The 144,179-nt window shown below is 44.1% G+C and overlaps 1 protein-coding gene across 1 annotated transcript; it reads left to right on the top strand.

Annotated features, from left to right (window-relative positions):
- Positions 1–59,620: 59,620 nt before the first annotated feature.
- Positions 59,621–119,405, top strand: ALDH7A1 (aldehyde dehydrogenase 7 family member A1). The gene is made up of 18 exons (XM_082272817.1): positions 59,621–59,857; positions 67,718–67,771; positions 70,654–70,719; positions 72,172–72,252; positions 79,135–79,258; positions 81,187–81,319; positions 83,305–83,349; positions 86,866–86,943; positions 90,237–90,334; positions 90,485–90,526; positions 96,673–96,767; positions 96,849–96,933; positions 101,097–101,203; positions 101,304–101,420; positions 107,145–107,242; positions 107,634–107,707; positions 109,309–109,384; positions 119,000–119,405. The coding sequence occupies exons 1-18, from the start codon at positions 59,666–59,668 to the stop codon at positions 119,052–119,054; spliced, it is 1,620 nt and encodes a 539-aa protein (XP_082128943.1). The 5' UTR covers positions 59,621–59,665; the 3' UTR covers positions 119,055–119,405.
- Positions 119,406–144,179: the final 24,774 nt, after the last annotated feature.

Genomic DNA, 144,179 nt, shown 5'->3' with positions numbered 1-144,179 from the left:
TTACCCAGTCCACTGTAACTACTACCTTCAATGTTTCCAGACTACTTTCTGTGTGCCTTTATCAAATAGCTTTTGTTCAAGGATTGTATTTGTGTCTTTGTGTTTCTAGGAGATACAACGCCATCCCCCCATGAAGGGACACCATCCCCCCATGTAGGGTCTCCCCCATCCTCCCCCACTCCAGGCTCCCCTGAACTAGTCTGTAAGTACCTAAAATTAGATTCTCACATGAATTGTGTGTGCTAGGATGATGTGTATCTAGGATAATCTAAGTTGGAGTCAAAGCAAGTGTAGTTTTGCTATATGTGACAGGAAGGTTGGTCATGAAACACTCTTGCTTAACCTTCATGTTTGAAAGGTGGTTTTGGGGAGCTTTACAGGACATGTTATCTTTTGTAAGTTATCTCAAGCCACCCTATTCTAAATTGGTGTTAGTTTCTCTACATTGGAAATGGTGTGCTTTGTACTTGTAAATTTTTAGGGGACATTGTAATTTAATCATGTCCTGATTTAGTCAACACTGAAAATGTGTGTTTGTCAATCTTTCATAAATACTCTTCCTCGGTAATGTACCACATTCCAGTTCACAATTTGTGTTCTTTTTGTGCAGTTTCTCCAGAGCCAGCCACGCCATCCACTTCAGGGGCCCCAAAAAAACCTGATGATGGTAAGTTGTGTGCTTTTCCAGTAATGTGTCTACTTAGTAAGTGGAGAAATGCTAACTGTGTATGTCCCCGCTCAGGCTTCAAGTTGTTCTAAAGGCAGCGGGTTCTTTATGTGAATGCATTCTATGCATTAGTATTCCAAGTGATAGGTGTGCATATTCCCCCTAAGACTTACTGGGACCATTTTTTACGGTCCAAATTTTTGCACTAATACTTGTCTGGAACAGACTCCCCCTCCTCCTTAACTGAGGTGACAGCATGCCAATATTGCCTCCTGATGCTGTCACTCCTAATCATTGAGACCATTGGAAGGGAGGGGGGCAAGGCTGGCTCACAGCCTAGTGCCTGAACAGGCACAGGGTGCTTGGCTTCATCTCATGTGCCTCCATAGCAAGCTGCCTGCTGTGGGGTCAAACAACAGGAGGGAGGTGCCTAGAGGTGTGTACAGGGGCCATGTAAAAAGGAGGATTGTTATTTCTCTTGTCCCCAAAAACCTAGAGAGTGTAAGTCTAACCTGATTAGTTTTCCGCAGCCCTCCCAAAATGATATGTTTCCAACACTTAGAACAGGCAGGGCTGAGGCACCAAAAACATCAGAAAAACACAATCAGCACAAAAGCAGGGAGTACGTATCCTTAACGCTACAAGCTTCACCCAGAAGAATGACGCTTGCACTGTACAAATCTGCATCACCACCATATCAATGTCTAAATAAAACTTTCAGGGAAATGTGGAGGGGTAATGAGTGGGTGTTAGAGCGTTTTCATGACTGCGTAACCTACAGTTAGCGTGAGTCCATTTGTTGATAAACTTTTTCTTCTCTCTTAACACAGCTGGGATGGCGGAAAGGAGATCAGGGGAGCAGACACATCTGCTCCGTCCAGAACTGGCCCTCAAAATTCCTAAGGGTGAGTCTCTACTATGTGTCAGGTTCAATCTATAGACAGTAAGAGTGAGAGAGAACGCTCCACAGATTCCAATGGTGATAGAGATAAATGTGTGCACATGTATCGTGTTGACCAATTGAACCCAAAACACCTTACATTCTTCAAAATGATTGCTTGTGTTTACATGCAGAAAAGCATTTTACTTAGCTTTGGTGGAACTGCTACTAACATTCCAAGCCATCTTATGTAACCTTTTGAACAATTTGCTGTGAAAGTTTGAGTTTAAGGTTTACAACAGCAATTTAGCATATTTGCTTCAGAGTGTTGATAAAAGCCAACCAATAGACTCCTAAGCATATTTGTTGAGGCACATTAATTACAATCCTTGTTTGGATCATTTTGCCTAAAACTAATTGTCATGTTTTTTTCTACCCAGGGCACACCCACCTCACCTACGAGGTCCTCCTGGATTATATGAGGTGGTGCGGAGACCGAATTCTATATTTGGAACACCTTTGTGGCGTGGATCCAGACCCTAAGGAGCCATTCGTTAGGAATGTCACACCTTTAAAAAGATCCTAGTATTTTATTTTTGTGGTTTGTTTACTTATGTTGCACGTTGCAACACAAAGAAATGTCACATTTGTAATTGTTGCCCATTATAAACAAAAATCTAACAAAAAAATCAAAAACAGTTTAAAAAAAAACCCTTTTTTTGGGACCCAAAAAAAAACAAAAAAAGCCTTGTTTTTGGCAACCAAAAAAAAATATAAAAATTTAAAAAAAACCCTTTTTTTGGGACCCAAAAAAAAAAAAAAAAAAAAAAAAGCCTTGTTTTTGGCAACCAAAAAAAATATAAAAATTTATAAAAAACCCTTTTTTTGGGGACCCAAAAAAAAAAAAAAAAAAAAAAAACCTTGTTTTTGGCAACCAAAAAAAATATAAAAATTTAAAAAAAACCCTTTTTTTGGGACCCAAAAAAAAAAAAAAAAAAAAAGCCTTGTTTTTGGCAACCAAAAAAAATATAAAAATTTATAAAAAACCCTTTTTTTGGGGACCCAAAAAAAAAAAAAAAAAAAAAAGCCTTGTTTTTGGCAACCAAAAAAAATATAAAAATTTAGAAAAAACCCTTTTTTTGGGAACCAAAAAAACCAAAAAAAAAAAAAAAAAGCCTTGTTTTTGGCAACCAAAAAAAAAATGTTTACAAAAAAGCCTTGTTGTTTTTATGGCAACGGACAAAACCAAAAATGTTTACAAATAAGCCTTGTTGTTTTTATGGCAACGGACAAAACCACAAATGTTTACAAAAAAGCCTTGTTGTTTTTGGTAACAAACTAAACCACAAATGTTTACAAATAAGCCTTGTTGTTTTTATGGCAACCGACAAAACCAAAAATGTTTACAAAAAAGCCTTGTTGTTTTTGGTAACAAACTAAACCACAAATGTTTACAAATAAGCCTTGTTGTTTTTATGGCAACCGACAAAACCAAAAATGTTTACAAAAAAGCCTTGTTGTTTTTGGTAACAAACTAAACCACAAATGTTTACAAATAAGCCTTGTTGTTTTTATGGCAACCGACAAAACCAAAAATGTTTACAAAAAAGCCTTGTTGTTTTTATGGCAACGGACAAAACCACAAATGTTTACAAATAAGCCTTGTTGTTTTTATGGCAACCGACAAAACCAAAAATGTTTACAAAAAAGCCTTGTTGTTTTTGGTAACAAACTAAACCACAAATGTTTACAAAAAAGCCTTGTTGTTTTTATGGCAACCGACAAAACCAAAAATGTTTACAAAAAAGCCTTGTTGTTTTTGGTAACAAACTAAACCACAAATGTTTACAAATAAGCCTTGTTGTTTTTATGGCAACCGACAAAACCAAAAATGTTTACAAAAAAGCCTTGTTGTTTTTGGTAACAAACTAAACCACAAATGTTTACAAATAAGCCTTGTTGTTTTTATGGCAACCGACAAAACCAAAAATGTTTACAAAAAAGCCTTGTTGTTTTTGGTAACAAACTAAACCACAAATGTTTACAAAAAAGCCTTGTTGTTTTTATGGCAACGGACAAAACCACAAATGTTTACAAAAAAGCCTTGTTGTTTTTATGGCAACGGACAAAACCACAAATGTTTACAAAAAAGCCTTGTTGTTTTTATGGCAACCGACAAAACCAAAAATGTTTACAAAAAAGCCTTGTTGTTTTTGGTAACAAACTAAACCACAAATGTTTACAAATAAGCCTTGTTGTTTTTATGGCAACCGACAAAACCAAAAATGTTTACAAATAAGCCTTGTTGTTTTTATGGCAACGGACAAAACCACAAATGTTTACAAAAAAGCCTTGTTGTTTTTATGGCAACCGACAAAACCAAAAATGTTTACAAAAAAGCCTTGTTGTTTTTGGTAACAAACTAAACCACAAATGTTTACAAATAAGCCTTGTTGTTTTTATGGCAACCGACAAAACCAAAAATGTTTACAAATAAGCCTTGTTGTTTTTATGGCAACGGAAAAAACCACAAATGTTTACAAAAAAGAATTGTTTTTGTGAAAACCTTCCAAAAAATGATGTCAAAACATAAAAAATGTTTAAAATGTTTATCTAAATTAAATTTAAGTATGTTGCTCTTTGCAACACAAATGTTACATTGGCAATTTAGTTCATTCTATTATATATTGTAATATATTTTTTGTACGCTACAGTTGTTAGACACCCACATGTGTTATTAAAACATTTATTTTATTACCCAAGTTTTCTTTTTGGTGTACACATCGAATGTCTTTTGTGTTGTATTTGTTTACTTGAGTGGTGTGGTCTGTAATTGTTAGTATGTTGGCTTTGGTTTATGTTAGCCTTGAGACTTGTTTTGAAGCTACATTTGAAGGGAGACCTTTTCTTGGGTCGTTATGTGAACATTGAGTTATCTAAATTTACATGAAATCATATGTTTGGAGATAGAGAAGCACGTGTGTATAAATGCCTACATTAACCAGGGCCATTACTTGGCCACCAACACTCCTAAAAAACCAAAGAGCAAACACAAACTAATCATTTTGCATAAAATTTTATTTCATCCCCAAAAGAAGCACTATAATAAATCATATTGTGCCACCCTCAAATTAAAAAAAAAAATGGCCCAAAAAATTGGCCAATGTAAATCATTAACAAAACTAAACCAAATTAAACAAAAAAACAAAAAATCAAGTTGGTGGTCGTGCCTGAAGCAGTGTGGTGAGCATTGTTAAGTTTCCTGCCATCAAATGGTGTGCCAAGAGTTCCATCTGGTCTGGGGTTAACTGTAGAGTTGTGCTCAAGTGGCCCATTAGGATCATATCTTCTGTCTGAGGCTGCTGATGATGCAGGGTGTTGAACGTTGGAAATGTCCCAGACAGAAGATGTTCGGCCAATAGTGTCATCTGCTCTGGGGTCAGCCTAAGCATTTGGGCAACGTGTGCCATTACCATGAGATGGGATCGTTGCTGCTCCAAGGCTATTTGATGCTGCTGGTGGTGCAAGGGTTGTGAAGATGTGTGGGGAGTGGTGGTTGATTGTTTGTTGTGGTCCACGGTGCGGGGGCAAACGACATGTCGCATTGGTGACAAAAAAGAAGAACGGCCTGGGGAGGAGTGAAGTGATAAAGGTGTGGAGGGAATGTAGTCAGGTGGAAGGGGTACTGTGGAACCAGTGCGCATTGAGGTTGTGCAGGAGGATTGCTCATTGAGGGGTGTGGGAGTCCGAACGGAGTGTGAAGTGCTAGGAGTGGCTACAGGAGGAATTGTCCCATCCCCAGCTGCCTGACAAGTGGCCAACACTGGCATTACCCTCCCACTACCACAACCTGCAGTGGCAGGTGAGTGAGATGTTTGGGAGGGCTCTGCCAATGGGGCATCTTCAGATCCAAACAGGCATTGGCGTGTGGCCAGCACCTGAGTGTCAACACTTTGCCGATCCCGTTGATGCTGGTCTGCTAAACTTACCAAGCTGTTACGCATATCCTGTTGAACCTGTAACATATCCTGGTGAACCTGTACCATTGTTGCTACAGATTCCTGTATGAGCCCGAGCAGACGTACTGCCTCAGTAGATTGCTGAGTACGCCTCCTTAACTCATTTTGGACCTGATACTCATCAAGCAGCCTCTCGGCTACATCCAGCATAGATGGACGAAGTTGGGTAGGTGACAATCCCTCTGCATCTAAGGCTACCTGAAAGCAGAAGAAATAGACCAAATCATTATCAAACATCATGACTAAATATTTCAGATTAGTTTGACAACTTAACACCCCAAGCAGAACGTTGAAAAGTTTGATGTGCTTCTAATGAGTACTTGTTCATTGTAAGATTATCCAAGCTAGCAACACTTCTGATAATGGGTACATATTATATTGGTGTGACTAATATGACAAAGGCAAAAAAGAATCAACATGAAGGTGTTCCCAATTAACCCTGGTGTGGTAGGTTGTTTATGCTTTTGGTAAATCTGTTACTACACCAATGAGTTTATACATCTACGTATGTTGTCTAAAATCTTGCCATCAATCGGCTACAGGACAACCCAACCAAACGATACCCATGAATTTGGACCTGGAAAATCAAAGACGGGCCGGACTTTAAAGATCCTGGATGTTTTTGGAACATTAGTGGCACACCAAATTATAACATAATTCCCTGATGTTCAAGATAGAACTCTTGTTGTGCTGGTGCATCGTCAGAATGTCATAGCACTAATTTAACACACACAATGTAAGCCACATCTAGTCCAAAATCAATGCTACCATTGAAATGTTACATGTGCACCTTGTTCCCTTATATCACATACCACAGCACTGGATGCAGAATCGTCGCCAGCTCCTGATCCAACTCCAGCTGCAACGTCAAGAGGGGCCTGATGTTCTTTTAAAAAAAAAAAAAAAAAAACATGTTTAGTACATAACCTTAGTCAGTAATGATTATGGCCAGATTGCCCTCCTAGCTTCATGAATGAAGCATTGAGGCCAAACATTCAAAAGTGCTTTCCTGGGCTCATAGGACACTTGCTAAACCCTCCCAAAGGTTAAGAAGGCTTGGTCTGCCTACTAATGACGGCACCCATTAATGCTGTCAACTGTGTTTTGCAGGGTAAACATCTAAAAGGCAACACTCTTTCCTAAGAAAAAACATGTGTGTTAATGGGGTTAATAAGATTCAAAAAAACATTATTTGACTAGACATACCAACACCTTCCTCCAGGCCTAGCTGCACTGGGTGTGTTCCCTGCTGCGGATCTTCTGTAAAGGACATAGCAATATGAGCTATCTTGGCCAAAAAAAAACATCTACATTGTTTGGCACAGTATGATATTGGACCTACCAGGAGGAGGGTCAGCACTGATGTCAACACCTGTGAGTCCGTCTGGTTCGCCAAGCTGCATGGGCTGTGGAGGGGCTGAGATCCGTGCTACAGATGAACAAATTGCAGGTTGGGGAAAACAAAAAAAGGACAATTGGAAGGGCAAGTATCACATTCTCTTAATGTCACACATAGGATAGTAGTTAATCTTTTCCAAACAACTCACACAATTGACATCCAAGATAATATCCTACCTCGGTGCAAAGCATCCGAATCTAAGTCCTCTCTGGGAAAGATGGTATCGGGTCCTATGATGTTCAAGAAAGGTAATTGATAATCCCAGAGAGAACTTCGTGCACGTTCATCCAGCCGACCTTGACGGTCATAAAGACCCTCCGCAGCCCATGCAATTAGCTTCTTCCGAACGGACCCACAGATGTCGTTGACCTTCTTCCGCACACTGTCACGGTGGCGAGGTGCTTCACCCAGTGCATTTACAGCATCCCGGATTTCATCCCACAATCTGTTCTTCTCTGTTACTGAGTAAGACGCGGCCCTGGTCCCATGTATCGCCTGATATCTGGCCATATAGGCGTGGACCAGGGCACAGCACTGATTGTGGGTGAAACGGGGAAGCCGGGGTAATGTGGACAAGCTGACTCTGGTGGACGGACCCGCTCCAGGACTACTGTCAGAAGAGCCAGCTTGTCCACTTGGTGTGTTAACACCTCCCCCGGCTTCCTCCTCCGGGATGGGGATGGTGGACTCCCTCATGGATACAGCTGGAGCCTCCCTCACACCAGAGCCAGACGATCTGCCCACCCTGCCCCCCCTGCCCCCCCTGGCCCCCCTGGCCCCCCTGGCCCCCCTGGCCCTTCTCATCCTTCCAGTGGGTGGGGCCATGGGAGCACGAGGTGGGCAGAGAATCTGGCTGTCCAGCAGCAGCAAAGAGCCCCAAACTCCTAAATCTGAAATGACAAAAGAGAAAACAGAAAAAACAGGATTTGCAGATTGCTCTTCATATACAGTATAATTAGTGAACAGTTACAGAACACACTTACCTAATGGCACAAACAGACTTGGTCGTGGTGGTGGTGGTAGTAGTGGGCAAAGAGCAGAAGAGGCTGCAAAGAAAAGGAAAAAAAAAAAACACATAAGAAAACGCATATGGGTACAAATCACACGAGGCCCTCCAAACACTTACCTAATGGCACAAACACGGTGGTGGTGGTGGTGGTGGCAAAAAAAGCAGAAGAGGTTGCAAAGAAATGTACAAAAAAAACACATAAGAAAACGCATAGGGGTACAAATCACACGAGGCCCTCCAAACACTTACCTAATGGCACAAACACAGTGGTGGTGGTGGTGGTGGTGGTGGTGGTGGCAAAGAGCAGAAGAGGCTGCAAAGAAATGTACAAAAAATACACATAAGAAAACTCATAGGGGTACAAATCACACGAGGCCCTCCAAACACTTACCTAATGGCACAAACACAGTGGTGGTGGTGGTGGTGGTGGTGGTGGTGGCAAAGAGCAGAAGAGGCTGCAAAGAAATGTAAAAAAAAAACACATAAGAAAACTCATAGGGGTACAAATCACACGAGGCCCTCCAAACACTTACCTAATGGCACAAACACAGTGGTGGTGGTGGTGGTGGTGGTGGCAAAGAGCAGAAGAGGCTGCAAAGAAATGTAAAAAAAAAACACATAAGAAAACTCATAGGGGTACAAATCACACGAGGCCCTCCAAACACTTACCTAATGGCACAAACACAGTGGTGGTGGTGGTGGTGGTGGTGGTGGTGGCAAAGAGCAGAAGAGGCTGCAAAGAAATGTACAAAAAATACACATAAGAAAACTCATAGGGGTACAAATCACACGAGGCCCTCCAAACACTTACCTAATGGCACAAACACAGTGGTGGTGGTGGTGGTGGTGGTGGTGGTGGTGTTAAAGAGCAGAAGAGGCTGCAAAGAAATGTAAAAAAAAAACACATAAGAAAACGCATAGGGGTACAAATCACACGAGGCCCTCCAAACACTTACCTAATGGCACAAACACAGTGGTGGTGGTGGTGGTGGTGGTGGTGGTGGTGGCAAAGAGCAGAAGAGGCTGCAAAGAAATGTACAAAAAATACACATAAGAAAACTCATAGGGGTACAAATCACACGAGGCCCTCCAAACACTTACCTAATGGCACAAACACAGTGGTGGTGGTGGTGGTGGTGGTGGTGGTGGTGTTAAAGAGCAGAAGAGGCTGCAAAGAAATGTAAAAAAAAAACACATAAGAAAACGCATAGGGGTACAAATCACACGAGGCCCTCCAAACACTTACCTAATGTCACAAACACAGTGGTGGTGGTGGTGGTGGTGTAATCCTTTATAGGCAAAAGGAGGCTGCAAACATTAAACATACATGAGAAATCGCATGACCTACATACGTGCACATAATAAATTACAGTTATCAGGAAAGCAAAAATGGTGTCTTTGGAAGCTGGGAAGGTAAGGGGGCAGGTTTAGATGCCAAATCTAGACTGCACACCTTTAACAAACATGAGAAAACACATGTCCAAACCACATGCACATGGGGCCAACTGCCAATGATTAAAAGACACTTGAGGGGTTCCCAAGCTATTGTGGGTTGGAGGGGATTCACCATAGACAACTTAAGCACACCCAAGATAAGTACAAATTGTCTCCTTCCTTTTTTTTGGGAGAGAGAGATACAATTGTCTTACCTCCAGATAATGTAGGTTGTGGGTCACAGGGTCTTGCTAGCACATAAGAAACATCGATCTATAACATCCAGCAGCCATATTGGCCATGTGCTCCTTTTATAGCTGGCTCACAGGTGTGATAATTAGCGGCCGTTTCTATATATATCTGCGCATTCGCGAATTTGCGCGTTCAAAATGGAGGACGATATCCCAGACGCATTAGATGGTGCAATGCTGGCATTTATTGGTGCCTTGTTTGAGGAGGCCCTGGCACAGGAGGCAGCAGAAGGTGGGGAAGCTGCAGCAGCAGCAGCAGCAGCACCTCCAGCAGCAGCACCTCCAGTCCGTGTGCCCTTACCTCGCCAGCCACGCATTTTTGCTCCAAGGATCTATTTGGACAAGCTGCGGGATTCTGATGTCAGGAGGAAGTTCCGGCTCGAGCGAGGAACTATTCTACACCTCTACCAGCTCATAGCAGAGAAAATTGACCCGGACACACAGCGCGGCCATGCGGTGCCCGGCATGGCCAGATTGCTGGCCACTTTGTATATTTTAGGGCGTGGCAGCTTCCAAGCCACTTCGGGAAGTATCATGGGCATTAGCCAGCCCACAGTTTCAAGGGTGTTCATGTTGGTCATTAATGCCATAGTGGATATAGTGCCCAATTTTATCCACTGGCCACAGAATGAAAATGAGTGGAATGAAGTCAAGTTGGGTTTCTACCGGCGGGCACACATGCCGCAAATCCTAGGGGCAATCGATGGCACCCACATAGCCATTAGGCCCCCAAGGAGCCACGAAAGTGAATACCGGAACCGCAAGCAGTACCACTCTGTGAACGTCCAATTAGTGTGTGACGCCAAACAGCGCATCATGAGTGTCAACACTGGTCACCCAGGGTCGTGCCATGATTCCAGTATGTTAAGAACAAGTACTCTGTACGAGGTGTTTGAAAGTGGACAAATGCCCGAAGGGTGGCTTATTGGTAAAGTATTTTGTCTTAACAACATAAACTGTAAGATTACATAGACATAGGAATAAGCTACATCGGTGTACACCCTGATTTAAGCAAAGCCTACCTAAAATGGATGTGTTATTAGTTGTCAGGCTGTTCACACACAACCAGATCAGCAGCTTAGCAGCTCACAAAAGAAAGATTTGCAAAGTTGTCTTTGAGTCCAATGAAGGTGGTTAACCAATGTGTAAATGGTGTCCTCTAGCCACCCAAAGAAAACCTACAAATGATTCCAATGGTATTGCCATATCCCCAAAGTACTTTGCATAAGTGAGTCAATATTGGTTTCCTCACTCTAGTTGCAGATATATTCCAGAAGTAAGACCTAGGCTAATGTAATAGGAACAGAATAGGGGCCAAGTTGTAACTTGCAAGAGAAACCCACCACTTTGTGTGTCCTTTTTCCCATTTGTATTAGTGATTTAGGCAGTTAGACAGAGTTGAGATGTTTCATATGATTTTTTGCAAACAGACGAGCAGGTTGTTTAGTAAAATGCCTAATTGTCTCCCATTTTGAGGAGTCATCTAAAGTCACATGATAGGAAGAACTAATGTATATTTTTCTTATTTTTCAGGGGATGCTGGTTACCCGCAGCTGACGTGGCTGATGGCTCCAATCAGGTACCCCCAGGGCCCAGCAGAGAGGAATTACAACAGGGCCTTGCGGAGAAGCCGGAGTATCATTGAGTTGACCATAGGTCTTCTCAAGTCCCGGTTTCTCTGCTTGGCCCGGCCTGGGGGTGAACTCCTGTACTCTCCTACAAAGGCTTCCAAGATCATCCTGGCGTGCTGCGTGTTGCACAACATGTGCGTTGCCCGGGATGATTCTTGGGAGCTGACGGAGGAGAGGGAGCCAGAGGTCCGTCAGCCGGCGGCCCCCAGGCGGCGGAGCACCGCTGCCGGTATGGCCACCCGGAATACCCTGGTTGCTAGCCACTTTACATGTAAGTACTGTAACCGGTCAAGATAGGGCATGTGTATTAATTAGCTAGTTAGCAGAGGTGCCACTCACAGGGAGACAGAGGGTGATTATCATCTGCCAATGACACTTGCCATTGTAGATAAAGTGTAGTCAACATTGGTAAAATTGTGTTACTTGAGCAAAAACATGCACCTCTAACCATAAACATGTTGGTATTGTGAATAGTGTAAAGGGCTGAGAAGAGCTGGCAGGTGTTTATTTGTGTCTATGCCACCTGTGTAGTTATTGATAACATGAACGGCTGCTTGGTATCTTATGGTGTTGTAATTTTCCAGAACATCAACATCTTGGAATCATGGCACGTACCATGGGAAGCCTGTGGTGATGGGCTGTCTGGCGTCACAGGTGTGTATTCAAATGTTTACATTAATGATTTCTGGTTTGTGTAAGTTGGCATAAAATGTGTTATTTCACTCGTGATGTCGAAATTAAATGAAGTTCAGAATGAAGCAAACAGGCATTAAGATGTGATTTTCATAATGAAATGTCTTATCCTTTGTTTTATTTTTCCAGGAGTGGTACTGCTTGCGGGTGTAGGTGGTAGAAACCCACCTTGATGGACTCCACTCATTTTCTTTTGTGGTCAGTGGATATTTGGTAAGGCACATGGCCAATGACCAACATGAACACCCTGGAACTTCGAAAGTGGCTTGGAAGCTGCCCAGCAACCTTGCCATGCCTGTCCCCTATGAGCTGGTAGAGGTGCAGAATGGATTCTGAACTCTGCCGGAAGTTGTGGAAGACATCAGAATCCCGTAGCCATGGAGCAAAGATCGTGGTCTGGCGCTGTAAAGGCACACGGACTGGAGAGTGACAATATTCTTTTGCTGCATCCCTCCTTCTGCTGTCATTCTCAAATAAATAAATACATTAGAATTGAACATGTGTTTTTTTGTTTTGTGTGGGTGCCTACAGACAAAAGGGCCATCCACACTGTAAGATTTAGAGAAGACTTTATCCTTCCGATTGACATTTTCTATGTAGTGCAAGGGCCTGCCTGATTGCATCCAAATTGAAAGTGTTGAGGTTTGAGCTTCTATTATATGGTTTGGTTAAGTCTACAGGAAAAAGTCTAGACAAATTGTTAGTGTATGGCCCATTAAGCTGCCAAGGCCGGAGTTTTGCACTTTGCATGCTGCTTGTACTGGTGATGTGAGGGGTTGTAATGTAGAGTAGGGATGTATCAGTGTTGTGTTGAGGTGTGAGGCAAATGTAGTGTTGGACTATGAGGGCCTGTGTTGTTGAAATATGGAGAGAGTCCAATATCAGACACCTATGTTTATTGGTCAAGAAATTGTAAGAACCATGGTAAATATGTAAAGAATTGCATCTCGATAAAACTAGGACCACACTCATAAAATCAAAATTGTGTTGTTTCCATTGATGTGCTTGAAATTTGGGTAGGACACCCCCCTCCCCCCCCAAATTCAAGATAGTTTAAAAAAACTGTTTAAAAAAATGAGAGTGAAAAGAGATCCCAAGTGTAGTGATGTGATTTGAACCCATGACGTTGTGAACTGCAGTGAAGTTGCAAAGCACTTAGCTATTGTGCAGAATAAAGCTGTATGGTGGAAAAAATGGAGTGTGTTAAGGCTAAAAAGCACATATAGCTAAAGAACTAAACATTGTATGGAATGTGGGAAGAAGACCATGGTAAAATTGTGAGGTTTCATCTTGCCCTGAAGTAGGGTAGGGGTTTGGTCACTTGCCTTTGGTACTTTCCTTCATAAGATCGATTCGACACACAGACAAGATCAAAAAAACACTTAAAATGGTGTAAGCTTGCAAGCGCTTCTGAGTGTAACATTATTTAGCAATATATATGATGTAATCCGTTACATTTTAGCAATATAAACAAAAAAAGAAAATAAAAAAAGTAGGTGGAGATGGTAAGCCTCGAACCTACAGCAGAGGGAGATGAATTACAGACATGTGATGTGTGCACTAATCCACTAGCCCACATCGCTATGTGAAACTGCTATAAGCACGAAGACATAAGTTTGCGAATTGGCGAAGCCGCGATCGTAAGTGAATCCCGCTGACGGCGGAATTCATTATTGCTGTTTTACTCGCCAATTCGCCGCAGCGCCAGTTAATTGATTTGAACGCGGCGAAACTGAAACACGTCATAGAGGTTTGAAGCTGCAGTTTCTTTAAATCCGGCCCAGTGTGTTCCATTATTGTACAGTAAAATTTATTTTTTGTTGTTTGCTTTGTTCTAATTAAGAATAGTTAGTTGCGTATGTTATACGGCTATGTCACGCATCACTGGGTTGATCGTTTATACTGGAAAAATGTTATATTTCTCTTTTGTACTGTCTATTTGCTTAATAAAATATTTTCTGATTAAAAAAAAGGAATAGTTAATTGGCAAATGGAAAGAAAACTGTGGTTACTTATTCAACAGTGAACTATATAATGCTTTACTCAAAATGTGTTGTCCTTTTGGACTTTGATTTTCCTTCCCCTTGCTGTTACACAAGCGCCTTTTCACAGTTTCCGTTTTAACTTAAAGTGATACTAATGCTGGGTTCACACTAGCTGCGGCCACAGCTTACAGCAGGGGTCCGGTGTGTCCCTGTTCACTCTTTCAGGTGCAAATCAGCTCCGAATTGTTGGCTGAATTTTCACCTGAAATGGATCAGAAGACACACGGATTCTGTAATTCGGACCGCAGCTGCCCCGGAGGTGTGTGAACCAGCTCTATTGAAAAATGTATTTATAACACTGTGTTTCTATGTGGAGATATTTATGCTGACCTACCTATAGTAAATAAATTCATGTCAATTATACCGACATGTTACTAAACCTTATTGTATTATAAAGTATAAGGTGGTAGTGTATTTAATTCAGAAAAACAGTACACCTTATCGACCTTTATAGGACCAGGGTGTCAGGGTTCTAGTCGTACCCGCCAGACGGCTAGGCGTGGCCACCCCACTGGTGCCTTTCAGAGGTATTGAACCTGTGTCCTTCTGGCTTCCCAGTCTGCAAACTAGCCTCTGAGCCACTTCAGGACTTTGGAGAACTCCTGTTTATTCCTGTATTGCCTGCAGCACTAGGGGGCTGGATTTCACCAGAGGCTCAGACCTGTCAGTAACTCTCCAGCTGTATTTGATACCTAATTAACAAGGTATAAGACACTGCCCCTCCCTAAGGGCAGTGTCAGTTCATTGATTCTGGTTTCCTGGTTTGGTTCCTGTTGTTTGAGTTCCTGCATTCCTGTTTGTTTCTGGCATCTGACCCCTGGCTTCACCTGACGGTTCTCCTGCTCTAGTCCTTGCCTGTATTTGGACCTGGTTATCCTGCACAGCCCCCGTGCACAAACTCACAGGCCAGGTGGCTTCTTACCTGGTCACCCTGGTCTGTGTTTGTTTGCAAGGGTGAGCATAAATCTCTGCCTGAATGACTCCCAACAAAGGTCAGCCCTGACAGAATGAACTGAACAAACATGGAGTCAGCAGAGATGTGCAAGATGCTAACCCTGCAAGTGTCCAGCCTGGCCCAGACTGTTTCAGAGCTGCAGCGTGAAATTCTGTTACTTAAAGGCACAGTACGCCCAGTCTCGGAACCTGCATATTCAGAGCCGTTTGTTGTCATGCCTGAGAGATTCAATGGTAGTCGTGCTTCTTTCCAGTGCTTTAAGGTGGACTGTGAAATTTTATTTGCCTTAAAGCCTCGGACATATGCCAGTGACTTTATCAAGGTCCGTGCGGCTATCAATCTGCTGTCTGGATGGATCAAGACATGGGCACACCAGATGTTGCTTGCTCAGAATCCTGTCCTTGACAGCTGGGTGTCCTTCTTGACTGCATTGGACTCGCAGTGTAAGACCTCTAGAAAACCGTCTACTCCAAGGTCAGTTTTCAGAGAATCCAAGATACCCAGAGACAGAGAATACCAACACCACACGTCAATGTTGCCATCTTGTGAACCTGTTCATAGAGAAACTCCAGAGGTTTCCCATGTTCCTGCCGACTCTGAAGAACCCATGGAGATAGGTCTCATAAAGATAAAGACCAAATTGACACCTGATGAAAGAGACCGGAGGAGAGGCCGTGGTCTCTGCTTTTACTGTGGAGAAAGAGGGCACTTTATCTCTCTGTGCCCTACGCGCCCTCCTAGACCTCGGGCTCTCCATTTGGGTGCTGTTCAGTTATACCCAGTCAGCAATACACCTCTGTCTGTGAATTGCCAACATTGTTGTCACACAAGTTCATGTTCGTCTATGGCCAAAGGTACTCAGACCACTGTGATTGAAACCACCAATGTCCTTCAGGTACCTGATAACGGGACCTCTGTGACACTTCTGTCTAAAGCCCCAGAAGAGGCAACGCTGTCTCCTAAAGATGCAGTTCTTATTAGTACCAACACTACTTCAAGCCTGCTCGAAGAAGATATACCACCAGACTGTACCTATGCTTCTGATGGTACTGTAGTCTGCAAAAAAGACTTGGGTCTATTTGAGGAGGCATTGCGTGCCAGACGCTCCACTCCTGCTGAGGAAAATGTTCACGCCCGGCGGGCGTCCCTAAAGGGGGGGTACTGTCAGGGTTCTAGTCGTACCCGCCAGACGGCTAGGCGTGGCCACCCCACTGGTGCCTTTCAGAGGTATTGAACCTGTGTCCTTCTGGCTTCCCAGTCTGCAAACTAGCCTCTGAGCCACTTCAGGACTTTGGAGAACTCCTGTTTATTCCTGTATTGCCTGCAGCACTAGGGGGCTGGATTTCACCAGAGGCTCAGACCTGTCAGTAACTCTCCAGCTGTATTTGATACCTAATTAACAAGGTATAAGACACTGCCCCTCCCTAAGGGCAGTGTCAGTTCATTGATTCTGGTTTCCTGGTTTGGTTCCTGTTGTTTGAGTTCCTGCATTCCTGTTTGTTTCTGGCATCTGACCCCTGGCTTCACCTGACGGTTCTCCTGCTCTAGTCCTTGCCTGTATTTGGACCTGGTTATCCTGCACAGCCCCCGTGCACAAACTCACAGGCCAGGTGGCTTCTTACCTGGTCACCCTGGTCTGTGTTTGTTTGCAAGGGTGAGCATAAATCTCTGCCTGAATGACTCCCAACAAAGGTCAGCCCTGACACAGGGTAAAGTGAACAAAATGAAATAAGTGGTAGTATTTCACTATCCCCCTCCTCATTAAACTTAACAAACATTCATATAGTAGATATTAACTAGAAAACTTAGAAGAAATCTTGGAATTGTATTTTTCTCAACCTAAGAAGTGTTTAAAGAAGAGTTGATGTCTCACTCCACATTCATTCCATGTGGGGAGTAGGACCTCAACTCATAAATCCAGAAAGTTTCTAATTTGGAGACACCCCTGGCATTTGATCCTCTCCTCCATGGTGGCTAGGGATGAGCTCCAAGTTCGAGTCGAAGCTAACTTTGACTTGAACATTGTTCGTTCGATCGTTCGTCGAATGACGAACAAATGTGCTTCTTTGCGGGAAATTTGAGATTCCCATAATGCACTGCACGCACACCGCACGTGCAGCACATTATGTGATTGGCCAAAGCATGCACCCTGACCTCATGCTTTGGCCAATCAAATGATCTCTGCCATGATTGGACTAAAGGCAGGCTGCCTTTAGCCAATCATGGCTCAGGGGCCACACTACATAAAGGCTGCACGTGCAGCCTCAGCATGATATGTGATTGTGCGGGCGAGGAGACAGGGAGAGGGATGCGTGTGAGGCAGGGCAAGAGTAGCTTTTTTTGGAGTTTGTCAGACAGTGCAGAGAGACATTCCTAACAGTGTAGGGAGGGACAGGAATGTGTTTTAGCCAGGGAGAGATTTGTTTCTTTGCAGTTTGTCAGACAGTGCAGTGCCAGTAAGACATTTCTAGCAGTGTAGGGAGGGCCAGGAACGTGTTTCAGGCAGGGAGAGATTTGTTTCTTTGCAGTTTGTTAGACAGTGCCAGTGATTCATTCCTAGCAGTGCAGGGAGGGCCAGGAACGTGTTTCAGGCCGGGAGAGATTTGTTTCTTTGCAGTTTTTCAGACAGTGCACTGCCAGTGAGACATTCCTAGCAGTGTAGGGACGGCCTAGGAACGTGTTTTAGGCAGGGAGAGAATAGTTTCTTTGCAGTTTGTCAGACAGTGCAGTGCCAGTCATTAATTCCTAGCAGGGAGGGAGAGAGATTTCTCATCTATAGGGCTATCAATTACATCACATCAGTGAGAGTATTGTTAATCGTCACTTGGGTACATACTATAACCACAACAGCATGTCATCTATAGGGCTATCGATTACATGACATCAGTGAGAGTATTGTTAATCAGTCACTTGTGTACATAGTATAACCACGACAGCTCATCATCTATAGAGCTATTGATTACATCATATCAGTGAGAGTATTGTTAATCGGTCACTTGTGTACATCCCACAAGCAGCATAGCTCATCTATAGGGCTATAGATTACATCATATCAGTGAGAGTATTGTTAATCGGTCACATGCGTACATCCTATAAGCAGCACAGCTCATCTATAGGGCTATAGATTACATTATATCAGTGAGAGTATTGTTAATCAGTCACTTGCATACATCTATAAGCAGCACAGCTCATCTATAGGGCTATCGATTACATCATATCAGTGAGAGTATTGTTAATCGGTCACTTGCATACATCTATAAACAGCACAGCTCATCTATAGGGCTATTGATTACATCATATCAGTGAGAGTATTGTTAATCGGTCACTTGCGTACATCTATAAGGACCACAGCTCATCTATAGGGCTATCGATTACATCATCTCAGTGAGAGTATTGTTAATCGGTCACTTGCGTACATCCTATAAGCAGCACAGCTCATCTATAGGGCTATAGATTACATCATATCAGTCAGAGAATTGTTAATCGGTCACTTGGGTACATCCTATAAGCAGCACAGCTCATCTATAGGGCTATAGTTTACATCATATCAGTGAGAGCATTGTTAATCAGTCACTTGCGTACATCCTGTAAGCAGCACAGCTCATCTATAGGGCTATAGATCACATCACATCAGTGAGAGTATTGTTATTCGGTCACTTGCGTACATCCTATAAGCAGCACAGCTCATCTATAGGGTTATCGATTACATCACACATCACATCTGTGAGAGTATTGTTAATCAGTCACTTGCGTACATCCTATAAGCAGCACAGCTCATCTATAGGGCTATCAATTACATCATATCAGGACATTGACTATCTATTGGTCAGTTGCTTATACCCTATATTGATCTGTATCAAAATCATGTCCAAAAGGTCGACAAGGAGAGGCTGTGTCCATTGTAAAAAGTGGTGGTCACAGTCGACATAGTGCATCCTCTGCAGGCGGGGCACGCCCATCCTTTATTTCTGATGCTGCCCGTGCTATTCAGTCACAACATGTGGAAGAGTTGGTGGAGTTGATCAATAAGCTGTCCTCATCCTCCTCGTCCTCTGACACCCACGCTCATAGTAGTTTGCCTTCCACCGCAGCTGCCAAAGCGGCCTGTTCCACAGGCTCCTTCTTCACAGCTACTTCTTCTGTCGCCCCACCATCATGCATGAAGGAGTCATCTGAACTATTTGATCATAGTGTCAGTGACATGCTGCTGGAGGATGCGCAGCAATTTGAAAGCTGTGATGTTGGTTCGAAGGTTGATGAGGGGAATAACGTGAGTTTAGAGAGAGGAGGTGACAATGACGGACAAGAAACCAGCAGTCATGTTGCTACAGCTGAAGCATATTGCCAAGTTTGCTCCAGTGACAAGGAGGGAGGGGATGATGAGGACACTGACTGTACTTGGGTGCCTGACAGGATAGAGGGGGAGGAGGAGGAGTAGGAGGAGGGGGAGGATGAGGAGGACGCACAACAATAGCAGTAGCCAACCTATTGCGTCACAGCACAGAGCTCCACAGGTGCAGGGTGCTGCAAACTCCCAGTGGACTCTCAAAAGTTTTAGTGTTGGCTTTTTTCAGTACCTGTGCAGTAGACTGCAGCGTTGCTACATCTGTCTAAAGCAGATCAAGCGTGGCCAGAACACCAGCCGCTTGGGCACCACATGCTTGACAAGTCATATGACGACCTGCTATGCAGTCCGTTGGCAATAGCACCTGAAAGAGGCACCAGATCAAAACAAGCATACATCACCTTGCTCCTCATCTGTGATCTCTAACCCTACTTTATCTCATGCCTTCTCAAATACCAGCATTGGGAGGGATGATGGTATAGCAGTGAGTGGCACAGAGACTTGTACCCAATCTGCTAGCAGTGCACCACCGCTTGATTTGAGCAGCAGGCAAATTTCACGACCCCGGTTTTTGAACCGTAGAAAGAAATACTGTGCCAGCCATATCCACATGCTCAGCATCTTAATGCTAGCTTGGCCAAATTGCTAGCATTACAGTTGCTGCCTTTTCATCTTGTAGACTCGGCTCCCTTTTGCGAATTTGTGGAATGTGCTGCACCACAGTGGCAGGTCCCAAAAAGGCATTTATTTTCGCATAAGGCCATTCCGGCTTTCTACCGTCATGTGAAAGGTAGTGTTTTGCCCTTGTTGGACAAAGCGGTCAGCAGGAAGGTGCACATTACTGCTGACTCTTGGTCCAGCAGGCATGGACAGGGACATTACATTTCTTTCACGGTGCACTGGGTAACTCTGTGCGCAGCTAGGAAGGATGCAGGACAGGGTTCGGTGTTGCAGCTTGTTTTGCCACCACGCTTTCAAAAAGCTGGTGCTGGTTCTGCCACATCTGGCTACTCCACCACCTCCTCCTCCTCCTCCATGTCCTCTTCTGCTCAATTGTCCTCTGAAGCAGCAGTGCTCCCTAATCTTTCAAGTGACTACGCAATGAGTCAGGCTAAAAGATGCCATGCTGTGCTTCAGTTGGTCTGTCTAGGGGATAGGAGTCACACCGGTGCAGAGATTCTGTCAGCTCTGCAGGGGCAGGCTCAGAGATGGTTGACGCCACGACAGCTTGAGCCAGGAATGGTTGTATGCGACAATGGCACCAACCTTCTCTCCGACAGGGACACTTGACACATGTTCCATGCTTGGCACATGTTCTAAATCTGGTGGTTCAGCATTTCTTGAGCAGATACCTGGGCTTCCAAGATCTCCTGAGTCAGCCCAGAAAAGTCTGTGGCCATTTCCGCCGTTCGTTCAATGCCAGTGCTCGCTTATCTGACATTCAAGGGGAATTCAACCTGCCAACCAACCGCCTCATTTGTGACATGCCCACCAGGTGGAACTCAACATTGGCAATGCTGCAGTGGCTGCACATGCAGCAGAGGGCCATCAATGAGTACCTGTGCGAGTATGGCACAAGGACAGGGTCAGGGGAGCCTGGCTTTTTTTCGCCACGCCAGTGGCTTTTGATTAAGGATGCATGCATCATCCTGTCACCATTTCAGGGGGCCAGAAGGATGGTGAGCCGGGACGATGCATGCATCAGTGACACTATCCCTCTAGTCTACCAGCTGGAGCACACACTGCGTGGATTCATGCACAGGGCACTTGAGGCAGAACAGCGGCAGGAAGAGGAGGACTCCCTGTCCTCACAAGGCCCCCTTTATGCAGATATCATTCCTGCAGGGCCACAAAACACACAGGAGGAAGAGGAGGAAAATGAGTATTTCGGCAGCATGGATGTAGAGGACAGCATACAGCAGTCTTCAAGGGATGGTTTTGATTCCCCAGAAACCCCAGGAGTTGTACGTGGTTGGGGAGAGGTTGCTCCTGCTGACAATGTCATCCTTAGTGACCCAGAGGACTCAGAAGCTCATGCCTCCTCCAACTTACGTTGCATGGGCTCCCTGATTCTGCAAAGCCTCCGAAAGGACCCGAGGATTCGTGCTATCAAGGAGAGGGATAATTACTGGTTGGCAACCCTTCTTGATCCACGTTACAAGGGTAAAGATGCAGAGCTCACCCTGCCTTCGCAGAGGGAGCAGAGGATGAAACATCTTGAGGAGGCCTTGAAAACAAATTTGTGTACCACCTTTCCAGACACTGGGAGGTCAACATTCTCTGGAATTGTTTCTGAGGCATTGTTCAGCCAAAGGAGGAGCTGTCAGGGTTCTAGTCGTACCCACCAGACGGCTAGGCGTGGCCACCCCACTGGTGCCTTTCAGAGGTATTGAACCTGTGTCCTTCTGGCTTCCCAGTCTGCAAACTAGCCTCTGAGCCACTTCAGGACTTTGGAGAACTCCTGTTTATTCCTGTATTGCCTGCAGCACTAGGGGGCTGGATTTCACCAGAGGCTCAGACCTGTCAGTAACTCTCCAGCTGTATTTGATACCTAATTAACAAGGTATAAGACACTGCCCCTCCCTAAGGGCAGTGTCAGTTCATTGATTCTGGTTTCCTGGTTTGGTTCCTGTTGTTTGAGTTCCTGCATTCCTGTTTGTTTCCGGCATCTGACCCCTGGCTTCACCTGACGGTTCTCCTGCTCTAGTCCTTGCCTGTATTTGGACCTGGTGATCCTGAACAGCCCCCGTGCACAAACTCACAGGCCAGGTGGTTTCTTACCTGGTCACCCTGGTCTGTGTTTGTTTGCAAGGGTGAGCATAAATCTCTGCCTGAATGACTCCCAACAAAGGTAAGCCCTGACAGGAGCAGTGGAGAAGGCGGCCGGCTGACTGATGCTTTAAACAGTTCTTTTGTCCTCAGCAGCACCCAGGGCTGTCAGGTTTAAGCAACCATCAGCAGCGTCTCCATCATATGGTGCATGATTATCTAGGCGCAAGGGCAGACTTTGAGACCTCTCCAGCTGAGCATCCACTGGGTTACTGAGTCTTGAGGATGGACCACTGGCCAGAACTTGCTCAATATACAATGGAGCTTCTGGCCTGTCCTGCTTTCTGCGTGCTTTCCGAACGGACGTTCAGTGCTGCTGGAGGTTTTGTGACGGACAAAAGAGTGCATCTGTCCACAGACTCTGTTGACCAGCTGACTTTTATCAAAATGAACCAGTCCTGGATCAACAGGAGCTATCAAGCCCCTGATGCTGATGTAACTGATTGAATTTGCTAGGGGTCTGCCATCCCTTGAAGACTGCATATGCTGCCTATCCTATTCCTCTACCTTGATTCTGCTAGCTTCCAACAATGTTTTTGGTTTAAGTCACTACCAACCCCCGAGGCCTAATTTTTCTGCACTTGTATGACAGGTGCATACAATTTAAATGTCGTATGTCATTTTTAACAGCAGGCCCTGTCCCTGTTCTCTGCTAACTGTGAGAGGTTACGGTGTTTAGGCACCAACACCAAAGGCCCAATCTTTGACACCTGTATAGCACACGCAATTTCAATTATGTATGGAATTCTTACCAGCAGGTCCCGTTCCTGCACCCAGCAAGAGTAACTGCGAGGGCTTGGTTACGGTGTTCAGGCACCACCAACAGCAAAGGCCCAATTTTTGACACCTGTATAGCACATGCAATTTCATATTTGTATGGAATTCTTACCAGCAGGTCCCGCTCCTGCAGCCAGCAAGAGTAACTGCGAGGGCTTGTTTACGGTGTTCAGGCACCACCAACAGCAAAGGCCCAATTTTTGGCACCTGTATAGCACATGCAATTTCAAATTTGTATGAAATTCTTACCAGCAGGTCCCGTTCCTGCGTCCAGCAAGAGTAACTGTGAGGGCTTGGTTACGGTGTTCAGGCACCACCAACAGCAAAGGCCCAATTTTTGGCACCTGTATAGTACATGCAATTTCACATTTGTATGGAATTCTTACCAGCAGGTCCCATTCCCTCTAGTCTACCAGCTGGAGCACACGCTGCGTGGATTCATGCACAGGGCACTTGAGGCAGAACAGCGGCAGGAAGAGGAGGACTCCCTGTCCTCACAAGGCCCCCTTTATGCAGATATCATTCCTGCAGGGCCACAAAACACACAGGAGGAAGAGGAGGAGAATGAGTATTTCGGCAGCATGGATGTAGAGGACAGCATACAGCAGTCTTCAAGGGATGGTTTTGATTCCCCAGAAACCCCAGGAGTTGTACGTGGTTGGGGAGAGGTTGCTCCTGCTGACAATGTCATCCATAGTGACCCAGAGGACTCAGAAGCTCATGCCTCCTCCAACTTACGTTGCATGGGCTCCCTGATTCTGCAAAGCCTCCGAAAGGACCCAAGGATTCGTGCTATCAAGGAGAGGGATAATTACTGGTTGGCAACCCTTCTTGATCCACGTTACAAGGGTAAAGATGCAGAGCTCACCCTGCCTTCGCAGAGGGAGCAGAGGATGAAACATCTTGAGGAGGCCTTGAAAACAAATTTGTGTACCACCTTTCCAGACACTGGGAGGTCAACATTCTCTGGAATTGTTTCTGAGGCATTGTTCAGCCAAAGGAGGAGCAGTGGAGAAGGCGGCCGGCTGACTGATGCCTTTAAACAGTTCTTTTGTCCTCAGCAGCACCCAGGGCTGTCAGGTTTAAGCAACCATCAGCAGCGTCTCCATCATATGGTGCATGATTATCTAGGCGCAAGGGCAGACTTTGAGACCTCTCCAGCTGAGCATCCACTGGGTTACTGAGTCTTGAGGATGGACCACTGGCCAGAACTTGCTCAATATACAATGGAGCTTCTGGCCTGTCCTGCTTTCTGCGTGCTTTCCGAACGGACGTTCAGTGCTGCTGGAGGTTTTGTGACGGACAAAAGAGTGCATCTGTCCACAGACTCTGTTGACCAGCTGACTTTTATCAAAATGAACCAGTCCTGGATCAACAGGAGCTATCAAGCCCCTGATGCCGATGTAACTGATTGAATTTGCTAGGGGTCTGCCATCCCTTGAAGACTGCATATGCTGCCTATCCTATTCCTCTACCTTGATTCTGCTAGCTTCCAACAATGTTTTTGGTTTAAGTCACTACCAACCCCCGAGGCCTAATTTTTCTGCACTTGTATGACAGGTGCATACAATTTAAATGTCGTATGTCATTTTTAACAGCAGGTCCTGTCCCTGTTCTCTGCTAACTGTGAGAGGTTACAGTGTTCAGGCACCAACACCAAAGGCCCAATCTTTGGCACCTGTATAGCACACGCAATTTCAATTATGTATGGAATTCTTACCAGCAGGTCCCGTTCCTGCACCCAGCAAGAGTAACTGCGAGGGCTTGTTTACGGTGTTCAGGCACCACCAACAGCAAAGGCCCAATTTTTGGCACCTGTATAGTACATGCAATTTCACATTTGTATGGAATTCTTACCAGCAGGTCCCATTCCTGCATCCAGCAAGAGTAACTGCGAGGGCTTGGTTACGGTGTTCATGCACCACCAACAGCAAAGGCCCAAATTTTGGCACCTCTATAGCACATGCAATTTCAAATTTGTATGGAATTCTTACCAGCAGGTTCTGTTGCTGCACCCAGCAAGAGTAACTGCAAGGGTTTGGTTACGGTGTTTAGGCACCACCAACAGTAAAGGCCCAATTTTTGGCACCTGTATAGTACATGCAATTTCACATTTGTATGGAATTCTTACCAGCAGGTCCCGTTCCTGCGGCCAGCAAGAGTAACTGCGAGGGGTTGGTTACGGAGTGTTCAGGCACCACCAACAGCAAAGGCCCAATTTTTGGTACCTGTATAGCACATGCAATTTCAAATTTGTATGGAATTCTTACCAGCAGGTCCCATTCCTGCGTCCAGGAGTAACTGCGAGGGGTTGCAATGTTCAGGCACCACCAACAACCAAGACCTAATTTCAGTTTCAGTTCCTGCCGATACTAACCTTCCAGGTGCCCATTACTCCAGCCAGTTTGCATAGCCGCCACCCAACCTTGGCCAGGTCAGATGACAGCACAGCGCTCCCACTAGATCACTGATAAGAACACATACCACACTTAATCTTTGCCAATTTCAAATTCGTATGGAATTTTTACCAGCAGTGCCCGATCCTGTGCCCAGCAAGAGTAACTGCGAGGGGTTGCGGTGTTTAGGCTCCACCAACACCAAAGGCACAATTTTTCTGCACCTCTATGACATGTACATGCAATTTCAAATTTGTATGGACTTTTTACCAGCAGGTCCAATTCCTGCGCCCAGCAAGAGTAACTGAGGGGTTTGTTACGGTGTTCAGGCACCACGAACACCAAAGGCCCAATTTTTGGCACCTGTATGACAAGTACATGCGATTTCATATTTCTATGGATTTTTTAGCAGCAGGGCCCGTTCCTGCACCCAGCAAGAGTAACTGCGAGGGGTTACAATGTTCAGTCACCACCAACAACCAAGGCCCAATTTTTCTGCTCTAGTGTGACAAATACATGCAATGTGAAATGTGTATGTATATTTATATATGACATTTTTAACTTTAGAAATGTCAGTATTGCTGCAGCAGGCTACATACATCGTAGAGATGCACTACTTTACAGGCACATTCAGGGGACCCCCCAGGCACGATATTTGAAGGAATTTTTCATTTTTATAGTTTCACTTTAAGCCTCATTAAAATCAGTAAATCACTGCTCCTTTAAAAACGATTGTTTTAAAAAACTTTTTTTTCATTGATACATGTTCCCCAGGTCAGAACCGGACCCCCATACACTTTTTTGGGGCAATAACTAGCATTTAAGCCTTTAAAATGAGGCAGTTTGATTTTATAGGTTCGACTCCCATTAACTTCAATGGGGTTCGTTTATTCGGACAAACTTTTCCTCTGTTCGTGGTGTTCTGGTGCGAACCGAACCGGGGGGGGGGGGGGGTGTTCAGCTCATCACTAATGGTGGCAAATATGTGTCTATGATTTGGAATTGGGTGCCAGTAGGATTCTTGTTGTGTTATCTTAAAGCAGAAGTACAGCCTAATACCTTAAATTCTCCCCTGCAATAATTAATGTGAGCGGAGTTCAGCCTTATGTGTCAAAATTTTAAAAAACTGTTTTTCTACCTTTTTTTTTTTTGTAGTATTTAGTGCTGTCACATGACTTCCTGCTGAGTCCAAGAGCAGAAAGTGGGTGTGGTTACTGAAAGCTAGTGCCATCACTTCCAGGGAGGGACACTGTTCCTGTGTAGCTAGTGGGCGTATACAGAATGGGGGGAGATAAACATAGGTTCCCTACCAGTGTTCTCTCATCAGTAAGGATGCGTTGTACATCTTAATTCAAGAGAAAATGAAGAATATAAAAAGATGCAACTTTGATCTAGAGAGTGTAAATTTGGATTAAAGCTGCACTCAAAGTCGCACTCTAGCCTAGTAGCTACATTTCCACTAGTGCAACTCTTAAGTTGTGCGACTTTGAGTGCAGCTTTGACCCAACTTTACACTCTCTGGATAAAAGTTGTATCAAAGTAGTGCAGGCACCTTTTCAAAGTTGCTGATTTTCAAAGTGGCATAGATGGGAACCGGTGCTATTGAAATCATGGGGCTGTGACTTGTCATGTGACTTTGTGTCCAAAGTTGCATGATCAGTCGCAATAGTGGAAACAGAGCCTTAAAATAATTACTCACATGTAATGAGCAATAGAAATGGATCTTTATCCTACTAAACTTTCAAAAATGTTCCTTTGTACCTTATTTCTTTCATATATTGCCCCGGTCATGTGCCCCATCCCCCCTCTCTCAGGAGAAGCTGCTTGCCTAAACAAGGCTATGAAGACAGGAGGAGATCATGTTCTGTGAAGGATAGGAGGGATGGGGGCAGGGCTGGCCAGGTCCAGGCCTGCCTTTCTAAGAAAGACCGACAACCTTTTCAGGAAGTGAAAGACAGCTTAGCAAATTCAGATAAAGTGAGATCGCGTTGTCGGTGAAGAACAGGAAGAAGATGTTTGTCTAGCTTAGATAAGACTTTCTAAACTACACAAGCAGCTAGCCAGAGAATGAATAATATCACAGACAAAGATATTTACCATACTATTAAAGTGGAGTTCCGGGCACAGAAACCATTTTTCAACAAACATACCCCCGGGACAGTCAGGGCTAGTACATTCCACAATGGCTAGCCTCTGAGCTGTCCCAGTTCGCACTTACCTTTTAGAAGAAATACTCACTTAGAAAATTTCTTCCACAGCGTTGCCATCTCTGTTGTGGGCAGCTGAAGCCAGCGCGATCCTCTTCGGCATCCTCTTCCGCGTCTTCTTATCCCAGAATGCGCCTGCACCGGCCCCTCTCGTCACTTCCGGTGCGGCGCCGCATTCCTCCACAGCTTCTGGGCATGCCCAGAAGCTGTTTAGCGGGGGAATGCGGCGTCGCCCCGGAAGTGACGAGCGGGGCCGGCGCCGTCGCATTGATTCCTGGGAGCGATGACGTTCAGCTCCCAGGAATCATCGCAAGACAGGAAGTGACGGCGGAGCCGCGGCTCAGAGGGAGGAAGTCCACTGAGGTGAGTATTTTAAATCTACAAATACGAGGTGAGTGAAAAAAAAATGCCTAACTATCCAATTCCTTTTCAGGTGAAGGAGACCAAGCGGATGGGCACAAAAAAAAAGGTTGTTTTTGTGCCCGGAACTCCGCTTTAATAGGAAAAATTTCATTTTTGACTGGAGTTTCCCTTTAAATAATGTTTGGGTACGCTGTGATTTGTTTCCCCCTTTTTTATATTTGTGATATGTTCGTATACTCGCACATATGGTTCTACCTATATACTGCTTACCACATGGACAGGTTAGTAGGTAAACAATATTTTGGTAGAACATGTGGTAAAATGTTTCATTTGGTATCTTTGTTTGGTTACTGTGGATTCAAAAGTATCAGTCTTTTATAACAACACACATTGCACTTACGGGGAAGGGTAATAACCTGGCATGTTGTGAAAGAATGTGGGGGGATTAATCACATTTTGTTTATTTTGTTCACTTTACCCTTGTCCTGTAAAGGTAGATAGGGTGTACTGTTTTTTGTATTAAATACCACCTTATACTTTATAATAAAATAAGGTTTAGTAACATGTCGGTATAATCGACTATAGGTAGGTCAGCATAAATATCTCCACATAGAAACATAGTGTTATAAATACATGTTATTTAACAATTAATCTGATAAGCATGAGTCCCCGCAGCGGAAGGTATTTATTTACAACAGTGCGGGACACATCTGCTGTCAATGCGTTGCTAGGAACGCAAGTGGACCTTTTCCGGGTCCTATGCTAAGTCTTTCCGGTGTATGCACTGCAGACATAGAATCATATGCACAGCTTCAACCAATCCTGTTTGGTTATGAGATTGAGATATCATGCATGCACAGTTGCTCAAACCTATTGGAAGCGCGACATGCACGCCTGAACGCCATCTCAGAAGTAGCTTCCTGGATAGGGAACATTACTAGATTTGAACCACGGGTTTGATAAAGTTTTTAGATTGGTACCTCTATTTAAGCGCAGTGTTAGATAGGTTGCTCAAACCCCAGATAATGTCTATTGAGACTAAACATGTCAGCTTGACGCTCATTTAACCACTGCATTCCAATATGGAGTTCTACTGGATTTTAACGATATGCCTAATTCCTGCATGATGTAAGTGCAATATTTCCTTTTTAATAAATACTTCCCTAAATTGTTTTACACTATGTGGAGAATTTCTTTATTTTTATGACGACTGACCTACTAAACGAGAGAGAAGTTTTCACCCTTATTGATGTGGAATCGGATGTTGGATCTAAAGAAGCACTAAGTGTGGGAGAGCTTTTTCTCCTGATGCCTTTTTGACTCAATGTTAATAGCATTTGAGTCCATACAATCTGGTAAGTGCTTCTAAATCCCTTATCGGTGGCGGATCACACGCCAGGGTATTCTCTTGATCGGGTTAGCAAGGTTTTTTTCTTCTATCAATATTGAAGTTCAATACACTTGTGTCTCTTCACCTTGTTTAGATATCTTTCACCAATATGAACTTTTTTTGATGTCACACATGGACAAATTTTTTTTATTTTATTTTATGTTTATTCATGTACACTGTTAAGGTGGTGAACTTGGGATATGTTTTGTATGATACACATTTGTATGATACACAAAAGTGGAAATGTTCAAATTGGGGTTCATAAATGTTCCCTGTTCATATAGAACTATGAATTCATTTTGTGTGTGTGTGTGAATAACCCCATTTGGGGCTTATGAGACAAGGCTATATAGCCCAATGTTCTGAGCGTAAAGATACTGTACATATATGTTTCTCAGTTTTTGTACTTGTTTTGTACTGGGCCAATGATGAATCAACAATTCTTGTATAATATCCAACTTCTATGTGTACCATGAATAAATACATTAAAAAGGAATCCCAAAGTTTCTAAATCTGTCTAATAGGACAGCTGATATCCTTATAGTTATTATAATATTACTAGTATAACTAAAACTTTTATCCATGACACTGGTCTCTAGAAGGGTACTGAGTATGCTGAGAGCTCTCCAGCTACCTTCTCTTGATTCAGCAATACTATGTTAACCACTTGATGACCGCCTCACCTAAGAGTATGGCGGCAGAGCGGCTCTCCTGTGCTGGATCACCTGTCTAGCATGTGATCCAGCACCACCAGGTAGGGGGTGCGCTGGCTGTGCTGTGATTAGTCATAGCACATGCCGCTCTGTGGATGCCGGCCAATGATTGACCCCCGACACCCGCTGATTGGCGAAGAGGATGACAGGACAGAGCTCTGTAAATGTAAACAATGCAGAACTCTGTCCTGTCAATGTAATACCTGCAAAGTAAGGAATAAAAACGAACACATCACTTAGTAAAAGCACCTCACAGTGAATGCACCAAGCACTGTTAGGCACTCATTTAATCCTTTGATCGCCCTAGATGTTAACCTGTTCCCAGCCAGTGCCATTAGTACAGTGACAGTGCATATTTTTAGCACTGATCACTGTATTAGTGTCACTGCTTCTCACAAAGTGTCAGTGTCAGATTGCCCGCCATACTATCACAGTCCTGCAGTACCAAAAAGCAAAAAATGCCCATGTCATGAAGGGGGCTAAATCTTCTGCATGGCAAGTGGTTAAGATCAGTGACATGCATTGTCACAGTTGACACTGTCAGCTGCTACAGACAGATTTAACCCCGGGGCACCCCATCAATGTTTTGTGATGGGGCCCTATAATTCATAGTTATGCCCTTGCTGTGGAGGCAGGAAGAAGCAGGCAACATGACACTGCTGAATAGTGTAGAAAGAAGTACACAATGAACATAGTGCTGGAGAGATGAGGAAACCAGAAAAACAGCACTACTAATTGGAGGAGGAAAGGGAGACATGGTACCTTGGAGGCAAGGGACATTATACTGCTGAACAGTGGAGGAAGGTGGATATGAGGGACATGGTACTACAGGAGGACAGAGAAGACATTGGACATGATACTGCTAAATGGTTGAGCATGGTGGATACAAAGGCTCTGGTACTTCAAGGAACTTTGCATGCACTGTGATAAAGAACACAATACATCTGAATAGTTAAGGAATAAAGTAAGTGACATGACACTGCTGAACACTGACAATGTTTCCTGTCTTTTTTATGTAGTAGGTGTACTTTGGTATACTGCAAGAATAATACAGCTAGCTGGAGTTGCCAGTTTGCATGGGCAGCAATAAATATTTAACTTTTTTGGCAAAAGTATTTGTTCTGTGCTCCGTTTCTTGAAATTTTGTGGCTGCAATGTTTAAGCCAATTTGTCTTTTGGCTGGTTTAATAAACTGTTTACAGCTTACTGCTAATAAAGCAAGTTCAATCCCTGGATCAAATATTTCCTTGGTAAATCATTTTTTTCAAGCTGTATGCTTGCAGGTCAGCTTGTAAAGTATTTTATTAGGTGTGTGATCTATAGAAGCTGCGCATTCAGGATCCTATGAGACCCTCTGCAATCTCCTCTACAGAGGTCTGAGAGTCTCTCACCTGCCCCTAATGCCCCATACACACGTGCAGATTATCTGCAGACTTTTGTCTGCAGACTTACCAAAACCATATAATATGAGGTCAAACCTAAACACTTTCAATTTGTATGCAATCAGGCAGGCCCTTGCACTACATAGAAAAGGTAAGTCTGCAGACAAAAGTCTGCAGATAATCTGCACGTGTGTACGGGGCATTACAGCCGCTATGAGGGCAGTTATTAAGGCCTGTCATCAGAGGCATATCTAGAGCCTTCAGGGCCCCTGTGCTAGAAATCATGATGGGTCCCTTTGCATCGGTCCAAGGGCCCATAACTCTCATCGCCAGACCCTTTATTACAGTAAACAACAAAAGAGAAGAAAATGCGGCACCAACTCAGCCTACCCTGTATTAGAAATGTAAAAAAGTTTATTATCAAAAAACCTTAAAAATACCCAACAATAATAGATATGATCAAAATATAAAACCACAAGGAAAAAATTGAAAATAAATTAAATACTCTTTCCTGACAGACTCCATGGCAGCACACGTATGGGTAGCTCCGCCTCCTTTCATACCCTATAGGACCCCACTACCATAAATTTTTGCTCCAAGCCAGGAGCCGTGTTCCTTTTTTGTCCTTCTCCTGCAAGAGAAGTCTTACCTAATAGGATATATGTCAGCTTCAAACGACCTGGTGGCGTGTAGCATGTTGTTTCCTGACGGTGCCTTTCTATGTCAGTCTAGCAATCTCAGTATTAACTGGGTGGACCCGGGCAATATTGATGCTTTGAAGACGCCATAAATCCTGAATAAAAGGTGGGCTGCATGTTTGGCCAAACATCCCTGCTACTAGCGGGAGGCCCTGATGCACGCGCCGGACTCCTGTTGGGGAGCACTCCAGGTCCGGATCTTTTTCAAATGTTCTGGAGCTACGGGCAGCATTCTGTGCTCTCCGGGCCTTTCATCATCTGGTGACCGGAGCCTCGGTCCTCCTAAGACTGGACAATATGACGGCTGTTGCATACATCAAGAGACAAGGGGGTACCCACAGCTCCTCCCTCCTGAGGGAGGTAAAACCAATTATGGCATGGGCTCAATGGAATCTGGCAGACCTGTCAGCTGTTTACCTTACTGGAGTCCAAAACGTCCAGGCGGACTTCCTGTCAAGGACCGACCTGGACAACAACGAGTGGTCCCTTCATCCAGAGATCTTCAGGTGGGTCATCTCTCTGGGACTCCTTCCAGAGGTAGACCTGTTTGCCTCACCAAACAATGCCAAACTGAAGAAATTTTACACGAGATGGCGTTATCCCCAGGCTTACGGGGTAGATGCTCTGACAGATCACTGGAGTTTCCACAAAGCATATGCCTTTCCCCCAGTACCAGTCATATTCAAGTTCCTGCTGAGACTCAAGAGGGAGAGAGTAGAGATCGTGGCAATTCTTCTGTTTTGGCCGAGGAGACCATGGTTCCCTCTGTTGCTGCAACTGAGCTGTCGGGATCCTGTTCCTCTGCCGATCAGTCCTTCTGTCTCAGGGTCCTGTACTTCATCCCTGCCTGGCACAGCTTCATCTTATGGTCTGGTTCTTGAATGGGAAAGACTGAAGGCTCTCGGTGGTCCAAATGTGGCAATTCCCACAATGATGGGTGCTAGAAGACCAGGTACCAACGGGATTTAAGAGAGAATTCTGTCCAAATTCAAGGATTACATGGTTAGTGTTTCTGGTACTATTACTGATCCAAAAATTCATGATATCCTGCGTTTTCTACAGACAGGACTGGATCCATCCTTAGCGGTTGGCTCTCTCCGAGTCCAAATCTCAGCCATCTCTGCCTTCACAGGGACTGCATGGGCTAAACATCCTATGGTTCGCCAGTTTTTCAGAGGTGCTACTAGGCTGAGACCTCCTAGGAAGCCCAGGTTCCCCAAATGGGACCTTTCATTAGTCCTGGATTTTCTTTCCTCAACCAGTTTGGTGCATGAAGATCCATCTTTCCTCAAAAATCTTTCCATGAAGACGGCTTTCCAGGTGGCTATTACATCAGCCAAACGTGTATCTGAAATCAGTGCCTTGGGATGCAAGGAACCATTCCTAACCTTTTTCCCTGATCGAGTAGTGTTAATTCCAATGCTGGGTTCTGTGCCCAGCAAGAGTAACTGCGAGGGGTTGCGGTGTTTAGGCTCCACCAACACCAAAGGCACAATTTTTCTGCACCTCTATGACATGTACATGCAATTTCAAATTTGTATGGACTTTTTACCAGCAGGTCCAATTCCTGCGCCCAGCAAGAGTAACTGAGGGGTTTGTTACGGTGTTCAGGCACCACGAACACCAAAGGCCCAATTTTTGGCACCTGTATGACAAGTACATGCGATTTCATATTTCTATGGATTTTTTAGCAGCAGGGCCCGTTCCTGCACCCAGCAAGAGTAACTGCGAGGGGTTACAATGTTCAGTCACCACCAACAACCAAGGCCCAATTTTTCTGCTCTAGTGTGACAAATACATGCAATGTGAAATGTGTATGTATATTTATATATGACATTTTTAACTTTAGAAATGTCAGTATTGCTGCAGCAGGCTACATACATCGTAGAGATGCACTACTTTACAGGCACATTCAGGGGACCCCCCAGGCACGATATTTGAAGGAATTTTTCATTTTTATAGTTTCACTTTAAGCCTCATTAAAATCAGTAAATCACTGCTCCTTTAAAAACGATTGTTTTAAAAAACTTTTTTTTCATTGATACATGTTCCCCAGGTCAGAACCGGACCCCCATACACTTTTTTGGGGCAATAACTAGCATTTAAGCCTTTAAAATGAGGCAGTTTGATTTTATAGGTTCGACTCCCATTAACTTCAATGGGGTTCGTTTATTCGGACAAACTTTTCCTCTGTTCGTGGTGTTCTGGTGCGAACCGAACCGGGGGGGGGGGGGGGGTGTTCAGCTCATCACTAATGGTGGCAAATATGTGTCTATGATTTGGAATTGGGTGCCAGTAGGATTCTTGTTGTGTTATCTTAAAGCAGAAGTACAGCCTAATACCTTAAATTCTCCCCTGCAATAATTAATGTGAGCGGAGTTCAGCCTTATGTGTCAAAATTTTAAAAAACTGTTTTTCTACCTTTTTTTTTTTTGTAGTATTTAGTGCTGTCACATGACTTCCTGCTGAGTCCAAGAGCAGAAAGTGGGTGTGGTTACTGAAAGCTAGTGCCATCACTTCCAGGGAGGGACACTGTTCCTGTGTAGCTAGTGGGCGTATACAGAATGGGGGGAGATAAACATAGGTTCCCTACCAGTGTTCTCTCATCAGTAAGGATGCGTTGTACATCTTAATTCAAGAGAAAATGAAGAATATAAAAAGATGCAACTTTGATCTAGAGAGTGTAAATTTGGATTAAAGCTGCACTCAAAGTCGCACTCTAGCCTAGTAGCTACATTTCCACTAGTGCAACTCTTAAGTTGTGCGACTTTGAGTGCAGCTTTGACCCAACTTTACACTCTCTGGATAAAAGTTGTATCAAAGTAGTGCAGGCACCTTTTCAAAGTTGCTGATTTTCAAAGTGGCATAGATGGGAACCGGTGCTATTGAAATCATGGGGCTGTGACTTGTCATGTGACTTTGTGTCCAAAGTTGCATGATCAGTCGCAATAGTGGAAACAGAGCCTTAAAATAATTACTCACATGTAATGAGCAATAGAAATGGATCTTTATCCTACTAAACTTTCAAAAATGTTCCTTTGTACCTTATTTCTTTCATATATTGCCCCGGTCATGTGCCCCATCCCCCCTCTCTCAGGAGAAGCTGCTTGCCTAAACAAGGCTATGAAGACAGGAGGAGATCATGTTCTGTGAAGGATAGGAGGGATGGGGGCAGGGCTGGCCAGGTCCAGGCCTGCCTTTCTAAGAAAGACCGACAACCTTTTCAGGAAGTGAAAGACAGCTTAGCAAATTCAGATAAAGTGAGATCGCGTTGTCGGTGAAGAACAGGAAGAAGATGTTTGTCTAGCTTAGATAAGACTTTCTAAACTACACAAGCAGCTAGCCAGAGAATGAATAATATCACAGACAAAGATATTTACCATACTATTAAAGTGGAGTTCCGGGCACAGAAACCATTTTTCAACAAACATACCCCCGGGACAGTCAGGGCTAGTACATTCCACAATGGCTAGCCTCTGAGCTGTCCCAGTTCGCACTTACCTTTTAGAAGAAATACTCACTTAGAAAATTTCTTCCACAGCGTTGCCATCTCTGTTGTGGGCAGCTGAAGCCAGCGCGATCCTCTTCGGCATCCTCTTCCGCGTCTTCTTATCCCAGAATGCGCCTGCACCGGCCCCTCTCGTCACTTCCGGTGCGGCGCCGCATTCCTCCACAGCTTCTGGGCATGCCCAGAAGCTGTTTAGCGGGGGAATGCGGCGTCGCCCCGGAAGTGACGAGCGGGGCCGGCGCCGTCGCATTGATTCCTGGGAGCGATGACGTTCAGCTCCCAGGAATCATCGCAAGACAGGAAGTGACGGCGGAGCCGCGGCTCAGAGGGAGGAAGTCCACTGAGGTGAGTATTTTAAATCTACAAATACGAGGTGAGTGAAAAAAAAATGCCTAACTATCCAATTCCTTTTCAGGTGAAGGAGACCAAGCGGATGGGCACAAAAAAAAAGGTTGTTTTTGTGCCCGGAACTCCGCTTTAATAGGAAAAATTTCATTTTTGACTGGAGTTTCCCTTTAAATAATGTTTGGGTACGCTGTGATTTGTTTCCCCCTTTTTTATATTTGTGATATGTTCGTATACTCGCACATATGGTTCTACCTATATACTGCTTACCACATGGACAGGTTAGTAGGTAAACAATATTTTGGTAGAACATGTGGTAAAATGTTTCATTTGGTATCTTTGTTTGGTTACTGTGGATTCAAAAGTATCAGTCTTTTATAACAACACACATTGCACTTACGGGGAAGGGTAATAACCTGGCATGTTGTGAAAGAATGTGGGGGGATTAATCACATTTTGTTTATTTTGTTCACTTTACCCTTGTCCTGTAAAGGTAGATAGGGTGTACTGTTTTTTGTATTAAATACCACCTTATACTTTATAATAAAATAAGGTTTAGTAACATGTCGGTATAATCGACTATAGGTAGGTCAGCATAAATATCTCCACATAGAAACATAGTGTTATAAATACATGTTATTTAACAATTAATCTGATAAGCATGAGTCCCCGCAGCGGAAGGTATTTATTTACAACAGTGCGGGACACATCTGCTGTCAATGCGTTGCTAGGAACGCAAGTGGACCTTTTCCGGGTCCTATGCTAAGTCTTTCCGGTGTATGCACTGCAGACATAGAATCATATGCACAGCTTCAACCAATCCTGTTTGGTTATGAGATTGAGATATCATGCATGCACAGTTGCTCAAACCTATTGGAAGCGCGACATGCACGCCTGAACGCCATCTCAGAAGTAGCTTCCTGGATAGGGAACATTACTAGATTTGAACCACGGGTTTGATAAAGTTTTTAGATTGGTACCTCTATTTAAGCGCAGTGTTAGATAGGTTGCTCAAACCCCAGATAATGTCTATTGAGACTAAACATGTCAGCTTGACGCTCATTTAACCACTGCATTCCAATATGGAGTTCTACTGGATTTTAACGATATGCCTAATTCCTGCATGATGTAAGTGCAATATTTCCTTTTTAATAAATACTTCCCTAAATTGTTTTACACTATGTGGAGAATTTCTTTATTTTTATGACGACTGACCTACTAAACGAGAGAGAAGTTTTCACCCTTATTGATGTGGAATCGGATGTTGGATCTAAAGAAGCACTAAGTGTGGGAGAGCTTTTTCTCCTGATGCCTTTTTGACTCAATGTTAATAGCATTTGAGTCCATACAATCTGGTAAGTGCTTCTAAATCCCTTATCGGTGGCGGATCACACGCCAGGGTATTCTCTTGATCGGGTTAGCAAGGTTTTTTTCTTCTATCAATATTGAAGTTCAATACACTTGTGTCTCTTCACCTTGTTTAGATATCTTTCACCAATATGAACTTTTTTTGATGTCACACATGGACAAATTTTTTTTATTTTATTTTATGTTTATTCATGTACACTGTTAAGGTGGTGAACTTGGGATATGTTTTGTATGATACACATTTGTATGATACACAAAAGTGGAAATGTTCAAATTGGGGTTCATAAATGTTCCCTGTTCATATAGAACTATGAATTCATTTTGTGTGTGTGTGTGAATAACCCCATTTGGGGCTTATGAGACAAGGCTATATAGCCCAATGTTCTGAGCGTAAAGATACTGTACATATATGTTTCTCAGTTTTTGTACTTGTTTTGTACTGGGCCAATGATGAATCAACAATTCTTGTATAATATCCAACTTCTATGTGTACCATGAATAAATACATTAAAAAGGAATCCCAAAGTTTCTAAATCTGTCTAATAGGACAGCTGATATCCTTATAGTTATTATAATATTACTAGTATAACTAAAACTTTTATCCATGACACTGGTCTCTAGAAGGGTACTGAGTATGCTGAGAGCTCTCCAGCTACCTTCTCTTGATTCAGCAATACTATGTTAACCACTTGATGACCGCCTCACCTAAGAGTATGGCGGCAGAGCGGCTCTCCTGTGCTGGATCACCTGTCTAGCATGTGATCCAGCACCACCAGGTAGGGGGTGCGCTGGCTGTGCTGTGATTAGTCATAGCACATGCCGCTCTGTGGATGCCGGCCAATGATTGACCCCCGACACCCGCTGATTGGCGAAGAGGATGACAGGACAGAGCTCTGTAAATGTAAACAATGCAGAACTCTGTCCTGTCAATGTAATACCTGCAAAGTAAGGAATAAAAACGAACACATCACTTAGTAAAAGCACCTCACAGTGAATGCACCAAGCACTGTTAGGCACTCATTTAATCCTTTGATCGCCCTAGATGTTAACCTGTTCCCAGCCAGTGCCATTAGTACAGTGACAGTGCATATTTTTAGCACTGATCACTGTATTAGTGTCACTGCTTCTCACAAAGTGTCAGTGTCAGATTGCCCGCCATACTATCACAGTCCTGCAGTACCAAAAAGCAAAAAATGCCCATGTCATGAAGGGGGCTAAATCTTCTGCATGGCAAGTGGTTAAGATCAGTGACATGCATTGTCACAGTTGACACTGTCAGCTGCTACAGACAGATTTAACCCCGGGGCACCCCATCAATGTTTTGTGATGGGGCCCTATAATTCATAGTTATGCCCTTGCTGTGGAGGCAGGAAGAAGCAGGCAACATGACACTGCTGAATAGTGTAGAAAGAAGTACACAATGAACATAGTGCTGGAGAGATGAGGAAACCAGAAAAACAGCACTACTAATTGGAGGAGGAAAGGGAGACATGGTACCTTGGAGGCAAGGGACATTATACTGCTGAACAGTGGAGGAAGGTGGATATGAGGGACATGGTACTACAGGAGGACAGAGAAGACATTGGACATGATACTGCTAAATGGTTGAGCATGGTGGATACAAAGGCTCTGGTACTTCAAGGAACTTTGCATGCACTGTGATAAAGAACACAATACATCTGAATAGTTAAGGAATAAAGTAAGTGACATGACACTGCTGAACACTGACAATGTTTCCTGTCTTTTTTATGTAGTAGGTGTACTTTGGTATACTGCAAGAATAATACAGCTAGCTGGAGTTGCCAGTTTGCATGGGCAGCAATAAATATTTAACTTTTTTGGCAAAAGTATTTGTTCTGTGCTCCGTTTCTTGAAATTTTGTGGCTGCAATGTTTAAGCCAATTTGTCTTTTGGCTGGTTTAATAAACTGTTTACAGCTTACTGCTAATAAAGCAAGTTCAATCCCTGGATCAAATATTTCCTTGGTAAATCATTTTTTTCAAGCTGTATGCTTGCAGGTCAGCTTGTAAAGTATTTTATTAGGTGTGTGATCTATAGAAGCTGCGCATTCAGGATCCTATGAGACCCTCTGCAATCTCCTCTACAGAGGTCTGAGAGTCTCTCACCTGCCCCTAATGCCCCATACACACGTGCAGATTATCTGCAGACTTTTGTCTGCAGACTTACCAAAACCATATAATATGAGGTCAAACCTAAACACTTTCAATTTGTATGCAATCAGGCAGGCCCTTGCACTACATAGAAAAGGTAAGTCTGCAGACAAAAGTCTGCAGATAATCTGCACGTGTGTACGGGGCATTACAGCCGCTATGAGGGCAGTTATTAAGGCCTGTCATCAGAGGCATATCTAGAGCCTTCAGGGCCCCTGTGCTAGAAATCATGATGGGTCCCTTTGCATCGGTCCAAGGGCCCATAACTCTCATCGCCAGACCCTTTATTACAGTAAACAACAAAAGAGAAGAAAATGCGGCACCAACTCAGCCTACCCTGTATTAGAAATGTAAAAAAGTTTATTATCAAAAAACCTTAAAAATACCCAACAATAATAGATATGATCAAAATATAAAACCACAAGGAAAAAATTGAAAATAAATTAAATACTCTTTCCTGACAGACTCCATGGCAGCACACGTATGGGTAGCTCCGCCTCCTTTCATACCCTATAGGACCCCACTACCATAAATTTTTGCTCCAAGCCAGGAGCCGTGTTCCTTTTTTGTCCTTCTCCTGCAAGAGAAGTCTTACCTAATAGGATATATGTCAGCTTCAAACGACCTGGTGGCGTGTAGCATGTTGTTTCCTGACGGTGCCTTTCTATGTCAGTCTAGCAATCTCAGTATTAACTGGGTGGACCCGGGCAATATTGATGCTTTGAAGACGCCATAAATCCTGAATAAAAGGTGGGCTGCATGTTTGGCCAAACATCCCTGCTACTAGCGGGAGGCCCTGATGCACGCGCCGGACTCCTGTTGGGGAGCACTCCAGGTCCGGATCTTTTTCAAATGTTCTGGAGCTACGGGCAGCATTCTGTGCTCTCCGGGCCTTTCATCATCTGGTGACCGGAGCCTCGGTCCTCCTAAGACTGGACAATATGACGGCTGTTGCATACATCAAGAGACAAGGGGGTACCCACAGCTCCTCCCTCCTGAGGGAGGTAAAACCAATTATGGCATGGGCTCAATGGAATCTGGCAGACCTGTCAGCTGTTTACCTTACTGGAGTCCAAAACGTCCAGGCGGACTTCCTGTCAAGGACCGACCTGGACAACAACGAGTGGTCCCTTCATCCAGAGATCTTCAGGTGGGTCATCTCTCTGGGACTCCTTCCAGAGGTAGACCTGTTTGCCTCACCAAACAATGCCAAACTGAAGAAATTTTACACGAGATGGCGTTATCCCCAGGCTTACGGGGTAGATGCTCTGACAGATCACTGGAGTTTCCACAAAGCATATGCCTTTCCCCCAGTACCAGTCATATTCAAGTTCCTGCTGAGACTCAAGAGGGAGAGAGTAGAGATCGTGGCAATTCTTCTGTTTTGGCCGAGGAGACCATGGTTCCCTCTGTTGCTGCAACTGAGCTGTCGGGATCCTGTTCCTCTGCCGATCAGTCCTTCTGTCTCAGGGTCCTGTACTTCATCCCTGCCTGGCACAGCTTCATCTTATGGTCTGGTTCTTGAATGGGAAAGACTGAAGGCTCTCGGTGGTCCAAATGTGGCAATTCCCACAATGATGGGTGCTAGAAGACCAGGTACCAACGGGATTTAAGAGAGAATTCTGTCCAAATTCAAGGATTACATGGTTAGTGTTTCTGGTACTATTACTGATCCAAAAATTCATGATATCCTGCGTTTTCTACAGACAGGACTGGATCCATCCTTAGCGGTTGGCTCTCTCCGAGTCCAAATCTCAGCCATCTCTGCCTTCACAGGGACTGCATGGGCTAAACATCCTATGGTTCGCCAGTTTTTCAGAGGTGCTACTAGGCTGAGACCTCCTAGGAAGCCCAGGTTCCCCAAATGGGACCTTTCATTAGTCCTGGATTTTCTTTCCTCAACCAGTTTGGTGCATGAAGATCCATCTTTCCTCAAAAATCTTTCCATGAAGACGGCTTTCCAGGTGGCTATTACATCAGCCAAACGTGTATCTGAAATCAGTGCCTTGGGATGCAAGGAACCATTCCTAACCTTTTTCCCTGATCGAGTAGTGTTAATTCCAATGCTGGGTTCTATTCCAAAGGTAACGTCGGTTTTTCACGTTAACCAGGAAATTGTTTTACCCAAGTTCAGATCTCAGGATAACCTTAATAACCATCAATTAGATGTGGGTGAGACCTTACAATCATATCTGGGAGTCACGGCCCCATTTTGCCAGTCGGACCACCTATTCGTGCTCTTCTACGGGAAAAAACAAAGGCAAGCGGGCATCTTCTAGATCAATAGCAAGTTGGATAGTTCAGACCATCCAGTGGGCATATAGAGTCAAGGGACTGGCTCCTCCGGAAGCGGTGACTGCACATTCCACCAGAGGGATATCCACGTCTTGAGCGGCTTCCCTGCATGTTGCACCTGAAGTCATTTGCAGAGCGGCCTCATGGTCCTCGATTAATACCTTCATGACGCATTATTGTGTTGAACCGGCTTCTTTGTCTTCAGTCAATTTTGGTTTAAAAATTTTGTCTGTTGATTGTACAAATTAAACCTGTTTTCTGTTTGACCAGCAGTTGCCCACCCGGCTGTGCATGGCTAGTTATTTCCCATACGTGTGCTGCCATGGAGTCTGTCAGGAAAAGGGAAAATTTATTATCAAATACTTACCGTAATTTTCCTTTCCTGATGGACTCCATGGCAGCAGGAGTTCCCTCCCATCTGCTAGAGTAGTCTATTTATGGAACACGGCTCCTGGCTCGGAGCAAAAATTTATGGGAGTGGGGTCCTATAGGGTAGGAGAGGACGTGTGCTGCCATGGAGTCCATCGTAAAAGGAAAATTACGGTAAGTATTTGATAATAAATTTTCCCTTATTTTGTGGGATTTTAAAGGCAACTGTTAATTACAATGAAGAAATGTATATACTATAAATCTGATTTCAAAAGATCCGACATGTCAATTTGTATAACAACAATAAGAGAAGTTCACTTTCTGAGATGGGAATGAGGGACACCTATTAGCAAAAGTATGTAGGCATAGGAAACATCCCTTGCCACGCCCCCTTAAAGGAGAATTGTCCAAAAAACAAAAACAAAAAAACAATTGTTTAAACCAACAAGTGCTTTTTTACTACAAATTTTCCTTTATATTAGCTTTTATGATAGATAAATAGTGCATTTTTATCAACAACTACACTGCTCAAAAAAATTAAAGGAACACTTTTTAATCGGAGTATAGCATCAAGTCAATTAAACTCCGGGGATATTGATCTGGTCAGTTAACCACTTGCCGACTGCTCACGTTGCTGCTACTGCAGCTGAGCGGCTCGGCTAGGTCTGGCGACGTAGACTTACGTCGAGCGCATTCATGGCTCCACGCCCTGCCAGCCGATCCTGGTGTGATTGGGCTCAGAACCAATCAGTCACCAGATGCAGACCAATGATTTTTGCCTGTAATGTAAACACAGGCAGGGGAAGTGATGTAATTTTCCCTCCTGGAGCCCTTTCGGATCCAGGAGAAGAAGGAGAGACATCTAAAACGTGAGTTCCACCAACACCACACTAACACCACCACACATAGGCACACTTTGACCCCTTGATCACCCCTGATCACCCCCCAAACCCCTCACAGTGTACACTATATACAGTGGTATACAGATCTTTTACTGATCACTGTATTTAGTGTCACTTGTGACCCTAAATCGCGCTTGCGCTAGGCCCAAATAGGTTTAGGGCACCCGCTATCTATCCCCTAATAAAGTTTTAACCCCTTGATCACCCCCAGTTATCCCCTTCACTCCCTATCACACTGTGCACTAATATATACAGTATATCAGCTAACTACTGATCACTGTATTAGTGTCACTTGTGACCCCAGTTTGCGCTTGCGCTAGGCCCAAATAGGTTTAGGCCACCGGCCATCTATCCCCTAATAAACTTTTAACCTCTTGATCTCCCCCAGTTTACCCCTTCACTCCCTATCACACTGTGCGCTAATATATACAGTATATCAGCTAACTACTGATCACTGTATTAGTGTCACTTATGACCCCAGTTTGCGCTTGCGCTAGGCCCAAATAGGTTTAGGCCACCCGCCATACATCCCCTAAAAAGGTTTAACCCCTTGATCTCCCCCAGTTAACCCCCTTCACTGCCCTGTCACAGTGTTCACTATCTACAGTGATTACCGATCACTGTATTAGTGTCACGGGTGATGCTAGTTAGGCTAGTTAGCGTCAGGGTCCCACCACACCACCGTTATTTAGCATAATTTAGAGTCAATTACACTAACACACATACACACACCTCCATTACTAGTATAGTGTTTGAACAAATCAATATCTGATCAGAACTATACTAGCGTCCCCATAGTTAATGTTCCTAAAATGCGGTGTTTGCACGATCAGCACTGATTCCTGCCAGCACCTGCGTTTAGCCCGTCCGCCCAGCCCACCCTACCCAGGCAAGTGCAGTAATCAATAGATTACTGCCACTTCCAAAAAACACAAATCACACAAAACCGCTGCGTTAGCAGAGTCAGGCCTGATCTCTGCTAGCACTAGCAGTTTTTTTTTGTAGCGAACAAATAGTCCTTGACAACTAGGTGCTTTTTTACCTGTTAGTCACACTACTGTACCTTTAAATTTAGCTGCTAAAATGTCCAAATGGTGGTACAGTAGGGCAGAGGCCTACAGTATACTGACCATGTTAAATTAGAGCGATAGGGAAGCCTCACTGGCAGAATCAGGGTCAGTATACGAACCTTTAGAAAACAGCGGCTCCCTGACAGATAGCTCTGAAGACGGATGGGTCCCTGCTAAGGTCAGGCGTACCCGACCCCATTCTGGAGTTGCTGAGATGCAGGAACAGGATGTTTATCGTATGCAGCAGAGTGCCAGCACTAGTGCCGCTCACACTTCCCGTGATCTGGCAAGCACGAGCGGCCTAGTACACCCTGGACCTAGACATACCAGCACTGCAGTAAGACTTGGTGACATGGTGAGTCCCATAAGTGCAGTTGAAGCTGGTGCAGTGGCTAGCACAAGTAGTGGCCCGCAGCCACCGCGTATTCGAAGACAGGCACGTATAGCCCATAGTGCCCTCCCTGAAGCGCTGGCATATCCTAATTGGCAGCCCACTGATACTACAGCACCCGTACTTCCCCCATTCACTGCCCAACCCGGAATTCAAGTGGAAACAGCTGGTTTTAATCCCCTTAATTTTTTTGAGCTGTTTTTCACTGAAGATCTTTACAGATCTATTGTGGATCAAAGTAATTTGTAGGCTTGTCAATTTATTACCGCCAACTGCCAAATTCGCCCCTTGCCAGAGAATTTGGCTAGAAACCTATAACGGTTTCCGAATTTAAGATCTTTCTGGGCCTATCCTTCAACATGGGCATTACAAAAAAGAGTGAATTGCGGTTATATTGGTCCACTGACCCAATTCACCAAATGCGCGTGTTCTCTGCTGCTATGTCCAGGGTTCGATACGAACAAATATTTTGGTTCATGCATTCCAGAATGACAATGAACTCTGTCGTCCTCAGGGAGACCCTGAATATGACCGGCTCCACAAAATTCGGCCCCTTGTAGACCACATCAATTAGCGGTTTGCAGTCTTGTTTATCCCCCAACAAGATGTCTGCATTGACGAGTCCCTGATTAAGTTTGCTGGCCGCATTGCTATCAAACAGTATCTCCCCAGCAAGCGTGCTAAGTACAGGGTCAAGCTGTATAAGCTGTGTGACAGGGCCACAGGCTGTACAGTTAGTTTCCGTGTCTATGAGGGAAAAGATGGCACTGTGGAGCCCCCCAACTGCCCAGACTACATAGGGAGCAGCGGCAAGATAGTTTGGGACTTAGTGTCACCCTTATTTGGAAAGGGGTACCATTTGTACGTGGACAATTTTTATTCAAGCTTGTCACTTTCTGACACCTCTTTCAATTACAAATTGGCGCATGTGGCACCGTGTGATCTAATCGCCGGGCCTTCCCCCAACGGCTAGTAAATGCCCCACTGAGACCGCGGGTGAGAGCCTGCTGGAGGTGCGATGAATTGCTTGCAGTGAAGTAGAGGGACAAACAGAACGTTTTCGTTCTGTCCTCCATTCACCCAGACACGGCAGTCCAAATTACTACGGTCACTGGTGTTGTGTCCACGACTATAACCGTAAAATGGGAGGGGTGGACTTCAACGACCAGATGATGCGACCGTACTTAAAGCGGAGTTCCAGCCACAAAAAAAAAAAATTTCAATGAACATACCCCCGGGACAGTCAGGGCTAGTACATTCCACAATGGCTAGCCTCTGATCTGTCCCGGTTCGCACTTACCTGCAAGAAGAAATACTCACTTTTAAAATTTCTTCTCCAGCGCTGCCATCTCTGTTGTGGGCAGCTGAAGCCAGCGCGATCCTCCTCTGCGTCCTCTTCCGTGTCTTCTTCTCCCAGAATGCGCCTGCGCCGGCCCCTCTCGTCACTTCCGGTGCGGCACCTCATTCCTCCACAGCTTCTGGGCATGCCCAAAAGCTGTTTAGCAGGGAATGCGGCGTCGCACCGGAAGTGACAAGCGGGGCCGGTGCCGTCGCATTGATTCCTGGGAGCGATGACGTTCAGCTCCCAGGAATCATTGCAAACCGGAAGTGACGGCGCGGGCCGCGGCCACCGAGGGAGGAAGTGGAGGATAGGATAGGTGAGTATTTCTTTCTACAATTGCAAGGTAAGTAAAAAACAAAATAAAAATCCTAACTATCCAATTCCTTTTCAGGTGAAGAAAAGCAAGCGGATAGCCACAAAATCGATTATGTCGATTTTGTGGCTGGAACTCCGCTTTAATTGCCCGTAAGGCCAGACGCTGGTACAAAAAAGTGTCTGTATACTTATTTCAATTGGCTATTTACAACGCTTTTGTCTTATACAAAGCGTCTGCCGGAACATTATCCTTCCTACACTACCAAGAAGAGATAATCTGTTTCCTGCCCAACTTCCCCAACCAGATGCAGTGAGCAGGCCGCATGAGGGGCATTTTCCGGAAATCCTCCCGAGTACCCCTACCCAAAGATACCCCCATAAAACATGCCATGTCTGCAGCAAGTGCGGATTTAGGCGTGAAACCCGTAATTATTGTCCTGACTGTCCTGACCGACCTGGTCTTTGCCACGGTGACTGTTTCCGTCGCTACCACACACAAAAAAAAAAATACAAAAAAAACATAAAAACATAAAATAAAAATGACAAAAAAAACATAAAATAAAAAAGCCAAAAATAGTTGTCGTCGGACTTATTTTTCTGTTCTTACTCTGCTCTACTACTTATACTCTTCCTACTTTTACTGTTTTTCATTGGTACTTTTCAGGTACCAATGTAATGTTTTATGTTTACTGTTCACTTTGCCTTTCAGGTACCCATCGGCTGCCACACCGATTTTATATATTCTGACACAAACAGCGTTTGCGCTCAGCATATATGTATATATATACCTCTGATGGCAGTGCTGTGGTAGGTGATTTCACCACTGCAGTTAAAATACCATTAGGTATACATGGAATTTTGTCATGTATAACCGCCATTTAGAAGTGGGTTTGGATGTTTGGGCAGTTAATGGTGGGTATACTACACAATTTTCTTGCAGAGATTTCTGTTAGGTTCTCTTTATTTCATTCAGCCCACAGGCTGCATGAAAAAAAAAAAAACCTACACTATATGCCAAACAAGGAGCAGCAATGTACTGGTCTTTGAGTGGTTATACCAGGATGATGCCTGCAGATTTAGGCATCATCTTGGTATCATTTTTTTACAGCCAGCTTACATGTAAAAGTAATCCTAGCGGATAATTGGCCGCTAGACTGCTTTTACAAGCAGTGGGAGGGGACTCCCCCCCCTCCTGCCACCTTCCGCGGCCTTTCTCTGGCTTTCCTGTCCCACCGGTTAACCCGAGAGTGCAGCCGGTGGTTCCATTATCTGACCATAGAGCTGATTGTAAAACGAGAATGGCTCCAATCATCTCTATGGCCTAAGATCCCGGAAGCTACGAGCATTTAATGACTTCTGTTTCGCCAGAAATAAACAGTGCCATTGGGAAAGGATCTTATCACACCAATCTTGGGAGCCTAGCTGTGTACAGGACCCCGAAAACCAATCACCACCTTCATGTTTTCTAATGGCATAAATTGCTTATTTTACTTACTCACTACCTGTCACAGTTTCAGAGGCCCTGAAATTTCAAGATAGCACAAAACCCCCCCAAATGACCCCATTTTGCAAAGTAGACACTCCAAGCTATTTGCTGAGAGGCATGGTGAGTCCATGGAATATTTTATATTTTGCCACAAGTTTCGGGAAAATTTTTATTATTTTTTTTTTTTGTTTTTTTAAAGTTGTCAGTTAATTATATATTGCTCACACATGCCATGGGTATATGTGAAATGACACCTCAATATACATTCTGCTGCTTCTCCTGAGTACAGGAATACCCCATGTGTGCGACTTTTTGGCAGTCTAGCCGCGTACAGGACCCTGAAAACCAATCACCACCTTCAGGCTTTCTAAGGGCGTAAATTGTTGATTTCACTCCTTACTACCTATCACAGTTTTGAAGGCCATGAAATGCCAAGATAGCACAAGCCCCCCCCCCCCCCCAAATGACCCCATTTTGCAAAGTAGACACTCCAAGCTATTTGCTGAGAGGCATGGTGAGTATTTTGCAGCTCTCATTTATTTTGGAAAATGAAGAAAAAAGGAAAATGCATTTTTTCCCTCTTTTTTTAAATTTCCAAAACTTTGTGACAAAAAGTGAGATCTGCAAAACACTCAAAATGCCTCTCAGCAAATAGCTTGGAGTGTCTACTTTGCAAAATGGGGTCATTGGGGGGGGGGGAGGGGGTTGTGCTCAGGGCCGGTGCTAGACTATTTTGCGCCCTAGGCAAAACCAGCTACTTGCACCCCCCCCCCCAAAAAACTGTACACATTGCCCCCCTTCCTGAACATAATGCCCCCCTCTTTAACCCTACACTCCCCTCCCTGCAAGCACTGCCCTCCTTTAACGCTACACCCCCTTCCTATACACACTGCCCCCCTTTTAGCCCTACACCCCCTTCCGATACACACTGCCCCCCTTTTACCCTACACCCCCTTCCTGCACACACTGCCCCCCTTTAGCCCTACACCCCCTTCCTATACACACTGCCCTCCTTTAGCCCTACACCCTCTTCCTACACACACACTGCCCCCCTTTTACCCTACACCCTCCTTCCTGTACACACTGCCCCCCTTTAGCCCTACACCCCCTTCCTATGCACACTGCCCTCCTTTAGCCCTACACCCCCCTTCCTATACACACTGCCCTCCTTTAGCCCTACACCCTCTTCATACACACACACTGCCCCCCTTTTACCCTACACCCCTCTTCCTGCACACACTGCCCCCCTTTAGCCCTACACCCCCCTTCCTATACACACTGCCCTCCTTTAGCCCTACACCCCCTTCCTGCACACACTGCCCCCCTTTAGCCCTACACCCCCCTTCCTGCACACACTGCCCCCCTTTAGCCCTACACCCCCCTTCCTATACACACTGCCCCCCTTTAGCCCTACACACCCTTCCTGCACACACTGCCCCCCTTTAGCCCTACACCCCACTTCCTATACACACTGCCCCCCTTTTACCCTACACCCCCTTACTATACAGACTGCCCCCCTTTAGCCCTACACCCCCTACCTATACACACTGCCCCCCTTTTACCCTACACCCCCCTTCCTATACACACTGCCCTCCTTTAGCCCTACACCCCTCTTCCTGCACACACTGCCCCCCTTTAGCCCTACACCCCCCTTCCTGCACACACTGCCCCCCTTTAGCCCTACACCCCCCTTCCTATACACACTGCCCCCCTTTAGCCCTACACCCCCTTCCTGCACACACTGCCCCCCTTTAGCCCTACACCCCGCTTCCTATACACACTGCCCCCTTTTACCCTACACCCCCCTTACTATACAGACTGCCCCCCTTTAGCCCTACACCCCCTACCTATACACACTGCCCCCTTTTAACCCTACACCCCCTTCCTGTACACACTTCCCCCTTTAAGCCTACACCCCCCTTCCTGTACACACTGCCCTCCTTTAACGTTACACCCCCTTCCTGTACACACTGCCCCCCTTTAGCCCTACACCCCCCTTTCTATACACACTGCCCCCCATTAGCTCTACACTCCCCCTTCCTATACACACTGCCCCCCTTTAACCCTACACCCCCTTCCTATACACACTGCCCCCTTTGAACGCTACGCCCCCTTCCTGTAAACACAGCCCCCCTCTCTATAGGTGGCACCTACCGGAGATGAGGAGGTGACAGGAGAGTAATGTGGCACTGGCCATGGCTGCACCCTAGGTGACAGTGCGCCCTAGGCGGCTGCCTAGTTCGCCTAGTGGTAGCACCGGCCCTGGTTGTGCTATCTTGGCATTTCATGGCCTTCAAAACTGTGATAGGTAGTAAGGAGTGAAATCAACAATTTACACACTTGGAAAGCCTGAAGGTGGTGATTGGTTTTCGGGGTCCTGTACGCGGCTAGACTGCAAAAAAGTCTCACACATGGGGTATCTCCATACACAGGAGAAGCAGCAGAATGTATTTTGCGGTGTCATTTCACATATACTCATGGCATGTGTGAGCAATATATCATTTAGTGACAACTTTGTGTAAAAAAACCAAAAAAAAAAAATAATTTTCCCGGGAACTTGTGGCAAAATATAAAATATTCCATGGACTCACAATGCCTCTCAGCAAATAGCTTGGAGTGTCTACTTTGCAAAATGGGGTCATTTGGGGGGGTTCTGTGCTATCTTGAAATTTCAGGGCCTCTGAAACTGTGACAGGTTGTGCGGAGGAGAAAAGCACAATTTACGCCATTAGAAAACCTGAAGGTGGTGATTGGTTTTCGGGGTTCTGTACACAGCTAGGCTCCCAAAAAGTCTCACACATGTGGTATCCCTGTACTCAGGAGAAGCAGCAGAATGTATTTTGGGGTGTCATTCCACATATACCCATGTCATGTGTGAGCTATTTATCTTTTAGTGACAACTTTGTGTTAAAAAAAATTAAAATAAAAAATGTAATTTATCAAAAACTTGTGGCAAAATATAAAATATTCAATGGACCCACTATGCCTCTCAGCAAATAGCTTGGGGTGTCTACTTTCCAAAATGGGGTAATTTGGGGGGGTTTTGTGCTATCTTGAAATTTCTGGGCCTCCAAAACCGTGATAGGCAGTGAGAAAGTGCAATGAGAAATTCACGCCCTTTGAAATTCTGAAGGTGGTGATTGGTTTTCGGGGTCCCGTACACAGCTAGGCTCCCAAAAAGTCTCACACATGTGGTATCCCAGTACTCAGGAGAAGGAGAAGAATATATTTTGGGGTGTAAATATACATATGCCCATGGCATGCGTGAGCAATATATCATTTCAATGACAACTTTTTGTAAAATAAAATTTTTTTTTTTTGTCATTTTTCAAACACCTGTGACAAAAAAAGTAAATATTCAGTGAGCTCAACATGCCCCTCACTACATTCCTTAGGATGCCTGCTTTCCAAAAAGTGGTAATTTGGGGGGTTTTTGTACTGCCCTGCCATTTTAGCACTTCAAGAATTGAGATAGGCAGTCAGAAATTAAAGCTGCGTAAATTCCAGTATTCACACCATAGTTTGTAGACGCTATAACTTTTGCACAAACCAATAAAAATATGCCCATTGAGAATGTTTTTGTCAAAGACATGTAGCTAAATACATTTTGGCCTAAATATATGACAAAAATGTAATATATTTGATATTTTTTAACCGTCAAAGAAAAATAAAAAGCAAAGAGGTGATCTAATACCATCAAAAGAAATCTCTGTTTGTGGGGAAAAAAAGGACATAAATTTTGTTTTGGGTACAGCATTGCATGATCGCGCAATTGTCAGTTAAAGTCACGCAGTGTCAAGTTGAGAAAAGTGGCCTGGTCATTAAGCAGGAAAATCCTCTGGTCTTAAAGTGGTTAAGTAGCAGATGTTTTTTTTAATTAGTTTAAGCTGCTTTAGTTTTAATGAAATTAAAAACAGGTGCACTAGATGGGCAACAATGAGACAACCTCCAAAACAGGAATGGTTTTCCAAGTGGAGGCAAATGACATTTTTTTCCCTGCTCATCTTTTCTGACTATTTTTTAATAGTTTTTCATTTGGCTAAGGTCAGTGTCACTACTGGAAGCATGAGATGATACCTGGACCCTATAGAGGTTGCACAGGCAGTCCAACTCCTCCAGGATGGCACATCACTTCGTGTCATTGCCAGAATGGAGACAGGAAATTAGTCTAAGAGAGCTGGAGAGAGCCGTAGAAGGCCCTCAACCCATCAGCAGGACCGGTATCTGCTACTTTGGGCAAGGAGGAACAGGATGAGCACTGCCAGAGCCCTACAAAATTATCTCCAGCAGGCCACTGGTGTGAATGTCTCTGACCAAACAATCAGAAACAGACTTAATGAAGGTGGCTTGAGGGTCCGACATCCTCTAATGAGCCCTGTGCTCACTGCCCAGCACCACGGAGCTCGATTGGCACTGGCACCCTTTGCTTTTTACAGATGAGAGCAGGTTCACCCTGAGCACATGTGACAGATGTAAAAGGGTCAGGAGAAAAGGTGGAGAACGTTATGCTTCCTGTAACATCATTCAGCATGACAGGTTTGGTGGTGGGTCATGGATGATCTGGGGAGGCATATCCACGGAGGGACGCACAGACCTCCACAGGCTAGGCAATGGCACCCTGACAGCCATTAGGCATCGGGATGAAATCCTTGGCCCCATTGTCAGACCCTTTGCTGGTGCAGTGGATCCTGGGTTCCTCCTGGTGCACGACAATGCCCGGCCTCATGTGGTGAGAATATGAAGACAGTTCCTGGAGGATGAAGGAATTGATACCATTGAATGGCCCCCATGCTCCCCTGAACTAAATCCAATAGAACACCTCCGGGACATTATGTTTCGGTCCATCCAATGCCGCACCTCAGTCTGTTCAGCAGCTCAGTGAAGCCCTGGTCTAGATCTGGGAGGAAATACCACAGGACACCATCCTCATTAGGAGCATGCACGTTGTTAGGCATTCATTCAAGCATGTGGGGGCCATTAAAAACTAACGAGTACTATTTTGAGTTGCTGCAATGAAATTAACTAGCCTGTTGCATCATTTTTGTAGCAAGGTTTCCAGGCCTGTGGCCTGATGTGGGTTTGTCATAGTTACCGGTTACCCCTCCAGCCCATGTGAGCTGGGACCATGGGTGTGAGAACTGAGACATCGACAACTCCGGCATCTTTGTTTTGTGGTATTATTGTAGAAAAGGGGATGGGAGAAGGGAAAGAGTGGGATACTCCTTTAGGCTCAACTAGGTACAACTTAGGACTTTATCCAGAAAAGTGTCTGTCAACGCTGCCTTGACGCCAGCCGACGCTAGCCAACGATCCCTGATGCTTAGAACACATTGTAACTTGAAAGAAGTGCTGAATCCTCGATTCTAGATACAGAAGACTGAGGACTAAGGAGCTTAGAACTGCTACACTGCTGCACTGCAAAGTCACTGACTACCCCCTCCAGCCTGGCACTGGCTAGAGGTAGCTTGTGGTGAATTCCCGTATGGCTGCAACTCTCAACTGATAGTCTGTACAATTCAGGGCCCAATCTGCAGACACCCCCTTTACTCTTTTAGCTCTTCAGGGTCCACTGACTATGTACCCCCTTTGCTACTTCAGGGTCCTCAACCTAGGTACCCCCTTTACAGCTAGCTGACACTGGATCCCAGTGGTCTCCTCTAACACTTCAGGCAGACCCCCAGGGGCAATCCTCAGTACTCACGACCTGCGTAGGCTTTCTTGGGACTGGACCCCTCTCGCTCTCCACTGGTTCTCGGCACACCGGATCCCCTCAGCTCAACTCAGCACTCTCTTACTGGATCCTCAGGCGACACCCCGAGACATCCACTTCCTCAGACAGGAGGAGAGACAGCCTTTCTCTCCCTCCTGGGACTCTGCTCCCGCCAAAGACACCATGTCACGTGCTTCCCCCAAACTTATACCCACTCCCAGAATCCTTTGCAGCATATTCTGTGTTCTGGGGTAGTTACAGGCTTGAATGTGTCCCCTGATTGGGTTTCCTCCACTGCCCTATCAGAAGCCTCTAATAGAGCCAGTGGGGAGATTCCCCTCTCAGGAGACACACTTGGAAACCATGACAACCTACCTAGCAAAAAGAAATATGGCCCTGCTGTTAGGCAGACAAGGCCCACTATGCATTTACCTAGCACCTACCTGTAGGGTGCTACATTTTTTTTCACTTTCTTTGAATTCAGCCCTCTGTAGGTCGATAATTTTAATTTCCATCAAACGATGTGGCACCCTTTCATTTCCTAACACATTACCCAGTCCATATCAGTTTAGATATCCAGGATTATTTTTTTCCCTATTGAGATCAGATGTGTTTTCAAAGTGTTCATTTAATTTTTTTGAGCAGTGTATATAGATCAGACCAAAATGAGGAACAAATGAGGAGGATAGAGGGACTTTGTTCTAAACCAGGGACAGTCCGTCGAAATCAGGAACAGTTGGGAGCTATACTTTAATGTAAATGTATAGGGAAAGGATAAAGTGACAGTAAACTTTAGTTTTTAAAAAAAATATTTTTAAGTATGTATAAATATTTTTTTTAAATAACAAACTTGTTATACTTACCTACTCCGTGAAATAGTTTTCCGCTGAGCAGCCCCCATCCTCCAGTTCTCGGGCTCCTGGTTCTTCCTCCCCACCAAATGCCCCCCATAACAAGCCGCTTGCTATGAAGGCACCCGTGCATGCTCGCTCCAGAACTGGGTCTATGTATCCATGAGACACACAGAGCATGTCTTGGCCTCACCCCCTCCTCACTGGCTCTAAATGACAGCAGCAGGAGCCAATGGCTACTACTGCTGTATCTGAGCCAATGAGGAGGGAGAGAGCGGAGAGACCCTCTGCTGTTGTGGAAATCGCTGGATTAACATCGGGCTCAGGGCCACTTCACACCACATGCAGTCCAGTACATTTTTTTCTGCATCAAAAATGCATTGATAGTAGGTTGTATGGGGTTTTTAAATGGCATAGTAAACACCAGTGTGATCAGTTCCAGTTCTAGAAAAAAAAGTAGAACATGCTGCATTATTTCTGCACTAGACTGTACTGGAACGCTTAAAAAATGCATGGAACGCACCTAAACGCATGAAAAATGCAGTGGAACACACATGTCCTTATTTGAGGTTAAGAAAAAAGAGAGGGGTGGGGGGGGGAATGCACTAAAATGCATCAAAAAATAACTGGGATGCATCAAAAACATGCATGCAGAAACCCATCCGGAACGCATCTGGACTGCGTTTCTATAATGTGAACTAGTCCTTAGGTAAGTATAATGGGGGTCTGGGGGAGCTACATGTAGAAGAGAATGCATTAAGGTAAAAACCCATCTTCCTTTACAACCACTTTAAAGCAGATCTATGGTCACCGCATACTTTTAGTGTATAACATCAGTACTGTAATAACAATAACAATACAAACAATAGTTATTTTTGACAATGCAATAGAAGCATAGTTTAAAACACTCCTTTCATGTTGTGAGTTCTGCCTGTCTGCTGGCCATCTCTTCCCACAACTTCCTGGATTCTCTACATGCTTTGCAGTTTCTCCTCTCTTTTTTCTGCTTACTTTTTTTTTATTTGTTTATTACAGGTACTTACATAGCGCCATCATTTTATGCAGCACTTTACATATATATTGTAGCTTCACATCAACCCCTGTCCTCAAGGAGCTTACAAGCTAAGGTCCCTAAATCACATTCATGATACACATACTAGGGCCAATTTAGACAGGAGCCAATTAACCTAAGGAAACCCATGCAGGTACAGGGAGAACATGCAAAATCCAGGCAGGTAGTCCCTGGTTTGGGATTTAAACTGATGACCCTAGTGCTGCTAGGGGGAAGTGCTAACCACTAAGTCACTTACTTTGTAATTTCTACAGACTACATATCCCATGATACCTTACTGCCTGCAAGCAGTGATTATCGTACTGACTCCGCCTCCTGAAACTCCTCCTCTCAGCACCTATGTAGTTTAGAAGGCAGGCTCTGTGAAATGTGTTACACAGCAGTGCCTACTCACAGGGCATAATGAATACATGTCACTGAATTGAAGGAAGGAAGGGTGTTGGGATCTTCACAAAGTAAGTTTACAAACTCCAAGATCATTCAGATTAATAGGAGTAGGCTAGAAATAACTGAAATACAATGTGGAAACAAATATATGATTTTATATTTTGACTATAGATACACTTTAGCTCAAAAAAGTACCTTCTATTGTGCTCATGTCTTTTTTTCTTCTGTGATCTGACTTTCTGATGGAGGCTACATTCATTCTCCATGATCGCATGCAGTTGGGCGGCCGCTAGGCCTATTCAGCTAATTGGGGCATGATAGCCTACTGCTGGGAACTCCACCTTTAACACTAGTTTGATTACATACAGACTTTCACTAGGTATACCTGTAATCCCGATGATATCTCTGGGGCATCCATGTGATCCTGCAATCCCGATTATAGTTCTAGGTGATCAGATACTGTATACCTATAGGACACCTCCACAATCTTCCACGCATCCATTTCCAGCCATTTTTGTGAGCTTTCACTGCTCTATGGCATTCTTTAGTCTACAGGTACCTCTTGGAATTGTCCATCAGCTCTATTCTACTACGCCTGGCTGGCTCATGCACGGGCCCCAGTGGGGCTCCCTTTCTGGGAGTGCCTCACCTCCCTCTCCTTCCTTCAAGAGGGCCCCAATCAGGGCCGGTGCTAGACTATTTCGCGCCCTAGGCAAGACCAGCTACTTGCACCCCCCCCAAAAAACTGTACACATTGCCCCCCTTCCTGCACATAATGCCCCCCTCTTTAACCCTACACTCCCCTCCCTGCAAGCACTGCCCTCCTTTAACGCTACACCCCCTTCCTATACACACTGCCCCCCCTTTAGCCCTACACCCCCTTCCGATACACACTGCCCCCCTTTTACCCTACACCCCCTTCCTGCACACACTGCCCCCCTTTAGCCCTACACCCCTTCCTATACACACTGCCCTCCTTTAGCCCTACACCCTCTTCCTACACACACACTGCCCCCCTTTTACCCTACACCCTCCTTCCTGTACACACTGCCCCCCTTTAGCCCTACACCCCCTTCCTATGCACACTGCCCTCCTTTAGCCCTACACCCCCCTTCCTATATACACTGCCCTCCTTTAGCCCTACACCCTCTTCATACACACACACTGCCCCCCTTTTACCCTACACCCCTCTTCCTGCACACACTGCCCCCCTTTAGCCCTACACCCCCCTTCCTATACACACTGCCCTCCTTTAGCCCTACACCCCCTTCCTGCACACACTGCCCCCCTTTAGCCCTACACCCCCCTTCCTGCACACACTGCCCCCCTTTAGCCCTACACCCCCCTTCCTATACACACTGCCCCCCTTTAGCCCTACACCCCCTTCCTGCACACACTGCCCCCCTTTAGCCCTACACCCCACTTCCTATACACACTGCCCCCCTTTTACCCTACACCCCCTTACTATACAGACTGCCCCCCTTTAGCCCTACACCCCCTACCTATACACACTGCCCCCCTTTTACCCTACACCCCCCTTCCTATACACACTGCCCTCCTTTAGCCCTACACCCCTCTTCCTGCACACACTGCCCCCCTTTAGCCCTACATCCCCCTTCCTGCACACACTGCCCCCCTTTAGCCCCACACCCCCTTCCTATACACACTGCCCCCCTTTAGCCCTACACCCCCTTCCTGCACACACTGCCCCCCTTTAGCCCTACACCCCGCTACCTATACACACTGCCCCCTTTTACCCTACACCCCCCTTACTATACAGTCTGCCCCCCTTTAGCCCTACACCCCCTACCTATACACACTGCCCCCTTTTAACCCTACACCCCCTTCCTGTACACACTTCCCCCTTTAAGCCTACACCCCCCTTCCTGTACACACTGCCCTCCTTTAACGTTACACCCCCTTCCTGTACACACTGCCCCCCTTTAGCCCTACACCCCCCTTTCTATACACACTGCCCCCCATTAGCTCTACACTCCCCCTTCCTATACACACTGCCCCCCTTTAACCCTACACCCCCCTTCCTATACACACTGCCCCCTTTGAACGCTACGCCCCCTTCCTGTAAACACAGCCCCCCTCTCTATAGGTGGCACCTACCGGAGATGAGGAGGTGACAGGAGAGTAATGTGGCACTGGCCATGGCTGCACCCTAGGTCAGTGGTTCTCAAATCCGGTCCTCGGGACCCACTAACAGGCCAGATTTTAAGTATTACCTTGGGGGATGCAGACTAGAATACTGCAATCACTGAGAAGCAAATGAGATCACCTGTGATGTAATTTAGTTATCTTGCAAACCTGGCCTGTTGGTGGGTCCCGAGGACCGGATTTGAGAACCACTGCCCTAGGTGACAGTGCGCCCTAGGCGGCTGCCTAGTTCGCCTAGTGGTAGCACCGGCCCTGCCCCCAATGTACGCCCCCCTGATCTCTGTTCGCCCTCTCCTCCGCATCTGAAGTCAATCAGCACCCACCCAATCAGTCCTGAAGAAGCAAGTATATTTTGCAAAATGCGTGGACGTCTTAGTATGGAGTAACAATGGGCCACGTCTTGGTGATCTACATTGACACTGCATCGATTTGATTCTACTTTTTGGATTCCTACATATTCTACGATCCACTGTGGCTCTCCCTCTCCATACATTAGGATTGGGTATCTGTTGACACACTGTAGACGGAGGGTGTGATTTTAAATGTTTTTGCTTTGTTTGTCATATTTTAATGTAATTCTAATAAAATTTGGTATCTTTTTAATACATACTGCCTCATGCTGTGCCTATAAAGTGCGCTTTGTTGGTGCAAAGGATTTGTAACCAAGTATTAAAAAGTGAAAGTTTGATTTATGATTGTTAATTTGTCCCATTACTTTTAGGGCCCTTTCACACGGGCGCTCCGTATGTCCGCAAATCATCCTATTTTTTTGCGGATGATTTACGGACATAATGTAAGTCAATGGCATTGCGGATGTCAGCGGAATACCATCCGCTGACATCCGATTTGCCTCCTTTCAGTTCTGTTCCGTTTTTTGGAACGGAACAGAACCCTATTTTTCCTCCGTTCAAAAAATGGAAAGGAAGCAAAATTGGATGTCAGCGGTGTCATCCGCTGAAATCCGCAATGCCCATAGACTTACATTATGTCCGTATATATCATCCGCAAACGGATGGGATGATATGCGGACATACGGAGCGGATGACACAAATGTCATCCGCTCCATGAAAAAAAAAAAAAAAAAAGTGCCGGAACGGATCCGCTCCGTGTGAAAGAGCCCTTAGTCCCTTAAAAAGTGGGAGGCACATATACAAACTGTTGTAATTCCTACACCGTTCACCTGATTTGGATGTAAATACCCTCAAATCAAAGCTGAAAGTCTGCAGTTAAAGAACATCTTATTTGTTTCATTTATATCCATTGTGTTGGTGTACAGAGCCAAAAAGATTAGAATTGTATTGATGTCCCAATATTTATGCACCTGACTGTACTTTCCTATCTATTTACTAATACTAGCAGCATAAGGAATAAATATAATCAATGTTGACAGTCATTCTGGTAATGAACAGACAACCAGATCTAAATTCCAGGTCAGATCTGGCAAGATCTCACCTATGGGCACAGGCATTTCAGGGGTCTTTCAATTATGTTAGAGAGGGGAGGAAAAAACTTTTTAAAGTACTTAGAGAGGGTGAAGGTGCACTTTAAATAATGATCAGGCTTTGTCACTAGTCAACTGAATGAAGATATGTGTTTGGCTGGAGGACTGAACAATTCTATTTATGATTGTTATATAAAATCAGGAAGAAGGTAGGCAGGATGTGTCCAGCAGGTGGCAGTACTCCGGAGCTGTGACTCACACTAGCAATCCGTGCTGACACAACACGTGTGGGCCGAGCCTTCGTCTGACCAATCAGACGCTGGGAAAGCTGGAGGTGGGTCTCCTATCCCAATTCTTATTAGCAGTCCCAGCTGCCAGGCTGACTTCCCCACCATGCTACAGATAACCTTTCCTCTTTCCAGACAGATTTTGCTGAAAAGGAGAATCTTGTCTCCGTGCTGTAGGCGGCTGGCGGCGATGTCTTCTCTTCTCATACACCAGCCGCAGTATTCCTGGCTGAAAGAGCTGGGGCTGAGAGAAGACAATGACGGGGTGTACAATGGGACATGGGGAGGAAGAGGAGAGGTAGGTGCACGCTGTGTCCCGGACAGTTTACACTGTATTTGGGTCCATGGCTACAACTAATCCTGAGAGCCTACTGCAAGGCAGGGACGTGGCCGAGAACATTGATGGCCAGTTCTGTTCTTCCATTCAGCACCGTACACATGGCTGGTCCCTACAGACACATACATGTCACTACTCCCTATAGAGCCCCAGGGGGCTGAGGACCACCACAATGTTCTTCCATCATTCCAGGATTATACATCCAGCACCGTACACATGGCTGGTCCCTACAGACACATACATGTCACTACTCCCTATAGAGCCCCAGGGGGCTGAGGGCCACCACAATGTTCTTCCATCATTCCAGGATTATACATCCAGCACTGTACACATGGCTGGTCCCTACAGACACATACATGTCACTTCTCCCTATAGAGCCCCAGGGGGCTGAGGGCCACCACAATGTTCTTCCATCATTCCAGGATTATACATCCAGCACTGTACACATGGCTGGTCCCTACAGACACATACATGTCACTTCTCCCTATAGAGCCCCAGGGGGCTGAGGGCCACCACAATGTTCTTCCATCATTCCAGGATTATACATCCAGCACCGTACACATGGCTGGTCCCTACAGACACATACATGTCACTTCTCACTATAGAGCCCCAGGGGGCTGAGGGCCACCACAATGTTCTTCCATCATTCCAGGATTATACATCCAGCACTGTACACATGGCTGGTCCCTACAGACACATACATGTCACTTCTCCCTATAGAGCCCCAGGGGGCTGAGGGCCACCACAATGTTCTTCCATCATTCCAGGATTTTACATCCAGCACCGTACACATTGCTGGTCCCTACAGGCACTAATGGCACTTTTCCACTGCAAGTACCGGCTCGGCTCTACTCGGCCCTGCTTGACCGGTTTGCTTTTCCACTGCTGGTACCGCATGGTACGGTGTTGGAACGGTTCGGTACGGTACGGTATGGTTTGCTTTTCCACTAAAGTTAAGTGGGTGGGATAACAACGGGGTGGGATTCTCTGACCAATCGGTGGCTAGTAGTGACTGCATACAAAGGATTGTGGGATATGGTACCTCTTGGAACCACAATCGAGGTGGTACTGTTTTTGAGAACCGTACCGTTCGGTTCCATGCAGTGGAAAAGCGCCGCCGTACCATACCGAACCGTTCGGTTAGATGCAGTAGAAAAGCGCCAATACATGTCACTTCTCCCTATAGAGCCCCAGGGGGCTGAATTCAAGGAGGGCCACCAAAATGTTCTTCTGTCATTCCAGTAGTCTACATCCAGCACTGTACACCTGGCTGGTCCCTACAGGCACATACATGTCACTTCTCCTTATTGAGCCCCAGGGGGCTGAACTCAAGGAGGGCCACCAAAATGTTCTTCCATCATTTCAAGATTATACATCCAGCATCGTACACATGGCTGCTCTCTACAGACACATATGTGTCACAGGATTACATATAGTCATTGTGGGCTTCTCCAAAAATAGACCACCCCCCCTTCGGTGCGCCCCTTTTTGCATCGGGCGTCCCCATCGGAGCGCCCCCCCCTTTGCATCTGAGTTCCCTGTTTTGCATCATGTGTCCCCATCAGACAGCCCCCTTTGCATTGGAGTTCCCCATTTTGCATCGGGTGTTCCAGTAGGAGGGCACCCCATTAGCATCAGATGTCCCTCATTGGAGCGGCCCCTTTGCATAGGAGTTCCCTTTTTTGTATCATGTGTCACCGTTGGAGCGCCCCCTTTGCATTGGCGTTCCCCATTGGCATCGGGAATCCCGTTGGAGCATGCCGTTGGCATCTTTTGTGTCCCCATTGGAGTTCCCTTTTTTGCATCATGTGTCCCAGACGGAGCATTCCCTTTGCATTGGAGTTACCCCCTTTGCATAGGGCGTCACTGTTGGAGCGCGCCCCCCTTTGCATTGGGTGTCCCCGTTGAAGCACGCCCCCCCTTTCCATCGAAGTTTCTTGGTTTGCATCATGTGTCCCCGTCAGGAGCGTCTGCTTTACATCGGAGTGCTCCTTTTTGCATTTGGTGTTCTCGTCGGAGTGCCCCCCTTTGCATCATGCATCCCCATCGGAGGGCCCCCCTCTGCATTGGGTGTCCCCAACATCACAGTATCTTTTAGTGCTGGGAAGGGCAAGAAATTAGAGATGCAGATGGTGGAAGTTCAGCTTTGTCATCCTGTGATGCTGGGTGGCAGGGCATGAATGTGACATCATTGGATGTTAGGATGCTGGTGGCCCTAGAGGAGGGAGGATCCCGGGTTGGGGATTGGTTGGCTGGTGCTCAGCATAGTACTGTCACTCAGTCTAGGTCCAGACTATAACTGCTATAGAGTTTTAGGCAGGAGTGAGTGCAACAATGTGGAATGTGCAGTAACCCATAGCAACAAAATAGTCTTATAGTGTACTGTTGCAAGAATAGGAGAGATTATTCATAACTAGATTTCTGAAAGTAAGTGTAAACTCCTAACAGGACAGCAGTGGTTTGCCACTAAAAAACGCTTGCTTTTTTTTTCTTCACCACTTCTCTTTTGTTGCACTTTAGTTCTGCTCACCTTCTGCAGCCACATCCTTTTTACATGCACTGGCTGCATGGTGTTTCCTGATGGTGACAATAGTGGACCATGCCTTCATCATGGACACTGAAACAGCCACTTGTAGTTTCTATGGGAAACCTAATTACCAACACAGGAAACCAAGTGAGAGATGGGGACAGAGCGCTGTCACCCTATAGCAGGAACCTTTGTTGCGAGATCTCCAGGTGGTATAATGAGAGCTGCGGATGATTAAGTATAGAAAATAAGGTTTATATTAATAAAGCTTGTATAAGGTTTTGGTGATTGGGTTAGCTTATTCAGTATGGCCATAGAAACCGCAATGCTGATGTGCATACTTAATATGCAAACGGGTGTTCAAAGAGTAGGTTTCCCTTTGAGTTTTGTACTGATCCACTATGGAAGGTAGTCATACTGTATATCGTGTTACTGCTAATGGAGCCCTGGATGCAGAAACTATGTGAGATGTATACATGTGTGTGTATACATACATACATACCGATCAGTGATAGCAGAAAAAAAAATGGGCATCGCAGTTTGTTGTGTATGGGGCTGTGAAGCCCATGGTGACCCATGTCCACAGCCAAAAACTTCTACAGTGGTCACATGAACATAAAAACTAAACTATGGAGCAATGGAAGAAGGGGGCCTGGTCTGATGAATCACGTTTTCGTTTACATGTGGATGTCCGGTGCGTGTGTGTCACTTACCTGTGGAAGAGATGGCACCAGGATGTGGTATAAGAAGGCAAGTCAGCGGAGGCAGTGCAATGCTTTGGGCAATGTTCTGCTGCGAAAACCTTGGTTCGTGCCATTCATGTGGAAGTTACTTTGGTGTCCATGCCTCAATGGGTCAGGGCTGTTAGCAAAAGGGGCTCATATTCAATATTAGGTGGGTGGTCAAAATGGTGTGTGTATAATAAATAAATATATATATATATATATATATATATATATATATATATATATATATATATATATATATATATATATATATATATACATTTTATTTAGAGTTTTCACAGCTGTCCCAACTTACCATTTTCTTTTATTCAGCTCCTTAAAAATCCGTGTTTAGTCAGTTGGATAACATAGATGCAGAGAAGTTTATTATGCAGCAATGACTCATTGTATCTAGGTACGTCACAGGAAGAGACTCGCACCACCTAATGAGATTTTTGAGACCAGGCATTTTGTGTTCTTTTAAAATGGCTCATACGTTTTTCATGTTCAACCTCCATAAGCTTCATTTTGTAAAAATCCATTTTGATTCTTGGAAATAGATATTTTGTGAGGATACGAATTGGTACACTGATCTTTTCTGTCCTGTAGGTTTAGTCTTGTCCTAAGGGCATTGGATCATGGATGCTCTCTAGTGAGTACAGAAGCATGTTGAACTATTCATAATTTCTTCTATGCCGACCAGACCAAATTAATGACGTTTTTTAATTCGCATAAACCCAATTTTTGCATTCACTCCCAACACATAAAATCTGCTTTTGTCTCATTGAAAGATTTTAACGGAATACAATTACAGGGCTTCCATTACTGTATTTGAAGGTGCTGGGTTGCCGCATCTTTTAGCTTTTCTACCTGTCAAGTCACAGTTTTCACGTAAAAAGCAACGTGTTCATTTTAAAGCGGAGTTCCACCTAAAAGTGGAACTTCCAGTTTAAACACTCCTCATCCCCTTACATGCCACATTTGGCATGCAATTTTTTTTGGGGGGGGGGGGTGGAGTGGGTATCTAGTTTTGACAGGTACCCGCTCCCACCTCCGCTCAGGCCGCCTAGGTGGCTCAAGCAGAAGTTCTCTCCCCCTCTCTCCTCTCTCCCTGCAATCTTCTGGGACACGTCACAGGTCCCAGAAGATTGCCCGTCCACTTAGGACGCGCAGTGCACACCCAACTTTGTAGCCGCAAGCTGTCACAGCTGGGTGCCCATGCCCAGCACTAGTAATGCTGGGGAGAGGAAAGGGAGAGAACAGAGGCTTCGGGTGGCCGCATTGCTGGATCATAAGACAGGTGAGTGTGTGTTTATTAAAAAGTCAGTAGCTACATTTTGTTTTCTTTTTTGTAGCTGCTGCCCTTTAATAAAGCTAAAAATGACTGGAACTGCACTTTACCTGCTTTCTGACTGCCTCATGTATGACTAGCAGCAGAGCAACTCTCCCATGCCGAAACCGGTTCCTAGTACGTGATCCAGCACTTCCAGGTAGGGGGCACACACGTGACCTGGCGGGTCCCAGCCAATAAATGACCATTAGCACCCGCTGGCTGGTGAGGAGGAAGACAGGACAGAGCTATGTCTATGTAAACAATACAGAGCTCTGTCCTGTTGGCGGGGGTTGTGCCAGTTTTTGTTTCCCTGAAAAGCAGGGAATAAACACCAGCACATCCCTTTTTTTTTTTTTTTTTTTAACAGAAAAGTTTTATTGATAAAAAAACAGCAATACATCAGATACAACCATCAAGGTACATTACCCAAAAAGGAAACCAGACAGTAGAAACTTATAACATGTGCACAAAAGCAAGTATGCAGTGCAAACAGCAGGAACTAGCATAGGACGTTGTCAAAGAGCATCAGACATAAGTAAAACCCAACATTAACCAATTCCCAAAGCCATCGAAACCCGGGGCCTCCCAGGGAGGAGCGGGGCCGGTGCAGAGGACCGAGGTCCGGGGGTGCCACCACCGGGTCTCCCCCCCTCCCTCTCAATCACCCAGGGGGAATAATCAATACATTGCCCAGGAACATAAAGGAGTAAAACTTCACCCCCGCCACGAAGATAAGCCCCAGAGATCTAGAGCTGTAGAGACCTAGCCCCAAGCCACGGATCCCATATCTTCCCAAACTTCTGTGGGCATTGACTTCCCATACAAGTTAGTTTATACAGCAGGAGGGCCGAGTCCACCAACGGCCGCCATTGGGCGACCGTCGGAGGAGCCGACCCCCCCCCCCCCAGTTCTGCAACAGAGCCTTCCTGGCATAGAAAGACAAAACAGTAACAATTTCAGATATTTGGCCAGCGCCGCCAAACCACCCATGCCCAAAGTATCCTAGGGTCAAGGGGTACCTGCACAGCCGTCACTGCACTCATCTCAGCCACCCCCTCCATCCAGTACTCCTGGACCAGCACATCCCTTAGTAAAAGCACCTCACAATACACATATATGCACTGGTTAGGCACACGTTTAACCCTTTGGTTTTCCTAGGTGTTAACCGCTTCCCAGCCAGTGTCATTAGTACAGTGACAGTGTATATTTTTAGCATATGGATCACTGTATTAACCTATGTTTCCAATAGAGCATGCAAAGCAGCGCATGTGATTCACACAGGAATCGCACCACATTTTTTTTTATGGCTCAAATCACATCGCAACCGCACTAGAATTTCCCAGGAGCCTGGAAAGCATTACACCCGCAATCAGCAGATCGTGGGTTCAACGCAGGGCTCTTGCAGACAGTCTGTATGAGCGGTCTGCTCATACAGCTAGGCAGTTACAGTGACAGGAAGACTCCATGAACTACCTAGAGCTCTTAACAGCGCGAAGGCCAACCCGGCTGCATCTTTATTTTTTTTTTTTCAATTGTAACAGCGAGTTGGGGGGGGGGGGGGGGAGAAGATCCCCCTTATCACTGTCAAAACAGGGATTGGGGGCTGCTGCAACAGTAACATGTTACACCCTGAATATGGGTGTAACCTGATACAAAAGGTGAACTTATCCTTTTAAAAGGTGACCGGGAGGGAGCCCCAGCACACAGCCTGCGACTCATATTCACACCTGTTCTCGTTTACCATGTACTGTGTGAAGGGGGGGGGGTTAGAGCCGCAGCTCCGTGTGTCCATTCAGACACGGAGCTGCTGCTTGGCCCCGCCCCCTCTCTCTCCTAATAGGCTTACTGACTTTGAAAGCTGTGGGAGCCAATAGCGCTGCAGCTGTATCTCAGCCAATCAGGAGGGAGAGTCCCAGGATGGCCAAGGGACTCGTGGACATTGCTGCACAGAGAAGGGGCTCAGGTAAGTGCTGGGGGGGGGGGGCTGCTACACACAGAAGGCTTTTCATCTTAATGCATAGAATGCATTATGATCAAAAATAAAACCTTCCTGGCTTTACAACACTTTTTTAAGGCCTCTTTCACACGGTCCACCTCCGTAGGCGGATCCGTGTTGCTCAGCGGGGATCGATCCGCGATCCCCGCTGAGCCGGCGGATGACAGCTCCGTCTCCGCTTGCAGAGCGGAGAGGGATGTGTCTCAGCCCCCGCTGCACTCTATGGGGGATCGGATGAGAGCGGACCGCCTGTCCGCTCTCATCCGATCACTGAACGGATGGAAAAATTTATAAAATTTGCAAATTTTATATTTGCAAAGTTGCTTCATGTCATTGAATACATAAAAAGCGAATGTGCTTTAAAATAGGATGAAGAAATACATGTGTACCATGTTCTTGTATGGGATTTCAGTATTTTAAAGCATGACATTATTCAATAACGGCAGAAGTCCACTAGATACAAACTTTAGCTCTATGGGCAAATCATTTCTCAAAGTCTTTCACCCAAAAAGCTGCATAGGGTGATATCAGATTAACCCTCTTTAGATTGCAGTGTCATTGGTAGAAAATCTCAGCATATACACTTCAAATTATGCTGCATCAGCTAAGCATGTGTTTAAATGGAGATCGCTAAACACTGTCACACGAGCATGGGGTAGAGACTGATCTATACAGAAAAAAAGAATGCTGTGATTTTCCTTGTAATTGGGAAACCCCTAAACCCTCATTTGGCAATGTGCAATAATGATTATTAGGGCTAAAATGACTATGGAACTTTTAGAATGGGTTTAGGTGAAAGAAGCTAAAATGCATAACTGACCGCTCCGGATTACATACTAACGGATATTGAAATTCTTGGGATTCATATGCCTGTGTCACAATGCTTAGCCTGTTGGACCAATTTACTGTTTTCTGGTTCAGCCTAACAACTCACTTGGTCAGCTTTCTTTGTGGTGCTGATCTATTGTCCAGCTAGCAGGCTGGAGGCAGAGAGGTGACATAGAAAAAAAATCTGCATTGCTGAACCAGGAAAAAAGTCTATCCCCTTCCTGGCTATGCGGTGTGGCAGAGGGGTGTGAATCTAAGAATTAACTGACTAAATTTATTTATTTTTTTTTTTTTTTGGGTAGCTAAGAATGTATGCAAATGATTTTTCTAATTGCTTGGTGTAGCCTAAGTTTTCCAGTGAAATTTGCTTAATCTCTTATGTTTTTTGCCAATCCTGTCTGATTTCTTTCAGGTGGTAACATCATACTGCCCTGCAAACAATTTGCCCATCGCTCGAGTTAGGCAGGTAAGAATTAATGTGGTGTTTTTGTAGTATTTTGATTTTTTTTTTTTTTTTTTCCCAAGATTTTTGTTTTGACTTTGAGTAAGTCTTTTACCCCCCATTTTTAACAATGTAATGTGGAATTTACACGCATTGAGCTTTTCCATTACTCTGGGTATAACCTCTCACTAGATAGGATATGCTTTATAGGGTCTACAGGTTTTGTCTTTAAAAGACCACCAAATGGCCAACATAGTTTATAAAAATTACAATGTTTTAATAGTTTTATACGTCTTCTTCATTCACTTTAGAGCCCTGGTGCCAGAGGCTGCATGGTGACATCAGGGCCACAATTGGGGTCCCCTGTACCTCATAGTTGCCAGTCGCTGACCTTGAGGCTCTTGCATATTGAATAAAACTTTTTCCCTTTCCCAAATGTGTTCTCATAGGAGTATCGTTATAATCTGTTTAATCGGCAGTTTTAGAGTCCATTCACACTGCCGAGACTTGTGAGGCAACTTGTGTGCCCTCAAGTCGCCCCAAGTCGCTTGACATACTAAAAGCAATGTTAATCAATGAGTGACGTCTTAATTGGCACTACTGAAGTCGCTCCGACTTCAGAAAAGGGTCCTGTACTACTTTGAGGCGAATTGTATCAGACTTGTCCCATAGACTTCAATGGGAGTTGCCTCCTTTATCTTATTTGAAGCGACTTGTGATCAGACTTTCCATTAAAATGGTCCTGAACCAGAAAATAATTTTCTTAGAATTTTTAGTAGCGCAGGGATGGGGCTCCGCTCCACCTGGGTGTTTTTGTTGCAGGCGTTTATCGGGCATTTTTTGGGCGTCTTTGGAGACAGGCATGACATCTGAACTTCTGTGTAGGGGTATATATACACACACATATAGTTGTGATAGGAGCGGAACCCTATCCCTGCAAATAATTTCATTAGCGCAGGGATGGGGTTCCGCTACTTTCACACCTATGTGTGTGTGTGTGTGTGTGTATGTGTGTGTATATATATATATATATATATACCCCTACACAGAAGTTCAGATGTCATGCCTGCCTCCAAAGATGCTCAAAAAATGCCCGATATAAACGCCTGCAACAAAAACGCCCAGGTGGAGCGGAGCCCCATCCCTGCGCTACTAAAAATTCTAAGAAAAATTATCTTTTTTTTTTCTGGTTCTGGACATGCTACTGAGCTGAAACTTCACAGGTTCACTTTTTAGACCCCCCCAGACACTAAATCCAAAGAAATCTTTTTTTTATTTCAATAATTTTTTCAATAATTGGCTCTCTATCAAAAACGAAAATTTTTAAGAATTTTTTTTTGTGTGATTGAGCATGACCCAGAACCATCATATTCTGATTGGCCAAATACAAAGTCGTCTATCATACAAGTCGTGCTGAATTCGCGCAAAGTCGCGCTAACAAGTCGCCCCTTATGAGGCGACTTTCTGGTCGCGGCAGTGTGGGGTCTTAAAGAGATATTTACAGTACCTATAGGTAAGCCTTATCATAGGCTTACCTATAGGTAAAAGTGTCAGAGGAGGGTTTACTTCCTCTTTAAGACGCACTCAAACAATACAGTCTTAGGCCTCTTGCACACGATACTGCCTGAGAATCTACTTTTTCATCTGTTTTTTTTTTTTTAAATGTATTTGCGTGTATTTTCCCGCATATGCGTACGTGCAATTTTTTGCCAAATGCGCGGAAACCGTCTCATTTTCTTGTTTTGTGCTTTATGTAAATGGGCATTTGCGCATATTTGCTCGCATGAGGCGTTAATTGCTGACCAAAAATGCAGACTTTTCTATTTTTGTTTTTACTGAAGAATGCACGGCGCTTGTTTACGCGACTGTGTGCGTAGGCACATTACAATCAATGGGCTGCATTTTAGCTTAGTAAACGCTGTACTGCGCTTTTTCAAGCTGCAGTGTGCAAGAGGCCTTAAACAGTATAAACTGTTTAATAAAAGGTTATGATGTGCAGATTTTTTCCTTGGTTCAGCAAACAACTCAAGTTTCCCTACACATAAATTCACATTGGAGGTCAGACAAGTGGGACAGTGAGCTTTATACAGGTGGTGTAATAATAAACCTGAACTAAAACTCCTTTTATATCAACGTCGAGCCATCTCCGATAAACACTGATGATAAATTATTCCAATTCTGTATATCTACACTTGACAGTCTATATCTAGTGAAAGGATATTATGGATTATGTTTCTATATATTAGATAAAAGCAGTCCTATACACACAAGCTACCAGGAAGTTCTCACAAACTCCAGCAATATGTTTTACAGGATATCCTACAAATAACCTATAAAGCATTTGTCGATCAACTCCTAAAGGTGGAATAAAATGCATGAATCCACAACAACTAATGTCTCAAATAGGATTTAGAATCTATGGATAGGGCAGTCCTGCAAAGAGCTGTCAGAAAATGCCTCTCTAACTTCCCATAAGTCAATGAAGTTAAGATCTATGGCTGCAATCTCACATTTGTATCCTAACTTGGTAAACCGTTCTAGTCTTGGTATACATAAGATGCAGTAGCTATACTAGCATATGTCCAAATAAAAGCATCACATGGCTGACAAAAAAGTGCAAACATCCTGCTTTTATGTTCAGTGGGTAAAGATTTGACCTTAAAAAGGGTGTCAGACAATGTTGGAGGGAGCTATTCAGTACCACCAGCAACAACTGGGCACTTTTGTGAGACTGGCATACAATTCTGATGCATTTTAGCATGGCCTACTTTTTGGCATCCATTTGTTTTTTATGTAAGAATAGGTTCCTGATAAACGCCAACCTAGGAGTTTGTAAAGGTTGAGCACGCATAGGGCAGAAACTACTGGCTTCTTATTTTTCTGCTTTGTATCCTTGTTAATTTCAGGCCACTCTTGAAGAGTACAATGAAACAGTTATCAAGGCTAAGGAGGCCTGGCAGGTCTGGGCTGATGTAAGTATAACAGACATTGGTACACTTATAAAATATTTTCTGAGGTTTTGAATGTCATGAATGATGCCTTTGGTCATTGTAGTGGAACAGTGATGGACACATCTTTGAGGCTTCGTGTGTCTGTAAATCTTAAAACCTTATTCAAAAAAATCAATCCTATTTGATAATTCCTAAAGTAGATGTAAACCCTTACCATGTAAAACAAGCCATTCGGTTTAAAATTGAAATGCAAGGCAAAACATTTGTGTGTGTATGGAGAGATAGATGGAGAGATAGATGGAGAGATAGATATTTATATCTCTATATCGCCTATACCACTTTTTTTATTCTTTTAAGAGTGATCACGTACTCCTCTTAGCTGTGTGGTGAAGGGCTTAGAGAGCTGGGAGTAGAGAAACAGTGGTACACTGATTTCACAGTGAATGGCTGGTGTAGAGGGGGGTGTCTGCAGAAGTCTGATATTTGGACAGTTAGGCTGTGTCCCCAGCACAGCCAGAAAACTAACCACACTGGGATAGATATACTCTACTACCTAGCATGGAAATAGGAAAGCCGAACAACTGGCAGGAACACCAGGTATTTCACACAAAGGAAGCAATACAAAGAGAACAGGATTCTTTTTTCATACATGTAAAACCGGCACATCAGATAGATATATGAAATGTTGGGGTAACACTCTTTTAAAGTGGGAGTTAACGCCCATGTAGGATTTTTACTTTTAGGTAAGCCTATAATAAGGCTTACCTATCGGTACATGAAATATCTCCTAGACATGCACCGTTAAGGAGATATTTACTCTAGATGCTGCTGGTGATGTCACTGGCCCAGAGATTAAATGTGCATTTAATATATTTTAGGCATGTTCTTTACATGTAAAAGCTTCCCTTTTGTAGACCTCCAAAAGCTCTGGGACTGCTGCTGAGCTATGATATGGAAGGAGGGAGAAAGCTGTGCCGCAGAATTGGCTAGTCAATATTGCTATCTTGTTCAGCGACAAATCACAACTGAGTATAAATGGGTTTTGTTGGAAAAAAAAATGTTGAAAGTAGGCATTTAAAATACTAGATAATTCGTTTTTTTTTTTTTTTTTTCTTTTTCCTACAATAAATACAAATGAAGTAACGCGTAGGCTAGTATAATCAGTCAGAACATACTAAACACATCTAAATGTGTCACGCTGGCTTAGATGTCAACAAATCTATACAGTAGTTATATGCATGGCATGTGAATCTGGAAAAAGAGCTGTTTTATCTTCCTAATACCTTGCAGGTAAAAAAGGCACACCCTCCATAGTATATTAAATAGTGAAAGATAAAACCATTACATTTGTAACTTTTGTATAGATATAAGCAATATAGCAATAAGCATGATCCTGTCTTTTTTTTTTTTTTCTTGTTATTTAAGCAACTTTTCATCAACTTTTTATCACAAATGTGGCTGTTTTTTGTTTAGGTTCCTGCTCCAAAACGTGGAGAAATAGTGCGACAGATCGGTGATGCACTCCGAAAAAAGATCAACGTTCTTGGAAATCTGGTATAGTAAATAAAGCAATCCACTGTCTTGTTTAAATGCATAGTATGATGTTATGTAATTGTTAGACCCATGGAACTGGTAGCTGAGAAAAAAATATGTATAATTATGTCGTCACTGATAGTGGGGATTGTGGCTTGAGGAACACATGTTAGACTGCAGATGTACTAATGGCCACTTATCACTATCATTAGCTTGTCTAAAGCATAGTATTTTCCTATAGATATGTGCAGTGCTGGGGAAAACCGAAGCAATAAAGCAGAAGGAAAAAATGGCTACCATTCAGTTATTAGCTTTACTTTTTAACCTTCCCAGAAAGGGGTCAACTGGAACATGGTACAGACCTACCCCTTGACTTCTTCCATCAGTCTTTATGAAGTCCTCTGTGTACATTGTTAAAATGCCTCCTATAAACAACAATTGCATATGCCTGAAGAGGCCTGTGTACGTTGAAAGCTTGCACTAAAGTTTAATAAGCTTATAAACTGTAGCACCCTAGATCCAAACTTCTAAAAACAATTACTGGGAGAGAGTTATATTATATTTTGAAAATGCAATTTCGTTTTAATTGTTCTTAGTTATGATTTTTTTTTTATTAAATAGTACACGTATTGTTCGTTTTTTATTTTTGGCCTGGTGTACAGCCTTTGGAGATAGATATATTGTACTTGTGTTTTACCATACACTCACCTTGGCTTGTATAGAGGAATATAAGCAAAGAACAAACTGATGGTGAATTTACCTTAACTGATCACCCATACCCATGTACATCAGCCCAATGTCTGTCATGTAAACAAATAGCCTATAGAATGCATAGCACGTTCTGGCCCTTAAAGCGGAGTTCCAGCCAAATGTTGTTTGTTTTTTTTGTTTTTTTTTACAAAAAAAAACCCCTAGAATAGTCAGGGCTAGTGCATTTAAACAATGATATCCTCTAAACTGTCCCCTGTTTAGGTTACCTGCAGCATGAATTACCTTGTGAAGTTCTAGTCCAGCGTGGCCATCTGCGGTGTGGGCAGCTGAAGCCACAGTGTCCCTCTTCCTGGATTTTGCGAGCCCCAGAATGCTATACCCTCGTCTTTTCCGGGGCAGGGCATCATCCCACAGCTGGTTCCGTGTCATTGCGCATGCCTAGAAGCTGTTCTCCATCCAACAGCAGAGAATGACGCGCCTGCACCGGAAGTAACGAGGGACACCGGTGCAGGCGCATTGACTCCTGGGATTGATGACACTCATCTCCCAGGAATCAATGCAAAGCAGGAAATGACGGCTGCATAAGGAGGAAGTGGGAGGAATGGAAGTTGTGTTTTTTTTTTTTTTAAAATAAGGTAAGGGAACATTAAAAAAAAAAAAAAATAGCCAAATCGAGTTTAGAAAGGGATATAGGTATGCATGATGTGAAGTGGAAAATGTGGCTGGAACTCCGCTTTAATGTGCTTGTGCTGACTCTAATGATGTACTATATATAAAAACATTTATAGCACTGACAGTCTTCAGCATTTGCAGAAAAAGTTGAATCATGAAAGTGGCCTTGTCATCACAGGAAATACTGGTTGATCTCTTTGCACACTGCTATACCCTTTCATGTAGTGATGCAACAAGGTTTTGCTTTTGTTCATTGATAGACCCAGCATCTTATCTTCTTGACCATTGGGTTATACTGCCCCCTACAGGAGTAGGACATTAAGCAGGAAAAAGCTTAGTGTCCTCAGTGATCTCTTGGCCTGGCAAAAAGTGTTTACAAAAAAAAAAAAAATTTTAGCTAGCTTTCTCCGGATTTTTTTCCTGTGAGTTCTACAAGCAACTATGCTGGATCTGGGCAATGGGCTGGATGTATAGATCCAGTGGTCACCCAAGCCGGCCAGCGAGCGCGCAGGGTCGGCCGCAACATAGTCCCACTGGAGGGGGACTTGCCCCGCGAGTTAAACGTCTCGCCAGGTTCAGGCCCGAGTCGCAGCGTTCCTATTTTGGCCGACAGCCCCCCCCCCCCACTTTGGCGGAGAGGGGTCCTGTCAGGAGATGGCGCCCACCTGTGTTCCTGGTATGGTGAATAAATGTTCCCCCCTTTCCCCCTGGTGGATTTTGGGGTGGACGCGGGCCCCTCCCTGGGATGGTCGGACCTTCACAATCCCCAGGTTCCCCTCTGTCCTGGAATGCACCCCCTCCCACCCCCACCACGCGGGGGGCTGTTTGGGCCTACTCCCGTGGGCTGGGACCGTGTTTTTAGGCCGAATAGGGGGTGCACCGCCGGCGACGAACGATCGTGCGGGGGGGGGGGGGTCTCGGTCTGTACCTCCCAGAGCCCACCTGCTGATCGATTCCATTATGGAGTCTGGGGGGGTCCCCCTGAGGGTACTCTGTTGCTCTGCTCACCGCACTGGGCCACCATTTTCTTGTAGCCGCATGTGCTGGAGATCAGCAGCGATCTTGGTACACCCGGCACAGCCATTTTGCGGTGGATTCTTCTGCTAGGAATCTGTATGGGAATTCCTGGGGTTGTTGTTCTGTGGGTGGAGCCCCTCCCTATACCCTGGCGGTTTCTGAGCTAATTTCCTTTTGGAGAGCTACTGCTGACACCTGCAGACGTTCTGGGCCGCCTGCTGCATCTTGGGACAGTGAGTGTTCTCTCGCGTCTCCTACCTCGTGCTCGGTCTCCTATGATAGTGAGGATGACCTTTCTACCTCCACTGCCATGCAAGATAATGCGCTGGTGGACGCACTGGTTGTTTCTGTGCGTGAGACCCTAAAATTGGAGGATGCGGCTGCACCTGGGGTGCAGGTTACATTTGGCACTCGCAAGCCATCCAAAGCGGAAAAGATTTTTCTCTTTCCCGTTTATTTTGCCAACATGCTCACAAAAGAATGGACCATCCAAGACGTTCCCCTGGGGTGACTAAGCGGATTGCTAGACGCTACCCTTTTGAGGAGTCTCTGGTAAAGAAGTGGACTGTACCACCTAAGGTTGATCCACCGGTCTCCTGACTGAATAAGGCTACCTTTATTCCAGTGGAAGAGTCCCTGCCCTTTAAAGACCCGGAGGATTGGAAGGTGGAGGCTGTGGCCCGCAATATGTACTCCTTGGCGGGGACTGCACTAAGACCAGTCACGCAGACCTTGACTGAATGGGCGAAGTTAATACGCCATGACTTGGAGGAAAAACAAGTCCCTTCTGCCTTTGGGGAGCTGTTGGACCAGCTGGTGTAGGGGCTGCAATTTGTTTGCAATGCCGTGTTAGACACTGCTCCCTTATTGGGCCAACTTGTCGGTTTCGGCGGTAATTATCCGGCGTATACTTTGGCTGAAGTGTTGGTCTGCAGATAAGACTTCTAAGAAGGCCTTGACTAATCTCCCATTTCAAGGGGATCACCTGTTTGGTGCTACCCTGGATGTCATTATTAAGCGTCTCACGGGGGGGGGGGGGGGGAATAGTACTTTCTTCCACAGGCCAACACTGGTAAGGACCCTCGTCGCAGACCCTCCTTTTCTGCTCATAAAATGTTTTTTTGTCCCTCGGGGTCAGTCGATAAGGCAAAGCTCTTCAAGACTCCCTTGGGCGGTTCCAAGTGACCCTGCTCTGGCAAACAAAAGTCTGGTTCCAGACCTGCGGACAAGACCTCCTCTGCCTGAAGGTGCGTCCTCACCCATATCTGGGGTGGGGGGACGTCTGCCGGTTTTCGGGCCTGTGGCTGGCCCGGATCCCAGACAGAGGGGTTCAGGAGGTCATACGGTCTCGTTACAAGATCGAGTTTTGGTCATTCCCTTGGCTAAGGTTTTTCCCTTCCAATCTACGACTGTCCCTGGATCACTTGCTGGTGCTCTATGGGGCAGTACAGGACCTGGTACAACAAGGGGTTATAGTTCCGTGTGCGGAACATTTTCAGGGTTTTTTTTCCAACCTGTTCACGGTTCCCAGGAAGAAAGGCAAGGTGCGTACAATCCTGGACCTGAAGGCACTGAATGGTTTTGTGCGCATTCAAACATTTCAAGATGGAATCAGTTTGCACGTTGGTGGCTTCCCTACTTCGGGGGGGGGGGATTTGCTGACCTTCATAGACATCAAAGATTCCTATCGTCACATCCCAATCTGTGCAGGTCACCAACAGTTTCTCTCCATTTTGCCGTGGGAGAGGATCACTATCAGTTTGTGGCGTTATCCTTTGGTCTCGCCTCTGCTCGCGAAAGGAAGGTGTTGGCTCCGTTCCTGGCGCTACTAAGGCAGCGGGGGATATTGGTCCTTGGTTACCTGGACGATCTGCTTCTTCGTGCAAAGTCCCCTACGGTGCTGAAAACGAATTCGGAAATTACCATAAGAACACTGGCCGAGTTTTTGTGACTTTTGAACCTTCAGAAGTCGTCCCTGGTCCCCTCCATGGGACTGGACTACGTAGGCCTGACTTTGGACTCGTCCTCAGCCAGGGTTTTTCTTCCTTCGGAAAAACTCTTGAACCTTCAGACTGCGGTTCAGCTATTGCTGTCCAGCAAATGGTTGTCCCTTCGAACCTGCATGCGAGTTCTGGGACTGATGGTGTCATCTTTCGAGGCGGTCCCCTTCGCTCAATTTCACACAGCGACCCTCCAGAGGGAAATTCTTCTCTAATTAATTGAACAAGAATTCAAACTCCCTGGACATTTGGATCCAGCTGAGCCAGGTGACCAGGGAGTGCCTGATCTGGTGGCTTCAGTCCCCGATGCTCAAGCAAGGAAAATTCTTCCTCATATTCTGGACATTTGTCACCATGGATGCAAGCCTGTCCGGGTGGGGAGGAGTCCTCGGCAGGTTCTCTGCTCAGGGAGTCTGGTCCCTGGAGGAATCCAGGTTAAATCCAGGTTACTGATTTAATATCCTGGAGCTGAGAGCTTTGCCTAGTCCACTAGACCGAGCACCTGAGGGGTTGTCCAGTGCGCATTCAATGAGACAATGCCATGGCCGTGGCTTATGTCAATCACCAAGGGGGCACCAAGAGTGTCCTTACGGCCTTAGAAGTGCCAGGCATTCTTCCTTGGGCGGAATGCTTTGTTCCAGCTCTCTCCACTGTTCACATTCCAGGAGTGGAAAATTGGCAGGCGGATTGCCTCAGTTGACAGGCCTTGGATGCAAGGGAATGGTCCCTCCATCCAGAGGTGTTCCAGCAGTTGGTGGCTCAGTGGGGTCAGTATCAGCTGATGTATGCCTTTCCTCCTCTCAAGTTGCTGCCGAGACTTCTTTGCAGGATCGAGGTGGAAGGGATTCCAGTCATTCTTGTGGCTCCGAACTGGCCTCGCCGTGCCTGGTACGCCAACCTGGTCAGGCTAGTCGGACGCTCCTTGGAGACTTCCTCTCAGGGAGGATCTACTGTCTCAAGGGCCAATCTTCCATCCTGCTTTATGGTCGCTGGTTTTGACAGCTTGGCTGTTGAAAGCCAGGTGCTGACGGACAGGGGGTTGTCTGCTTCGGGGATAACCACTCTGCTTAAAGCAAGAAAAGTGGCTTCTAGGAAGATTTATCATCCTACTTGGAAGTCATACATTGGGTGGTGTGAGTCTCTTGGGGCTCCACCTCGCTCTTAACTCGGTGGCGTGCATCTTGGCTTTCCTTCAACGGGGAGTTGATCAAAAGTTGGCCTTGGGTACCATCAAGGGTCATGTTTCGGCATTGGTGATTTTTTTCCAAAGGCCATTAGCCACCCATTCCCTGGTGCGTAACTTCATCCATCCAGGGGGACGTGGCACCTGGTACCTCTGGTGCGACCCCCCCCCCCCCCCCGTTGCCTCCTTGGGACCTTAATCTGGTGCTGTCAGTTCCTCCAGAAGCCTCCCTTTGATAGTATCCGGGAGATCCCCCCCTGCTTACTTTAACCCAAAAGGTGGCCTTCTTGGTGGCTATCACTTCTGAGTGCAGGGTGTCAGAACTGGTGGCATTGTTCTGTTCTCCCTATATGGTGGTTCATAGAGACAAAGTGGTACTTCGTTCGAATCCGTCATTTCTACCGAAGGTGGTTTCTAGTTTTCACTTAAACTAGGACATTGTTTTGCAATCTTTGTGTCCTAAGCCCAAACATCCTAAGGAATATGCTCTGCATTCTCTGGACGCTAGTTCAGACAATCGGGGTGTACTTGGCGACTACTGAGTCTTTTCGGATGTCCGATTCTGGGACTCTGTGTACTCACGGATGGCCCAAATAAAGGGCTGCCTGCGTCTGCTGCAACTATTTCCAGATTGATCAGACAGATAGTGGTGTAGGCTCACTCGACTAAGGGTCAGACTCCACCTTTCCCTGTTAAGGCGCATTCTACTTGGGCGCTTAGTGCTTCCTTGGCTTTTTGCCATCAGACCTCTGTGCTTCACCTGGTTGTCTGTTTTCACCTTTACCAAATTTTATAAGGTGGATGTGCTGGCATCTGCAGTTGCCTCTTTTGGCCGCAAAGTTTTGCAGGCTGCTGTTTTAGGGGCCTTTTTGGCCTTCCTTGAGGGTGTTTACTGTTTTTATGGTACTGCTTTGGGACATCCCTACTGATATGCATCAGAGGACTGTGTCCGTCCAGGAACGATCGAGAACTGGATTTTTGACTTGCTGTGAAAATCCTTTTCTCTTCGGTTCATTGACGGACGCAGTACCCGCCCTTCTTCTATTTTGAGATGTATTGTTTTCTCTAACGCTGCTTTGATGCAAAACTGACATCCTATGCAGGAAGAGAGAGGGTATACCTCCCTGGGACTGCCCAAAGGCGTAGCCAGAACTTTTTTTTTTCTGCCTAGTGTACTACTCCTGTAGGGGGCAGTATAACCCTACTGATATGTTCATTGACGGACGCAGTCCTCTGATGCATAAGAGAAAAGGTTTTTACGGTAAGTCAAAAATCCAGTTTGTCTTGTCACATTTTCTTACATTTTTGCTTCCATTTTAGGTTTCTCTGGAAATGGGAAAAATTCTGGTAGAAGGTGTTGGAGAAGTCCAAGAATATGTTGACATCTGTGACTATGCAGTTGGCCTTTCTCGTATTGTTGGAGGACCCATATTACCTTCAGAAAGTAAATGAGGTTTTCATACTCTTGGTTGCGGCAAAAAACTATTTACTTGTTAAAAAAAAAAAAAAAAGAAGAAAAAATTTTTTTTTTTTTTACCTAGATCTGAAAGAACTGATTTTTAAAAACATTTGGCAGAACTGTGGCTTTTACAAGTTTCAGATTAAGCAAGTACTAGAAATTCAGCAGGGAATGCCCACATTTCGAACTGTGCGTGGCCCTCCCTGTTTAACCAAAATCTCTCATTAAGTCGACGACTTCTGTCTAATGAAAATGCTGGAAAACTTTCCAGGTTAAGCGGCTGAAACATACTGATCTGTGTATTCTTACAACAGGGTGTCCTCAGAATACAATGTCCTGGTTAGATGTATTCCTTGAACCAGTTTGCTTGTGTGGAAGGAGAAATCCTATTTTTTTTTTTTTTTTTTCTTTTTACCTCCTGCTGACTGAATAAATAACCATAAAATAGAAAAAGGAATAAACACTGCACTCAGAAAAATAGCTAAAGCTGCTAGCACTGACAGTCCAGATACAAAAACCCGATTATATAAACATGCAAAGATAGTGCAGCGCAAAAACCTCAGTGAATAAAAACAAAAATATTAATTTTAAATACCTAAAAGTGTCAACAATTCATAATTGGAGGGGGGGGGGCACGTTAAAGAAGAGTAAATCCCAAAGTCCACCATTAACATCTACCTTAAACGGGTAATCAGGTAATCTCCATCAAAATTGGTGATGGGGGAAAAACTTGTGTGCAAGATCCGTGATGCTACACGAAAACAGAGTGTGATGATCCTGAGCCAGAAAGTATAGGTATAACTGCTTACTGGGTGGTATTGGCCACCGAATTACAGGTGGTCAACTAGCATAAGGGGATTAAGATGTCCCTCTTACCCTTCTGTATCCAAGTATCCCCAACAATGCTCAAAGGTAATGCGAAAAAAGAGCGCTCTTAGTGTAGTAGTGTGAATAAAAACTTTAATATAAGGGATGAAATATTGCACTTAGACTAGTAGAATGAAACAACCAATCTTATCAAAGTAGCGTGACAAAAAAAATGACGGCAGAAAAAAGACAAAGTAGTCCATTGAGTCTGTCGAGTCTTTCTCGTCTCTCTCTTTCTCTCCTTTTTTTTTTTTCTTTTTTCTTTTCTTTCTCTGTTTGTCCCAAGCATGTTGAAGCCATTTGCTATTGAAGGTTTCGCTACCTCTTCTGGTAGTTTATTCCAAGCATCAACTACCTTTTCAGAAAGTTTGGGGTGTTCTTGATTTTGGTTTCACATTGAAAAAACTGCTCTCGAACCTTATTCACCCCCATGATGTGTTTAAAGGTTTCAATCATGTCACCCCTTTCCCTTCTTTCCTCCAGACTGTACATATTAAGTTCCTGAAGCCGCTCTTGATTCTATGTTTTACCTCTCAAACCGTTCACCATTTTTGTTACCCATCTCTGGACTTCTTCGACACATTTCGTCATAGATGATGAAAAAACTAAGTCTCTATCTAGCTGTCTGGTTGCATTGGCTTTTTTCTCCTGAGTTTTCCACTACGTGTATAATAAATATTAATTACATACTCCCTGCCTAAACCACTCACTGTCTCCTACCAAGGAATTTACAAAGTTAACAGAATGCTTCTTGCTCCTCAAGTATTTTATAAAAAAAAAGAATCCAGAAGGTACAGCGAGGCACCCCCCAATAAATGTGGCATAGGATCGGATCCAAGAATTGGGGTGTTACCTATAAGACGCCAATGGCTGACTTATAAAATTGTATACTGGACAGGGCTTCATTGTAAATATTTTGTCCTTCAGACTCAGGACTTTAAACAGCTTCTTTATTTTAAATGTAGTTGAAATTATTGGTACAAAGTAAAAGCTCTGTTTTGTAAGTTCCCACACATGCTAATGGATGTAATATCTCATGTTTTTAGGACCTGGGCATGCCCTGATTGAACAGTGGAATCCTGTGGGTTTAGTTGGAATTATCACTGCCTTTAATTTCCCAGTTGCAGTGTATGGCTGGAATAATGCTCTTGCTTTGATCTGTGGGGACGTCTGTCTATGGTAAGAAACACAAGGTGTCATAACAAGCATGCTTTACTGCAGATACAGACTGATTTTAATGTTGTGAGAAACAACACTGTTTAAAACATATGAGAGATATTATTTATATATATATATATATATATATATAATTAGTATGTGTGTGTGTAAAAAGTATTGCACCTAAAATGCAAAGTTGTGATACGACCCTGCTTCTTAGCAGTGCCTTTTTTTTTATTTTTTGAGCTGGTGCAGTGTTCTTTTTTACGTGATGTTTGAGGGCCATGACTATTTCAGACAATGATGCATATGTGGTAGACTGAGAATGTGAACCTAACCTATTTTAAGGATTATTTTCGTCTGTACCATTTCCTGGTAATTGTAGCTTAAACTGTAGCTTAAATGACTACATAATCCCCTCGAAGTGTAGTAAAGTTACAACTTGCTCTGTTACATCAAAACTTTTCATGGCATGTCGCACTAGTACAGGGCAGGAGTGTTTTAAATGATATGATAAAGCTGATATATGTTTGTAATTTTTTGGGGTACTGGAGAGCTGCTACTTTGCATTTTTGCTATAAACTTGTGTAGTGAAAAGTGTTCTATTTACAGGTTTTTTTTTTTTTTTTTTTTTTTTTTTTTAAATTTTAGTTCAAAATAGCGGGGAGGGTGAAACGTTGAAACCTCTTTGTCAGTTTTTTTTTTTTTTTTTTAATATTGTCTGTTGTCCCCAAATTGGACATTTTTCCCTACCTTCCTGCCCTGACAACATTCAGTGGTACAGGTGGTAAGCCTTAATCTCATGTTTAATTTTTGGAGGGTTAGAATCTTTGTCAAATTTGCATTGGGTATTCATCTTGTAGATTTCCTCTCCTTTTTGTTCTGATGACTTGATGACTTGATTGTCTATAGGACAGGAAGTGAAGAATTTTTCACCAATGTAATTACTGTAAATAAATTGTGACGTATAGATAGAAGTATTTATAGAAATGAGGTGTTTAACCTATTGTAGTAATTACTATTGTTTACATATTGTAGACTTCTACTTTTTAGGGGGCCGTTTACACCTCCTCTTTATTGCAGTGCATTCTAGCATGTTCATTTTGCATTGTGATACGCCGCCTGCATCAGAAATGTGTTTTTTTTTTTTTTGTTTGGTTTTTTTGTTTTTCTTTTTTTTTTTTTTTTTGGTAGCCCGTTCAATATAAAAAGGGATACTTTAAAGCTGAATTCCAGGTTTGTTTTTTTGCTTTTAAAGCGTGGATCGGTGTAATTATACATATTCCATACCTGTGGGATCCCTATGGAAGCTGGAAATCACTGTAGGGCCTCATGCATACAGGGTGTTTGAATTTCTCCTCTGAACGCCTGTTACTCCTGGCAGGAAAAAGTAGCTTAAAAAATGTGCCTAAAGCTTTGTATTGCACAAGTATTTAGGGGTGTCAAGCATTTCACCATTCATCTATTCCAGTGGCCAGAACAAATATTCTGGCCAATGGAATCCATAAACACTCAACCTTAAAACTTGTCTCGCATTTAGACTCGCCAATCATTTTTTCTGCCCAAATGCTCCTCTTCTAAACATGCTGGTGATGGTGGGATGGCCTGTAAACACTCCTCTTCTGGACACATGGGCCAACCTAGAGGTGCTTTTACAGGCTGGGGAAAAACTGCAAACTCTCTTGTAAAAGAAGCATTTTTTTAAAGCCCTATGTGCACGAGGCCTAGTAGTTGCTGCTACTACAGTGATTGCCAATGTCTTCCAGGTCTGGTGCCATTTGGCTGCCCTGCTGCATAGTTACCAGAAGCGGTCACCCGCTCATTGGCGCTTTTAAAAGAACACCTTGAATTGGTCTCAATGAATGCTAGGAGTTTGCCGAATGGATGAGGAACTATAGCTGGGTGGGTTCGCCATCTATATTTTATAGTGAAATGTAATTTTCATGATTTCAAGAACAATGTTTTTTGTGTTTTTATAAGGCTGTATATCTGATTCTTTTATTTAGGAAGGGAGCACCAACCACATCCCTTACTAGTGTGGCAGTAACAAAGTAAGTTCCATTGTAACACTGTCTCTCTCATATTTGTTATTGGCTATTGAAATCGCAAAGTACAACCCGTTAACTGCTAACTACAATCCTTCCAGAGCACCTAGTTAACAGCCAACTATCTGACAGTGAAACAACTGCTTTTCCAAAATCAGAATATGAAGCTGAGAGACTGCACAGTTTTCAGAAAAGAAAATGTACACCAATTAGCCATAACTTTATGATCACAGGTTAAGTGAAAAACATTAATTATCTCATTACAATGGCATTGGGAAGTCTGTGGGATATGCAGTATTAGGCAGCAAGTAAACATGCTGGTGCGGAAGTTGTGTTGAAAGCAGAAAAAATGGGCATCATAATTGTGTATGGGGCTACCTAGCCGCAGATCGGTCAGGGTGCCAGCCAAAAGTGCCTAAAATGGGCACTTTGAGCATCCGAACAGGACCACAGAGCAATGGAAGAAGGTTGCTTTTCTTTTCCATCATGTGGATGGCTGTGTGCGTATGCATAGTTTACCTGGAGAAGAGATGGCACTTGGATCCAGTATAGAAAGAATGCAGGCTGGCAGAGGAAATGCTTTGGGCAATGTTCGGCTGGGAAATCTTGGGTTCTGCCATTTATGTGCATGTTACTTGGACACATACCACCTACCTAAACATTGTTGATGACCAAATGCACCCCTTCATGGACGTAGTATTCCTTAATGCCAGTAACCGCTTTCAGGACAATGCACACTGCAAAAATGTCTAAAATGGTTTAAGGAACACAGCAATGAGTTTGGAGTGTTGATATGGCTTCCAAATTCTCCAGATCTTAATCCATTTGAGCATCTGTGAAGGCCCAACTGCACAACTTACAGGACTTAAAGGATCTGCTATTGACTGCTTTGTGCCAGATACCACTACATACCTTCTAGTCTAGTAACGTCAATGCCCTGATGGGTCGAGGCTGTTTCGGCGGCAAAAGGGGGACCTACTTAATAGGTGGGTGCCCATAAAATTATGACTGATCTGTGTATATACTGTAGATGAGTACCAGAGGATGGTCGGCTTGATTCCATAAGGCCAACTGCCTTTTTATGCTTGTAGACCCTTTTAAAGTAATTTTAGATAGGGAGGACCGTATCCAGTCTTACCTTTTTAATTTGGTCTACAATCGAATAAAGGCAACATTGGGTCACCGGCATCTCCAAACACATGTAGTTACAAGACTGTGTATGGAGACACAAGTGGTGGTCATGTTCCTGAGCTTCCATCTGTAAGGCGTTAAGGAGTACAACAGCTGAATATCCAGGTATAGTCAGACCAAATGGGGGCACATCAGATTTCATACTGTGGATCATCAGGACAGATTTTATGTTAATGCATTGTTGGGAAATGTTTGAATATTTATCAATGTGAATATGGACTGATGTAAGGTACTGGGTCTTGAAATGGCTATATGCCACAAAATGCTGTAAAGTAAAACTGCTTTCAAAAATATACAATTTTTATCAGTTTACAAAATGGAACATGAGCAAACAGAAGAAAAATCTTAATCCAATCAGAATTTGGCGTGACTACCATTTGTCTTCAAACCAGCATCAGATCTTACATTTGCACAAAGGGACTTTTCTAGGATTAGTTAGGTATTTGATTAACCAGTTCTACCAAGCAGGTGCTTATGATCATCATCATCATCATCATCATCATCATGTTAGTTGAAACCGTCATAAACCTAAACAACTGTGTAGAAGGCTTAACCCGGGTGAGGAACAGCCAAACTCTGCTATTAAGGTGAGGTTGTGTTGGACAGTTATGTCGCAGGTCATACACCATGGCCAGAAAAAGATTTCAGGCAGACTGGGGTTTCAGGATGTGCTTCTCAAGCTCTTTTGAAGAAGCACAAAGAAACGGGCAATGTTGAGGAACGTAGATGCAGTGGTTGGCCAAGAAAACTTATTGCAGCAGAAGAAAGACACATTGCCTTCTTCCGATGTTGATGAGAAGCAAGTACAATCAGTGCCATTAGTACAGAACTGATGGAATTCAGGAAGACCCAGGTACACCCATCTACTGTCCAGAGAAGTCTGGACAGAAGTGGTCTTCATGGAAGAAATGCAGCCAAAAAGCCGCATCTCCAACATGGAGACAAGGCTAAGCGACTCCACTATGCGTGAAAACCTAGGAACTCCGTTGCAGAAAAATGGCAGCAGGTACTGTGGAATTAGGAGTCAAATTTTTAAATATTGGCAGTAGTAGGAGGCAGTTTGTTTGCTGAATATATGTACCGCTATAGTGGTACAATGGGAGTCTGCAGGCAACAGTGAAGTATAGAGGTTCTTGCAAGTTTAGGGCTGCATTTCTGCACAATTTCAGCAAATGGAGTTGGAGATTTGATCATTTTCAATGGTGTCCTCGATGTTTAGAAATATAGGCAGATACGTATCCATCATGCCATACCATCATGGAGACAAGTGATTGGCCCCAAATTTATCATGCAGCAGGGAAATGACCCTAAACGTACAGCCAATATCATTAAAGTGGTTGTAAAAGCAGAAGGTTTTTCATCTTAATGCATTCTAGGCATTAAGATAAAAAAAAAAAAAAAAACCTGTGCGCAGCAGCCCCCTTCAGCCTCCCGAATACTTACCTGAGCCCATCTTTATCCAGTGATGTTGCAGGAGTTTCTTAGCTACCCAGGACTCCCCTCCTCATTGGCTGAGACATTGGCACGATTGACTGACTGACAGTAGTGGTAGCCTATCGGGAGAAAAGAGTGGGGGCCAGGTCATGGCTCCGTGTCTGAATGGACACGTGGAGCTATGACTCGGCTCGGGTGCCCCCACAGCAAGCTGCTTGCTGTGGGGGCACTCAACAGGAGGGAGGGACCAGGAGCACAGAAGAGGGACCCTAGAAGAGGAGGACTGGGCACACTCTGTGCAAAACTAACTGCACAGAGCAGGGAAGTATAACATGATGTTTTTTTTTTTTTTTTTTTTTAAATCGGTTTTTAATGTAATTGTAAAGTTTTTATCTTCAGCGTTGGGAAGAACAAGGAGTCCTGGAAGTGATGGTTTGGCACCCACAGGGCTCTAATCTCAATGTCAAGTCTGTCTGGGTTTACATGAAGAGACAGAAGCATTTGAGGCAGCTTACATCCACAGAAGATCTGTGGTTAGTTCTCCAAGATGTTTGGAACAACCTACCTGCTGAATTCCATAAAAAAACTGTATGCAAGTTTACCTAGAAGAATTGATGCGTTTTTGAAGGCAAAGGGTGATCCTTCCAAATATTGATTTGGTTTTCCCTTTTGTTCATTTACTTGATTGGTAAAAATAAATTAACAGTTCTATTTCTGCAAGTATACTTATTTTTTTTCCACACCTGCCTAAAGTTTGTGTGTGTGTGACTATTTTATGTAAAAATAGTTTGCAGTTCTTGGTCTGTGGGTGTATGTAAAAAGTTGCCATAACTGATTTGTTTTGCATGTTTACATTAATTTGAAAATTTAGTTAACCTATTTTATTTCACTTTTTAGGATAATTGCTCAAGTTTTAGAAGACAATAAGTTGCCTGGTGCAATCTGTTCCTTGACCTGTGGTGGTGCTGACATTGGGTGAGTTACTCTTTTCTGATGTAATTTCTATACTGGTTATAGTTCTTTTTACAACGAACCAGGAGTCAGGTTCTCAGGAAAGAACGCATAGGTTCAGCATGCCAACTAGATAGCATTTTTCAGGCAGTAAACACATGCACTGCAGGCAGTAAACACATGCACTGCATAAACACATTTTAAAACTTCAGATGTATTAGGCAGGTGATTATTGAACATAAAAGGATAGTCTACAATATAGTTATATAGAAAAATAGATGGCTTTGGATGGAAGATGGCATGTTACCTCCCAACAGGTATTCTCATAGGGCACTGCTTTGTAATGCTAGGATTTGTAATGAAGAACTTAGCAGGAGATGCCTGTTGAATGTCCAAATTAAACTCCGCAAAAGGTACGTAGTTGTCTTATTGGGCTAAAGGCACTAAAAATGGCAGATAAAAAATATTGGGATACCTTGCTGCTAGTGATTCAGAGAGAGATGCTACCAGCATAATCTGTTAGGTACCAACTACTTTAAATACGTATCCATTAGATCAGGTGACATTCATAGACTTTGAGGACCGTGTCAGAACATATTTTTTTTTGGGATGTTTTATTCTATAGTAGACAGGTGTTTGCATGTTTGGTATGTATAAATGTGCATTCTGGTGTAGCAATAGTATACATACTCCACCACTTAATGACCTCCGGAAGGTTTTACCCCTTTCATGACCAGGGCATTTTTTAGGTGACCGAGTGGCAAGTAGTTAAGCAATAGGCATTTGAAGAACTCTTTTCAGCAGTTGTATGTACTCGCCATCTATTCTTTAAAGCTTGGAAGTTTTGGTAGTTGGATGTACCTATCAAGCTAAAGTTAAAAGTAATGTTGCTTCACAACTTTCATGTCTTTCTGTAATATTGTTTTTCTGGAAGACAAACTCTGCAAGATGTCGTCATGTGTTGGTTGATTTATTGCTTTATTGTACTTCATTGCCTAATGAATTAGGCATTGCTAGTCTTTTATTTGCACTAGGCATTCTGCACTGTGTTCCTGGTATGTAATTTTATAGGAATGTAGAGAAATACTACTGTATGCAAATATTGATAAATTCTATTTCTGACTAGGCTAAAGTGATCTTTCTCTTTTTTTAAGTAAAATGGCTAAAAAATTAAAAAATCTATAACGTCTGCAAAAATGCATTGGATGTCAAATGCAAGCAACTCAAGTAAAGTATTTAAACTCGGCCCAGTTGTTTCCTAAATTATTTTCTCTGTCGCTCATTGACAGACGCAGTCCTCTTGATTAATATCAAATTGGGTTATACTGCCCTCGAGCGGACGCAGCAGACGCGCTGGTCGCCCCGTGGGGACAGTATCAGCTACTGTATGTCTTCCCTCCTCTCAAGTTGCTGCCGAAACTTCTTCGCAGGATAGAGGTGGAGGGAATTCCAGTTATCCTGGTAGCTCCGGACTGGCCTCGTCGACCCGGGTACGCCGACTTGGTCAGGCTGGTCGCGGACGCTCCTTGGAAACTTCCTCTCAGGGAGGATCTGCGGTCTCAGGGACCGATCTTCCATCCTGCTTTACAATCGCTGGCTTTAACGGCCTGGCTATTGAGACTCAGGTGCTGAAGGACAAGGGATTGTTAACTTCAGTTATTCCTACTTTAATTAAAGCAAGGAAAGCGACTTCCAGAAAAGTCTATCATCGCACATGGAGGTCTTGTATTGCGTGGTGTGAATCCTTTGGATTTCCTCCACGTGCCTATTCGGTGACCCGAATCTTGGCTTTTCTGCAACAGGGGGTTGAGCAGAAGCTGGCCTGGAGTACTGTCAAGGGTCAGGTTTCAGCGTTAGCAATTTTCTTTCAGAAACCTTTGGCTACCCATTCCTTGGTGCGGAATTTCATCCAGGGGGTGCGGCACCTGGCTCCGCCAGTGTGCGCGCCTTTACCGCCCTGGGATCTTAATTTGGTGTTGTCGGTTCTTCAGAAATCTCCCTTTGAAAATATCAGGGAGATTCCCTTGCTTACATTATCCCAGAAGGTGGCCTTCTTGGTGGCCATTACTTCTGCATGCAGGGTGTCAGAACTGGCCGCATTATCCTGTCGTTCCCCATATCTGGTGGTTCTTCGTCCGAATCCATCCTTCCTTCCTAAGGTGGTTTCAGAGTTTCATCTGAATGAAGTTATTGTGCTACCTTCCTTGTGTTCTAAGCCCAGTCATCCTCGGGAGTTTGCGTTAAATTCCTTGGATGTGGTTCGGGCAATCAGGGTATACTTGAAAACTACGGACTCGTTTCGTAAAACGGATTCACTTTTTGTGATCACGGATGGCCCCAAAAAGGGGTTGCCTGCATCTGCTGCGACTATCTCCATATGGATCAGACAGACGGTGGTACAGGCTTATTCTATTAAGGGTCGGAATCCTCCGTTCCCTGTTAAGGCGCACTCCACTCGGGCGCTTAGTGCTTCCTGGGCCTTCCGCCATCAGGCGTCAGTGGTCCAGGTTTGCAAGGCGGCTACCTGGTCGTCGGTTCATACCTTTACAAAATTTTATAAAGTTGACATGATGGCATCGTTGGATGCCTCTTTTGGCTGCAAGGTTTTGCAGGCCGCAATTTGAGGAGACCGTTGGTCTACCTCGAGGGTTTTTTTTCTGTTGGGTTTTCAGTTGAGTCTCATCCTTTTGTCTGATGAGCCTTTAAGACTTCTAGTTGGCACCGGTTGGGCCTTCTAGATTGGATTTTGATTTCTGTTATCCCACCCCTCATTTGTGGCACTGCTTTGGGACGTCCCAATTTGATATTAATCAAGAGGACTGCGTCTGTCAATGAGCGACAGAGAAAAATGGATTTTTGTAAAATCCTTTTCTCTTAAGCTCATTGACAGACGCAGTACCCGCCCCTCTACTGTTGAGTTGGGTTAAATTCTCTGACACTGCTTTGTGACATAACTAACATCCTGTAGCAAAGAGAGAGAGGATATACCCTCTGGGACTGCCCCTAAGGTGTGGCCAGAACGTTTTCCTTCTGCCTAGTGTCCTACTCCTGTAGAGGGCAGTATAACCCAATTTGATATTAATCAAGAGGACTGCGTCTGTCAATGAGCTTAAGAGAAAAGGATTTTACAAAAATCCATTTTTTCCACTAGTCCCTTGTCAGCCACCAACCAACTGAAGGACTTTCTCATTTTATATAGCCGATCATCTTGCTCAAGCTGGCGATATCTAATATATTCCCACATTCTCTTGTAAACCATTTTATTTATCGTACCGGTTTCAGATGCAGGCTGTGACTCTTCTGTGCTTTTCTTCCAGAAATGCTATAGCAAAGGATGAGCGTGTGGATTTGGTTTCTTTTACTGGCAGCACAAATGTGGGGAAACAAGTGTCTCTGAAGGTTCAAGAAAGGTTTGGTGAGGCTCTCCTCTTGGCTTTTATTTACTTGGGGAACATCTATTCATATCCGCATGCTTTAAAGTCTTAAGCCAGCAGAGAGTGTTTTGCTTCGCACAATAAATGAAAGCCGGCCATGGACGGACTAATATTCTGTTTGTATTCTGTAGGACGAAAGTTACTTGAGCTTGGGGGAAACAATGCAATCATTGGTGAGTATAACAAAAAATCTAGTCCATCCGCAGTGTAATGTTGATTAAGGTTTTGTCCATATTTCAGTGTTTAGTGTTATCCGTATGGACTAGCCGTAATAGTAAAGAAAGTAAAGCTTAACAGAAGCATGTGCACATCTGTGTTTGCTAAGCAGTAGATCATTTTTTATATATATTTTTTTCTTGCTGTAGGCAGGGGCCGAACAGAGCTGATCCTCCACAATGACCACTGTAGCTTATTTCCTCAAGATTTAGTGTGCATCATTGGGATTTACAGTGCTAAAGGAATTGTGGTTATGTGGTGGTACAGGGTGCTCTGATCAGAGTACTTTGTAGCATGATCTTATGTCAAGGAACTGGTTAGTTCTGTGTCTTTGGGAAGTGCTGACATCTACAGCACACCTAGGAGGCATATTCACGCCATATGGATCAGGCTGCATTGCAAAGCCCTGCCTAGCAATCTCAATGCATAAACATGGCAATTTGCCTGACCTTCTACCAGTTCAGTCACGCCACCGCTTAATTGCAGTGGTGTGCTCTGAAGCGTTCTACACTTTTTTTCAGTGCAGCATGTTGCAGCACACTACACATTTTGTGACATTTTATTAAAATTGGGGGGGGGGGGCTAGAAATGCTGAAACATCCTAAAATGACACTGGGGTTAATTTACTAAAACTGGAGAGTGCAAAATCTAGTGCACCTCTGCATGGGAACCAATCTGCTTCCAGGTTTTTTTTTTTTTTTTTTTTTTTGTCAAAGCCAAATTGAACAAGGTGAAGTTAGAGAAGTGGATTGGTTACTATGCAGAGCTGCACCAGATTTAGCACCCTCCAGTTTTAGTAAATCAACCCCACTGTGTCTGAAAGGAGCTTCCACATCTTTGTCAAAGGGTGCCGTGCCTAAAAATGGTAAATTTCTCTATCATTCATTGATGGACACATTCTCTGTTCTTCTTCATAACAGTAGGGTTTTACTGCCCCCTACAGGAGTAGGACACTAGGCTAGAAAAAAGTTCTGATTATGCCTATGGGCTGTCCCAGGAGGTATACTCCCCCCCTCTCTGCTATAGGATGTCAGTTTTAATCTGCCTAGTCAGGAGTAAGGACCTAGTTCCTTGCTGGGATCTGTGGTCCTGGCAAAAAGTTTTTTTTTTTTTTTTTTCTAGTTTAGTTTTTTTTCTCTGGATTTTTTTCCTGTGAGATCTACAAGCAACTAAGCTGCATCTGGGCGACAGGCTGGATATGTAGATCTAGTGGTCACCCCAGCTCCATGCTAGGTCGGCTGCGAGGTCCTCCTGGACGGGGACTGGCCCTGCGAGTTGAACGTCTTTCCAGGTCACACACGACCGGGTTTAGGCCCGAGTTGCAGTGTTCCTATTGGCCAACAGCCCCCCCACTTCGGTGGAGAGGGGTTCTGTCAGGAGAGGCGCCCGCCTGTTCCAGGTATGGTGAGTAATTAATCCCCCCCCCCCTCCCCCTGGTGGGTTTTGGGGTGGACGTGGGCCCCTCCCTAGGATGGTCAGACCTGCGAGATTCCCCTCTGTCCTGTCAGGCGGCACCCCATCCTCTCGGTGGAAGGGATTCCGGTCATCCTTGTGGCTCCGGACTGACTTCGCCGAGCTTGGTATGCTGACCTGGTCAGGCTAGTTGCATGCGTTCCTTTGCCCTTGAGACAGTAGATCCTCCCTGAGAGGAAGTCTCCAATCATCCTGCTTTACAGAAGCTGCCTTTGACGACTTGGCTGTTAAAAGCCGGGTGCTGAAGGACAGGGGATTGTCTGCTTCAGTGATCCCCACTCACTCACAAACGTGAGAAAAGTGACTTCTAGAAAGATCTATCATCGTACGTGGAAGTCGTATATTGTTTGGTGTGAGTCTCTTGGGGTTCCCCCTCTCTCTTACTCGGTGGCTCGGATCTTGGCCTTCCTTTAATGGGCAGTGGATCAAAAATTGGCCTTGAGTACCATCAAGGGTCAGGTTTCGGCCTTGGCAATTTTCTTCCAAAGGCCATTGGCCGCCCATTCACTGGTACCCAACTTTATCCAGGGGGTGTGATGCTTGGCACCTCCGGTGCGACTGCCGTTGCCACCTTGGGACCTTAATTTGATGCCGTCGGTTCTCCAGAAACCTCCTTTTGAAAATATTCGGGAGATTCCCCTGCTTACTCTTGTCAGAACTGGTGGCGTTGTCCTGTCGTTCTCCCTATCTGGTGGTTCACAGGGATAAAGTGGTACTTTGTCCGGATCCTTCCTTCCTGCCGAAGTTTCTACCTAAATGAGTACATTGTGCTATCCTCCTTGTGTCCTAAGCCTCAACATCCTAAGGAATTTGCACTGTATACTTTGGATGTGGTTCAGGCAATTAGGGTGTACTTGGCAACTACTGAGTCTTTTCGAAAGTCAGATTCGCTCTTTGTACTCATGGATGGACCAAAGAAAGGGCTGCCTGTATCTGCCTCGACTATTTCCAGAGGGATTAGACAGACAGTGGCGCAGGCTTATTCAATTAAGGGTCAGGTTCCACCTTTTCCCTGCTAACCACTTAAGCCCCGGAAGATTTTACCCCCATTCCGACCAGGGGGTATTTTGCGATTCGGCACTGCGTGACTTTAACGGACAATTGCGCGGTCGTGCGACGCTGTACCTAAACGAATTTGGCGTCCTTTTTTTCCCACAAACAGAGCTTTCTTTTGGTGGTATTTGATCACCTGTGCGATTTTTTTTTTTTTGATCACGCGCTATAAACAAAAAAAGAGCGTCAATTTTGCAAAAATAACAATATTTTTCACATTTTTTTATATGAAATTCCCCCCAAAAAAAATGTAAAAATCAAAATTTTTTAACATTTTCGGCCAATTTGTTTTATGCTACCTATGTTTGGTAAAAAAAATCGCAAAAAGCGTATTTTGATTGGTTTGCGCAAAAGTTATCGCGTTTACTAACAAAGGGAAAGATTTTTGTCATTTTTGTTGTTTTTTTTTTTTTAACGCGTAATGGCGGCGATCTGCGATTTTTTTTTTTTTTTGCGGTACTGCGACATTGCGGCGGACAGATCGGACCCTTGACTGACATTTTTGACACTTTTGGGGTTACCAGTGACATTTCTACAGTAATCAGTGCTATATATATGCACTGTTACTGTAAAAATACACTGGTAGTGAAGGGGTTAACTTTATTTGGGAGGGAGGGGCTGTGTGTGTCTCTAGGGGCGTGCTTTCTACTGTGATTGGCTGTGGCTTCAGCTGTAAGGACACTGATCAACGGATCTACATAGTAGATCCATGTGATCTGTGTCTTTGCAGCGAGGAGAATGACAGGCAGCTTGTTTACACAAGCTGCCTGACATTCCCCCTCTCCCCCGCCGATCGCCGAGTGACCGGCGGACATCGGGTCCGCTGGTCACACGCGCGGGGGGGGTCCGTGACCACGCGGGAGCGGGAGCGCGCCTCCGGGGGCGCGCGCTCGCTCCCTAGACCCTCACAAGCAAGCAACGTAGCCCTACGTTAGTTTGCCTGTGAGGGGCTGACCGCCGACGTAGATAGTCGTGCGGCGGTCGGCAAGTGGTTAATGCACATTCTACTCGGACGCTTAGTGCTTCCTGGGCTTTTCGCCATCAGACATCTGTGGTTCAGGTTTGCAAGGCGGCTACCTGGTCATCTGTCATACCTTCGCAAAGTTTTATAAGGTGGATGTGCTGGCATCTGCAGGTGCCTCTTTTTGCTGAAAAGTTTTGCAGGCTGCCATTTTTAATGGTGTTTTTAGTCTCCCTTGAGGGTATTAATGTGTTTTTTTTTTTTTTGTTTTTTTTCAGGTGGGTCTCCTCTAGTTGTTCTGATGAGTTCCATGTTGTCTGGTTGGCTGTGGTTCAGCCTTGGGGAATTATTTTCTGCTGTTCCCCATCCCTCAATTTTATGGCACTGCTTTGGGATGTCCCTACGGTTATGAAGAACAGAGACTGCGTTCATCAATGAACGATAGAGAAAATTGGATTTTTGTCTTACCGTAAAATCCTTTTCTCTGAAGTTCATGAGCTGACACAGTACCCGCCCCTCTATTTTGAGTTGGGTTGGTATTGTTTTCTCTGACACTGCTTTGTTACAAAACTGACCTATAGCAGAGAGGGGATGTATACCTCCTGGGACTGCCCATAGGCATAGCCAGAACTTTTTTTTTCTGCCTAGTGTCCTACTCCTGTAGGGGGCAGTATAACCCTACTGTTATGAAGAACAGAGACTGCGTCCGTCAATGAACTTCCGAGAAAAGGATTTTACGGTAAGACAAAAATCCAATTTTTGGCACATACTCTCGCTGGCCACTTTATTATGTATACCTGTTCAATTGCTTGGTAACACAAATTGCTAATCAGCCGATAACAAAGCAGCAACTCAATGCATTTAGGCATCTAGACATGGTGAAGGTGACTTGCTGAAGTTCAAACTGAACATTAGAATGGGAAAGAAAGTGAATTTAAGTGACTTTGAACGTGGCATGGTTGTTGGTGCCAGACAGGCTGCTCTGAGTTTTTCAAAAACTGCTGCTCTACTGGGATTTTCATGCACAACCATCTTTAAGGGTTTACAGAGAATGGTCAGGAAAAAAAAGAGAAAATATCCAGTGAGTGGCAGTTGTGTGGACAAAAATGCCTTGTTGATGTCAGAGGAGAATGGGCAGACTGGCTCGAGATTGTAGAAAGGCAAAAGTAACTCAAATAAGCACTCGTTACAACCAGGGTATGCAGAATACCATCTCTGAAAGCACAGCCTATCGGAACTTGAAGCACATGGGCTACAGCAGCAGAAGACCACACTGGGTGCAACTCCTGTCAGCTAAGAACAGGAAAATGAGGCTACAGTTTGCACAGGCTCACCAAAATTGGACAATCGAACATTGGGAAAATGTAGGCTGGTCTGATGAGTCTTGATTTCAGCTGCAACATTAAGATGGTAGTGTCAGAATTTTGATTAAACCACATTAAAACATGGATCCATCCTGTCTTGTATCAACGCTTCAGGCTGGTAGTGGTGTAATGGCGTGGGGGATATTTTCTTGGCACACTTTGGGCCCTCTAGTACCAATTGACTGTCGTTTTTAAATGCCACAGCCTACCTGAGTATTGTTGCTGACCATGTCCATCCCTTTATGACTACAGTGCATCCATCTTCTGATGGCTACTTCCAGCAGGATAATGCACCATGTCCCAAAGCTCAGATCAGCTCAAACTGGTTTCTTGAACATAACAATGAGGTCACTGTACTCAAATGGCCTCCACAGTCACCAGATCTCAATACAAAAGAGCACCTTTGGGATGTGGTGGATAATTCATATCGTGGATGTGCAGCCAACAAATCTGCAGCAACTGCGTGATGTTATCATGTCAATATGGGCCAAAACCTTAGGAATGTTTCTAATACCTTGTTGAATCTGTGCCACAAAGAATTAAGGCAGTTCTGAAGGGAAAATGGGGTCCAACTCGGTACTAGCAAGGTGTTTTACACAAAATAAAGGTTAAAGGAGTTGTAAAGTCAGAAGGTTTTATATATTATTGCATTCTATGAATAATGCATTCTGCTTCATTCTGAAGCAGCCTCCCCAGCACCCCCTAATACTTACCTGAGCCACATCTCTGTCCATCGATGTCCACGAGTCAGTTGGCCGTCAGACTCTCCCTCCTGATTAGCTGAGACACAGCTGTGATGCCATTGGCTCCCGCGGCCGTTAGTCAGCCAATCAGGAGCGAAAGAGGGGTGGGGCCGAACTGCTGCTCTGTGTCTGAATGCATACACGGAACTGCAGCTCGGCTCATGTGCCCCCATAGCAAGCTTCTTGCTGTGGGGGCACTCGTCAAGAGGAAGGAGCAACAAAGAGGGACCAGAGAAGAGGATCCGGGCTGCCCTGTGCAAAACCAACTGCACAGAGCATGTAAGTAGAATGTGTGGTGGTGGGAAAAAACATTTGGGGACATTACTTAAAGGTTTAAAATTTTAACGGTATTTACTGGTGTGGGTACAAAAAATTCAGGCCTGAAATTGATTTTAATTTCTGCATTATTATTATTATTATTATTATTCCTTTTTGATTATCTTCTCTTTGTATGTCACAAATCTGTTTGTAGTAATCTCTAATGCAGTATTCTATAATCTGATTTGTAGTGTTTGAAGATGCTGATCTTAATTTGGTCACCCCATCTGTCCTGTTTGCTGCTGTTGGCACTGCAGGTCAGAGATGCACCACAGCCAGACGCCTGGTAAGAAATAATTACCTTTTTGACTCTCATAGCTGTTCTTGATCTTGTATTATGTCCTTATCCATTATTCTCTGTTTGTAGTTCTTGCATGAAAGCATCCATGATGACATTGTTCAGAAATTATCTAAAGCCTATGCGCAAGTGCGTATCGGGGACCCCTGGGAATGTGAGTAGTGTTTTAAAGGAAATGGAATAATAATAAATAATAACATTTTTAATGTAAAGTGGTTGCAAACCTCTGATAGGAAATAGGACAAAAGCATAGAACTCTATAGTGTGTACTTGTCTCAGAGCATTAGTGTCCTTTTCTTTCTGCTGCTTCGTTCCTCTATCAACATGAATAACTTCTGACAAGTTTTCCTGACCCCAAGAGAAAAAACGTGACAGGGAAGGAACACCCAGCACAGAGTCTGTGATTGGCAGCCTCAGCTCAGTTTCTTTTGTGCTGTGTGAATGGGGGGGGGGGGGGGGTGGGGAGGAGAGTGTGTCCATTCCCTCAGAGTCCTCCTTAGTGAGCTTTGCAGTGTATACTTTTCTCTATCGTTCATTGACAGACGCAGCTTCATATCTTGACCATTGGGTTATGCTGCTCCCTACAGGAGTAGGACACTAGGCAGGGAAAAACTTCACCACGTCTATAGGGCAGTCCCTGCAGGCATAACCCCACACACTTTGCTACAGCCCTCAGTTTTTCTACCTAGTTCCCTGCTGTGACTTCGGTCTATTTATTTTGGAAAACTTTTTTATGTTTAATTTTTATTTACTAGTTGGAGTTCCTGGAGAACTACAAGCAACAGCAGGCTGGGTTTTGGACTTTGAATCCCGACCTCAGGGATCTAGGCTATCCATCGGCCAATGTCGTGGCGTACATCAATCATCAAGGATGCACCAAGAATGTCTTAGCGCCCTGGGAGGTGGCAGATATTATGGATTGAGCGGAGAGGTTTGTTACAGCTCTCTGCTGTGCACATCCCAGATGTAAACAACTGGCAGGTGGATTACCTGAGTCATCAGGTGTTGGATCAGGGGGAGTGGTCCCTGCATCCGGAGGTGTTTCACCTCCTGTGTGTTTGGTGGGGGAAAACCGATGTCGACCTGTTTGCTTCTTGCCTCAGCAGGAAGGTTCAGAGGTTTGTAGCCAGGTTGAGGGATCCTCTGACCGATGCCACAGACGCACTGGTGGCTTCTTTGGGTCAGTATTGGCTGATCTATGCGTTCCTTCCGCTCAAACTCCTGCCGTGGCTTCTGCACAGAATAGAGGTGGAAGGGATTCTGGACATTCTGGTGGCCCCAGACTGGCCTCGTCGGGCTTGGTACGCGGACCTGGTAGGGTTGGTCGCTGATGCTCCTTGGAGACTTCCTCTCAGGGAAGATCTGCTGTCTCAAGGGCCGATCTTCCATTCTGCTTTACAGTCGCTGGCTTTAATGACGTGGCTGTTGAAAGCCAGGTACTGAAGGATAAGGGTCTTTCTGACTCTGATTCCTACACTATTGAAGGCCAAGAAGTCTACTTCCAGTAAGATCTATCATTGTACGTAAATCGCTGGAAGCGCACCCTCGTTTGTTCACGGTATTTAGGGTTTTGACCTTTTTTTTTTTTTTCAAAAAGGGGTTGAACAGCGTTTGGCTTTGGGCACCATCAAAGGCCAAGTGTCAGCTTTGGCTATTTATTTCCAACGTCCTTTAGCTATGCATGCCCTGATTCGCACTTTTATTCAAGGGGTGCGTCATCTGGCTCCTCCGAGGCGATCCCCTCTGCCTCCATGGGATCTGAATTCTGGTGTTATCTGTTCTTCAAAAACCTCAGTTTGAGAACATTAGGGAAATTCCCCTGCTCACGTTTTCTCAGAAGGTTGCCTTTTTGGTGGCTACCACTTCTGCCCGCAGGGTGTCCAATTGGCAGCGTTGTCCTGCCATTCCCCTTATCTGGTGGTCCACAGAGATAAGGTGGTACTGCAACCTAATCAGTCGTTTCTTCCTAAGGTGGTTTCTGGTTTCCGTTTTAATGAAGACATTGTGCTGCCTTCACTCGGTCCTAAGCCCAAGCATCCCAAGGAAATTGCTTTCCATTCTTTGGATGTGGTTCGGGCAATTAGAGTTTACCTGACGACTACTGAAACTTTCAGGAAATCGGACTTTGTCCTTCCCAAAGGACCTCGTAAAGAATTGGCTGCGTCTGCTGCGACCATATCCAGATGGATCAGGCAGACGGTGGTTCAGGCTTATTCACTAAAGGGTCAGGTTCCTCCTTTCCCGGTGAAGGCGCATTCTACTCCAGCGCTGAGTGCCTCTTGGGCTTTTCGCCATCAGGTGTAAGTGATGCAAGTTTGCAAGGCGGCAACTTGGTCGTCGGTGCACACGTTCACAAAATTCTACGAGGTAGATGTGTTGGCATCTTCGACTGTCTTTTGGCCACAAGGTTTTGCAGGCTGCTGTCTAAAAACTTTTTTCTCTTTGAGGGTATATGTTTTTTCTAGGTGAGCTCCAGTTGTTCTTGGTTAAGCTCCTTGTTACCTGGTTGGCTATGTTTAGTCTTGGGAAATTACGTTGTTCTTTGCGTTAATTTTTTTTTTTTCTTTTTTTTTTTCCCTCCACCCCTCACGCAAATACTGCTTTGGGATGTCCCAATGGTCAAGAAGACTTACCGTAATATCCTTTTCTGTGAAGTTCATTGACCAGACGCAGCACCCACCCCACCTATTATGATTGGAATAGGTTTGTTTTCTTCTAAACACTGTTTGCAACGAAACTGAGGGCTGTAGCAGTGTGTGGGGTTATGCCTGCAGGGACTGCCCCATAGGCGTGGTGAGGTTTTTTCCTGCCTAGTGTTCTACTCCTGTAGGGAACAGCATAACCCAATGGTCAAGAAGATATTGAACTGCGTCGGTCAACGAACTTCAGAGAAAAGGATTTTATGGTAAGTCAAAAATCCAATTTTTAGCTCTCCGTCCTCTGTTTTCTAACAGCTCAGACAAGCTTTATAAATTATGGACTTTGCACAGATGTTTACAAGAGAACACTGCAACAGTTAGAGGATTTGTTTCATCACTGTATCACCTAAGGCTGGTCACTTCACTTGGTATATGTATGGGTTTACAAGCACTTTAATGAATTGTAAATTTAAGCTGTTACTTTAACTGTTTCCAGAACTTTTTGAATGTGATTTACATTTTACTTGTTTGCTGTATAATTTGATGGCAGCACTTCCTTTGCAAGCTTTTATATATTGTGAAAACCATAAAAGGAGAAATCCTCTAGAGCAGGGGTCTTCAAACTATGGCCCTCCAGTTGTTCAGGAACTGCAATTCCCATCATGCCTAGTCATGTCTGTAAATGTCAGAGTTTTACAATGCCTCATGGGATGTGTAGTTCCGCAACAGCTGGAGGGCCGTAGTTTGAGGATCACTGCTCTAGAGCATCTTAAACACATTTTTGTCTTCCTGTATGTGTGTATATATAAAAACAAAGGAGAGAGATTAGAGGGGTTGTTATGCTGGACATACCATTTTTACATTTGAGTTACTTTAAATGTAAAAGCGAACTTTTTTTTTTTTTTTTTTTTTCTTAGTTTTTTTAGTAGAGTGAGCAAGGGTAATAACTTTTTCTTAAGCCGGTCATACATGGGTCGAATCCAGAAAAAAATTTCTTTCAAGAATCTCACCTAAGAATTTTTTTTGCATATTTTGCACCATTAGTGGGCCGCAACAATGGACAATATCTGTGCGGCCACCGAATTTGAGTGTTTGGGCATGTTGGAAATTTTTTGAAAAACAAACTATCTTCTAATCAATGATGGGAAAATAGTATATATACTAATCTATAAAAAAATAAAATAAAATATTCCCAGAAAAGAAGATTCCTGGCCAGAAATTATTTTCTGTAGCAACATGAGGTGAAATTGAAGGCTTGGTTGGTTGAATTTCGAAATCGATGGTGGCACCATCAAATCACAAAATTTACAAAGTTTCTGATTTTCGAAAGAAAAGTAGTTTGGAATTAGACCCATGTATGGCCTGCATTAGTGTTTTTATTGCTGTCTGTATCTTCACTGGGGAGATGAACCTTTCTGATTTGTCCTGATGTCCAGCAGAGAAGGTGAGGGGAAACCATCCAGATGAGACTGATGTTTTGGGTAAAGTTGTGTAAGACCGAACTCTCCTCACTTTGATTTGTGGTTAATAGCTGCTTGGAAGCAAGATTGCCTAATGAAAACATAAACGAATGTGAAGGGTTACCGTATGAAATCTCTCCAATTCCTTGTGGGCCTTTATATGTCAGCTCTTTGACTTTTTTCTGAGTATTTTAAAAACCATGTCTGTCTCTTTTCAGCTGACACGTTATGTGGACCTCTACACACCAAGCAGGCTGTGGAAATGTTCCTTTCCGCCATTGAGCAAGCGAAATGTGAAGGGGGTACCGTTGTGTGTGGTGGTAAGGTATGTTGAAGAGAGATACTTATTGGTGGAGATAACGGCTTCATTATCAATTAACATGTGTTTTTTTTTTTTCTGTTCCTTTCTGTATTACCCAACAAAGGTAATTGATCGTTCAGGAAATTTTGTGGAACCAACCATCATGACAGGCCTTGCTCACGACTCCCCAATCGTTCACAAGGAAACCTTTGCTCCAATACTTTACATTCTAAAATTCAAGGTAAAATTCTATATTTAACTTTTTTTTTTTTAGCTTCTTATTAAAGCACACCTCTACTTTACTTTGCTTTTAAGCTGAACTCCAGATAAAATAAAAAATGTATACTTCCAGTGGGTCTCCCCATCTTCCTCAACCATGCCCCCCCCCAAACAGCAAGGGCAAAGGCTTGTTTTCATCTAGGGGAAACCGAAAGGGCTGTTAAATCAGTCACAGGCACTTTGATGCCATCATTATACAATGCAGGGCCATCGGTCCTACATTGTATGCGAGGAAGTCCAGCTCCCCACCCACAATGCAGAGTATCTGAGGGTGTAGAAGAGAAGGTGTTGTGGTTTTTTTTTTTTTCTTTTTTTTTAACCTTCGAGTTCAAAACTGGAAACCCTATAGCTAACATTAGGACTTGGTGTACAATAAAGGATTGTTACAACTGTGGAATTCTTACATTTACCAAGGAAAACAGAGCTTTAGGGTCCTATTAACTTTGTTACATCATCCTTGCCACTACAATAATCATGCCATCTCTGCAATAGGGGTTAAATGAGCTGCTCATTCGGTAGCTCTGTACACAGATTCTCCCTTATGGCTGACTTCAGTGATATCTTGGTAGCTTTCTTTAGTAATGGTATGTGATTTATATCTGTAGATTAACTGAGAGTTATTGTTCTAGCTTCCACTTGGCTATAAAGTATAGATTTTGCTTTAAGGAGCAAGTCCACCCAAATGGACACAAGCTAGATTTTGGAAGGACATGGCTCCATCTAGACCCCTTGTAGCTTTATGTCTAGTAATGTTACTTAGTTCTGCACCATCTCTATATAGAGATTCTGGGAGGGCATATGTTAATGCCATGGCTGGTTTCGTCTGCCAAAAAAGGATTAGAGTTTTTCAATTTTTTATTGTAACTTGTGCCCCTACTGAGGCCATTTCTCCACTTCCTGCCAGGGCAGGAAGAAATGCGAAATCCCTCCCAGCTTAAACATAAACACATTTTTTAGTACAGTGGGGAAGAATTAGAACTGGTAAAATTTTAATTTGAAACTAAATCGGGAAAGAAATTAATCATTAAAGGCTCATTCACATGGGCTTCTAAAACACTGCATTTAGATTTGCCTAGTTTTAAACATATCTAAACGCTGCACTATAAAATCAATGAGGTCATGCACACAGCTTTTGCCTAAAAACGAAAATGTGCACCATGTTTAGCAGCATACAAAAATGGTAGGATTTGACTTTTTCCAGGACCGTACATATCTGCAGATTTTACATGTAAACATGTCTAAGAAGTCTGAAAATAACAGTGCCTGGAATCGGCCATTACAGTACTTTTGAACTGTTTGTGCCATTTTGCTAAATCGTTTTGTCTGGACTCTAACGTCGTGTAACTCTGTAGCTTTGGATTATGTCTTAGACAATGATATCTGGACATATACACTGTCCTTTGTTTATTTCCAAGAATCGTCATTGCAGTATAAATAATAAAAAAAAAAAAAAAGCGGCGGCTTCCTCCTGGGGTTTCGGCATGGCGGTCGAGAAGGCCATAGCGGCCTCCCCCCCCCTCCCCCCTCACAAGGCCCTGGAGCCAGATGGTTTCCCTGCAGATTTTTACAAGTCCTTCACTGAGCAGTTGGCCCCCCGGATTAGCTCACTCCTGTCCTACTGCGTAGACCAACAGATGCTACCGCCCTCCATGTTAGATGCCTACATGATCTTTCTCTTGAAACCTGGGAAGGATCCGCTGGCCTGTTCTTCATATCGCCCTATAGCCCTACTAAATATGGACCTTAAAATACTAAGATCCTGGCGTCTCGACTGGCCGGGGTTATCCACTCGCTGGTGGATGCTGATCAGACTGAAATTCGGCAGACACCAACATTAGGAGATTTTGTATCCATCTTCAGTTACTGGGAGAGGGATCGCAAACGAGGGTGGTGGTATCAATTGATATCGAAAAAGCTTTTGACTCAGTGGACTGGCGATTTATGCATACTGTTCTTGAGCTCATGAGCTTTGGTTCGAAGTTCAGTACTTGGGGATTTCCCTCCTATATACCAGTCCCCGGGATTCAATTCGATTAGGCCAATCCACCTCCCCATTTTTTGCAATTGCGTGGGGAACTAGTCAAGGGCACCCACTATCTCCTTTCCTTTTCGCTCTCACTATGGAACCTATTGCGCAGCTCTCCAGAGGTCGGGGCAATAGGTGTGGGCTCTATATAGGAATGTCTCGCACTGTACGCCGATGACATGCTCCCTTTTCTTAGAGACCCCGGTCCTTCGCTTAGAGCGGCTTTGTCAATTCTAGATGAGTTCGGTAGGTACTCGGGTCTCAGGGTCAACTGGGGAAAGTCGTCGATATTGCCGTCGGACGAAGGTGCTAGGTCCACAGCGGACGAGGATCTTCCCCTATGTTGGGTCCAAACTATGACGTACTTGGGGGGCCAGGTTACCTGTAAGATACAGGATTATTTTACCTTGAATCTGCTTCCCTTATCTAGACTCCAACAAATCATACAAGCATGGAGAAAACTGAATTCGAATTAGCTTGATTAAAACGAAAGTTCTCCCAGTCCTTTTATATTATCTACGGCATTCCCCTCTGTGGGTACCTAAAACATTTTTTAAGAAACTGGATAGTATTGTCAGTTCTTTCCTTTGGTCGCCCGGGTCCCCCAGGATAGGGCTGCGGGCTCTACAGGAGCCTTGGGGAAGGGCAGGCCTGGCACTCCCAGACTGGCAAAAATATTACCTGGCCGGTCAGATCGTTTTGCCAGGCGCTGGCTGTTGTTGGATAGTGACGACTCGGCTACAGTACTTGAGGCAGCATATCTTGGTTCCTATGAGAGTCTAAGACTTGCTCTGTACAGAGGGCCGGGGTCTGACCTCCCACTGACTCAGACAATGAAGGCTACCATTAGAGCATGGACACAGGCCACCAAACTGGCTTGCCTGAGCTATTTGGGCTTTTCACCTTCCACTCCCCTCTGGATGAACCCCAGACTCCCTCACTTTTGCCGTTCGCCAGAGCCCATGGCGTGGGCTACTAGAGGCATCAAAACCCTAGGGGACCTAACCTGTGAAGGGTACCTCCTGACGTTTTGACAGACTGAAGTTCAGACACGACCTGCCTAATTCTCATCTTTTTCGGTATCTCCAACTGCATCATGCCTACCATTGCCAGTTTAGAAAAACAGGGGTGGAGTCTCTGCCCTCAGATTTCGAGAGCCTGTTAACGAATGCTGCTTTGTCCGAGACCCTATCTGTTGTGTACAAGGAATTATTCAAACAAACGTAGAGACAAATGGGCAACAGAGGTACTGGATCTCCAGGGGGTGGACTGGGAGGACATGTGGGAAAAACCCTTCAAACACCTAGTGGCTGCCAGGGATAAACTGATACAGTTAAAATGTATTCATAGAACCTATTATACTCCGGCTCGGTTGGCAAAGATATATCCTGCCTCCTCTGCTGAATGCTGGCGCTGCTCGTTCTCCCCAGCAGATGCTGCCTATGTTTTCTGGGACTGCATACAGATCCAGAGGTTCTGGACCTCCTGTATTTTGGAGGTGCTGATGGTCCAATTCCGGTGACACCTTGGGTGTGTCCCCTGGGTCTGGTGGAGGAGGTGGTGCCGTCCGCGTCTCATAGAACGCTTCTAACTATCCTCCTCTTCTATGCAAGAAAAGCTATACTCTTGCACTGGAAGAAAATGTCTCCATCCCCCCCCCCCCATTGTCATTTTGGAACGGATTGGTGAACGCAATAATGCCTCTCTAGAGGGCAACGCATGTTTCCAGGGGGGTGTCCTAAAAAAATTTGACAGGGTGTGAAGGGCGTGGAATGGCTCTTTGGATACGGTGGGCTGATTAGCTGGGTTAGTGAATAACTTAGTTTAATTTTCATTTGTGTACTGTGGACTCTAATTTACAGGGCATACTTGCTTAATGGTAGCCATATGGAATGCAACTTTACATGGCCATGACTCCATTTTGTACTAAGGTGCATTCAGATCCTGACTTGAATGATGTTCATTACCCGCCTAGTTAATGTTTAACTGCTGGTAGTTTGCTGGGAGGGAGGGTGGGAAGGTTTGGTTAGCGAGTTGTTTTTTGTCTAGTTGGACATCCCCACTAGGGGGTGCTCATTGGTCTGTTCCATGGGTGATTCTATCTTTGTTTGTTTCTTATCTATTGTTTTGTCTTTCTCAAACCTCAATAAAAATTATTTTTCAAAAAAAAAAAGAGAAATGGCACTTGGAGCTATGGAGAGAGTCCAATTAAACACTACAGATATACTGTGTGCGCTCTGGTCACATTTCAGGACTGGGGTTTACAAGCTTTTTAAGCTAGTGAATTAACTTGCAACATACGTATTAACATGTATAATGTAGTAATTGCTCAGCTGGACTTGGAAATTAATATATTAAAGCATATTCATCACACACACACACACTGACTGCACACTTTGTTCTCTATAATACTGGACATAAAACTGTCATCATGTTTACCATTGAAGTGCTGGGATATCTTTGTTTTCATTCTTCAACAAAGCAGCTGAGAAATACTTTATCTAGTATTCCCATTTTTAAAATTGCACAGTTGCAAAGGCCTGGGTGACTAATATAAGGTAATAAGGCGTCTAAAGTGAATTACATGTTGGTCCCTTTTTTAGCTGGTCTGTCTGGAGGTGAATGATCCCCAAAATTATTGTATGGCACTTAGGGGCTTTCAATATAAATATATATTGGTTATTATCATGAATGAGAGGAACCAGCTACAGACTTTTAAGAACTGAGCTGCTCGGTTATCTAGGAGACTTTGTTGGTTTCGTATATACAGTTTGAAATTAATCTGGCCATTGGGTAACCACCTGCCTAACAACTGGTCTGCGAGACATTCTGTATTCCAGACATGTACACACTGGCTATACTGATCTGGGCGTGCAGTATGCACACTCCATCTGGTTGACCTAGAATAGTATGGGAGCTTTTAGAACTGATACTCCTGGTTGGCTTTAAATAATAAAGGAGCTCTCTGGACTCCTACAAAGATGCATGGGAGCATAACCCAAGTCTAACAACCAAATTGTGCAGTAAGTGCGTGAGAAGATTAGTAAAGCTGCTTGGATTTGGATGTTTTGCCTTCTGTTACATCATTCAGAATGGAATCTAATTTGCTGGATTGTCATTAATCTGGAGGGGTCTATGCTGCCTTGACTTAGTCCTGGACAAGAACAGGTGGAGCTACCCATCCTGTGTGGATGAGAGCTAAAGAGATGGGACTTGTGTAGGAAGGGGGATTTATGTGGAGTCATTAACTCACTCATGCGGATAATCAAGTAAAAGGTTTATGTTGACAATCTCATTAATGCAGGGAGATCACTAGAGTGGAAGAAGTACAAGCATGAATAACTTCAAGATATCAGACCTTCCTCCCTCCCTCGAAAACCAACTGCCTAGTTGCAGTAGTCTTGTGCCTGAAACATTTTTTTACAATATGTGAACGCTGAGGATAATGGAACTACTGAGCTGCAGAAAGATATAGCACTGTTGACTCCTAAATGTTATTCGCTTTGGCAGGACTTTAAAATAAGGCAGGCAAAGCACCATAACCTGCAGTAACCCACAGAGAGCAGTCAAAATAATCAACGTTCTCTCACCAGTAAAATATTTGAGATTTTGGTGTACCTTTTTCTACTGTTACATTTAATTATCTTCTTTCTCCTTTAGACTGAAGAAGAAGCTTTTGCATGGAATAATGAGGTTAAGCAAGGCCTGTCCAGCAGCATCTTTACAAAGGACTTGGGAAGGATTTTCCGCTGGCTTGGGTACAAATTTTGTGTGTGTGTGTGTGTGTGTTGTTTGTTTTTTTTTTTTTTTTTTTATATATATTTATGTAGTTAGTTATTTTTCTCGAAATTACTGTTGTACAAATTACACACATGGGGCATACTTAAGAGTGCTCATTCTGCCTCAATATCCTTTTTTAATTAAGGAGCTTCCCTGCAAATTTCTGGGTTGAATAATGCGCATTACTATTCAACTCACTTCAGTGAGCCCAGGATGTCAAAAGCCACCCCATTCCATAGGGGAACATAATTTTTTAACTAAGCTGCAACAGAATTAATTGCCCTTTTTAGCAGCTTTTTGAAAACTTACAAGCTTGTGAATTGAGGTTGAGTTGGATCTAGTTTATCAAGTGACTGATTTTCTTCCTAGGCCAAAGGGATCAGACTGTGGTATAGTAAATGTCAATATTCCAACCAGTGGAGCCGAAATTGGTGGAGCTTTTGGTGAGTATTATTGGTGGGAATGTTAATATATCTTGTATGTCTGCAAACCAAAAAAAACTCAAAGGACATGGAATTGTTGTTGCATTATATCTTCTGCATTCTGGAAGGAACTAGCCCTGTTTTGTGAAAAATACAATGCTACTTTTAGGAAGGTCTGATTTGGTCACAGAATGCCTACAAGAACTGTAAGGTCTCATACACACAGAGCTTAAAGAAATGTCGCTGTTACAGGTGTTTGGCATATATGTATATATTTATTTTTTCATTCTATAAAAGCCCCTTTATGTAAGCCTATGTGTTCTTGCACACATAGGCCTTTACAAATGTATTCGAGGAGCGCTTTACAGGATGAAAAAAAACCCCACCAAATAAAAACTTAAGAGGAGCTTAAGAGCAGAAAAAAACACGTGCCTAAATGCGCCTCAACATGTTTTGAATATTAAAACGTTCCAATAGCCAGGATAAATTATGGAATCCATTAATGCTCAAATACTTGACGCTAGTGATGCACTGATACCAGTATCGGTGCTGATAGTTTTCACACAAGTTACGTAGTTGGAAAAAGACAAGTCCATCTAGCTCATCCAATAAAAAACACAACCATACAATCCCATATACACAATCCTATACCCACAGTTGATCCAGAGGAAAGCGAAAAACCCCAGCAAAGCATGGTCCAATTTGCTACAGCAGGAGAAAACATTCCTTTCTAATCCCCCGAGAGGCAATCCGATATTCCCCTGGATCAACTTTACCTGTAAATATTAGTACCCATTTATATTATGTACACCCAGGAAAAAATCCAGGCCTTTTAAAGCAATCTACTGAGCTGGCTCTCTTTTCCTCTAGACGTAAAGAGCGCCCCCTTGTTCTCTGTGATGACCTTAAAGTGAATAACTCAACACCAAGTTCACTATAAGGACCCCTTATGTATTTATACAGGTTGATCATATCCCCCTTAATCCCTTCTCAAGAGAGAATAAATTCAGTTTGTCTAATCTATCCTCATAGCTGAGCTCCTCCATGCCCACTTGTACTCATGCAAATTCTCTAACTTTTTTTTATCTGTGCAGTTTAAAACCCATACAAAATTAATGGGCTCATATTGCACGGTAAAGAATCACATGCAATTTAAACAGGAATGTGGTGTAATTCCTGTCCAAATCGCCTGCAATTTCCCACATCGCTCCTGTGTGAACCCAGGCTTGTCATATTGATTTCAGCCTGGGTTCACACAGAAGCGGTGCGAGAAACCGGTTGCGATTCTGACAGGAATACCTGTTCAAATTGTATGCGATTCTTTGCAGTGCAATTTGAGCTAATCCATTTTGTATGGGCTCAAATCACACTGCAAAGGGTATTGTTACTCTGTATCTGTGAATACTTGACCAAAGGTACCAGTACTCTTACTCACCGGTAAATAAAAAAATAAAAAAAAGATGGTATTGTTGCAACCCTGTCCCCATGTACATGAGGTCTAATAGTAATGACCGTACAGTGTTGTGTGTTTTTTTTTTTTTTTTTTTTTTTCTTTTAGTGAAAATTCTGTTTGGTTTTTATTCCTTCTTTGCTAATGTTGTGGCGTGTTTTAATCTAAAAAGGTGGTGAAAAACACACAGGTGGTGGAAGAGAGTCTGGAAGTGATTCCTGGAAACATTATATGAGAAGGTCAACATGGTAAGTTAAACAGGCAGGAGTCTGTGATAATAAAGTTCTTTTAGTTACACTACATTCAGGTGTCTTTTTGTTATGCATTGACAAACAATAGAACAAGCACATAAAAATTGGTTGTTAGTCATTATGAATATATAGCTTATTGTAGTGTCTAATCGCACTCCTACCAATACAGCTCTTTACCTATCCACTATTATGTTTCATCAGCACTGGATGAATAAACAAAATCTTTTCCTTTAGCGCGCTTATAATATTACACCAGAAATAACACTTCATAGAGGGTAATGGGGAAAAAAACGCCTACAAACTCAAACATGTACAAACACATGTATGCAGTTAGAAGGTAAGCACATGGCACTAAAAACCCAGCACAGCAAGTTTAAATTGGTGCAAAAGAGAAACAGCGCAAAAGGACTGTAGTATGTTAGAATAAAATAATTCTAAAACACGCCCACAAAGATAAGATCACAGGTATTCAAAGGTTAAAGGGGATCTGCAATCCTGCTATGGGTGCTCCTGCCCTGGCCAGGGGCTGAGTAGCCTAGAGAAGTAGTGCCGTAGATCCAAGGAGTCACTGTGTAGGATCCAGTCCAGAGCCCGTAAATAAATAAATCACTTTGTTAGGTTCGCAAAGCTGTGTGCAAAGAATGTTTACGCTAGTTTAAAAACTAGCAGGGAGCACAGTCCAGAATCAGCAATGCCTACATTGCTAAATATCTTATAAAGCAACTTGGCAAACATGTACATTTTGAGAATTGTCAAATAATAAAACAAACAAGCAGATTTTCATTCTGTTACTTTACACAGGCTGATAAGCTGAACACACTGTGGTGTGATCCTGCCTGTTGGCTCTGCATTTTAGGATACTGCTTCGTATTGGCTGCGGGTCTTAATAAATGGAATAACCCTTATTTCTCTTTCGTTCATTGACACACCGCTCCTGTCATTCTTGATTATTGAGTTATACGCCCCCCCTATAGGAATAGGACACTAGGCCAAAAAAAAAAATTCTGGCTACACCCATGGGCAGTCCCAGGGACTATACTCCCTCTCTCTGTTATAGTCACTCAGTTTTTTTTTTTTTTTGGACCTAGTTCCTTGCTGGGATCTTTGGTCCTGGCAAAATTTCTTTAGATAGGCAAATTTTTCCTCCTGAATTTTTCCTGTGAGATCTACGATCAACTGCCTGACTGGGCGACAGGCTGGATGATCTGCATCCACCCCAGTCTGGCCAGCGAGCGTGCGCAGGTCTCGGCTCTGCGCTAGGTCGGCCGCGACATAGCCCCACTGGACAGGTGCAGGCCCTGCGAATTAAATGTCTCGCAAGTTCGCATACGACCTGGCCTCGGCCTGAGTCCCAGCGTTCCTCCTGGCCTCCAGCCCCCCCATTCCAATGGAGAGGAGGATCTGTCTGGAGCGTTGCCCACCTGGTTCCTGGTATAATGAGTAACTGTCCCCCTCCACCCCTGTAGAGTTTTCGGATGGACGTGGGCCCCTCCTTGAGGCGGTTGGACCACCGGGCTCCCCTCCTTCCCGCAAGCACCCCCCTCCCCCGCCAAATGGTGGAGGCCCCTCCTTATCCTCTGGTGTGGACTCCTGGATCATTTAGCTTCCTGATCGCCGCACGTGTAGTGAAAATTCTCCTGGTGATGGCAGTTGCCTGAGTCAGCGGGTGGCGAGTCTGGTGGGGTCCTCTGCTGAGAATCCCTCTGTGCCTTGAGCTCTGCAGAAGTCTCCCTTTGAAAATATTCGGGCGATTCCCCTGCTTTTGCTGTTTTTAGAAGGTGGCCTTTTTGGTGGCTGTGGTTCAAGCAATTAGGGTGTATCTGGCAGCTACAGAGTCTTTCAGGAAGTCAGACTCTCTGCTTGTACTCACGAATGGACCTCGCAGAGGGTTGCCCGCTTCCTCTGCAACCATTTTTAAATGGATCAGACAGACGGTGGTTCTGGCCTGTTCCATCAGGGGTCAGGTTCCTCCTTTCCCTATCAAGGCGCACTCTACTAGGGCGCTTGATGCCTCCTGGGCCTTCCATCATCAAGCATCATTGATGCCGGTTTGCAAGGTCGTCGGTGCACACTTTTACAAAGTTTTATAAAGTGAATGTGTTGGCATCTGCAGATGCACCCCTCATGTTTGACACTGCTTTGAAATGTCCCAATGGTCAAAAATGACAGGAGCTGTGTCTGCCAATGAATGAAAGAGAAAATGGGATTTTTGACTTACCGTAAAATCTATTTCTCTGATGTTCATTGATTGACACAGCACCCACCCCTCTGTGGAGTTATTATTCTTGTGATACTGCTTGTAACAAAAGTGACTATAGCAGAGAGAGGGAGTATACCCCCTGAACTCCATATCTTCTTGACTCTGGGGTTTTGCTACTCTTCAAAAGAGTAGGACTAGGTGGAAACAAAATTTGACTATGCCCCCTAGAGCTGTCCTGGGGGGGTATACTTCCCACTTCCTGCTATAGGACTTCCGTTTTTTTATGCCTAGACGCAGGCCTCGTAAGGCTGGTAGCCGATGTTCCTTGGAGACTCCCTCTCAGAAGATATTGTGTCTCAAGGGACGATCTTCCTTTCTGCTTTACATTCACTGGCTTTGATGGCCTAGCTTTTGAAAGCCAGGTACTGAAGGATAGAGGGTTGTTGGATTCAGGGATTCCTACTCTGTTAAAAGCTAGAAAATCTATTTCTAGGAAGATTTATCAGAGTATGGAGGGCGTACATTTCTTGATGTGAGTCTCTCTCTCTCTCTCTCTCTCTCTCTCTCTCTCTCTCTCTCTCTCTCTCTCTCTCTCTCTCTCTCTCTCTCTCTCTCTCTCTCTCTCTCTCATATTGCCCGACAACCCCCCCCCCCATTTCGGCAGAGAGGGGTTCTGTCAGGAGATGGTGCCTGACTGTTCCAGGTATGGTAAGTAAACAGTTTCCCCTGATGGTTTTTGGGGTGGACACGGGCCCTTCCTTTAGACGGTCGGACCCTCACTTTCCTGGTTCCGTTCTGACCTGTCATGCACCTCCCCTTACCTGTTCCCCCCCCCCCCTCTACTGGGGCTATGGCTCTTTGTACTCACGGGTGGACCAAAGAAAGGGCTGCCTGCGTCTGCTGCAACTTTTTCCAGAGGGATCGGACAGACGGTGATGCAACTTTATTCAATTAATGGTCAGGTTCCATCTTTCCCTGTTATGGCGCATTCTACTCAGGCGCTTAGTGCTTCCTGGGCTTTTCGCCATCAGGCATCTGTGGTTCAGGTTTGCAAGGGGGCTACCTGGTCGTCTGTTCATACCTTCACAGAATTTTATAAGGTGGATGTGCTGGCATCTGCAGATGCCTCCTTTTGGCTGCAAAGTTTTGCAGGCTGCTGTTTTTAAGGGAGTTTCTTAGTCTCCCTTGAGGGTGTTTAAGGATTTTTCAGGTGGGTGCCTCTTTTTGCCGCAAAGTTTTTCAGGCTGCCATTTTTAGGGTGTTTTTAGTCTCCCTTGAGGGTATTTTAAGGTTTTTTTTTTTTTTTTTGTTTTTTTTTTCGGGGGGTCTCATCTTGTTCTGATGAGTCCTATGTTGCCTGGTTGGCTGTGGTTCAGCCTTGGGAATTTTCTGCTGTTCCCTCCCCTCATGTTTTTATGGCACTGCTTTGGGACGTCCCTACTGTTATGAAGGACAGAGACTGCGTCCGTCAATGAACCTAGAGAAAATTGGTTTTTTGTCTTACCGTAAAATCCTTTCCTCTGAAGTTCATTGACAGATGCAGTACCCGCCCCTCTATTTTGAATTGGGTTGGTATTGTTTTCTCTGACACTGCTTTGATGCAAAACTGACATCGTATAGCAGGGAGAGAGGGTATACCCCCTTGGACTGCCCATAGGTGTAGCCAGAACTTTTCTGCCTAGTGTCCTACTCCTGTAGGGGGCAGTATAACCCTACTGTTATGAAGAGCAGACTGCATCCGTCAATGAACTTCAGAGAAAAGGATTTTACAGTAAGACAAAAATACAATTTTTCCCTGTTAAGGCGCATTCTACAAGAGCGCTCATTGCCTCCTGGGCCTCCTGTCATCAGACGCCAGTGGTTCAGGTGTGCAAGGCAGCCACATGGTCGTCCGTGCATAACCAAGTTTTACAAGGTGGATGTCCTAGCATCGGCAGATGCTGTGTTTGGCTGCAAGGTTTTGCAGGCTGCTGTTGCAGAGGCTCCTGCCTCTTGAGAATGTATTTTTTTTCTGGGTGGTGAGCTCCAGTTGTTCTTGGTTGAGCTCTGCTTGTTACAAAGTCCTTTTAGCATAGTCAAGTTTTTGTTTTCACCTAGTCCTACTCCTATGGAGAGCAGCATAACCCAGAGTCAAAGAAGATATGGAGCTGTGTCCGTCAATGAACATCAGAGAAAAGGATTTTACGTTTTTTTCGTTCATTGACGGACACAGCTCCAGAATCTTGACCATTAGGTTTTGCTGCTCCCTACAGGAGTAGGACACTAGGCAGGAAACAGCTTTACCACGCCCATGGGGCAGTCCCAGGGGGTATATTCCCACTTCCTGCTGTAGGCATTCAGTTTTTTTCTGCTTAGTCGGCACCTAATTCCTTGCTAGGATTTCTGGTCCTAGCATTTTTTTTCCTTATAAAGTTTTTTTTTTTTTTTTTTTCCCTCCTTTTTTTTTTTTTTTTCTACTGTCCCTGTGAGAACTACAGTCAACACATGCACGATTCTGCTTCGCACTAGGTCGGCTGCAACATAGCCCCACTGGACGGGGGCTGGCCTGCAAGTTAAATGCCTCGGAAGGATGCATACGACCTGGTTGCGGCCTGAGTCGCAGCGTTCCTCTTTGCCGACCACACCCCCATTCCGGTGGAGAGGTGATCTTTCCGGAGTGGTGGCCACCCAGTTCCACAGTATGGCAAGTAGTTGTTCCCCCCCCCCCCCCTCTCCCTTGAGGGTTTTGGGGTGGACATTGGCCCATCCCTGGGACTGTGGGACCCCCCAAGTTACCCTCCTTCTCCCTAGCCCCTCTAACCCTCTAAGGTCACCGTGAGTCTTCCGTACACCCCCACCCACCCCGCCATTGAGGTTGTGAGCTGGCTTTTGCCATGTGCTCTGAAGGGGGGCTTCCTTTGGGGCTGCTACTGACCGTTTTTCTCCGGGGGTTACAACGGGGGGGAGGGGAGGGGGGTGGAGCCCTGTGAGTGTCCTGTTGCCACCCAACTTCCCTTGGATGGGATCTGTGCAGCTGGGCCTCCACCAAAATTTAGACCCTGATGGTCACCTTTGTTTGACTGTTGACAGCATGCCGCCATTATTGTGTAGGCACCCCCCCCCCCCCTTTAGCGATGCCATTATTTTCATGCGGGCCTCTATGGAGGGGCTTGGAGGGCAACCCCCTTTTTTTGTTTTTCGTGGGGTCCAGCAGGGGGTCCATTCATGGGCCCTGGGTCGGCGTGTCCCTGCGGGATCCCAGTCGGCGACCCTCATCTGCCTGTTTTGTGTCTATGTAACAATCCTGCTTGTGTTTCGGGGTGATCTTACTATGTAGCAACCCTACTGGGTCTGCGTCCATGCACTACGAGTGCTTAGACAGTGAGGATGATTCCTCTTCTACGTCGGCTGCGCATGAAACAGCACTGGTGAATACGCTGATTGTATCGGTGCGGGCAAGCTCTCCAGAAGTAGCAAAAGGTATCCCCTACTTTGACGAATTGTCGGTGCCTAAGCGTTTTCGCTAGACTGTATCCCTGTGGGACACTTTTTTTTTTTTTTTTCTTTTTAACGGAGTGGGCAAAGCTTTTGCACCAGGATCTGGAGGGGAAATGGCTTCCCCCTGCCCTTGCGAACTGGGGGACCAGTTGGTCCAGGGGTTGCAGTTTGTCTGTGGTGCCCCTCTGAATGCGGCTCCCTTAGTTTCTAGGCTGTCCAGTCTTCCAAGAAGGCCTTATCTGGTCTCCCCTTTTTGAGGGAGCCTATTTAGCTCTTCCTGGATGATACTATTAGGGTCTTACAGGGGAAGAGTACTCTTCTTCCACAGGCTGCCAGGGGCAGGGAGTCTCGTCACTGACGTGGGCCCTTTTTTTTTCTTTTTTTCTTGGCTCAAGGATCTAAGTCTCAGGACAACCTCCGGAGGTTCCAAGAGGACCTGGTCTGGTAAGCCGAGAGCTGGTTCTTCCAGACCTGCAGACAAGCCCTCTGAGGTGGGGATGTCTTCGCTTCTTTCTGGACCCATGGACCTGAACCGATTCAAGACAGGTGGGATCGTGGAGCTGATCCAATCTGGCTACAAGATCGAGTTTCGGTCTTATCCTCCAGTGAAGTTCTTCCCTTCCACTCTGCATTTGTCCCCAGACCGCCTGCGGGGTCTCTTCGGGGCGGTGCAAACTTTCTACTACAAGGGGGGATTGTTCCAGTTCTAAAATTGGAACTTTTTAAAGGTTTCTAGTCAAACCTGTTTACAGTTCCCAGGAAGGAAGGCAAGGTACATCCAATCCTGGACCTCAAGGCTTTGAACCGCGTGTGTGGGTACAGAAGTTCCGAATAGAGTCCATTTGTGCCATAGTGCCATCCCCACATCAAAGGACTATTCCTTTCATATGCCAATATATGTCGGACATCAGCGTTTCCTCCGCTTTGCTGTGGGTGAGGAGCATGACAAATTTATGGCATTACCCTTTGGTCTCGCCTCAGCTCCTCTGGTATTCACGAAAGTGTTGGCCTTGTAGCGGCAGCGGGGATTGCGGTACTGGGTATCTGCACAACCTTTTTCTACAAGCAGTCTCCGACTGCTCTAAAGGACAACCTGAAAATTACTGTATGGACTCTGTTGGAGTTCGGTTGGAAATTAAACTTTCAAAATTCTCCCCTGGTTCCATTTACCAAGTTGGATTATCTGGGTCTGACTTTGCTCCAGCCAGGGTGTTTTTTCTGGGGGAAAAACTCCAAAGCTGCAGTATGCGACTCTGCTCCTGTTTAGCAATCTGTCTTCTTTTAGGCTTTGCATGTGGGCGTTGAGGCGGTTCCGTTTGCACAGTTCCACTCGAGCCTCTGCAAAGGGAGATCTTGCCAAGTGGGACAAGGATCCACGGTCTCTAGATAATCTGATCCTGTTGAGCCGGGATTGGAGAGGGTCCCTGATATGGTGGCTTTGCTCTCCGGCGCTTCGACAGGGCAAATGCTTCCTTCCCCTGTACTGGAAGGTGGCCCCCGCAGTTGCCAGCCTGTCCAGATGGAGAGGTGTTTTGGGCACGGATGTGCTTAAGGGGTCTAGACTCTGGGGGAGTCAAGACTACCGATCATTATACTGGAACTTTGGGCGATTCGATTTGTCTGGCTCGTTGGATAAATCGCCTTCAGAGGTGCCAGGTAAGGATTTAATCGGACAATGCCCTGGCCGTGGCGTATGTCAATCACCAACGGGGCACAGGAAGTGTCCTGGCGGCTCGGAAGGTAGCTGGCATTCTAATGTTCAGCTGTGTCTCCGGTGGGCAATGCCTGAGGAGGACCTGTTGGCCTTTTGTCTCAACAGGAAGTTACAGAGAATTGTGGCAAGGTCTCGGGATCCTCTGGCTGACGTTGGATGCAGTGGTGGCTCCTTGGGGCCAATATCTTCTGATATACGCCTTTACCCCCGCTAAAACTTCTGCCGAGTCTCCTGCAAAGGATCCGGTCATCCTAGTAGCTCCAGACTGGTCTTGCTGGTCTTGGTACACCGATCTGGTACGACTTTTTGCCGATGCCCCTTGGAGACTTCCTTTCAGAGAAGATCTATTGGCTCAAGGGCCAATCTTCCATCCTGCTTTACAATCACTGGCTTGGCTGTTGAAAACCAGTTGTTGGAAGGATAGGGGTTTGTCTAAATCGATGATTCCCACGTTGTCAAGAGATAGAAAATCTACCTCTAGGAAGATTTACCATCTCGATTGGAAGACTTACATTGCGTGGTGTTAGTCTCTTGGGGTTCATCCTTGTTCCCTTTCGGTGACCAGGTTTTTGGCCTTGGCGGTCATCCTTTGCTATCCTTTTGGCTACGCATTCTTTGGTTCGCACCGTTTTATTTAGGGGGTTCGCCACTTGGCTTCCCCAATACAGTCTACCATGCCTCCGTGAGATCTTAATTTGGTGCTGTCTGTTCTCCAGAACTAGCCTTTTGTAAATATTTGCAAGCTTCCTCTGCTTACATTGTCCCAGAAGGTAGCCTTCTTGGTGGCTATTAGTTCTGCATACAGGGTGTCAATCCTGGCGGCGTTGTCGTGTCTTGTCATTCGCCTTACCTGGTGGTTAACAGAGATAATGTGGTGCCTTCCTAAGGTTGTTCTTCGTCCCTGTCCGTCTTTCCAAAGGTCGTCTCTGGTTTCCATCTGAATAAAGACATTGTGTTGCCTTCCCTGTGTCCTAAGCCTAAACCTCCTAAGGAGATTGCCTTGCACTCTCTTGATGTGGGTCAGGCAATCGGGGTGTGCCTTGCGGCAACCGAGTCGTTTAGGAAATCAGCCTTACTATTTGTCCTTACGGATGGACCTCGCAAAGGGTTGGTCACATCTGCTGCAAACCTTTCCAGATGGACAAGACAGGTGGTGGTGCAGGCTATTCCATCATGGGTCAGGTTCCTTTGTTCCCTGTTAAGGCGCGTTCTACATGGTTGCTTAGAGCCTCCTAGGCCTTCCGCCATCCGGTTTGCAAGGCGGTCACTTGTCGTCGTCTGTGCACACTTTCACAAAATTTTATAAAATTGATTTGCTGGCATCTGTGGATGCTGCTTTTGGCCGCAAAGTTTTGCAGGCCGCTGTTTGAGAGGATTAGTTCTCTCTGAGAGTGTGTTTTTGCTTTTTTTTTTTTTTTTTTTCTTCAGGTGAGTTCCAGTTGTTCCTGGTTGATCTCCATGTTACCTGGTTGGCTAGGGTTAGCCTTTTGGGTGTTTTTTTCTTCTGTGTTTTTCACATGTTTAACACTGCTTTGGGAGATGGTCAAGAAGATTCTTGAGCTGTGTCTGTCAATGATTGGATTTTTGTCTTACTGTAAAATCCTTCTCTCTGATGTTCATTGATGGACACAGCACCCACCCCTCTATCGAGTTGGGTTATTTTTCTTCTGACACTGCTTGCAACTAAACTGAATACTTATAGCAGGAAGTGGGAGTATACCCCCCTGGGACTGCCCCATAGGCGTGGTAAAGCGTTTTCTTGCCTAGTGTCCTACTCCTGTAGGGGGCAGCATAACCCAATGGTCAAGATTCTGGATCGGTGTCAATCAATGAACATCGAAGTAAAGGATTTTATGGTGAGAGAAAAATCCAATTTTTTTGTTTGTTTTCAATAGAAGTCCCAAGTAACTGATACAAATTTAGATCTGGAATCCAGCTGATTTGTCTTTTGGTCTTAACATGGCTGTATGATTAGTCCACTACAAGAGATGATTAAAGATCACACCTATGGCATTTATACCATGCAGAGACTAGGCCTTGTTTTTTTTAATTTGAAAGTTTGTGTTTTTTAAAGGCTCATTTGCAACTTTGTGCTTTTTAAATAGTATATTCATTATAAGCAGTGGAAATGCTGACCTACGTTATCCTGTAATACACCATAATACAGAGGGTTTTTTTTTAAAAAGTGTCTCAATAAGTGATCATATGTTTTCCATTTCAGTACCATCAACTACAGCAAGAATTTGCCCTTGGCACAAGGCATAAAGTTCCAGTAAATGTCCACTAGGGGGCTGTCTAGTTACAGAACAATGTGGTGGAAAGCATCCAGGTCAATCATTGCAGATTGCAGACATTTATATGAAACTACGACTTCCTCCCTTCACAATGAGGAATTTCCCTAATAAAATATGGCAAAAGTGTTCATTACTCAAAAAGAAATTGTCCTTTTCACTACAGAAGACAGACTGTGTCACCGTTGCTACAGCAGACATTCACAGAGGATCCTGTCAGGCTGCTGAAAATTAGCATCTCCTGTGTCTGTGGTCATTAATGTTTTAGCAGCTGAACACTGGATATGGAAACAAAGCCTTATGTTCTGGAGCTGACACAAAGTTTGTACTGTACTTGTTTAGTAAAAAAAAAAAAAAAAAAAAACTGCTTATGTGTGATTTGTCTTTGGAATTTAGCTGAGCAATGCATAAACTACTTTAGTGTAGTGTCCAATGCTAGAAATTCTTTGTGTGTGCGCGATAGAATCTTAAGTGTACCTAAAGGCAACATCTTTTGGATAGAATAGAGAGGGATTAGAACATCTGTCAGTTTTTACTGTCTGCGCCCCCTGTTGGGGAAATTCACTCTTTGTCCTATTTACCGTTATCAAAAGTGAAGTTAAATAAAATGCCAAATATTGAGTTGTCAGTAGAGACAGTAATAGAAGTGAAATATTCCATGGAGGACACCAGTTCTGGTGACATCCTGGGATTCTCTTTGGGAGGATTTCCTCTCGCATCTTGTTTTGGCTACGGGACAAAGTGAAGGGAAATCTCCCCAATGAGACACTATGGGATGGCAAAAAAACTGACACTGGTTATAAAACTCCATTATTCTATCCAAAATGAAAAAAAAAAAATGTTTGCCTTTTACTTTTAAAAGGTAACTCCACTTTCGTGGGGAAAAAATAATATAGCGTATACAATTGCGAAACAAGTCATATTGTAATTGAATGTTATTAAAAATTACCTTTCCTTTTTTTTAAACCTGCAGCCGCTGTAATGTTCTGAAAATGCAATGCATTAGAGTTGCTTTGTACACAGAATGTGTACTGACCACACCCCATAAACATCCTTTTCTGCTTGTGTGATTTGGCTAACCAATTTTCCCAGAAGTCTGCCTAAACCATGGGTCCAATTTCTAAAGAATTTTCTTTGTGAAAATCATAATTTTTGTGATTCGATGGTGCCACCATGGATTTAGAAATTTGACCAATCAAGCCTTCAATTTCACCTCATATTGCAACAGAAAAGATATTTTGTGGCTGGGAATCTTTTTCTGGGAATTTTCTTCTCTAGCACTCATGCGCATTTCTTTTTCAATATATTTCTCATGCCATTCTCCCATCTTTCATTAGAAAATCGTTTGGGCATGTTGGAAATTTTTATTTTTTCAGAATTTTTTTTTCAAATTCAATGCCCGCATGAAAATCGACCGTTGCTGCGGCCCACTAATGGTGTGAAATTCGAACAAAAATTCTTAGATAAGATATTTGAAATTCTACCCATGTTTGGCCTGCCTGAGAATACAAGTCAGATTTCAGGCATCCCCCTAGAACAAAAATTAAATTTTTGGTTAGTTACTCCCAATAGGAATATGTCTAAAGGGATGCAGGCCCAGCAGATTTCCTCATTAGTGCTCTGCAGCTGCACAGTTAATTGGTGAGTGGGTCTAAAGGGAGTGGTTTAATAATTTATCACAGGATGTACAGTGATTGCTTCAAAATAACAAAAGGTAGGAATATGCAACAAAGGTTGATATAATCCTTAAAATGTACATGGATCACCCGGAGGGGAATTTTTCTTTTTTTTTCCTCCTAAACAAAAGTGGAGTTACGCTTTAACTTTACTTGTGTAGATTTGAAGCCCTGAAAACAAATATGATAAAAGGACATCATATTACTACATTGTGTGTTTAAAAATAAAAATCAACTTTTCTGGTAATTGGTTTCTTCTCGCATAACCTATGGCTAAAAGGGTAAATAACCTAAAGTGTACCTTAAGGCAAAACTTTTTTTGTTGGATAGAGTAAAGGAGAGTTAGAACCCCTGTCTTTTTTTTTTTTTTTTTTTTTTTTTTTTTTTTGGGGCCATCTGCATCATTGGGGAGATTTCCCATGACTTCCTGTCCAATAGCAACCACCAAAAATATAGTGCCCCCCCCCCCCCCCCCACTGACAGATTTCTCATTTACTTCTGGTGACAACCCAAAATTTGGCATTTTGTTTAACTCTCATTGATATATATACACAGTACAGACCAAAAGTTTGGACACACCTTCTCATTCAGAGTTTTCATGACTATGAAAATTGTAGAGTCACACTTCAAGAGGTAGTTATCTGAAATGGTTTTCACTTCACAGGTGTGCCCTGTCAGGTTTAATAAGTGTGATTTCTTGCCTTATAAATGGGGTTGGGACCATCAGTTGTGTTGTGCAGAAGTCAGGTGGATACACAGCCTACTGAATAGACTGTTAGCGGCTTTTTTCTTGCCATAATATAAATTCTAAGTACAGGAAAACGAGTGGCCATCATTACTTTAAGAAATGAAGGTTAGTCAGTCCGAAAAATTGGGAAAACTTTGAAAGTGTCCCCAAGTGCAGTCACAAAAACCATCAAGCGCTACAAAGAAACTGGCTCACATGCGGACCGCCCTAGGAAAGGAAGACTAAGAGTCACCTCTGCTGCAGAGGATAAGTTCATCCGAGTCACCAGCCTCAGAAATCGCAGGTTAACAGCTCAGCTTAGAGACCAGGTCAATGGCACACGGAGTTCTAGCAGCAGACACATCTCTAGAACAACTGTTAAGAGGAGACTGTGTGAATCAGGCCTTCGTGGTAGAATATCTGCTAGGAAACCACTGCTAAAGAAAGGCAAAAAGCAGAAGAGACTTGTTTGGGCTAAAGAACACAAGGAATGGACATTAGACCAGTGGAAATCTGTGCTTTGGTCTGATGAGTCCAAATTTGGAGATCTTTGGTTCCAACCACCGTGTCTTTGTGCGACGCAGAAAAGGGGAACGGATGGACTCTACATGCCTGGTTCCCACCGTGAAGCATGGAGGAGGAGGTGTGGGGGTGCTTTGCTGGTGACACTGTTGGGGATTTATTCAAAATTGAAGGCATATGAACCAGCATGACTACCACAGCATCTTGCAGCGGCATGCTATTCCATCCAGTTTGCGTTTAGTTGGACCATCATTTATTTTTCATCAGGAAAATGACCCCAAACACACCTCCAGGCTGTGTAAGGGCTATTGGACCAAGAAGGAGAGTGATGGGGTGCTGCGCCAGATGACCTGGCCTCCACAGTCACCGGACCTGAACCCAGTCAAGATGGTTTGGGGTGAGCTGGACTGCAGAGTGAAGGCAAAAGGGCCAACAAGTGCTAAGCATCTCTGGGAACGCCTTCAAGACTGTTGGAAGACCATTTCAGGTGACTACCTCTTGAAATGTGACTCATAGTCATGAAAATAAAGAAAACCCTTTGAATGAGGTGTGTGTGTGTGTGTGTGTGTGTGTGTATATGTATATATGTGTGTGTGTGTGTGTGTGTGTGTGTATGTGTATATATATATATATATATATATATATATATACACCTCTAACGTTTTTGTAATTATTTTATTTTATTATAGCTTTTCATGTGACAACACTGAAGTAATGACACTTTGCTTCAATGTAAAGTAGTGAGTGAACAGCTTGTATAACATTGTAAATTTGCTGTCTCCTCAAAATAACTCAACACACAGCCATTATTGTCTAAACCACTGGCACACCTAAGTGAACATGTCCAAATTGGGCCCAAAGTGTCAATATTTCGTGTGGCCACCATTTATTTTCCAGCACTGCTTTAACCCTCTTGGGCATGGAGTTCACCAGAGCTTCACAGGTTGATACTTGAGTCCTCTTCCACTCCTCCCTGACTACATCATGGAGCTGGTGGATGTTGGAGACCTTGTGCTCCTCCACCTTCCGTTTTTGAAGATGCCCCAATGATGCTCAGTAGGGTTTAGGTCTGGAAATATGCTTGGCCAGTCCTTCACCTTTTACCTTCAGCTTCTTTAGCAAGGCAGTGGTCATCTTGGAGGTGTGTTTGGGGTCGTGATCATGTTGGAATACTTCCCTGCGGCCCAGTCTCCGAAGGGAGGGGATCATGCTCTGCTTCAGTATGTCACAGTACATGTTAGCATTCAGGGATCCCTCAATGAACTGTAGCTCCCCAGTGTGGGCAGCACTCATGCAGTCCCAGACCATGACACTCCCACCACCATGCTTGACTGTAGGCAAGACAAACTTGTCTTTATACTCCTTACCTGGTTGCCGCCACACACGCTTGACACCATCTGAACAAAATAAGTTTATCTTTTTCTCATCAGACCACATGACATGGTTATAGTAATCCATGTCCTTAGTCTGCTTGTCTTCAGCAAACTGTTTGTGGGCTTTCTTGTGCATCATCTTTAGAAGAGGCTATCTTCTGGGATGACAGCCATGCAGACCAATTTGATGCAGTGTGTGGCTTATGGTCTGAGCACTGACAGGCTGATCCCCCACCCCTTCAACCTCTGCAGCAATCCTGGCAGCACTCATACATCTATTTCCCAAAGACAACCTCTGGATAGGACACTGAGCACGTGCAATCAACTTCTTTGGTCGACTATGGCAAGGCCTGTTCTGAGTGGAACCTGTCCTGTTAAACCGCTGTATGGTCTTGGCCACCATGCTACAGCTCGGTTTCAGGGTCTTGGCAATCTGCTTATAGCCTAGGCCAACTTTATGTAAAGTAATGATTTTTTTTCTTTTCAAATCCTCAGAGAGTTCTTTGCCATGAGGTGCCATGTTGAACTTCCAGTGACCAGTATGGGAGAGTGAGAGCGATAACACCAAATTTAACACACCTGCTCCCCATTCACACCTGAGACCTTGTAACACTAATGAGTCACATGACACCGGGGAGGGAAAATGGCTAATTGGGCCTAATTTGGACATTTTCACCTAGGGGTGTACTCACTTTTGTTGCCAGCGGTTTAGACATTAATGGCTGTGTGTTGAGTTATTTTGTGAGAACAGCAAATTTACACTGTTATACAAGCTGTACACTCACTACTTTACATGCAGCCCCAGACCATGACACTCCCTCCACCATGCTTGACTCTAGGCAAGACACACTTGTCTTTGTACTACTCACCTGGTTGCAGCCACACACACTTGACAACATCTGAACCAAATAAGTTTATCTTGGTCTCATCAGACCACAGGACATGGTTTCAGTAATCCATGTCCTTAGTCTGCTTGTCTTCAGTAAACTGCGGATTTTCTTGTGCATTCTCTTTAGAAGAGTCTCCCTTCTGAGACGACAGCCATGCAGACCAATTTGATGCAGTATGCGGCGTATGGTCTGGGCACTGACAGCCTGACTACCCCCACGCTCCTTTAACCTCTTCAGCAATGCTGGCAGCACTCGTATGTCTGTTTCCCAAAGACGACCTCTGGATATGACGCTGAACACATGCACTCAACTTCTTTGGTCGACCATTGCGAGGCCTGTTCTGAGTGGAACCTGTCCTGTTAAACCACTGCATGGTCTTGGCCACCATGCTGCAGCTCAGTTTCAGGAAATCTTCTTATAGCCTATACCATCTTTATGTAGAGCAACAATTTTGTTTTTTCAGATCCTCAAGTTGTTTGCCATAGGTGGTATGTTGAACTTCCAGGGACCAGTATGAGAGAGTGAGAGCGATAACACCAAATTTAACAAACCTGCTCCCCGTTCACACCTGGGACCTTGTAACACTGAGTCACATGACATCAGGGAGGGGAAATGGCTGATTGGGCCCAATTTTAACAATGTCACTTAGGGGTGTACTCTTGTTGCCAGCGGCGGTTTAGACATTTAATGGCTGTGTGTTGAGTTATTTTGAGGGGACAGCAAATTTTACACTGTTTATAAAAGCTGTACACTCACTACTTTACATTGTAGCAAAGTGGCATTTCTTCACTGTTGTCACATGAAAAGATAAAATAAAATATTTATAAAAATGTGAGGGGTGTAGTCAGTTTTGTGAGATACTGTATACTTCAATACCATACTTTTTATTGTGGAAATTTCCACTCTTGCATAAGGGCTTTAAGAATGTTATGCAAAACAAAACAGACTGTTTCTGTATGAAAATTAAATTATCTTCTGGAACATCATCATCTTGTTATTTGAGTCATCTGTATCGAATTTCATCCTCCGACAAAGTCTCTTTCACAGAAACGGAGGCTGTTTTAAAAGAACTATAAAACTTCCTGTGGAGGATTGTGCATAGCTCCCAACTGTCCCTGATTTTGAGGGATTGTCCCTGATTTGAAACAAAGTCCCTCTGTTCCTTTCCTCTATAACAGTGGTTCTTAACCTTGTTGAAGGTACTGAACCCCACCAGTTTCATATGCGCATTCACCGAACCCTTCTTAATTGGAAAAATAAAATATGATTTTTTCAAATTCAAAACATAGGTATATATTATTTTTGGTATATATTTATACATAGGTGCACAAAATGAACAAAACCATTAAGAACAAAACCATTAAAACTTGATTTTCACACAAAAACATAATAATTAATATTTACTGCAAATTAGTGTGACTTCTGCTGTTGTCTTTCAGAGACCAGTTCAGAAATGCGTGGCTTTATCTTGGCAAGTGCCACTCTCATGTCATTGTCATGTCTCATGTCACCTCACCCTGGCCTGCTGTAAGGGGGGATCTATATGGGGGACGGGACCTCACCTCACCCTGTCCTGCTGTAAGGGGGGAGATCTATATGGGGGACGGGACCTCACCTCACCCTGGCCTGCTGTAAGGGGAGATCTACATGGGGGACCTGGTCCCCCATATAGATCCCCCCTTACAGCAGGCCAGGGTGAGGTCCCCCATATAGATCCCCCTTACAGCAGGCCAGGGTGAGGTGAGGTCCCGTCCGCCATTTAGATCTCCCCCCTTACAGCAGGCCAGGTTCCCCATAAAATAGATCCCCTTTACATAGTCTTCTCAGTGTTCTCACACAGTCAGTCAGACAGTCACTAGACTAGTACAGCCAGTACTACTCCAGTCCTACCTTTTTTTCACCTGTGTCCCGACTCCCTATCACAGGCTAGGTTTTCCTCCTGCAGGCTGCAGCACCACTGTCACCACTGGCTCTCTGGCCTCTCACCTGCTGGCTTCTTCTGCTGCTGCGGCTGCCTGGCCTGGTGGTTCTCTCCCACGCTGCGCTAGGCGGCCGCTGCACGGGTTAGTCCCTCCCCCAGACAGTCCCTCCCCCCACCACTCCACAGTGGGCAATGCCGGCTCCGGCTGGATCTGATTCGCCGGGAGCCGAGCTGCACAGCCAGCAGTGAGAGTGAGCCAGGGGCAGAGAGAGCTGCGAGTGCGAGCGGAGCGGGAGCGGAAGGACATGCCCGAAACTGGAGAAATAGTCCCTGACAGCGAAATGGTACTAGCGGAGGGTGTGCCGAACCCTCGAGACTGACCCACCAAACCCCTGGGGTTCGATCGAACCCAGGTTAAGAACCACTGCTCTATAAAATGCACTATTTATCTTTCAAAAAGTATTTCATGGTGCTAAACAATTCATCCAGTTTTAAGTTGCATTTGTATATTTCAAAAGTCAGTATAAAGGAATGGCCGTGGTTGGAAAAAAAAAAAAAAGCACTTGTTAATTTTAAACAATCATTTTTTTTTTTTTTTTTGTATAATTCTCTTTTAAGGGGTAGTGGCAAGGAGTGTGTCCTATACCTACATACTTTTGCTAATAGGTTTCCCTCATTCCCATCTCAAAAAGCTGGGAGGTATAGATTGTGTTCTAGCAGAACTGTATAGTTCCCCATACTTTTGCATCAAGAAGTAAATGTGGTATGACGGTCATCTGGCATAAGTCCTAAGGTTGCTTCTCTTTGGCCCCCACCACTACTTCTTCTTTCCCTCATGCAAAAGAGCGGTTAATACCCTGCTGCACCCCATCTGGGTGAGTACAATGCCTTTGAAACGCGTTAAAGAACTAAATGCTCTTACGTAAAGTGGCTGTAAAGGCAGGTCTTATACCTTACTGAAATCTGTAACTACCCTACTTCGTAAGCACACTAGTTACAGAATGCAGCCATTGGCTCAGCCTTAACAATTTATGGGAGTTGGATCCTTTGGGGTAGGAAGCGAGGGCGGAGCTGCCTAAACGTATGCTGCCATGGAGTTTCATCAGGAAAGTAAAATTACAGTATTTGATAGGCAATTTTTTTTTTTTTTTTTTAAAAACTCCATGCTTTCCCCAAAATTTGCCTATGGGGGGCGCCTGTAGATAAAAAAAAAAAAAAAACTTTACTGTGATTAAAGGATAATTCACCTTTTACAAAAAAAAAATTATAAATGCACATATTTTTGCATAAAAAAAAAAATGCATTTGTTATATTTTCCTTCAGGAGCCTGTGAAGAATTGTCAACATTATGTGGCCTCATCCAACACCTATTATTCCTTTATGATCCCTTTGTCAGGATCTGAACCTGAATCTGGGACCTCTGCTATGTCTGGCAGTAACTTTTTGCTGAGCCAGAGTTGCTGGACAGCGCCGTGCCTGATTGCCAATGCCCCGTACACACGTACCGATTGTCGGCCGTAAATATTCGGCCGACGACCGATCGGCCGATTGTAGGCTTGTTAGTATGATGCTTCCGACAGCGCATTTTCGGCCGAACAGAATCTGTCGTGCAAGCATTAAAATTTTTGTTGGCCAAGCATTAAAATTTTTGTTGGCCAACACCAGAACGGCCGATTGTTCGCCAGTCAGTACAGATTTTGGCCGACAGACAGCAGATTAGCAAGACTGGGCATGCTCAGAAAAGAAAAAAGACAAGGAAAGTTAACCATCACATGACATCACTTCTGCAGTCGGCTGTTGTTGGCCGACAAAATTCGTGTGCAGTCTTTTTGCAGTTTTCAACAGACACGAGACAAAAGACGGACGATCGGTACGTGTGTACGAGGCTTAAGACTACCTTGCTTTATGTCTTGTTTTTTGTGAACCCTGAACTCTTTGTTCCTCCCATGAACTTCCTGATTTAAGCCATGTCTATACACTTCCTGTTTGGCATATTATTGTGCTCTCTCCAGCCAATATCTCGCTTTTGTCACTCCTGTTGCCATCTCTACCTTTGTTGCCACTTGTTATCGACCTTTGGCTTGTTCCTCGAGTATGCTTCTGCTTGATCTCAATCTGTATTATTACACATCAAAACCAATCTCCACCATCAGGAGCTCTGGTGAACACTGGTTAGCAATTAGACCTTGCACCTCAGGTGAGCCTGTGTCTTCAGCCAGGATGTCTTGCTTGTTCACTTATCCAGCTGGTCGGTGCAAACCTCTGCACTGCAATAGCTACAGGACTCTGAGCCTGACTACTGAACCGTGACAGAATAATTTTGGCCTAACCATGGAGGCTGCTATAGCAAATGCTGTGGCATTTTGGGGGGCAAATTGCAGAGCTGCAGGAGTTTGGTGTTACCTAAAAATAAAAACTGGAAAGTATGGTGAAAGGGCAACAGGAAGAAATCCACGCTCTGCAAAAGCAATTGCTGGACTTATGTTCCCGTGATAATGCTAACACGTGTATGCATCTACCACTCAGGTTCAATGGAGATCGCAGCCATTACAGAGGGTTCCCTAATCAGTGTCACATATATTTAAAAATGTAACCCTCTGCATTTACTTCTGAGGAAAAGTAGGTATTTGTTACCAACCTCCTGACTGAGCAAGCCCTAGCTTTGGCCTTCCCTTATGTAGAACAAGTCCGCACCACACTGAATAATTTTGACTGCGATGAATCGAGTTTTTCGGATACCACTTCGCACCAAGCAGAGCTTTTTCTCAGTTCCACCAAGGGCTCTCTGAACAGGTAACAGATGAGCTCACCAGAGTAGAGACTCCTAATGAGCTTGAGGCTTTCATCCAATTATACAGCTTAATTGATCAGAGATTAATGCCTCGTACACCCGTTCAGATAATCGGACGAAAATAATCGCTTTCGACTTGATCGCACGATAATCTGATCGTTAGTACACAGCTTTTAACAGCCGATCACGACAGTTCGTCCAACAAAATCTGAAGGGACAAACACGAAAACTTCTGTCTTACGATAGCCTAGCGAACGACAATCGTTTAATCAGTACAGTATGCGTCTGCTAAAAATCGATCGACAAAGACCGCTCATGCTCAGAAACACTAAAATAGCAAAGAAAAAGCCTGGCTGCCATTGTTTTTGTTTTGCACCATCTGATACGTAGCTACGCAGCCAGGAAGCTTTCCCAGAAGCGTATGAAAAAAATCCTACGTTTATATGCATTTTGAATTCGATATTAGTATCATGCAACAAAATGCGAACGATAAGTCGTCCGATTATCTGAATGTGTGTACGAGGCATTACACAAAGGAGGAAGGATAGATTGGGAATGGCAAAAGTTTCTTTACATTCTAAGGCTCCCGCACCTATGCAGGTTGATGCCATTAGGAAATCCATTTCTCCTCAGGAGAAAGAAAAATGACATTCGGAGAACTTCTGTCTCTATTGTGGGGACGTTACACCGTTTATTGCCACAACTAAGCCAAAAGAACAATTTCTGCGAGTGATTCAAAACTCTTCTCCAACAGTAGGAGCTCTGGTGAACACCAGTTAGTATTTAGACCCTGCGTCATCTGCCAGGGTTACCTGCTTGTCTACTTATCCAGTTGGTTGGTGCGAGCATCTCCACTGTTTTAGCTACTGGATTTGGAGCCTGACCCCTGCCCATGACACTCTTACTGACTGAATGGTAACCTCTACTATATTGCACAGTGGGAACGTGAGTTATGCCCTGTACACACGTGCAGATTATCTGCAGACTTTTGTCTGCAGACTTACCTTTTCTATGTAGTGCAAGGGCCTGCCGGATTGCATACAAATTGAAAGTGTTTAGGTTTGACCTCATATTATATGGTTTTGGTAAGTCTGCAGATAATCTGCACGTGTGTATGGGGCATTAGAGACCTATATCCCTGAAAAAGAAAGACTGAAGGCATTTGTTTTTACACAAAAGCTTACTAGAACTATCACAGAACAAGAAGAAAAGGCTTTAAAATATTAATACAAGGTACAAATGTCCTTATACTCTTCATAAGCATTTGCTAATGACCTCTCCTTGCTGTTGGTGCCCAAAGGCAAGGTGCTTCATGTCTGGTGGAGCTACCCTCATGTTGGGTGTTGCTGGAAGGCTGCATTTAAACATCTAGTCCTTGGTTGCGGGAGAGACTTAAGGCTGGCCATACACCAGCAGATTAAAAAAAAAGAAAATTGACTTAATTCCCCCATCCACATTCAGTGTGTATCCCTCCCACTATTGTACAATCCAGATTCCAAAAAAGTTGGGAAGCTGTTTACAATCTATATAAAAATTGAATGCAATTTTTTTGCAATCTCATAAACCCATATTTTCTTCACAACAGTAAACATATCAAATGTTTAAATTTAGAAAATGCACCATTTTAACAAACCAAATGAGGTAATTTTGAAATTGATAGCAGCAATATGTCTGAAAAAAAGTTGGGATAGGGCAACAAAAAGCTGGCAAAGGAAGTTGTACTAACAAGGAAAAACATTTTGCAACCAATTAGGTTCATTGGCAACAGGACAGTAACATGAGTGGGAATAAAAAGAGCATCATAGAGAGTCAAAGTGTCTCAGAAGTAAGGATAGGTATAGGTTTGCTAATTCGTGAAAATTTGCACCTTAAGTGTCAAACAATTCAGAATAATGTTCCTCAACATAAAATTGCAGTCATTAAATATATCATCATCTACAGTACATAATATCAAAAGATTCAGAAAACCTGGAGAAATCACTGTGCACAAAGGATAAGGCCAAAACACATGGCTCAGGAATACTTCCAAAAATCACTGTCTGTGAACACAGTTCATCATGCCACCCAAAATTGCAAGGTAAAGCTCTATCATGCAAAGAAGAAGCCATATCTGAACAAGACCTAGAAACACTGCTGTCTTTTCATTTAAAATGGTATGTTGCAAAGTGGAAAACTGTTCTGTGGTCAGGCGAATCGAAATTTGACTCCATTTGGCAACCATGGGCACTGCATTCTGCGAACTAAAGGGGAGGGAGACTTTCTGGCTTGTCAACGCTCCGTTCAAAAGCCTGCATCTCTAATGGTATGGGGGTGCATTAGTGCGTATAGAATGGGCAGCTTGCACACCTGGAAACCAATACCAAATTACAGGTACTGCTCGAGGCTCCAATGGGTTCTATTCAGTAATAAGCCCCTGGGAGTGCAGGTGAGGACGGAGCTCATCCCACCTCCATGGATACCAATGCAAAGAAAAATCCTATAAAACTTGTGTATGGAGAGCGAAACAGCCTCAGCCTGGGCTCCATCCAGACCACCCCCCGAATGCATTTCACCCCATCCACGGGGTTTAATTATGATAATCCCCATGATTTAAGTCCTGTGGGCAGGGCTAAAAAACATTGGGGGTGGGGGTTGTCTGGATGGATCCTGGGCTGAGGCTTTTACTCTCCACACACCGGTTTTGTAGTGATGTGAGGCATATAGGATTTTTTCTTTCTTTGCACATCTGGAAAGGAACTGTCAATGCTAAAATATATATCTAGGTTTTAGAGCAGAATATGCTCCCATCCAGGTGAGGCTTTTTTCAGGGAAGGCTTTGCGCCAAACCACATACTGCATCTATGACAACAGCATTACTTTGTAGTAGAAGAGTGCGGGTGCTTAACTGGTCTGCCTGCAGTCCAGACCAATCTTGAAATTAAATGAAAAACACAACAACAAAGACCCGGGACTATTGAGTAGTTATTCTATATCAGGCAACACTGGGAAAACATTTCTCTCCCAAAACTCCAGCAACTGGCCTAAAGCCCACGATCAGATTATCGAACGATCTGTCATCCGTTTTTTGTGGCATGCTAGTCTGATGTGGAAAGGGAAGAGGTTATTTTCATACGATTTTCCCGTACGACAGAATTCTACTTCAGAAGTGATGTCATGTGTTGGATTGCTTTGTATGTGTTCTTTCTTCTCTGAGCATGCCTAGTCTTGCTCTTAAGATTTTTTTCCATCAAAATCTGTACTAATGGGATGAAAATCGGACGTTGTATTACGGACGACAAAAATTATATAGCCTGCACATCAGGATTTTGTCAGCCGAAAAGTCGGAGTTGGCTGTCGAAAGCACCATACTAACAATCCGAAAATCGGCAGATCGGTCATCGGAGGAATTTTCCCTACAGATTTTCTTATCATGTGTACGCGCCTTAATTTCCCAGACATTTACAGAGTATTTTGAAAAGAAGAGGGGATACTACACTGAGGTAAACATGAACCTGTCCCAACTTTTTTGAGACATGTTGCTGCCATCAATTTCAAAATGACCTTGCTTTTCCAAAAGTATGGTTGTACATAAGTCAATCAATAGATTGACCCATTTACAACCAGCCTGCTGATACACGAATCAAAATCTGGCTGGTCCCTGCTGCACTGGCTGAATTTCGATCCATGTATGGCTGGCTATACAAATCTTTCAAAATAGCTCTATTTTCGCTCCTACCTGGATTATATTTCTGTGTCTATAAGACTTGACTTCACTGTTTTGTTTAAGCCATGCACACACTTAATCATCCACTATTCCCACTATACCATAATTGTTAAATTAACTTTGCTCCCTAATGTGAATGGAGAGATTAACAGCCCACCTTAATTGTACACATGACCACTTCAAAATCTTCGGGGCTCCTTGATCCTCTATATGAGCAAGGCAGAATATACATTATATTGCAGTCTATCTAACCCATATTTTTACCCCCTCTAAGGGAAGGGAAGTTCTGTAAATAAACATCAGGTACAAGTTAGGTCTCTTACCAATATAAGCCTGCTGACTTTTCTGGTATTTGGTGTTCTGCTGTATACCTGAAGGACTTAGCCCCAATGCAAACTAGAGTTGTCGCACTGCTCTTTGCTCCCTCATCCCTTCCTCTCTCTCTATACCATGGATGTGTGCACAGGGTGTGCCTGGGCACACCGTAATCACCCTGTGTGGGGCATATTTCCCCTGTTTCGACCCCCTGATATTTCATCAAAGCCTGAGGCTCCTAAACATTTTTTAAAAAATAAAATAATAAAAATAAAAACTGCTGACACCATCCACTGCCCTACTGACACCAATCTCTACCCTAATGACACTGATACCCCACAGATGCTCAATAGGGTTTAGGTCTGGAAACATGCTTGGCCAGTCCATCACCTTTAACCTCAGCTTCTTTACCAAGGCAGTGGTCGTCTTGGAGGTGTGTTTGTTGTCATTATCATGTTGGACTACTGCCCTGAGGCCCAGTCTCTGAAGGGAGGGGCTTAAACTCTGCTTCAGTATGTCACAGTACATGTGGCATTCATGGTTCCCTCAATGAACTGTAGCTCACAGCACTCATGCAGCCCCAGACCATGACACTCCCACCACCATGCTTGACTGTAGGCAAGACACACTTGTCTTTGTACTCCTCACCTGGTTGCCACCAAATACACTTGACACCATCTGAACCAAATAAGTTTATCTTGGCCTCATCAGACCACAGGACATGGTTCCAGTAATGTCTTCAGCAAACTGTTTGTGGGCTTTCTTGTGCATCACCTTTAGAAGAGGCTTCCTTCTGAGACGACAGCCATGCAGACCATCACTTTAACCTCTGCAGCAATGCTGGCAGCACTCATATGTCTATTTCTCAAAGACAACCTCTGGATATGATGCTGAGCACATGCACTCAGCTTCTTTGGTCGATCATGGCGAAGCCTGTTCTGAGTGGAACCTGTCCTGTTAAACCGCTGTATGGTCTTGGCTACTGTGCTGCAGCTCATTTTCAGCGTCTTGGCAATCTTCTTATAGCCTAGGCCTTTATGTAGAGCAAGAATTCTTTTTTTAGATCCTCAGAGAGTTCTTTGCCATGAAGTGCCATGTTGAACTTCCAGTGACCAGTATGAGAGAGTGAGAGACATTCACACCTGAGACCTTGTAACACTAACGAGTCACATGACACGAGGGAGGGAAAAAGGCTAATTGGGCCCAAATTTGGACAATTTCAATTAGGGTTGTATTCGCTGGCAACAAAAGCGGTTTAGACATTAATGGCTGTGTGTTGTGTTATTTTGAGGGGACAGCAAATTTACAGTTATACAAGCTGTACAATCACTACTTTACATTGTAGCAAAGTGTCATTTCTTCAGTGTTGTCACATGAAAAGATTTAATAAAATATTTACAAAAAATGAGGGGTGTACTCATTTTTGTGAGATACTGTGTGTGTGTGTGTATATATCTATATATATATATATATATATATATATATATATATGCACACACATTTGAGTTTGTGCTTTGGGGGTGCATGCACATCCTAATACAATAGGCTGTGCACACCTATGCTCTGTATCCCTATTCTATTGCTACATTATCCATCTATGCACATCACACCCTCTCTATTATTGTTCATTCCCCTTATTTTTGGAAGCACAATGGCTTAGTAGTTAGCTCTTTTTTTTTCTTGCAGCAGGGGTTTTGTATGTTTTTCCTGTGCTTGCATGGGTCTCCTCCAGGTATTAAGGTTTCTTCCTACACTCAAATAATATTCTGATAAGTAAAATGGCTCCTTTCCAAATTGGCCCTAGAATGTGTATACGTGTGAGATAGGGACCTTAGACTGTGTGTTTAGATTGTCAGGGACGGGGCCACATCTTTACTGCATAATTCGATGGCTCTATATACAGTAAATACCTGTAATAAATAATGGAAAAAAAAAAAAAAAGTGTGCCTCCTTTCATCTCTCTCAGCTTATAGTTATAGACTCCTGGGGGGTGCAGAGAGACATGGCGAGACAGTTTTGTGCTAGAAGTCTGCCAATCACAAGCAGAGAGAAATAGTCTTGTGACTTATTTTCTCTCTGGTTGTAATTGGCAGACTTCTAGCACAAAACTGTCTCGCCATGTCTCTCTGCACCCCCAGGAGTCTATAACTATAAGCCGAGAGAAGAGAAACGAGGCAGAAAATATGTTATAGCTTCCATTTAAACACAACTGTATATTTTTTACTAGCTTTTACGAGCAACATTTCTGCCTTGTTCTATTTCTGCAGTGTACATTTCTCACCACTAGATGTCATTCTTGATGAAATTGGTGTTTGTAAAGTTATAAACTGTTCCTTCCTCCATGTACAGTAGGGCTCATCTCCTGTCAGCAGCTTCAAAAATATGCCTAAGCTGCTTTTTTTTCAATTGTGTTTAGGCACCTCAAGTGTTTGAGCGTTTATTAATTTCATTGGCCAGAATATGAATTTATTCTGGCCACTGAAATGAAAAAGCGCTCACGTGCTAAACGTGCCTAGCACTTAGCTGTGCTTAGACACGTTTTAAGCACGTTTGGCATTTCAGCCAAAACTCTTCTCTCTTGAACACACAAGTGATTTTTTTTTTTTTTTTTTCTAAACGCTGCTGTCTCTAAACTCAGGTAAATGTCTATGTCTGCATAGACTTCAAACAAAAAGGAATGACCGCACTTCCGATGGATTTTCAAAGAAAGGAGTATCAAGTTCCTCCACCCCAAACCCGCTTAATCATGTCTTTATGGACCTTGCTTTGTGCACTGGTCCAAATTATTTGGTGGAGGGGAGATTATGGCGTGGGGTTGTTTTTTGGTGGTTGGGTTTGGCCCCTTAGTTCCAGTGAAGTGAACTCCTAAGACATCAGCATAACAAGACATTTTGGACAATTTCATGCTCCCAACTTTGTGGCAACAGTTTGGGGTTCGCCCTTCCTGTTCCAACATGACTGCGCACCAGTGCACAAAGCAAGATCCATAGAGACATGGATAAGCAAGTTTGGGGTGGAGGAACTTGACTGGCCTGAGTCCTGACCTCAACCCGACAGAACACCTTTGGGATGAATAAGAGTGCAGACTACGAGCCAGGCCTTCTCCCCAACATCACGGCCTAACCTCACAAATGCGCTTCTGGAAGAATGGTCAAACATTCCCATAGACACACTCCTAAACCTTGTCTACAGCCTTCCCAGAAGAGTTGAAGGTGTTATAGCTGCAAAGGGTGGGCCAACTCAATATTGAACCCTACAGACTGAGACTGGGATACCAATAAAGTTCACGTGTGTGTAAAGGCAGGGATCCCAATACTTTTGGCAATATAGTGTATATTCAGCCCTAATGCACGCACTTCAGATCGAAGATACCGACTCTATTTTTTGGAATTGTACATTTGGTAATATAGCATATCTGTGGCGTTCCGGGGATTTTTACCAATCCACCATGATATTCCTCCTCCACTGGCAAAGCAATCTAAGCCTACGTTGGAAAAGGAAATTACATCTTATATCGTTGACACAACACTTCACACTTTTTAGATGTGGATACAATCGAAAAAACCTTGAGGACTATCTCTGTGGACGAGGTTGCCAAAGCTATTGCAAGTACTCCCACTGGAATAAGTCCAGGTCCTGACGGTTTAACACCAAAATTCTTTAAACACTTTGCTTCCCTTCTGATTCCTTTTTTGACTAAAGAGGGCTATGGGTTCCCTATCCAAATGCTTGAGGTGCATATTTCTCTTATCCCAAAGCCTGGTAAGGACCCAATTGTGTGAATTATAGGCATATATCCTTTATTGGCGTTCATTTGAAAATCTTCGCCAAGGTGCTTGCCAATAGATTACATTATTCAGGTTGGCTTTTTGAGTGGATGAGAGGCCAGAGCTAACACGTTGAAAACCCTTTTGCTGATGGATTATGCTTGCACTCAAGCTGTCCCCCTGTGTCTTCTTGTGGTTTATGCAGAAAAAGCGTTCAACCGTGCTAGCTGGCAGTTCTGCTGTTCATCCTTACAACAGATAGGTTTAGGCCCACACATGGTCTCGAGGATAATGTCCCTCTATTCCTCACCCTTGGCTAGGACTAAAATGAATGTCTCTTTATCTCCTGCACTTTCTATTCAAAACGGTATGCGACAGGGATGCCCCCTGTCGCCCCTCCTTTATGTTCTCATAATGGAACACCTAGCTGTGGCTCTACGTCAATACCCCAACGTCAGAGGCATTTTAATGGGTCCCCTCCACAATGAATTAGTTTTTTTTGTAGACGATCTGCTTTTATTTGTTACGCAACCTCTAACCTCCTTCCCTTGATATTGGTAGAATTTCAGAAATGTTAAACTATCAGCAATTTTAAAGTAAACTACAAGCCCAAAAGAAGAGGATCAGGGCTGCTCGGTGCAAAAAGATTCAATGCATTAGTGGGAAAAAACCTTCTGTCGTGCAGCTGCCCCACATGCCTCCCCTTTTTCTCTTACCTGGGCCTTCTTTGATTCAGCAATATGCAAGTCCGCAGCAGCACCAGCCCCTGTCTCTCTCCTCATTGGACATATTGATAGCAGCAGGAGCCATAGACTCCTGCTGCTGTCAGTTAAATCCTGTGAGGAGGGAGTGGGGGGTGTACCCAGCAGGTGTCCCAAGCACATGGCTTGCTGAAGAGGCACTCATAAGGAGAAAAAGTGGACAGCGCCAACTTGGGTCTCCAGAAAAGGAAGTAAGGGACCACTCTGTGCAATAACATTCCACAAAGCAGGTAAGCATAACATTTTAATGAAAAAACAAAAAATGACAATCACTTTAAGTGTTACAGTCTTCTATCAGAGAAACATCTGGGAGTAAGTGCTCATTCACACCAGCCTGCAGCATTTTATTATGCGCTTTGGTGTCTGTTGTATACCAGCAATGAAAGGGCAATGCATGACACTGTTTACATGTTTTCACTTTTAACCTTTATTGATATGTCACAGAATTAAACTTCATTAAAGTATATGCATTGCAGTTTAGCTGTGGTGCAATGCCAAGCAATGTTATGCAATGTGGTGAGTTGTGCTCAAAAATTCACATGGCCACTGACTGTGTTGTGGTTTCAATGGGGCCCTAGCAATGATCTGCGTTGTTCTTGTGTAGAAAACACCGGTCACACATGACCAAGTCCAAGGATTCGGTATGAACCAAGTCCAAGGATTTATGCGACCTCACAAGATTTAGGCATAGTTACTGTCTGCCCAAATGCATGAATGTGCGTAATCTCTACAAAACAATCAACATAGGAAGACACAAAAAAAAGAAATGCACAAAATGTCTGAATTGTTTTTTTTTTAAATAATCTTTATTTATCAAGTGCAAATTCACATACAAAAAACATAAAATAACAAAGTAATACAGGAATGCATTTAGAAAAAGAAACACAGAGAAGGCACAATCGGCATTATGTTCAGTCCGGACATCATTAGTGAAACAGGAGTGTCCACAGGGGTCAGTCAATCAGGCATTGTGAAAGCGTGTGCCATTATCGGCCAAACAGTAAGTACATCCAATGACCCCCAGGATGTGCCGCGTCTGTCAGTGCCGCCCAAAAAAAGGGGAAACTCCGCAAAGGAGCCCGGAGAGCCCGACAGACACCACACATAGTGCTAACATCAGTGCACATTAGTATCCACGTTACAGTAAATACTTCAGCAGATTCAGCCATTGGCCTCAGAGAAGAGACGTTGAGAGAGAAAGAAAGTCAGGCGAAAGAAAAGGAAGGGAAGAGGTAGTAAAGGGAAAGAGACAATGTCTGAATTGTTTAAACTGTTTTGCATACAAATTGTTCTTTGCCTGACATATATAAGCTAATACATTTTTAGTAGAAGTCCTAAAAGTATACCTAAACCCAAAGTCACAAATGTAATAACCTGCAGCTTTCTAGCTTCTCAATGTGGTGGCTGCTTTAGTTTTCACTGTTCAGGCTTTTTTCCTTTGTTTTTATCTTGCAAACAACATACTTACTATCCATATTTAGCCACACTAACTCCTCCACTATATCAATGGATGGAATTGTTTTTATCAAACACATCTGCATTTGTCATCATAAAAGGTGAGGAGATTAGTAGTTTAGACTTAGGCTTATAACAAGGTTTTTGTACCATAAAATCTTTTTAAGTCCATTGAGGGACAAAGAAATGTAGTAATTCTTGGATATTTGATTATACTTCCACTTTAACCACTTCTGGACCGAGCCTATTTCTGACACATGTTGTTTACAAGTTAAAATCTGTATTTTTTGCTAGAAAATTACTTAGAACCCGCAAACATTATAAAATATTTTTTTTAGCAAAGACTCTGGAGAATAAAATGGCAGTCGTTGCAATATTTTTTGTCACGTGGTATTTGCGCAGCGGTCTTTCAAACGCCATTTTTTTTTGTAAAAAATACATTTCACTGCATTTAAAAAAACGAAACTGTAAAGTTAGCCCATTTTTTTGTACATTGTGAAAGACGATGTCATGGCGAGTAAAAAGATACCTAACATTTTACGGTTTAAAATTGCGCACACCCGCGGAATGGCGATGAACTACAGTCAATAAAAATTTCCATAGGCAACGCATTAAAAATTTTTAATGGTTACCAGTTTAGAGGTACAGAGTAGCTCTTTCTTTTAAATTATTATTTCTGCTCTGGCAATCGCGGTGATACCTCACATGTGTGGTTTGAATAGCCCTTTAATTTGCGGATGTGACATCCCTTGTGACAGCAATAGGCAGTGACAGGTACTCTTTATGGAGGGATCGGGGGTCTTAAAGACCCCAGACCCCTCCACTGCACTTCAATGTATTCAAAATGCTGAAAAACTGCATTTTTGAATACTGTCACTTTTTTAAATTTGGCGCCTTTAGCCGCCGAGTAACCTGGACATGACATCATATACGCCGCTTCCGGGTTACATCATCGGAGACCCGATCAAAGCCAAATCCAGCTTCGTTTGGGACTCCAACCACCCAGCGGAGATGCTAGCTGGTTGCTCGGGTCTCCCGGTGGGACAGGAAACCCAGGCAGAGCCGCGGAAAGGCGGCAGGAGGGGGCTCCCAAGCCGCATCGGCCATTACCACCTGAAAGCCGACCGCCGGCTCTAAAAAATGGTACCAGGATACAGGTACAACCACTTCTCCGAGCCGCCGCAGGGCTACGTCGATTCGCGGGAAATGGTTAAGGAGGTTTAGCAACCCAAAAAAATTACACCAGCCCCCTGTATAACCCTGCCTTTAATTATAGAAAAAGAGATAAAGGATTTACCCATGCCAGTGGTAAATGATAGTCTGGTTAGGAAAAGACACAAAGTCCATCTAGTTCAACCAATAAAAAGGGGAAAACAAAACAAAACAACATTTTTTTTTTACATCCTATATACACAATCCTATACTCACAGTTGATCCAGGGAAAGGCAAAAAAACCCCAGCAAAGCATGATCCAATTTGCTTCAGCACGGGAAATAATTCCTTCCTTATCCCCTAAGAGGCAATCTGATGATCCCACAAGAGGCAATTCGATGATTAATGGATCAACTTTACCTATAAATGGTAGTATCAACTTAGGTTATGTACATTTAGGAAAGAATTTAGGCCTTTTTTTAATGCAATTCCACATTTTTACAGCTCTGACTGTGAAGAAGTCTTTCTGTATTTGGAAATTAAATCTCTTTTCCTCCAGACGTAAAGAGTGCCCTCTTGTCCTCTGTGATGACCTTAAATTGAATAACTCAACATCAAGTTCACTATATGGTCCACTTATGTATTCATACAGGTTAATCTCCTCTTCTCAAGAGAGAATAAATGTAGTTGCTCTAATCTATCCTCATGGCTGAGCTCCTTCATGCCTCTGATCAGCTTGGTTGCCCTTCTCTGCACTTTTCACAGTTCCCCGATATCCTTTTTGTGAACTGGTGCTCAATACGAATCTGCATATTCTAGACGAGCTATTACTAATGATTTGTACAGAGGTAAAATGATCTCTCTTTAGAGTCCATACCTCTCTTAATACAAGAAAGTATTTTGCTTGCTTTGGAAACCGCAGCTTGGCATTGCATACTCCCAGTTGTACTCCCCCCTAGTATGTATGAGGCATGCATATTCTTAGCACCCAAGTGCATAACTTTACATATATCAACATTACACCCCTGATAACCTTAGACCATTCAGAGTAAGAATCAATAACCACTACTCTCTGAATTTGGTCTTTTAACCAATTTTCTATTCATTTACAAACTGATCTTTCCAAGCCTGTAGACTTTACCTTACACATTAGCTGTGTGTGGGGAACTGTGTCAAACGCTTTTGCAAAATCCAAGTATACTACATCCACAGCCACCCCTCTGTCCAAGGTTTTATTTACCTCTTCTTAAAAATAAATCAGATTTGTCTGACAACTTCTGTATTTCATGAATCCATGCTGTCTGTACAATTTTTATTTCTAGCAAGAACTTATCTATGTGATCTTTTATTAAACTCTGCCTCCAGTATCTTCTTAACTACATAAGTTAAACTAACAGGTCTATAGTTACTTGTTAAGTGACTATCCAGTCCATAAAGAGTCCCTAAAAATTAGAAACAATGGCTTGAAAATGACAGAGCAAAAAAAGTATGTATACTGATTTCTTCTCTACAGGGTTAGATAGGTTAGTGTTAGATTGTGGATGTCTGTAGGTGCAGGGAATTTAGCGTTAGTGTGGACTTCTACTTTAAGGATTCGTGGTTGTATGCCATCTGGTCCAGGTACTTTATCTAACATTACGCTGTCTAAATATTTCTGGACCATATCAGCCTTGAGCCATTGTAGATCGTTTGTAAAGGACCTTCTTCCTCAGACCTGACCTTTTTACTATTAATATATTTGAAGAATTTTTTGGGGTTTGTCCTACTATCTTATGCAATTCCTCATTCGTTTTGAACTTTTGCGGCCTTGATTTCCATTTTACATATTCTGTTACATTCTTTGTAACAATTTAAACAATTATAGTGTTCTTTTATTTTTATATTTTTTAAATGTTTCTTCTTATCGTTATGTTATAGCTTTTCTAACTTTGGCTGTGAGCGACATAGGTTTTGTTTTTAGCCTTTTAAACTATTTGGCCATGGGAATATACTTTGCAGTGAATTCACCCACAGTCTTTTTGAAGCATTCCCATTTCTGTTCTGTGCCAATATTCCCACACAGTCTGTCTTGGAGAGCAGTCCTTATCCTCTGAAAATTTGCTCTCTTAAAATTAAGTGTTTTTATATTTTCCCTATGTATTTGCTGTTTACAGCTAACATTAAATGAAATCATATTATGGCCACTGCTACCCAGATGTTCTTATTTGAACATTGGTAATAAGCTCTGCATGGTTTGAGATTACCAGGTCCAGCAGAGCATTATTCCTTGTCGGGGTCTCTATGAACTGGACCAAAAAATTGGCTTGTACTAGGTTTATCATTTTTTTCCCTTTAACTGTACCTGCAGTGCCATTACTCCAGTCAATTTCTGGGTAATTAAAACCCCCCATTATTATCACCCTCTCAGCCCTTTCTATCTGTGCAAAGAGCCGAGTCTCAACCTTCTTTTTAACACTGGGGGGTCTATAACAAACTCTAATGATAACTTTTGTAGTACACATACCCATGTGCAATTCCACCCATATTGCTTCAGACTCATCACACTCTCCATCAACTAGGTCCTCTTTCATACTCGCTTTGGGATCACTTCTCACATAGAGACAGACACCACCACTCCTCCATTTTACCCTGTCTATCCGAAAGAGAGCAAAGCCAGGAATATTAATAAAAATGTCAATACAAGGTTAGTAGATTGAATGAATGTTCATATAAAAAGAAGTGAAATGAATCCTTATCCAAATCCCGTGTAGTAACAGGTACAGAGAAAGTAATATCGATTGAAGAGGAAAGGTCAAACTCCACACCCGCAGTGTTTGTTACAAACTGCTTGTCAGAAGACCACTGAGTTACAGGTGGTCAAGTTGGGCATGAGGAAAGTAAGGTCTCTGTTAAACTGTATACACGATCTTGCCACTTATATTCCTCCAGCAAAATTCATATGTGAAAACAAAGGATCACTTTGATAGTGTAATATGTATAAACCCATTTATTAGTAAAAATAGGGGGGGTTGCACTTACAAGCCATCCAGATAAAGCAGCGTATGAAATCCAAAATTCAAGTAAAAGGTGGCGGAGTCCCTCCGGACTCTCTCGTAAACTTAGCAATTGGGGATGCATTCATGTGATGACGTAGGCCCTACCCTACATGTTTCGTCACAAGGAACGTCGTCTGGGGATAGGCCGAGATGACGCAATGTCATGTGTAACAGTTTTTTATAGAGCCACAGCGTCATTATAACTACTGCCAGTCTGTCGCCCTAAATAAACTACATGCCAGCAAATGAATGCCATTATTAGAAAGGATTTCCAGAGAGAAAAATAATCTGCATAAAAAAAATTGAAGACGCCCATCTAGTGGAAAACAAGGAAACACAATTGTCCAGAAAGAGTCCGGAGAGAAAACCCGCAGGAGCACTGCATTGTAAGCAAATCATAATAATAAAAATAAACGAATGAGCATAAAGTCAGAAATAAAATAACTTAAACATTATTAATAAACCAATTGATGTCCCAGTCGACATTTAAGCCAAAATGGACATACAATTTCATGTCAAAAATCCAGCGTGTCTCAAGCCTGGACATAGATCTCATCATATTAGTTCCCTTCCAATGGGGCAATACTCTGTCCAAGGTGAAAAAAGAGATACCCGCCGGGATCCTGCCATGATGCCTAGCATAATGTCTAGATAAATTCTACTTTTTAAAGCCTCGCTTGATGTTGCCTTTATGTTCATCTAAACGCACATGTAATTCACGATTAGTACATCCAATGTATTGTTTAGAGCATGGACATTAAATCATATAAACAACAAACCTCGAAGTACATGTAATAAACTTATCAATATCAAAACTATTTTGGGTTTGTACTGATTGAAAAGACAAACACTTTTTTCCTTTGAAGCCTATTAATTTGACAAATATTACACTTCTTGCATGGAAAAAACCTTTCATAGACTGAAAGAAAGACACCGTTCTGGGAGGGTCTATAATATTAGAAGCGACCTTGTGCCACAAAGCTGGGGCACCCCTATATATTACAACTGGGTGGTCTGGGAGT

This window comes from Pelophylax lessonae (assembly GCF_965119305.1).
Source record: "Pelophylax lessonae genome assembly, chromosome: 1".
NCBI classification, from domain to species: Eukaryota; Metazoa; Chordata; class Amphibia; order Anura; family Ranidae; genus Pelophylax; species Pelophylax lessonae.
Note: the sequence above shows the minus strand (reverse complement) of the source record. Positions and strands in the feature narration are given on the sequence as shown.

Coding starts and splice junctions, on each gene's coding strand:
- ALDH7A1 (XM_082272817.1), top strand. CDS start 59,666: ATGCTACAGATAACCTTTCCTCTTTCCAGACAGATTTTGCTGAAAAGG. Junction 96,768..96,848: donor GCACCACAGCCAGACGCCTG/GTAAGAAATAAT, acceptor CTCTGTTTGTAG/TTCTTGCATGAAAGCATCCA. Junction 109,385..118,999: donor TATATGAGAAGGTCAACATG/GTAAGTTAAACA, acceptor TTTCCATTTCAG/TACCATCAACTACAGCAAGA.